Here is a 132,422-nt window from a genome sequence, read left to right as displayed (position 1 = left end):
GGCAGCCGGACATGATGGGATCGTGCGGCACATATTGCTCGTTGAACTTGAGGTACCTGCAGAGGCAGCAGGAGGTGGGGGTGAGGAGTCGGGGGGGGCCTTCTCTGCTGCCAGGTACAGCAAAGGGGCTAAGCCCACCCTGGGAGTAACAGGCAGAGAGATGCAAGGACCCCCCCCCCCAAGAAGAAACACGTATGAAATAGGCACCTCACATCGCCCAGTAAGGCTGTGGAACCAAGGAATGGGCAGAACCCTGCTCCCCCCCCCCCCGCCTCTCAATCATTATCAGTGTGGGATTTACGTATAAGTTAAACAAGCTAGAGCTAGAGCCCCACTCTCTTGGGGGCCCAAAAAAAATTTAAAGGGGGGAAAACTGGATGTACAAATCCAAAATATAAGATAAAAAACAAATAAAAGAAAACCTACATACAGCAAGAGTGTTTTGTGTTGTGTAGGCTCCTCTGATGTAAGTCATGGGCTAGCCTGCTCCCTAAAATATCACTGCTTTTCTCCTTTCTATATATAGGGTGCCTACATTCTGCATGTGCAAATGGCTTTAGATACCTAGGTAAAGGTAAAGGGACCCCTGACCATTAGGTCCAGTCATGGCCGACTCTGGGGTTGCAGCGCTCATCTCGCTTTATTGGCCGAGGGAGCCGGCATACAGCTTCCGGGTCAAGTGGCCAGCATGACTAAGCCGCTTCTGGCGAACCAGAGCAGCGCACGGAAACACCGTTTACCTTCCCGCCGGAGTGGTACCTATTTATCTCCTTGCACTTTGACTTGCTTTTGAACTGCTAGGTTGGCAGGAGCAGGGACCGAGCAATGGGAGCTCACCCCATCGCGGTGATTTGAACCGCCGACCTTCTGATCAGCAAGTCCTAGGCTCTGTGGTTTAACCCACAATGCCACCCGCATCCCTATTTTAGATATCTATGAGGTCCATAAATTGCCATATAGCATTATATTCAACACAGCGACAAATTGTTGTTGACAAAAGACAGCTGGACATATAAAGGCCCCCATTACTAGGGCCTCATCAAACCTCAATCTGGCCCAGGTCATTGTCCTCCCCACCACCACCCTTGCCCCCTGCTCTTGAGATTGTAAGCCTGAGGACTGGAACCGCAGCTGGCAAAACGTGGGCTGGCCGAGACAACTGTGAGGTGGAATTGTCGCTGGTTCACTGAAGGAACCCAAAGATTGCTCCTTCATGGTTCCTCGTGCTCCTGGGGGAAAGTGACCCGTGGGTGCCACCACCTGGGCCCGTTGTTGTTCTACCTGCAGAGCCCCACCTGCCCCTGGAAGCCCCTGGCCAGCTGGCAGCCCTGGCGCTGCCACTCACCCTTCCAGGCAGACAGAAGACTTGACCCTTGTCCTGCCCATGGCGGCGCGGCAGTAGCGGATCTGCGTCCAAGAGAGCGGGGGGGGGGGTGTCAAGGAGCTGCCTGCAACCCCACCCACCCACCCACCCACTCCAGCTGGCCCAAGGCATCTCAGCAGCAGCCTCAAGGGCACCTCCTGATCTTGACCTGCGTCGCTCTTGGCCCACCAAGAACTTGGCCCACCTCCCTTCTAGAGGTAAGGAGGGTCTCCCCCCGACCCTGTCTCCACCCCCATCATTCAGCCCAGACACTGAGGTCCAGATCCGAGGGTCTTCTGGCAGTTCCCTCCCTGCGAGAAATGAGGTTACAGGGAACCAGGCAGAGGGCCTTCTCGGTGGTGGCGCCCTCCCTGTGGAACGCCTTCCCATCAGATGTCAAGCAAATAAACAACTATCTGACTTTCAGAAGACATCTGAAGGCAGCCCTGTTTAGGGAAGATTTTAATGTTTGATTCTGTATTGAATATTCTGTTGGGATCCGCCCAACGTGGCTGTGGAAACCCAGCCAGATGGGCAGGGTTAAAGAATAAATTTATCATCATCACCACCACCACCACTGTTCTCTGAAAGATAGAGCCAGCTTGTTTTCTCCTGCTCTGGAGAGTAGGACCCCAAAGAATGGCTTCAAGTTGTAAGAAAGGAGATTCTGAAGGTGTTTGACTCCCCTTCCTGGATGCTTTAGCTGAGATGCCTGCACTGCAGGGGGTGGGACAAGGAGACCCTGGGGGTCCCTTCCATCTCAACAATTCTGTGATTCCTGTATCCCTTCAGCCCCCTCCCCCCCCCCAAATAAACTCACCTCCCGTTTGTAATAATCCGTGTTCTTTTCCTGGAAAGGGGAGAGAAAGAGGTGAGCACATCTCAGGGGCTGCCTTTGCCTCGCTGCCCCCCTCATCTTCTCAGAGAGGGTCAGACTCCAGGGTTGCTACTTCCCCCCCCCCACTGGCTTTTCCCTCTCCTTCCCCCCAACTCCCTTTAACCAGAGATTCCCAGAGTTGAAGCAAGAGGGCAAAGCGCCAGGCTCAGACCTCTCCCGATGGGGGGCCCCCTCCTCCCACCCACTCAAAAGGAAGCATGGGGCTAAGGGACCCTTCCCACCCACCAGCAAGCAGAGCCCCCCCCCATCCCAGCAGCAAACAGTGAGTTAGTTACATGGCCGTGTTAGTGACTTACGTGGACGGACAGACAGACAAAGCGGCAGACAGAAGAGAAGAAAACAGACCCCAGTGATCAGTAGGGGGGGAAGGGAGGGGGGAGCACAGGCAGACAGAGCAATGTGAGACAGAGAGACGGACGCAGCCCGACCCCCCCCCCCAGCACAGGGACGAGGGGAGCAGTCCGCACACATAGGGGGAGGCCTTTCCCTCAGTCGTCGTCCCCGCCTTCGCAGCCCTTCTTGGTGGAGATGCAAGGAGGGCCTTCTCGGTGGTGGCTCCTCCCAGGCAACTTTGGAACTCCCTGCCTAGGGAAGCCCGGCTGGCTCCCTCCTCACTGCCCTCCTTGCTCCCTCAGGTTTGGGGGAACTGACTGCTTTTGAGGAACAGGCTGGTGCTGGCTGCTGCTATTGACATTATTTGCATGGTTTCCGTATCGGCCCGAATATATATATATATTTAGTGTTTATTTTTTTATTTTTTACCAGCAACCAAAACACAAACAGTGAAACCCCCCAGGCGGTTGGTACACTGGGTATACATAATCAATAATAACATATTAAAATCAACCATATGTACAATGTTATATACGTTAACCCTCCTCCATCCACAAGGTTTATCTAATTTTTAACATTTTAATTTCCCCAAATTGTTCAAACCTACCCAAATAATCTTCTCAAACCAATCCTCCTCTTTCTCACTGACCATAAACCCTTTCATTCTGTGTATCTTCACAGTTAGATATTCTAAAATTACATATTATTCAGTTTTTTCCTCCATTGGTTCACCCCTAACTCTTGTGCATTTTTCCAATTACTCGCTATAACCTGTCTGGCTGCAGTTACCATCAATTTTACCCATTTACATTCTGCACTCCCCCCCCCAAATTCCGACCGCAAAGTTAAGTGCAGCTTAAATTCATGGCCATACAAAAACTGGCTTTTTTTGTGAGATCGCTGCTGAGACAGACAAACAGTAAAAGGGAACAGGTGTGAGCGCCTGTGGAATTTTAAGGGAGCGGCATTTTTCTTTTCCCCCCTTGAATTTTAAAGGTGTGGCTTATATTCAGGTGTGACTTATATTCGAGCTGTACAGTATACTGTTTGACTTCTATCAATGTTTAATTGTTTTTTAACAATTCCTGCCCACCCCCTGCCCCCCGGGCAGGTTTATAGCAGTTCTTATTTATATCTGTGAACCGCCTTGAGTCCCATCAGGGGAAAAGGTGAAGTATGAATAATTATATTAATATTATAATCTGCAAAGCCGGGGGGGCCTGCCGAGGGGGCGAAGGGAGCCAGGGCGACAGGCACCTTCCAGAAAGAGAAAGGTCAACACAGAGGCATGTCCTCACCAAAGGGGAACGCGCAGTGGGGCCAGGCACAGGAGGTTTTTGCCAGCCCCACCCTGGGCCGGGCAACTCACGCACTGCAATGGAGGAGCAGGAAACAGAGAGAGCCCCTTGCAAGGAAGCCAAAGGCAGGCATCGCTCTACCACCAAGCGAAAGCAGGCGGTAAGGCTGGCACAGAGGGTGCCCCCCACCATTGGTGAACAAGAGGCAGGTGCTGGGGGCATTGCTGGGAGCCGGCAAGCCATGCCAAAGGCTCTTATGCAGCTGCAGCAGCTGCCCAGGGAGGTCTGGGGCACAGAGCCCAGGGCAAGGGTGGCCCAGCAATGTGCCCATCGCTCCCCACTGCCCCCCCAGATCCGCCGCCCCCCACCCCCCACACTCACCAGCTGGACTCGGGTGCTCTGGCAGTTCCTCCTCTCCGGCCCTTCCTCCATCACATTCAGGCTGCCAGGCTGCAAGCAGGAGAGAGAGGCTGGATTTTACCCTTCCCTCCCGAGCAAGCAGGGCTCCAAGTTCCCACTCTGCTGCCAACCTGGAGGCGCCCTGGGGGTGCAGGATAAACTCTTGGCCTGCCTCCCAGGGCCAGAGGGGTCAAGGAGGGGCCTCAGGGGCCTCCTCTGCTCTGGACCCAGCTGCCCGTGGGCAAGGGAGGCCAGTGCAGCAGGAGGAGGAGCAGCTCACTGCCCAGGAGATGCCCACGCCATCCCCTCTGCAATGCCACTCTGGCTGGAAGAACAGGGCAGTGGGAGGCGGCAGCTGAGATGGCTGGGAAAGATCGTGTGATACCTATTAGCAATAACAGCCATATAGGTCAAGGACCCCTAGATGGTTAGGTCCAGTCAAAGGCGACTCTGGGGTGCAGGGCTCATCTTGCTTTCAGGCCGAGGGAGCCGGCGTTTGTCCACAGACAGCTTTCCGGGTCATGTGGCCAGCATGACTAAACCGCTTCTGGCGCAACGGGACACCGTGACGGAAACCAGAGCGCACAGAAATGCTGTTTACCTTCCCACCACAGCGGTACCTATTTATCTCCTTGCACTAGTGTGCTTTCAAACTGCTAACTTGGCAGGAGCTGGGACAGAGCAATGGGAGCTCACCCAGTCATGGGGATTCGAACTGCCAACCAGCAAGCCCAAGAGGCTCAGTGGTTTAGACCACTGTGCCACCTGCATCCCAAAAAGCCATACAAACCCTCCCTGTTCATGGGCAGTCTGCCCCTAAACACCAATTGCTAGGTGTCGCGCTGTTCAGCTCATGCCCCACTTGTGCAGGGCCATCTTTTGCAGATGCAAATATCTGCCCAGCACCCCCAAATTACCATGGATAGTGTTGGGGTGGCCGTAGCTGCACACTGCCAGCCATTGGGGGGCAGAACTCTCCCCCATGCCGCTGTAGGAGAGCAATCCCCACAGAGGCTTGGGAGGGAAGCTGCGCGCCCGCCGGCCATATGGTTGCAGCTGGCGGGCATGCAGGGAAAGAGGGCGCAGCTGGCGGGCATGCAGGGAAAGAGGAGGCCGCCAGCAAAGCCGCGCAGCTCCCCCACTCACTGGGGCGCCCCTGAGAGGCCTGCGCCCTGGCGCGATGCACCACTAAGCCCTATGGGAAAGACGGCTCTGCACTTGTGAGCTTCTTAAGAGGCATCTGCCTTGCCTAGAAGGGCCTTTGGTCCAATCCGGCTACGGGCCTCTTCTGATGTCCTTCTGAGAGATGGACTGGTAGTGGAGGGATGCGAGTTCAAATCCCGGCTCAGCCATGAAGCTGGGGCTGGTGGGCGTGGCTGGCTGACAGCAGCACACAGCCCCTGCCCCCCATGTGGCCCTGCAGGTTAGGAGAACAGTGGGGCTGGCAGCCTCCGGCAAGGGCAGCAGCCTCTCTCCGGCTGGGCTGCCTCCCTTCCCCGCCTCACCGGGGGCCTGTTGACGAGCCAGTAGGCCTGTTCCTGGCACTCGATGACGATCCGGTCGCCTTTCCGCCGCTGCTTGGCTGCCCTGGGGGGTCGAGAGGAGGGAGGGATGGAACTTCAGGGCCTCTGGCTTTCCCAGCTCCACACCCCACATGGCTGCCACCTCCTCCTGCCCCCCACAAACTCACCGGAGCTGCTCTCTGGCCTGCATAACGACAAAGTCCCAGGTGTGGTTGATCCTTTTGTGCAGCTGGTTGTAATCTTCCTGCAGGGGATACCGTCATTCCAGAAGAGGGGAGCCAGGAAGCATGAAGAGGGGGCTGCACTTCCCCCTCCCCACCTGCCCCCACCCACCATGCCCCCCCCTTTACCTTCTCATGCTCAATGAGCTCTCCCTGCTTACGGATGTTCTTCTTGGCCAAGTAGATGGCTGGAAAAGGGAGGGTCTGTTGTTGGCCATGGAACCGGGTTGGGGGTTCCCCCACTGCCTGGGGTCAAGCTGCCCAGAGGTCTCCTGGGACCCCCTTGGCTCTTGGGGGGGGCAGAGAAGTGGCTCTCACCATAATCCAGGTCTGTCGCTGGCCACTTGGTGCTCATCCAGAAATAGGGGGTCTGTGAAGCACAGAGAGAGAGGCCGGATTAACTATGAACCGAAAGCAGCACCTGCGAAGGGCATCATCGAAAGAGGGCACCACAGACATCTCCCACTGCCGGATTTACCATGGACTTTGCAGTTAGAAAAAGTATGGGATTCCCTCCCCCCCCCCAAAAAAAATGTAAATAAAGTATATAAAAATAAATATTATTCTCCATCTGACTGTAGGTTTTGTTTCATTTCGAAAAACAAAATTCTATTCTGCAGTTTATTATAGTTTATATTTTGAATTAGAGATCTATGGGGGCACCCAAATTTCCAATCGCTTAGGGCCTCTAGAGATCTTAACCCGCCCTGCCTGATTGGGGAGAGGGGGGCAAGAGCCAGCCAAGCCCCTTTGGCCCGCAGAGGCCGCGCTGCCCCACCCCCAGCTGCGCCTCAAGGCCCTCCGGGCAGGGGGCTGCCCGATGATGCAGACGGAGACTCTGCGCCCCCAGGCTTCCCGGAGCCTGAGAGAAGGACCGCCCCCCTCCTCCTCCTCCTCCCGCCCCAGAGATGCTGGCCGACCCACCTGGAAGCGGTAGGGCGTCTCGTCGACGCGCAGGGCGAGGCTGCGGGGCTCCTTCAGCGGGTAGATGTAGCCGTGCTTGACGATCAGCTTACCCAGGTGCAAGGACTCTGCGGGAAGGACGAGGGTCGTGAGCCGCCCCCCGCCCAGCCGCCCCCCGGCACATCAGCCCCCCGCCCAGCCGCGCCCTCGAGCAGCTCCGCGGGGCTCGGCCGAGGCTTTGCGCAGCGCCGACTCACCCTCTTCCGAGAGGCCGTATTTCTGCAGGAGCCACTCCACGATGTCGTATCCTGCGGGGAGAGGGAGCCCCCAGGTCAGCAGGGAGCCCGGCGCCGCCCGCCCCCACCGGCCCCGTCATTGCTGGGGCGCCTCCGCGGGGCTCAGACCGGCCCTCCCGTGTCCCTCCATCCATCCAGAGGCAGCTTTGCGCAGCCGCCGCTGCCGGGAAGGCGAAGCGGCGCCGGAGGGGCGGCGGGGCGCGCTGTGGGGCGCCCCCTCGGGGGAGACTCACTCACCGGTCATGGCGTGCGGGATGACCGTGAGCAGGAGGCGTTGACTGCGCAGCTTGATGCCCATGTCCGGGTCCTGCATCCCCAGCACCACGCGCTCCATCTGCGGGGCGGCAGCCGCTCAGACCCAGACCCCCTGGCTCCCGGCGGGGGGACCCGGGGCACCCCACCCCACCCCGCCGCCCACGGCAACCTCCGGCGCCCCCCGCCCGCCCCCACCCACCTTGGCCAGGCAGGGCAGCTGCAGGCGCGGGCTGCCCCCCGGGCGGAGCGCGCTGATGGTCATGGCGGCGGCCCCGGAGCGGCCGGGCTGCTGCAGGCGGGCGGGCGGCGGCGGCGGCGCCAAGTGGCCGCTTCTGCGGCGGGGCACCGTCGTCGGGCCGGAGGCCGGGCGGCTCTCGGCTGCCCCCTGCTGGCCTGCACCGCCAGCCTTCCCCCTGGCGCCCGGTGCCTCTGGGCGCGTGCAGAGCGCGGCAGCGGGTTCCGGCCAACCCGGGGAAGCGCCCGGTCCGGCTCCTTCAGTTTTGCACGGGGCTGGTGCGGGGCGAGAAGCAGCAGCTCGGCGGGCGAGTCCCTTCCCTCCTTTTGGCCCAGGCGGGGGCTCCCTCGGCCGGACCGCTGAGTGGACCGGACGGTGCGGACAAGAGCAGAGGGGGTCCCGCCTTGGGTTGTCGCCGCCCTTCTTCCCGGCCCCTCATTTGCACTTCGGGGCCACTTTTGCAGAAAGCTCCTTCCAAGAGTCTTCCGTTCGAAGAAGCCTCCGCTCCCTCGCCCACTTCTCCCCGCGGAACCCGGCCCCCGACGCAGCAATCAGGCCCGAGACAGCGGCTGGCTTCGGCTCTTTATTGGGAGGGATCCAGACAGGGGCTGGGGTCCGCGCGGCTAGCGCAGGGGGCGCCGTCGGGGCCGCGCAGAGCGGCGCGGGGCCGTCTTCAGCGGGCTGCTCCGCGCGGACTTGCGCGAGAAGCCGCGGAGCGGGGAGGACGTGGAGGTGCCCAGGCCGGGGTCTCCGGCGGCGGCGTCTGCCGTTGGCCCTTCCCTCGACGGCCGGTATCTGCAGCCGGGCGACTTGCACAAGCAAGCCCAGCGGCGGCCCTTCGCCTCCCAGAAGCGCTCGCCGTAGTCGAACCTGCGAGGGGCAGAAACGCCGCCGAGTGAAGACGGGGGCAAACTGGGCCCCTCCCGCCGCCCCCAATCCGGCAGGAGATCAGAGGACGCTTCGAGACCGGCTCTCGCCACCCCAGCTGCTGCAGCCAAAGTGCTGCTCTGTTCAAGGGCGGGGGATAGCAGGAGCGGAGCCACGTCTCCGGCGGTTGCCAGGCGCCCATTCGGGAGTGGCTGAAGCCCCCGGGAGGCCACCAGCAGGTGGCGCCAGAGCCAATGACGGGCAGAGCCAAGAGGCTTGGCTCCAAGCAGCGCCTCCTCCCGGCTGAGTCTTGCAAGGGCAAACCTGAGTCCGAGAAGCCCCCCGCCTCCTGGCTGGTTGGAAGTCCAGGGGGCAGGCATGGAGGTGGGGGCCCCTTCACCCCACGGCAGCCCCCTTTCTCTCCGGCAGCACCACCTACGCCAGCTCTTCGCCCGCCTGGATGGCCCGGGCGCTGAAGAAGGCGATGCCGGGGATCTCGTGCGCCACGACCACCGGCAGAGCCACCAGGTTGGGCTGGCACGAATGGTTCAGGAAGCGGCCCACGCTGCCGTAGAAGCGCCCGTCCAGGCAGCACTCGGGGCCCGCCTGCGGGGAGAGGGGGGCAACGCTGAGCTCCAGTGCCCCACCCCCAGGAAGGGGGCACAAACCCCTCCCACCCCCCAAGGGGAGGCGGAAATGTCACCTGCGTGTCCACCACAAAGGAATAGGCGGCGTCCTCTCGCTGGGCAGCCTCGGCGCTGGAAATCAGCTCCCCAAAGTACCTAGCGGGGAGGAAAGGGCCATGAGGAGTTGGGGGGGGGAATTGCCTGGACTCAGCCCCTCTCTTCTCCCCCCGCCCCCCCCCCCGCTCTGGGACTTACTGGCAAAGGAAGGCTCCTCGGGGCACCTCCTGCATGGTGCGCACTGCCCAGCCCTTGCCTGGCACCCGGTACAGCTGCAGCTGCGTCCTGCGGATGAGAGGGTGCTGGGGCCCACCTCGGGCAGCGGAAAGCGGGACCCCCACCGGGCACCAGAGGGGCGAGGGGGGTTGTGGGGCGAGGAGAGAAGCAGGCAAGCAAGAGTCCCAAGGGCGGGGTGGCAAGCGGGGTTGTTTTCCTAAGGGGGCGACTTGGGTGGGCTGGCACGGAGGGAGAGCCACGTGGCGAGGGGGGTGGGCTTCGATTCGCCCCTTTGCTTCTCTCGCAGGGCTGCGGCAAGTATTTCTGCCCCTATGAAAGTGGCAGCGTTTGAACGCGCAAAGCGCCGTCTCCTTAATGGAAACGAATAAAGGGTCCCCTCACGGAAGCAGGAATCTGGAAAGGGGCTGCTCGTAGAATCACAGAATGGCAAGGCTGGGGGGACACCAGGGGTCATCTAGTCCAACCCCCTGCCATGCGGGAGTCCAAACCAATTCACCCCTGATGGGCGGCCATCCAAGCTCTGCTTAAGAACGTCCTCAGAAGGAGAGGCCGTTGACACCATCGTGTGCCATTTGGCCAGGGGGCAAAGGAAGAGGGTGCCAAGGCATCTGACCCAGGCTGGTGGGTGCTCCCACCCAGCCTTCAAAATTCCCCAGGCACCAAGCGCATTTCACAGCTGGCGTGGGTGCCAACTGTGACCACACGGAGATCTCCGGGCGCCAGGTTGGTGACAGACATGCCCACCTGGCTGGCCCCTCCAGCTTCCTTAAGCAGGTCAGCAGAAGAGTTTATCTGTTCCATTTGTCTCCCCCCTTTTTCTCCAAGGAGTCCATGGTTCATCCCCCCCCCAGCTGATCCCTACAACGACCCTGTGAGGTCGGCTAAGAGGCTGTGACTGACCCAGTGGGCTTCATGACAGAGTGCGGATTCGAACTCTGATCTCCCAGGTCTTTGTCTGACACTCTCACCACTGCACCCCACTGCCTTCCTAAAGTACTTCTGCTATGGGGCTGCTCTATATATTAAGTAGGTAAACTTACCGGGGAGCCCGCAGGCCCCTGGCCCAGGGAAAGGGGGCTCACCTGAGGCCCCTCTGCGCCACCCGGTTGGGGCAGGAGCTGGCGCAGGAGCAAAGCATGTGGCACTCGTAGATGGGGCCCGCCTCGGCTGTGCTGCCGGCCGCCTCTGGCGCCAGCCGGCCATCCTGGACCACAAGAGGAGAGAAACGGCCGGCTGGCCCTCAGTGGCTCCGGCTGACCAGTGGCGTAGCGTGGGTTGTCGGCACCCGGGGCAAGGCAAGTAATTTGCGCCCCCTAACCCCCAGATGTTGCGCCCGGTGCGGCCGGGCCCCCCCCCTGCACCCCCCACGCTACGCCACTGCGGCTGACCTCCCCCCCTGACCCCAGGAAGGGCGGGAGCGGCTCTCACCGGAGTGTACCAGGAGCGCAGACTGCGCTCGACACAGGGGCAGGTGGGCGCAGAGCAGGAACTGGCGCACTCGCAGTGCTGAAAGAAGGCAAGGCGGTCAGGCGATTCGGGGGTCACGCTCAGGCCCCTACAAGGCCCCCAGAGGGCACTCTGCAGCCACAGCTTGGCAGACGCCTAATTAATTATTATTATTATTCATTTTTATTACTATTTTGCTTTGGCGGTCCTCTACAGGGAGCCAGCCCTGGCAGAGGCCCGCCAGACCCTCCCTCTCAAGCCACCTGGTCAGGGTATCCTCAAGGCTCCCGGTGCCGGAAACAACGCCAAGAGGAGCAGCATCACTTCTCTGCACCATTCGACAACCTGGCGCCCTCCGGGGGGTTCTGAGGACAGACCCTGGTCTGCCCCGGGTCGTCCAAAACATGCTATTTGTTGGGTTTGGGGGGGGGCGCCAGGTTGGCAGAGGATGCCTTCAAAGAGCGCAAGGAGGCCTGAATGGTCGAAACGCAGCCCTGGGAAATGTCTGGTTTGGAGGGCTGCTCAGAAGACGCCGCAGAGTTGTGGGGCGTCTGGATGGATGGTGGGGCTTCCCTGCCCGCCCAGCGACTTCAGCCCCTCCGACTCGCCCTGGAGCACGGAAGAGGAGCGGGTGGGCAATGCCTCTCACCTGACTTCTGCCCCAGCCCGTTGCTGGAAGCACCGCAGAGTCCGACACAAAGTTCTGCGTGACGTAGAGGAAGGCTCCGGGGACCGGCTCCTCGTCCACCCCGTTGACGCAAGGGATGGGGACTTGCTCCAAGCCCCGGGAGATGTCTCTGGGGACGACAGGCAGGGGCGGCCGTTGAGCCACAGCTGCAGCCCGGGCGGAGGGCGGGGGTCCCGCCTTAGCCCAGCCGCCCCCGGGTGCCGCTCACCTGCAGAGGAGCCTCTCCGTCGGGTGGGGGGGCCGCGCAGAGGCGGCCTCCAGGGCGCGCCAGGAAGGGGAGCTGAGCTTGCAGCACTGCAGAGCCACTCGGCCGGCTCTGTTCTTCAGGGAGACTTTGGCGCCGTGAGCAAGAAGCAAGCTGTGGGACGCAAAGAGGGGCAGCTGAGCACCCTTGGGGGGGGGAGCCCCCAGGTCCTCCAGTCAGAAGCTGGAGCACCAAGGAAGGACTAAGAAGGGCTGTGGCAGCCCCACCTACCCAGACAGGAGCCCCGGGGAGAACCTGGGGGGGGCGGTTTCCTTTGCTCTCCATCCACACAACGCCCCCCTCCCAGTGGAAGCTTCCTGCTGCCTTCTCCTCTAGCCAGGCTTCCCCCCAGACCTCCCTCCTCTCCCGTTGCAACTCCTGACTCCCTGGGGGTCGGCTAGGTTGACCCCCACATCCTTCCCATCTGGCTCAGAGGGGCTAGGAGACCGCCTGCCGGCCCCTGTGCTCCTCCACTGCTCTCTGTTGGGGTGAGAATAGATGCTGGGAGAGGATATACAGTATTGGCCTGAATATAAGCTGCACTTTCTTTTGGCCAAATTCCCACCGTGAAAAGTTAAAAGTGCAGCTTAAATTCGCGACCTAACAAAAATTGACTTTTACTATATCGCTGCTGAAACACAGATACGGTCAAAATGTTTTCTTGCTGATTTACAAGGTTGAGACTGTTGTGCAATCAATTCTAATGTCATTCATAGCTTTCCCCATATTTTACAGTGCAGTATTGTTTTTTTATTTGCATTTACAGTGCTATGAACAGGTGTTTAACCCACTTGGGGGTCCTCTCTAGTACCCACAGGATTTTATTCTACATTTGCCATTTATGGGTGTGAATGCCTGCGGAATTTTAAGGGAGCGGCTTATATTTGGGTATTGTCTTTTTCTCTCTCTCTCTCCCCCCCCCCTTGAATTTTAGATGTGCGGCTTATATTCGGGTCAATATGGTATTTGCTAGATATTATCCTTCCTTCCTCAGGTTTGTGAGTTCACTGCAGAGTCCCCTCTGGCAGACTAGAGCTTCAGCGCCTCTCATGTGCCAGCCCAGCAAAGAGTGAGCGTCTGGCCTCTACTGCTCTTTGAATATGCCACCCTGCACAGCCAGGCCAAGAGAGAGGCGGGTGCTGACCTCTCATCTCCTTGCTAAGGGCACAAGGGAGCTTCTGGGCAATGGCTGCTTTGCAGCCAAGCTCTGGGCCTGGCTGGGGCCACTGGGCTGTGGGATGTAGCAGTCAAATACACTTCCTGTTTGACCAGAGTGGACACGCAAGGGGGTGTTACTCCAGGGCCAGGACTTCCTGTCACACCTGTCTGGAGCAGCCTTACCCTGCGTGTGACCAGGTAGGTGAGTGTGACCCCGGGAGACCCCATAAAAGAGCTGGTCATGCAGCCATCTTTCTCTTGACGCTTCTCTTGACGCTGCTCTCTTGATGTCTTTTGCTGTCTGCTGGCTCTCAGCCAGCAGCGCATGGGCTCAATCCCCATAGAGGATAAACTCACACTCTCTTCTGTAACTACAAGCCAAAGCCTGCCTTCAGGATCATACTGTGAGCTGAATGTAAGTAAACTCCTTGTTACTTTTCAGAGAAGACTGTTGTGCCTTTATTCTTTTTAAGAGGGAATTAAAGGGGAATTTAGCAAGAACAAACCCAATCTGGACAAGCCAGACTGGATTGCTTAACTCAAGAGATTCTAATGAATCTACAAACTTCCTGCAGTATTCAGGGGAATGTACTAGCATGAGTGAGGAAGGATAATATTTAATCTATATATCCTCTCCTACCGTCCACAACATTCCCACATGGGCAGGGGAGACCCTCACTCACACGAGACATTCGTAGCGCCTCTCCTGGGCCGCCAGGTGCAGGGGAGAGTCGCCTTGGCCATTCAGCGCATCCACATCGGAGCCGGCATCCAGCAGCATTCTGGCGATGGAGGGGCTGCCGACATACACCGCCCAGTGCAGAGAGAGGTTCCCTTCCTAAGGAGGGAAGGGGGGTGGGCAGCAGAGAGAATGGGGTGAGCTGAGCTGGGGGGGGGGGCCCAAGCCAAGCACCTCCCAGGCCACCCTCGAGGGGTTGTGTGACTCTGCAAGGTTTGCTGCCTCTCTCCACAGGGGAGCAGTCTGGGGACCCCAGGCCCCCAGGATCCTTGAGACCTAGGCAGGAGGACCTGCGCCTGGCACAAGTGAGCAGCAGACTTCCCTTGCAGCCTCCCTGCCTGCCTCTGGTTGCAACGCACAGTCATACACAGCCTCTCCTTGGTCAGCCCCACAAGGTGCCCCCAGCTTCTTTGCTGGCTGGCAGAACCCACCCCCTCCAGTGCCCAGGGGCAGAGCAGGCCGATCAGGCGACTGGGGTGGCGCGTGTGCCATGTGCCCAGGGGTGGGGCCAGCTGCCCGTGGGGAGGGGCCAGCCGGGGCAGTACACTCCGTGGGGCCTCTGAGGAGTCTGCCTGCCTCCTCCCACTTAGCCGCCCTACAGCTGAGGGAGAGGCGGCGGCCGGACCATTTGGGTGAATGCCACCCGGCCTTTTGTCACCCCCCTCAGTGGTGACGCCAGGGGCGGCCCACCCCCACCCCTTCCTCCACCCCTGCCAGTGCCGTGGCATCGCGTGGCAGTATGCCAGCAGGGAACGTGTGCCTGTGAGAGCTGCTTGTCCCCACTGGCAGCCCAGCCCACTTTGGAGATTCCCCACTCAGCTCTGCCCTCTTCCCACCAACCGGGGCAAATCTACTAAGAAAAGAACGAAGCTTCAGCTTCTGGGCCGGAGGGGACCCAGAAGCCACTTTGGTCCACATGGCTTTATTTGGGGCACCCCATTTGAGCCACACGATGGAGGCCAATTGCTTTGACTCAAACTGATTAATTTTTTGTTGTGCATATATCAACCAGCACAAAGTTTCATAGTAAGTAGCACAGTTCCGAAGAAAGAAGAATGGCAAACAAAATTAATGGACTACGCGGAATTGGACAAAATGACAGGCAGGATTCAAAACCTGCGGGACCAGAGATTTACAGCAGATGGGAAGAAATATACGATTTATTTGAAGAGCAACTGTAATCAACAAAGTACGCTAGTAGATCCACAAGAAGTTTTGTAAGGAGAAATGTATGAAGCATTGCAAATTAGAGAAAGAATAGTGATGTTAGTTAAAAGTAATTGTAGAAGTGAGAAATGTATATTTAGTGATTAGATTGGAAAATTTTCAGATGAGATTGATTGAAGTCCAAAAAAAATAAAATGTATAAGATGTTCAAAATATGTTTAATTATTGTTGAAAATAATATGTTGAAAATTAATAATATTTATATATAAAAAAGAGAGCAAGTATCACAGATGTTGTAAGGAAGGAAGGAAGGGAAAAGTTGGCTGCTCTGCTGTGCCCCCCCCCCCTTTCTAACAGACCTTCTGGTTGCAAAGGGGCCTCCATAACAGTTTAAGCTTCAGGGTCCCCAAATTGTAGGTCCATCACTGCTCCCAACTGGTCTTCTGTCTGGGTGGGCAATAGGGAGTGACTACCCCCACCCCAATTCATTCCCCCCCCCCCCCGGGATCCAGCCTTGCAGTGCAATCGGAGGGCGAATTCCTCACGTGATCCCGCACGGCTGGGTCTGCTCCGTGGGCCAGCAGGAGCTCCACCAGGCTCTCGTGTCTGTACTCCGTGGCCCAGAAAAGGGGCGTCCGGCCACTGGCGTCCTGGAGAGTGAGGGGGAAGCCCAGAGAACAGCTGTGGGGTGGGCCTTGGAGGGGGGCAAGGAGTCATCTCCCCCCATCGCAGGCACATCCCAGCCCTCCCACCAAGGGAAGGGGGTCCACCACAGCCTGTGGGGCAGGGGGGCCCTCCACCTCATCCTCTCCAGCCGCTGGCTGGCCTACCTGGCTGTTGAGGGCCTCTGGGTCCTGGGCAAGGAGCTGGCGGGCTGTGTCACAGTGGCCTTTCCTGGCCTCCCTGTGCAAAAGGGGGTCTGCGGCCACCGCCTCATCCTCCTCGTCCACCTGCAGGCAGGAAGCAACTGGCCTCCAAGCAGCCTCTGCCCCCCTGCCCTGGCCCTCCCCACAAACGGGTCATCCTGGGCCCAGCCCAAGGGAGTCTGCGGGACCCCCTTCTCCTCCTCCTCACAGAGGGTCAAGGCCAGAGACCTGGAGAATCTGCTTTGCTGGGCAATGGAGCAGACGGCCAAGGGTCAGGGAGATGGAGGCTCTCCTCTTGCAGGGAGGGAGGGAGGAAAGAAGCCAGTCCCCCCATCAGGGACGTCAGCAAGCACCCCAAGGGGGTCTCTGCCCAGAAGCATTCCTTACCTGTCTTTCAGAGGGGGCTTCGCCAGGCCCCAAACCTCTACTCTCTGTGGGGGAAAGGTTAATACAACATGCAGTTAGCTTGATGCTGGCTGGGTGGCAAAGTTGAATAAAATATGGGGGTGGGGATGAGCCCCATCCCATATAATCAATCACAAGAAGCAGTGCATGTGCACTATTTGAATGGCAATCAACTTTGGGGAGGGGTCTGGCCCCCTCAAATATGTTATTGGGGAGGCCAAAGGGACTTCAGCCAATAGGAGTTGGCTCCTACATTGGGGGGTGAGCGCTTGAGAAACACACACTTATTGGAGGGCACTCACTATGTTCCTCAGTTTCCTTTGCTCCCCCCGCCCAGAGAATAAGCCCCCCACTCTGTGCCAAGATTCCCATTTCCAACACACACACCCCCCCCACAAGCCTGCCTCACCGCTGAGCCCCATGGCAGTACCACTCTGCGTGGGCAGCAGTCGTTGGGGTGGAATTCAAACAATGGCTGGAGGAGGGCGGGCATTCCATGGAATGGCGCTGCGTCCGGCCAGGACCAAGTGAGGAAGAGCAAGGGGAAGCTGGGCAGGAGCCCACACAAGACCCCCATGTGCGGCCGCTGCTCCTGCTTGGGTCTGGCCAACACCCCCTGGGAGCCCCCCTCTGGGTTGCTGAGCACAGCCGCAGGCCAGGAGGTCTGGCCAGGGAGAGACATTCTCTAGATGGCCTGCTATTTCTTATTATTGTTGTTATTATTATTCCCCCCCCCCTTCACTCTAAAGTCCCAGGGATTGTGGGGGGGGGGTGTTACAGCAGTTAAAAAACATCATTAATAATGTTGTGATTTGGGTCAGTCTGCAGGGTGCCTGGAGTCCCTTCTGACACTTGGAGTCCTGAGCCCAGGAAGGGTTAATGGCTGATGGGAGAAGCCATGGCTAACTGGGCAGTTGCAAGTGAATGGCCTGCCATTTAAGCACCTCATCAGCATCTCTTTGCCCAGTCAACATAAATAAATAAAAATTGTCCAGTAGCACCTTAGAGACCAACTAAATAGGTGTTGGCCAAGGGACTAGGGCTGCCAGATTTCAAAACGTGAAAATCCTGAAACAAAAGTTGTTCAGCTTTTCTTTTCTTTTTGCCCAAAGTTGTTGATAATTTTGGGCAAAATCATGGCTTGCCACACACCTGGATTTTCCTGGACATTTTCCTGAATGCTGCTTCCCACTGCAGTATTCTGGGTATGTCCGGGAAATTCACACCAAGGACCATCAGCGTCCGAAATGAAGGAGCTGGATTGCCAGGGCAATGACTAACTGCAGGTGCCTCGCCTGGCTGGGCTGTGGAAGGACGATGGCCAGCCTGGCTGGGTGAGATCTGAGCTGAGTGGAGACTGCAGGCTGAGAAGCCAGAGAGACAGCGCCATGCTTGATTGATGGGCGATTCCAAGGCTGTCACAGAAGAAAGGCCTTTTGGGGTGTCAATGCTATGAGATCCTCCATCTTTGGTTCAGGCTGTAGATGTGTAAATAAACCACAGATCCTAAAAACACCACAGTCTCTGCTGTCCCTCATTCCAAGAGAACCCAGTCCTGGAACCCCTGCAATCTCGCCCTGCTTGGAGACTGGGTGCCAGGCAAGCCGTGCTTTTCTACCAGCGCTGTGTCCCCTTGAATACCCCCAGAAAAAAGCACTGATGCAGTCGGCCAACTAGCTCACATCAAAGCAAGTGAGTATTAATGCGCTCATTGCTACTATTGATTGTGGGGTTATCTTGACTTCCAAGATGGTGTTTGCAGAGCTTCCAGAGCCGTTTGCCTTGGGTTCAGCACCCCCTCCCCAGCAGCTCTTATCGGGCAGCCAGTGGGGAAGGGCCACGTGGGGCAAGCTCTGGCTCCACGTCACGGAAAGGCTTGCCCCGGGAGCTTTATCTGCCCCCTTCCCTGCCTGGCATCTCCTGGCTCCGGCACTCTGCCTCTGTCTCTCCTCCAGGCCGCTATGGGCTGCCTTCCGAGACTCCTGCTGGCACTGGGGCTGGCGGTGGCCTTAGTGCAGCGTTTGGGGGCCCAGGAGAGCAGGAACCAGGCAGAGGAAGAGGAGGAAGAGGAGGACCAGGGGGTCTTGGTGCTCAACCAGAACAACTTTGCCCAAGCCCTGCGGAAGCACAAGCTGCTCCTGGTGGAGTTCTGTGAGTAGCAGCTGCTGCAGAGGGGAGAGCTTGAACGGGGCACCACCAGCGACACCCCTTGCTTGCACCCCCAGGCAAAAAGCAGCAGGTGCTGGGAGGGGGCAGATGGGGCAAACTAGGGCAGCTGCTTGGTTGCTTAGCGGAGTGGGCACAGCGGACCCTGTTAAGGGACATCCCCTCCAGCAAGGGTACCCTCTCAACTAGGGCCAGGGCCTTTTCAGCACTGGCCCCGACTTGATGGAACACTCTGTCCCAAGAGACCAGGGCCCTGCGGGATTTGACATCTTTCCGCAGGGCCTGCAAGACGGAGCTGTTCCGCCTGGCCTTCAGGCTTAGACTCACTCTGACCCCTTATATGGGATTTGGTATATACCGTATTTTTCGCTCTATAAGACGCACCAGACCACAAGACGCACCTAGTTTTTGGAGGAGGAAAACAAAAAAAATATTCTGAATCTCAGAAGCCAGAACAGCAAGAGGGATCGCTGCGCAGTGAAAGCAGTGCTCCCTCTTGCTGTTCTGGCTTCTGGGATAGCTGCTCAGCCTGCATTCGCGCACACATTTCCCCTTACTTTTTAGGAGGGAAAAAGTGAGTCTCATAGAGCAAAAAATACAGTAATTTTCCCCTTGGCTTTTTTGCTTGCCCATGTAGGACCAGCATGGTTGAATATCTGATGTTTCCTCCCTTTATGGTCTTGATTTATGGGCTGCTACTAAGATGAGGCTGCATTTTAAGCAGTATTTTAATTAACTTTCCCCCCATTACGTTTTGTTGTAATTTATATTTGGTGTTAGCCATCCTGAGCCTGGCCCTGGCTGGGGAGGGCAGGGTATAATTTTTTTTTATCATTATATTATTATTACCCTTCTTGTAGCTCCCGCCTCACCTTCCAGCCCCCCACCCCACCCCAGCCGTGTCCTCCTGTGGCACCACAGAGCTGCTTCTGTTGGAGCAAACCTGTTCTATGCGCTGGAAGGCGAAAAAGGGATGAAGGAGATGAGATTAAGCAAACACGGCTATCAGCAGCCTATTGGGAGAGCAAACGTGGCATGCCAGGCCCACAAAGCCCGGCCCACGGGGAAGAAGGGAGGGCAGCCTACAGAACCACAACCTCCTGCTGTGCCTGTGGCTCCTGAGACCCACTGGTGTGCATGTACCCCCCCCCATCACCACCACAATGGGGTTGCTCTGGCCCCACACTCAGAGACAGCAAACGCTTCCCAAGGCCAGTTGCTGGAAAGCGGAGGAGGGAAGAGACGCTCTCCCACCCCGGTCTTGCTGGTGGGCTTCCCTGGGGGGCTTCTGGCTGTGAGAACAGGGTGCCGGACCCGATCCTCAGATGTCCTTACACACCTCCGCACTGCTCTTGGTTGCCTGTGGGGTTGACGCTTCAGCCCTCCTCCTTTTCCCTCCCAGATGCCCCCTGGAGCAGTCACTGCCAGGCCCTGGCCCCGGAGTACGCCAAGGCCGCCGCCCTGCTGGAGGAGGAGGGCTCTGCGCTGCGCCTGGCCAAGGTGGACGGGGAGCAGGAGAAGGAGCTGAGCGCAGAGTTCGGAGTCAGCGGCTTCCCCGTCCTCAAGCTGTTCAGAGACGGCAACCGCACTCACCCAGCGGACTTCACAGGTCAGAAGAGGCAGTGGTTTTGCGGGGCGTTCTCAGCCGCCCTGGACCTCCCCTGTCAGAGGCAGGGTGGCTCTGAATACCCATTGGTGCGGCCCTTGGGTCCCTTTGGGGGCATCCGGCTGGCCCCTTTGAGAACAAGATGCTGGACTCGATGGGCCTGATCCAGCAGCAGCCGGGGTCTCCCTTGGTTCTTGTCCTGTGGCTCTTTGGGCATGAGGTGTCAAGCGAGGGAGTTCCCCTCTTCCTCCAGTACCTCACAGAGAAGAATTAATGAGCGGTTGATAGATTGATAGTCCTTTATTACAACATCGTGTTGCACATACAGACAAGGAGATCAGCTGCATATTCTGAATCTGACTTCCAAGGAGTGCGCCAACGGGAAGTCCCTCCCCCTCTCAGTCTCCTTTGTTCTCCGATACGTTCAGACCTCTGAGTCCAAGGGGAGGGGGGGTCTCTCCCCCACTTTCAACTGATGTATCTTCCAGCTGCCCGCTCCCTTCCGGATCGCTTGTCATTGTCTCATAGCTGGGTAACTCCTCCCTAACCTGTTCAGCTTCTACGTTTGTTTCTGCCTCTCTCTCTCTGCTTCTGGAAATGCTGGAGGTTTGGTGGGGGGGGGGAATATTCCCCTTCCTCTTGAGAGGAGCTGATCTGCCTGCGACTGCATTCCCCAATCTTCAGATCCAGACCATTCCCTGACATGAGGGCTTCACCTCAGAGGGAGCAAGAAGAGCTCTTCGCTTGCAGCTCCTCGTCTAGATTTCCCGGGATTGCATTTGCAGCACACCAGGGGCTTATTCTCACCTGAACCTCAGCCGCCATGCGCCCCTGCGAGAGGGGTGGTGCCATTCGCCACTCTCCCTTCTTAAGGCAGTGCCTGGTCAAGCAGGTGGTGCTGCCCCACAACTCACACTTTTGCCGCCCGTTTGCCAGGCCAGCGAGACGCAGAGGGAATCGTGAAGTGGCTGAAACGGAAAGCTGGGCCCAGTGCGGTGCTGCTGGAGAATGCCAGCCAGGCGGCTGCGTTCCTGGATGCCAACGTGGTGGCGGTGGTCGGATTCTTCTCTGTGAGTGCCCCGCTTGCGCCTCTGCCAAGCTGCTACCCCTGAGCTGCTGTTTCCTGGTGGTGCAGCCTGCTGCCCGTTCCCTGCAGCTGGGAAAGGGAGGAAATGTGAGGGTCAGCCTCTGGCACATTCCAGGGGACATTTGGGCCCCAACTGACAGGCTGGGGAACCCCCAGGGAGTTGCTGTCTTAGGGCAGCTTCCCCGCACCCAAGGCCCTGCCGGGGGAAGCAGGTCTCCCAGAACGAGACTATCTTTCCTCTCCACAAACGGAGCGCAGGCCTCGGATATCCTTTGTGTGCTGCTCCTGGCATCCTGTGCCCGGCTCAGCCGCCACACGTTCCTTGCAGGACCTGCAGGATGAAGACGTGCGCCTCTTCTACGATGTGGCCAGCGATGCTCCGGACGTTGCCTTCGCACTCACCAACTGCTCGGAGCTCTTTGAGAAGTTCAACGTGACCCACCCTGGCACCGTCTCTCTCTTCCGGAAGGTGAGAGCTGGGCCAGGCGGGCACTTCCAGGAGCTTAGCAGGGTTGGTTAAAAGACAGGGGGGGGCATTTAGAGGGGAGGCGTTTCTTTCTGTGACTGGTGCAGCTGCTGAGATTTAGATGGTGCTCCCTGGATCTGCCCAGACAGACTCTGTCACATAACCGTTTCTTGAGTGGATTTTTTTGGAAACATCCCTCAAGTACAGCTGAAGGCAGTATATTCAATCTTGCAAGAGTATAAGTGTGTCTATATTTTGGAATTACTAAGTTATGCAAACAGGGTGCCAGAGAGTCAAGACGACTGGGTGGAAAATAGTCATACCATGCCCAAAATTTCCTTATTGTGGCCAGATTGTTCTGTTGCTCAATATCATTTTAAGCACTGCCTAATTAAGTTGTTCACTTTTCTAAAACCCAGTGTGAGTAGCTGGGCTATCATCCTTCTATTATTGTCCATTCTGGGTTGCCCAGCCACTGCTACAGTGTCCTTTCTCTTGGCAGATCAAGATGAGCAGGTGACAGCAAAGGTGGCAAGGTTTTTCGCCGGGGCAATTAGAATAAGATCCCTTATTTGACCATTGACCCAAACCCCCCAAAATGTTTTTTACATAATTGACTTTTTACCTTTATCCTCTGTATACCACAATTTTGTTTGCTTTATTGTTATGGCTGGTGGCTGATGAAAGGAAAGATTCATTCATTCATTAATCCATTCATTCATTCTTTTGCAGCACGATGAGTCCCGGGAAGACTTCCTGGTGGATGAAGAGCTGGGCCTGGATGGGGCGGAGCTGGCACAATTCATCCTGGTGCAGAGCCTGGAGCTGGTGATGGAGTATACAAGCCAGGTGAGAGGAAGCTCTGCGGTTCCTCAGACCCTTCTTCCTCCTGGCTGCCAGCCAGAGCCCAGCTCCTCTTGGCTCTTTCTTGCCAGAGTTGCTTGTCCCTTTTAGGGATTTTCCAGCATTGCAGGGGGTTGGCCCAGATGACCGGGGGGGGGGGGAGGGCCTTCCAACTCGTGACCTCCCCTTCTAGCAAACAAAGCCCTGCCACAGCTCAGCACCTCCAGAGGGAGAGGAGCCACTGCATGTCAGGCTCCGGGGAATCTGATCCAAATAGAGCACAAGGGCCAACCAAAATGGTCAAAGGCCTGGAAACGATGCCTTATGAGGAACAGCTAAGGGAGCTGGGCATGTTTAGCCTGGAGAAGAGGAGGTTAAGGGGTGATATGATAGCCATGTTCAAATATATAAAAGGATGTCACATAGAGGAGGGAGAAAGGTTGTTTTCTGCTGCTCCAGAGAAGCGGACGCGGAGCAATGGATCCAAACTACAAGAAAGAAGATTCCACCTAAACATTAGGAAGAACTTCCTGACAGTAAGAGCTGTTCGACAGTGGAATTTGCTGCCAAGGAGTGTGGTGGAGTCTCCTACTTTGGAGGTCTTTAAGCAGAGGCTTGACAACCATATGTCAGGAGTGCTCTGATGGTGTTTCCTGCTTGGCAGGGGGTTGGACTCGATGGCCCTTGTACTCTATTCCAACTCTATGATTCTAGAGTTGGGAGGGGTGCGTATAATAATAATTCCTGTCCACCCCTCGGCCCAGGTCGTTTTATTCACAAAAGAACTTTTTACACAGTGTACTTAAGAACCAATCAGATTTCCTCTGAGCATTTCAAAAACCCCACGTGGGACAAAGTTAAACTACAAAAACTAATTAAGCATGCATACTTCTGGGGTAAATAAAACAGAACAAAAAAGGAGGGATGCATTCAGCAACCCCGGAGGTCATAAACAGCAATAAACATGATAGGAAGGATGGCAAGGGTGATGGGGATCTTTATCACCTTCATGTGAAAAACTATTTCTTGGTCCTGAGATGAACAAAATCAAGGAAGGGCACATCAAAGAACTGCCTACTATGTTTCATGGCCTAGGATGCCTGGCGAAGCAACTGGTAACTGGGCTGTGTACGTGACTTGTCAAGCAAGAGAAATAGGACAGGGATGCAGAGGTGTGGATTGATCAAAAATCATATCAAAATGGCTTAAACCCAGTCAACGCAAGGCTTTCATTGCTGACACAGATGGCTTGCTCCATATTTGGTATAATTCCTCCTAGCAATCCCACCTGATATACACCCGCCTGTCTCTTTCCCTTAGAATTCCTCCAGGATATTTGGGGCAAAGATCCCAAACCACCTGCTGCTCTTCATCAACAAGACGCAGGACGCTCAGCTGGAGCTCCTCAGCAGCTACCGAGATGCTGCCCCTGCCTTCCGGGGAAAGGTGAGCCCCCCGTGGCTTTGCGGGGTGGTCCCCTGCAGGGAGGGGGTGGGGTTTGTGTGGGTGCCGTGTTTTCTGCTTCTGGGAGGTGAGTCCCAGGGAGCATATTCCTGCCCTGCCAGGGGTTGGACTAGACTCATCTCTGCCCCTCTACGCATGCCCTGGGCAGGTGCTTTTCGTGCTGGCCGACGTCAACGGGGAAGGAGCCCAGATCCTGCACTTCTTTGGCCTCAAGAGCCACGAGGCTCCCGCCATCCGCTTCATCAACATCGAGAGCAACAGGAAATACCTCTTGGTCGCAGACAGATCCCTCACGGCTCCTGCCATCCATGCCTTCTGCCAGGAGGTGATGGAGGGCAAAGTCCAGGTGGGCAGCCGCATGGTCAGGCTGGGTGTGGGGGGGGGGGGGAGAAAGGGACAAGGACTCTTTTTATATTCCTTTTTATTAGTTTTTTTTTAAAAAAAATGTACTTCACATACAATTTATCATTCACTTACATGTTTCTTTTTGTCTTTCCCACCCACCCCGCGCTGATGTTTTTTATCCTTAATTGCTGCATTTATTGTTGTAGTTGTTGTTTAGTCGTTTAGTCGTGTCCGACTCCTCGTGACCCCCTGGACCAGAGCACGCCAGGCACTCCTGTCTTCCACTGCCTCCCGCAGTTGGGTCAGACTCATGTTTGTAGCTTTGAGAACACTGTCCCACCATCTCGTCCTCTGTCATCCCCTTCTCCTTGTGCCCTCCATCTTTCCCAACATCAGGGTCTTTTCCAGGGAGTCTTCTCTTCTCACGAGGTGGCCAAAGTCTTGGAGCCTCAGCTTCAGGATCTGTCCTTCCAGTGAGCACTCAGGGCTGATTTCCTTCAGAATGGAGAGGTTTGATCTTCTTGCAGTCCGTGGGACTCAAGTCTCCTCCAGCACCAGAATTTGTACTTATTACTAAACCCCCCAATTCCATCTGACCATTATTTTTTTCTCCCTCACATATTTCAAATACACTCCTACCATTCCTGTTCATGGAACATTTATTTGATTCTTATTAGTTTGTGACCCCATGCACATATTGTATGTCTTCTGTTTATGAATTTTGAAACAGTATAGTGTTATAAAAACAGTCAGTATATTATTAGGCGGCATGTTGCTTGTTGTTGTTCAGATTTCAAATCCTGCACGCAATTTCCTATTTTCTAAAATATTTTGGCAGGTAATCTTAAAAAAAGGCCTCCCATTTTCCATAAACAGTTCATCGCTGCGTCCTCTGAGTTTTACCATCAGTTTTGCCATTTCAGCATAATCCATTCATTTTATAAGCCATTCTTCTCTGGTTGGAGTCTCTTTGAAGTCTCTTCAGGGATGCCACTGTCAGGAGCTCGTCCTACACTCGAGTAGGACCCTGGCAGAGACACATGCCTGACTGGCATGTTCTCTCCCTCCTGGTCGATCATTCGGGAGCTTCATAAGCTTTCTTCAGCCCGAACATCACAGTGACCGATGCCAACTGACACCAGCACACTTAGGGATCAGCAGAGGTTGCGCAACGTGCGTGACAGACCTCAGCAACTCAGCATTTTGGCTAATCTACTTTATTTACATATAAACACACACGGAGCACTGCAAAATGGCTCCCTCTCTCTCTAGCATCAGACAGCAAAGAGAGAAAGAACAAAGGACAACAGTCCCAGTTCACGGAACACAGTAACACAAACATCCTGTCTCCGTCACTTCCCACACTGTGGAATCAAAACATATACCGTCATGTGATACACAAAAATCCCATGACTGCAATCACGGAGCAGGAATTCTAACAGCCACCATCCCTCACCCCAGATGGGAAGGAGCTCTGCCCTACAGGTGAGCTGCTGGTGGGGCAGTGGCCGCAGCCTCTGCCAGGTCCCCTCTCCCCCCAGCAGTAGGGAAGGGGCCAAAACTGCAGAGTGGAGGAGGCTGCCTTCCTATGGGGGAGACCCATAGGCCTGAAGTCTCTCACCACTCCTGGTCTCATAGTAAGGTTAAAGCTTACTGGGAAATGATATATAATGAATTGGAAAAGATGTTTAAAATAATGTTTGTAAAAGCAAACCCAGAAGCTTTCCTTTAGGGAATTATAGGGAGAGAACTACTCAAACTGTACAGAAATTTATTCATGTATGCGATTACAGTAGCAAGAATGTTACTTGCCCCAAAATGAAAAGAAGCAGAAGTCCCAGCAAAAGAAGAATGGATATAAAAACTTATGGAATATGCAGAAATGGCGAAACTTACCGGAAAAATAAGAAATCAAGATAGCAAACTTTTTATAAAAGAATGGAAACGGTTTATTGGATATTTACAAACAAACTGTAAACAGATAAGAACATTGGGAGGATCATTGTAATAAGCTGAAGTTTTATAAGAGCATGAATTTAAAGTAGATGGACGAATGAGCAAATTAATTTGGATGTGCAGAGAATATCAAAAATAAATTTAAGGAACTACACAAAGAGGGGGAAGAAAGTCAAGTTTTGAAATGTTAAAATGATTGTAAAATTATTGAAATGTATAAAACTGCAAATCATAAATAAAATAAAATAAAAATAAAAAACAAGTCTATCACCACTCCACCGACCCACAGCACTAAGCGTTGCTTCATCTTTCCAGCCGTACCTGATGAGCGAGGAGATTGCAGAGGACTGGGATAAGGCGCCAGTCAAGACCCTGGTTGGCAGAAACTTTGATCAAGTGGCGTTTGACGAGAGCAAGAGCGTCTTTGTGAAGTTCTGTAAGTGGCACTTTGGGACTGGGGAGGAGGAACCTCTGGGGCTGCCTCTGGGGCTCGTCCGCCTTCCCTCCTGGCATCCTCTGGAAACTTACTGGGAGGGCAGCCCTCCTTGGGGGTTTCCCCCTCTCATCCCCACTTGGCAGAAACAGGCTTGTCCCAGACTTTTCAGGGACATATACAGAGCTCAAGGATATATACATAGACAGAACTGCAGGAATCTTCTTGCCTGGTGTGGGACTCAAACCCAGGAGCCTGAGATTCAGAGTCTCGCGCTCTACTGGCTGAGCTGTCTCCAGGGAAATTGCTGCTGAGAGAACTTGCTTGCTTTGCAGACTTTCAGAGCCCAGCCCTTTCCAAGCGGTTCAGAAAACATTTATTACAAAAACTGCATAGAAATAATTTACCAGTGTGATAACAAATGTGTATCAGCCAAAGAGTCTGGAATTTATAAAGTCTTCAGGATACTTTGAAATGGGGCCAGAATGCTCAATGGGGCCAGAATTCCCTGAGGAGGAAATCCCGAAAGGCTGGGCCCACCACTGAGAAGGTCCTGTTTCCCATTTTTAACAATCGATTGCGAGCTGCTCAGAGCGGCTGGGGAAACTCAGCCAGATGGACGGGGTATAAATAAATTATTATTATTATTATTATTATTATTATTATTATTATTATTATTATTATTATTATTATTATTACCCATCAATCCAATAGGCCATAACAGGCCACAACGAAGTGGGGGCTTTGAAGCTGAACTTAAAGTCCCGGCAGGCTTACAGTGGGGCAAGGGGTCTCAAACTATGTAGGGCTTTAACAGTTAAAACCAGGGCCTGAATATGGGAGCAGAAAGCAACCGGCAGCCAGTGCAGTTGGTACCAGATCAGTGCAAACACCCATTACATCCTCTGTGCCAGTTGTGGGGTCATTTTTAAAGGCAGCCCCACAGCGAGGTGTTAAGAGGGACGCAGCCTGCACAACTGAAACCAGGTCAGCTTTCTCCAGAGAGGGATGCAGTTGGTGAACCGGCCTGACGAGAAAACAGACTTGCGTCTTCCTAACTCCATCCCTTCTCTTCCACTTCCACAGATGCCCCCTGGTGTCCCCACTCCAAGGCGATGGCGCCCGCCTGGGCAGAGCTGGGCGAGAAATATAAAGACCGCGAGGACGTCCTCATCGCCGAGATGGACGCCACGGCCAACGAAGTAGCAGGGCTCCCCATCCGAGCCTACCCAACGCTCTACTACTTCCCTGCAGGGCAGGACAAGAAGGTAATGCAGCTGCCCCGTGGTGTGGGGGGGGGGGACTGTGGCCGCAGGATGTGCCCAGGTCCTCCGGGACAGTAGAGCAAGGAGGCTCCCCCAGGAGGTAGAAGGGAGGCAGCAGCTGCTTGTGGGGCAAAGCCAGGCCAACACCCCGTTTTCCACTCCAGATGATCGAGTACCGGAGCGCCAGAGACCTGGAATCCTTCTCAGCGTTCTTGGAGAACGGGGGTGAGGTCCCTCCCCAGGACGACACCAAGGTGAGTTTCAGCGGCAACCCCTCATGCCCACTCCGAACATTGAGTTTGTCCCTGTTCCCACGGTGACGCTGGGCTCTGGCTTTCCAGGCTGCCCAGACCCCCGAGGAACCCCAGGAGAATCGAACGAGCCCACCAGGCTCCCCAGAACCAAGAGACGAGCTGTAGACTCGGCCGTGGCCTCCGAGGGCATCGCTTCCTTCGTAGCTCCGCTGCACGTTTGCCGGTGGCCAAAAACCTGAGGATCTGGGACAGTCGCCACGTGTGAGAGTTGTGCAATGTAGGGGACAACAGCTCCCTCCCTCCCCCCGGATCAGACTCCCACTCCTGCCTAAATGCTGCCCTGGGAAGAGGCCAGCAGCCCCTTCCTCCTCCTCCTCCTCGTTTTTATATATTTATTTATATCCTGCCTTCTCCCTGAAAGGGACTCAAAGGTGACTCACAGACGAAAACACCGGAAGGAAGCAACAATTGAAAAGCAATGAAGCACTAGCAGAAATCTATCATCTATCAATCATGATGATCTATTAAAGACATGCAGATAATTGCAGCACCAGCCCTTTCATTGACAGCAGCCCCCGTGTCCCACCCTCCCCAGCGGCGGCCTCCATCCCGGGGAGAAAGCTGCAAATCTCTGCAGCTTAGTTAGAAGGCGGCAGTGCTAGTTTAGAAGTCACACAGGACTCTTCCTCGGGGAGAAGAGGAAGGCAGCAAGGACAGACCATTTGTGGATGGGGATGAGGGCTGACCCAAGGCCTATCCTCTAAATCAGGGGTAGGCAAACTAAGGCCCGGGGCCAGATCCAGCCCAATCGCCTTCTCAATCCGGCCCGCGGACGGTCCCAGAATCAGTGTGTTTTTACATGAGTAGAATGTGTGCTTTTATTTAAAATGCATCTCTGGGTTATTTGTGGGGCATAGGAATTCGTTCATCCCCCCCCAAAAAAAAATATAGTCTGGCCCCCCACAAGGTCTGAGGGACAGTGGACCGGCCCCCTGCCTAAAGGGTTTGCTGACCCCTGCTCTAAATTAAGAGTGTGCTTCACCCAAGGAATGTCCCACCGTCTGGCCCCCAAAGCAAGCCAAGGCAGCACCTTGCTATCAGCCACACAGCCCTGCAGATGGGGCACACAGGGGTCTGAGAGTGAGTGATTGGGGGGGGGCGGTTGATACGACATCCTTGAGCAAAGAATCCCCCCCCCCCGAGGGTCTGTTGCTGCATCTGCGCAGATTGCAAGAGCAACGTTGCTTCTGCTGCTGTTCCCCACATGGGAAAAGGGTCCCAGCGCATGTCCAGAGTCTTCCAGGGCTGCCTGTTGCCACATCTGAGTGAGATCAGTTCCTGAGGGGTCTCAGTGAAGGGTGAGCTGATCGGTGCCCCAAATAGTCCATGTCAGAGCAGGCCTCGCCCCCCCCCCCAACGCAAGCAGAGGACGGCCACCCACACAACTCACAAACACGCAGAGCTGCCATCTGAACATGGGCTTTTATTCCATTATTATCCAAGTACCTTTTAAAAGATAAATTGTACAAGTCAACATGTGAAAAAAACGTTCGGGAGATGCCAGCCGCTGGCCCAACCGCTGGTGGCTGATGCCGTCTTTAGAAAATGTACATATTTACAAGGGAACCCTTCAGGAAAAAAGGGAAATGAAAAACCCGCAACGGGTCCGAGGCCTTTGGGGTCCCCGCTGGTACAGAGGGCAAGGGGGACCCGGGGAGGAGGCCGTCCGGGGCAGTGGGTGGCAAACAGAACAGGCGTTTGAAGGCACTCGGTGACGTACGCAAGAAGGTGCAGGGCTCTGGCGAGGGCAGGCGGCCCCCACAGCCCAGGGGGACCTGGAGAGCAGCAGGGGCGGGGGTCAGGCAACTGGGGAGGCGAAGGCTGCCCCCGGCAGGGAGGCAGAGCAGGGGCAGCCACCATCCAGGGTGAGGGGCACTGAATACACCCAGATCTATGGGGCGCAAGGAGGAGGCTCAAAGGGGCAGCCCAGAGGTCCCATCCCACCTCCCAGCAAATACCAGGCTGCCCCTTCTCTAGACGATGAAATCTGCTCTCTCCTCAAGACTCCCCCCTCCCCAACCCCTCTGACCGGGCAAGGTGGGCAGCAAGGCGTGGAAAGGCCGCGGGCTGAGATGGAGGGGCCAGTCGCCAGCCGTAGAGCAGCAAGGTGCAAAGTATCAAGTGGCAGCTCGTTCCACAGGTGAACAAGCACCCTTTGGAACGTCCCCACCTGTGGGGCTGCTGCCGCCCTCCCCGTCCCAGAGGAGCATGTGCACTTTTTTTGGGGGGGTGGCTGGACCGCCCCGTTCCTGATGATATCAAAACGGGCGGCTTCGGTGAACGGCCCCCTAATGCGCAAAGCATCGGCGTTATGTTGAGGGGGCTGGTGGCGCCCCACAGGCAGACAGGGGGAAGGCAGAGCCATTCTGGGCAGCGGGTGTGGAAGGATGCCAGTGCTGCCGGTGCCCCCCCCCGCCCCCCTCCCTGGCCGGCGCTTCCGCCCATCTCTGGCTGCTTCCGTCTCGCTCGGCCTCCTCTGGGCTAGTCAATCTTCTCCACCTTCCCAATGATCTTCTCCTCAAAAATGGGCAGGACGGCCTCATCCTCCCGCACCTCTTCGAACACCACGCCGCAGTCGAACTCATCGCTTACTTTCTTGAAGTAATACCTGCAAGACAGAGAGTGTGGGGGATCCAGAGCCTGCAACCCCTCGGAGGCTCAGCGGGGCGCTCGGGGGCCTTTCCAGCACAAACCCAAGGCAGAAGGCAAAGGGGGCAGCAAGGAGGACCCCGGGCCAAACCCCCCCTTCCTCCGAGATCCAACTCTACAGATTCACTGGAAACCACCGGCAGCATTTTAGCACAAGTGACGAGGACAGAGGAAATGCGCAAACTTTTGCAGGGCTTCCGCGGAGCAGGCTGATGAGCCAAACCCTCTGCGGATCCTGATGCAGAATGACCAGCAGGCCAGCGCACTTTTTAAACTGGGGTAGAGAAATCTGTGTCGCTCCAGGACTGCAGCTCCCATCATTCCTGACCGCTAGCCATGCTGCTGGGAGCTGAAATCTGGCGACACCAGGAGGGTCCCCACAGCTCCCCCTGCTTTAAAGCAAGTTTCTAGTCCTCATCAGAATACAAGAAGGGTCATGTGGTGCATGGCTGCGCTGACAGAGGGCTCCCCTCACAGCTCAGGTGCCCCCGACTCCTGCCACCCCCACCTCTAAAATGGGCCCATTCTGCTCTCTGCCAATAAACTAAAGGAGAGGTTCTGGGGGGGGGGGAGGAAATTGTCAGTTTAGAAGAAAGCATGCAACTCTGAACATGACGTGCCATTTAGTGTGTTTGGGGTTTCCCTTGGCACAGGCTTCCTCAGCTCTGATGCAAACAAAATCGGGTTTTGACTTGAGCTTCCTTCTCCAAATACCTCTTGGCTTGGTTCTGCGGAGGTGAGATTTGCACAGCGCTCCGTCTCCTAGGCGCCCTCCCCCTGCCTCTTTCCTGCTTCTGTGCCAACCGACAGAGTTGGGGCCCACACATTTGTGGGACTTGTCATCCCCAGGGGCAGAGGCTGGAGGCCACGAGACAAAGAGGGGAAGCACCAGAGGCAAGGCTTCTTGCCCAGGGACCCGAGGCATCCCTCCCTGCTCACCTGTAGTTCCCTTTCTTGGTGAGCAGCTCCTTGAAGTGGCCCAGGGTGACGACGCGGCCTTTGACCAGCGTGCGGTAGGGGATGGGTTCTCCGCAGAAGTAGTAGGCCACCACAATGTTCTCGCAGGGCTGAGCGGAGCTGGCCCCCGGCCTCTTCTGCACCTTCGCCCTGCAAGGCAAACACAGCGCAAGCCCTTTACACGGCAGGAAGCCGATACACCACCTGCTGAACTTCCTTGGAGGAGGGAGGGAACCGGCTCCCTTGCAAACCGGGGGCAAGAACGGCACAGGCCCCCACTACCGGGACCCAGGAAGCTCTGGGGGATAACAGCTTCCTCTCCAGTCCTAGAAGCCCAAAGGAGAAGGGCGGCAGGTGACTGGAACTTCCCATAGCCAAAGGGCAGGAACACAGAGAGAGGAAAAAGCCACAGCTCAGAGAGGGGTGCCCAGGCCGGGGTGGGTGGGTGCTGCCGCCATCCCAGCATTGCTACCTGGGGAAGAGGGGGACAGACACCCCCAACGCTTACTAGGCAGGGAGCTGAGCAAAAGAGGGGGTTTGCCTCAAAGACCGAAGGATTTGTTCAGCCAAAGGGACGCCACCTCTTTCTCTGGGAATGACTCAGCCCCAAGATGTCCCTGCTAAGGGAAGAAAAGCCCTCGCTTGCCAAGGAACCTCCTTCAAGGAGCTTCGCCCAGAGCCCTGGACCAGCACACAGCTCAGCTCCTGCACAATTCAGCTCCCTTCTGTAGGAAAGGGGGCAGGAGGGGCTCAAAGCAGGAAGTCCTCCCAGCCCACTGCTCCAGCGCAAGCAATGGGGGGCCGTTGGTACCCGGCTGCACCCCTCCACTCGCCAGCCTGTCCCTTCCCTTCGCCAGCCCACCCTGGCTCTCTGCACGCCGGCCGGGTGCTCAGACCAGACACAAAACCTTCTAGTGTGGCAAGAGAGCTGGAATAAAATTCACATCTGGCAAACAAGGGCCCCTTTGGTTTCAGATAGTGCAGGGGTAAAGGTAAAGGTAAAGGGACCCCTGAACATTAGGTCCAGTCACAGACGACTCTGCGTTTGCGGCGCTCATCTCGCTTTATTGGCCGAGGGAGCCGGCGTACAGCTTCCGGGTCATGTGGCCAGCATGACTAAGCTGCTTCTGGCGAACCAGAGCAGCGCACGGAAACACCGTTTACGTTCCCGCTGGAGCGGTACCTATTTATCTACTTGCACTTTGACGTGCTTTCGAACTGCTAGGTTGGCAAGAGCAGGGACCCAGCAAAGGGAGCTCACCCCGTCGCGGGGATTTGAACCGCCGACCTTCTGATCAGCAAGTCCTAGGCTCTGTGGTTTAACCCACAGCGCCACCCGTGTCCCTTAGGGGTAGATGAGACTAAAAAGCCCAGGACACAAATATTCATGGCCCTCTAGTGGCTATGATGGCTCACTTACTAGAAGTAATGTATTTAGGGCTGCCATACTTCTGGATTTTCCCAGACATAACTGGGATTTCAAAGGCGGAATTGACATCTGGGAGGAATTTCTGAAACGCAACACTTTTTTTGGCTCAACAACTTTTGGGGCATCCTGGTTTTGACTTTTTGAAATATGGCAACTTGATTCTGACCAAAAGAAGCCTCCTAGGCCTAGATCATAATACAGTTGTACCTTGGAAGTCAAACAGAATCCGTTCTGGAAGTCCGTTCAACATCCAAAACGTTCGAAAACCAAATCGTGGTTTCTGATTGGCTGCAGGAAGCTCCTGAAGCCCCATCGGACGCTCGGGTTCCAAAAGTAAGTTCACAAACCAGAACACTCAATTCCAGGTTTGCGGCATTTGGGAGCCAAAACATCAGAGTTCCAGGGCGTTTGGGATCCAAGGTATGACTGTATACACCAAGAGGCTTAACTTAGTCAGAATCAAGTCTGCACTTCCAGAGTTAACACTAAATACATTCCTTCTGGAGGATCTGTGAAAATGTGTGTCCTGGGTTTTTTGGACTCATGTTCTATCCATGTACCATCTGAAACCAAAGGGGCATGTTGGTTGCCACATGCAAAAAATATTGGCGTTCTTTTCAGCTCTCCAACCCCAAAAGGCAAGCCACAGAACCAGCCCCACAGGCCCCACGGCAACAACAGTTGAGAAGAACGTCGGAGGAGCTCTGCTGCCACCAAGGCCCCCTGGCCCAGCACCCTCTCCCCATGGCCAAAAGCAGCTGGAGGCCAGCAGTCCTCTCCTGCTGCTGCCCCCCAACGAGAAGCAGGCGGCCTTCCACTGGCACCAGGGGGCATCAGCCCTAGAAGCCACGGACCCTCCTCCTCCTCCTCCTCCAACTTGTCTAATCCCATTTTAAAGCTGCCCGAGACCACCTGCCGCTAACACCTGAGCTGCACTGGGCACCAGGGGCAGGCGGGAGGCTGAGGCCAGGCAACCAGAGGAGCCAGGAAAACAAGGACTCCCTGAGCAGGGAAGGAGGGAGGGAGGCTCTCCGCCTGCCTAGTGGTGGCTGCCTGCCAGATCAGAGGCTTCCCAGCAGCGCGTGAATGGGCACATTGGGGGCCAGGAGGCTCCAGGGGGGTCCTTGTAGCCTCCCTGCTGTGCCCTACAGGACTGCCTCGCCTGGTATGCCCCACGGAGGACCTTAAGGTCCACAAATGACAACACTTTGGAGGTCCTGAGCCTCAAGGTGGTTAGATTGGTCTCAACTAGGGCCAGGGCCATTTCAGTACTGGCCCCAACCTGGTGGAACACTCTGTCACAAGAGACTAGGGCCCTGTGAGACTTGACATCTTTCCGCAGGGCCTGCAAGACAGAGCTGTTCTGCCTTTGGTTTGGACTCAGCCTGACCCTTCTGTTTCCCTCCCCTTATGGTTTTGATCTATAGGCTACTTTTAAAATGAGGCTGCATTTTAAATTGCATTTTAACCTGTATTCCTTTGGTGGAATGCTCTGTCCCAAGAGACCAGGGCCCTGCGGGACTTGACATATTTCCGCAGGGCCTGCAAGACGGAGCTGCTCCGCCTGGCCTTTGGTTTGGACTCGGTCTGACCCGTATGTTTCCCTCCCCTTATGGTCTTGATTTATCGGCTACTTTTAAAATGAGGCTGCATTTTAAATTGCATCTTTACCTGTATTTTAAACTGGTTCCCCCACCTCTCTTTTTCCCGCATTATGTTTTTACTGTGATTTTATTGGTGTTAGCCGCCCTGGGCTCTGGCCGGAGAGGGCGGGGTATAAATAAATATTATTATTATTATTACTACTACTACTACTACTACTACTACTACTACTACCATTATTAGGGTTCCCTGGTCCATCCGCCCCGTGGCTGAGGCCGGTCCTGGCAAGGCGGCAGAGCGAAGCCCCCCTGGCAGGGCGGGGGGTGGGGAGGGTCCTAGAGCCGCTACGGGACGGGTGGGTGGGAGGGAGGAGACAGGAAGAGCTGGGGCACCTACTCAGACTCGGAGAGATCCAGGTCGGAGACGGCGGGCACCACACTCAGCAGCGGCATGCAAGCCGGCCTGACAGAGGAGCGACCTCGCTGGATCACCTCTTGGGCATACCTGGGGAACAATCTCAGACATTAGACAAGCCTTCCTGCCGCCGGCCGGCCGGGGAGCCCCGTGGGGTGCAGGTGCCAAAGGCCGGGGGACTGGGGCCTCCTCTCTCTGCCCCTGCCCAGGGAGCTCAGAGAACAGGAGGGAAGCTCTGCCACCTGGGGAAGGAGGGAGGGGGCCCGGGAGAGGTGCTGGCAAGAGACCCAGGCAAGAGCCCAAAGCACAGCTCTGCTCGGGGCCCAGAAACACAACAGGAGCCGACCTGGTGGCCGTTCGGGCAGGAGGATGGATGGGCTTAAAAAGGGATCCGACAACTTGGAGGAGGAGGAGGAGGAGGAGGAGGAGGAGGAGGAGGAGGGGGCTCTCAATGGCCAACAGCCCCCCTGGCTAGGCTCTGAGGCAGCGATGCTTCTGATCGACAGCAGCTGAGAGTCTTCCTGGGATCAGGCCCCGCATCCAGGTTCCCTTTGGGGCCTCCTCTGAGAACAGGGTGCCGGGTTAGAGGGGCCAGGGGCCAGATCCAGGGGGGCTCTCCTTATGAAGGGGGCGCCACACCCCAAAGGCCACCAGCAGCGGAGGCGTTTTCCCCCCCATGACAAAGGGGGTTGAGAGCTAGTCACCTGGGCCCAAAATGCACACACGCACCCCACCCCTCTGGAGCAAACAAGCCCCCTCAGCTCCCTCGCAGTCGCCTGTGTATTTGGGGGGGGGGGTTTCCTCACAGAGCCGGCAAGTCTCACACCGCAGCCTCCCAACTGCAGCACAGAGCAGAGGGCGCCCCCCCCCAAGCATCTCTGTCTGTTCCTCCAGTCGAAGAAGAAATAAGCGCCAAGAGGCAAGAAGCAAGGGGAGCTGCTCTGCCCGTTGCAGCTGAGATACCCCCACCAGCCACCACCCCAAAGTCCCAGAGGAGAAGTGCTGCTCTGCTTAGCAGGTAAAAGTGCAAAGGGGAGGGCTGTGCAAAAAACAAACCAGCCAGCAGCAAGCTCTGGACTCCAGTTTCTCCCAGGAGTGGAGGGGCCAGACCAGCCCCTGGAGGGCAGCAGACCCCCTGCAAGGCACACCAACCTCCCCCAGGTTTTGCTACAGGCCCTTGAGGGTGGGGAGTGTCTTTTGGCCCCCATCTCCAGCTGTTCAAGGCCCTTCTGCCTGCCGGGGAGCCAAACCCAGCAGCCCCCCCCTCCTCACTCTGAAAGGCCGTGCGCCAGGTGCAGGGCCAGGGGGTCTGGGGGGAGGCAACCACCCACCCACTCCTGGTCAACCCAGTGGCCAGGACAAGGCCACACCCCCTAAAAGCGCCCCCCGGCCGTACCGCTGCTTGGCCGGCGGCTTCCCCGTCCTCTTCTCCTCCTCCTCCAGGCGCCGCCGGGCTTCCTCCAGCTGCGTCAGCGGGTTGGGGGCCGGGTTGGGGGGCATGGTGGGGTCCTGGATGAAGGGGTGCGAAGGCTGGACGACGTTGCGCAGCTGGGCGCTGACCCACGGGTGGACGGCCATGGGGCGCTCCACGGAGACTGGCCGGGGCAACTCATGGGGCAGCTGCTTCTTGGCCCCGGAAGAGCTGGGGGGGGGGGGAGAGACAAAGCAGAAAAGGTTTTGGGATAGTACAACTAGTGCAGCTGCTGTAGAAGGGAGCGAAAGAGGCATTTTAGCATCACACAGACTGCCACTGGAATTAGAGAGCCCAATGTCCCCCTCCTGGGGGGGGGGGAACCTGTCAAAGGTCTGGCCAGTTCTCTCCCTCTCCTATGTGCCCCCCACAAGAACCGCCCCCCTCCGACAGACCAGTGCAGAGCAACAGATAAGGGGCCCTCTGCCTCCGGCCCCTTCCCCAAGGAACTGGAAAGTTGGGGGGGGGCATATTCTTCTGAAGGACTGGAGGGGGGAAGAGGGGGCAGCCAAACATAATATATAACAATAATAATAAAATGTTGTTTATATCCCGCCCTCCCCAGCCGAAGCCGGGCTCAGAGCGGCTAACAACAATAAAAATAACACAGTTTACATAAAATCATAATTAATCAATTGAAATACATTCCAAAATCAATTCACGCAGAGAGAAGCTGCGAGGGGCTAAGGGGAAGCGCCAGGAACAGAAGCAGCACCAGCCGATCTGCAAGGAAGGAATGTAAGGAGCTGCCTCACACAGAGTCAGGCTCTCGATCCATCTAGCTCAGTATTGCCCACACTGACTGGCAGCAGCGGCTCTCTGGGATTCAGGCAGTCCCTGCCAGCCCCACCTGGAGACGCCAGCAAGGATGGGGCCAGGACCTTCTGCCGGCCAGAAAAGGAGGCCTGTGAAGGGAGGGGGTGCTCTGGCTTGGGGCATGAGGGATGCCCCCCGGCAGTTGCTCCCAAGGCTGCCAACTGGGAGCAAGGAGAGGCTCAGGCCGATGCTGAAGCTGAAGAAGGCAAGCCCCCTTGGGCTCCCCCCTGCAGCCAGGCAGCCTTGCTTTCCAGCAGTGGAGCCCGCTCCCCCTGCCCCTCTCACCCGTGGCCTGTCTTCTTGTGCCTGCTGATCTCCTTCTCGCCTTCGATGATCCACTGCATGATCTTCTGGTTCTTCTCCACGTCCTCCGAGGAGCCTGCAGCGTCATAGCCACTGCCGTCGCTCTTCCCCAAATCGGCTTTCTTGACGCTCCTCTTGGAGAGCAGGCCGGCTTTCCCGCTACGAGGAAGGAGGAAGCAAGCCTCAGCCATGAGTTGCTCCCAAGAGTGGGATGGCACTGCAGGCAGCAGAAACCCAGCGGATTGGGACCCCAACCATGCGCTTGTCAGCAGAAGGAGCTATCTCTCTGTGCTGGAACGCCCTCCCTCGCTGCCCCACGGACACTGGACCTCTTCCAGCCCCAGCCCTCCATCCTGCCACTGGCTTGCACCAGAAATCCTCCTCGCCGGGAAGGAAGCTCCATGGAGTCGTCCCCCCCCCCCCTTGAGCATTTCTGCCTGGCTGCCCCTGCCCACCTGCGGCTCACAGGGGCCAACGCCCGTCCCAATGGGCCCCCTCCGCCGCCACTCACCCATAAGCCGAGGGCTCCGGGGGGCCCAGGCTCTCCCCATAGGCCCGCGACTTGGCAGCGTAGCTGTGCGCGTCCACGTTCCAGGCGAAGGGTCCTGGCGCGCCCTGGCCAGCCTCCGCCTCGGGCGGCTCCTTGGGCTTGAGCGCCCCGTGGTGGTGGACCAGGTGGTGGTGGTAGACGTGCTTGTGGTGGTGGAGGCCGGCCGCGTCCGCCTTGAGGGCCGCCTTGGCCCCGTGCTTGCCGTGCCCGAGGGGCACCGTCCCCAGGAAGCCGTGCAGCTTGCCGGCCAGGCCGCCCTCGGGGGAGCGGGGCTTGGGCGAGTGGCGCCCGGGGCCCGGGGACTGGCAGCCCGGCGTCTTCATGACCCGCTGCACGTGCTCGTCCAGGATGCTCTCGGGGTTCTCCTCGTGGGCGTCCCGGAGCTGCATCTCGGCAAAGCGGGGGGCAAAGTGGGGCAAGGCCTGCGGCAGGGGGAGCTTGTGGCCCGCCAGGGGGGCCCCCAAGGAGACGTCGGCTTCCTCGCCTTCCTCCTCCTGCTGGGAAACACAAGGCGGGTCAAGGGAGGGTGGGGGGAGACAGATCTGAGGGAACAGCGGCAGGGGAGAACAAGTGAGAGGGCTGGAGTGGGGGCAAGATGCCAGGGGCTAGCTGGACGAAGAGGAGAGGTGGGAGGCACCAGCCGGGGAACCCCCAAGGGAAGACGGCTCACAGCCAGGGTGGTGGGACACAAGGGAGACGTCAGAGGGAGAAGACTGGGAGGTGCTGGGTGCTGAAGGGGCAACAGGGTTTAGGGAGCAGGTGACAGGGAGCAGGTCAGACTCAGAGGCTGAAGCGGGGGGGGGGGTCAAGGGACTGCAGAAGACTCCAGGGAGTCTCCCTCTCCGTCTGTGACAAGCCCCGCTCCCCCCGGTCTCTGAGAACGCGCAGAGTAATGAGGAGAGCAGAGCAGAGGTGCACGGACACCATCGGATACTGCTTGGGAAAGATCCAGGCGAGGATGGGGCAGGGATCTCCACGCAAGCCACAGCTGCTCCCGCCGCCCTACTGACCGCTCGGACACGCTTCAGGCGCTCCTCCAGCTTGGCCTCCGCCTCCCGGTCCCTGAGGACTTCCTCCAGGCGGTTGATCAGCTCGGCAGCAAATTTCTGTGGTTCAACGTGGATATCCTTTGGCATTCGGTAAGTACGCTGTGGGAACGACACGCAGCCCTGGTTGGCAAAGGGGCCGGCCACACCCCAGCAGCGCACAAGGCCAGAGCCCCCCCTCGCTTGCCCACCAGCCCTCCCGACTCTGACTGGCAGCTGCAGAGGGAGAAAGGCCTTTCCCAGGGGCTGGTCCTGCTGGGCCTCATCCCCTAAGCAGAGCGGATGCTCTCCCTCTGGAAGACAGGAGGAGGAGGCTTGGCGTGACTCACGGGAATGTGAGGTAGTGACACACGTCCATTTGCTTTGGCACTTTCCTGCATCTCTCGGCGATGCTGCTTCCGGAGTCGGTACGGCGGGATCCCGTCTCTGGCAAGAGGAAACAGTGACAGTTTGCGCAGGGCAAGGCAAGCTCCAGGCGGAAAGGGGTGCAGCGGGGACAGCGCAGACGGCCAGGTGTCATGGACCGGCTGGAGGCAGAGTAGAGGGGGAGGCAGCAGCCGGGGAACCCCCAGGGCAAGGAGGCTGGGCGGCCAGGGGTGGTCAGAGGGAAAAGAGGGAGCAGACTGCTGGCAGGTGTCAGAAGCAGAAGAGGCAGCAGGGTTGAGTGAGCGGGAAGAGAGCAGCGCAGACTCGGAGGCGGAGTGCAGGCAGGCTGTGGAAGATGACAGGGAGACTCCCCTCCTGCTGTGAGCAGCTGCCCTCCCCGCTGGTCTCCCAGAATGTGCAGAGAAATTACGACAGCGGAGCCATGAAAGGCAAGAAGACAAAGGCTTGGGCCACTGGGGAAGGAGCCTTAGAGAGCAAAGGGAACTCCTTCAATGGCACCCTTTAAATGGCACCTTTTTGACCTTTAAAGCCCTATGCGGCCTAGGATCCAGGCACCTACAGGACCGCCTCTCCTGGTCTGCTCCGCGGAGGACCTTAAGGACCACAAATGACAACACTTTGGAGGTCCCGAGTCGCAAGGTGGTTAGATTGGTCTCAGCTAGGGCTAGGGCCTTTTCAGTACTGGCCCCAACTTGGTAGAATGCTCTGTCCCAAGAGACCAGGGCCCTGCGGGACTTGACATCTTCCCGCAGGGCCTGCAAGACAGAGCTGTTCTGCCTGGCCTTTGGTTTGGACTCAGTCTGACCCTTCTGTTTCCCTCCCCTTATGGATTTGATCTATAGGCTACTTTTAAAATGAGGCTGCATTTTAAATTGCATTTTAACCTGTATTTTAAATTGGGTTTTTTTCCTATTATGTTTTTATTTTAATTTTACTGGTGTTAGCCTCCCTGAGCCCGGCTCTGGCCGGGGAGGGCAGGGTATAAATAACATTATTATTATTATTATTAATGGGAGCAAGACCTCCTGGAAAGAGTTCCCGAGACCACTTGGATTTTTCAGGGGGTACTCAAGGCCACGCAGAACCGTCACCTCTTTTTGTTGTTGTCAAAAAGTGTGGCACATACTGTAACGACTTCATGGCGAGAACTGGCACTTATTTTTCTAGGGAAAAAGCCCTGCTTACGCCTGACACCGGGTGCTGCTGCCTCCCTGGATGCCAGGCCCACACCTTGAAGCAGGATAGCAAGGTCCACAGGGGGCCTTGTGTGAGGGCCACATTGCAAGGCATCTCACAAGAAGGGATCTTGCCCCCACCCCCCGGTCAAGTCCTGCCAGCTTCCTCCTCGGACGCAGGCTGCCTGCCACCACTGCATGCCCACAGCGGCCTCCGCGGTCAACGGCTCAGACTTCTCCCTCCCCCCCCTCCCATCGCAGGTGCCCACCTGCCCAGGACAACCTGTAGATGGCTAAATATTCTGCCCCCCCCCCTTATTCATAAGAAGAGGCTGGCAAATGTGTCCTCTGTGGCAGGCATGCCAGGAGTAGGGTGCCTCAGGCGTGGAACTGTAATTGCTGCAAATATTCAGGATTTATTAGGTGTTATTTTTAGAAATAGGCTGCCTGTGGGGATCATTCTTAAGGGAGCACCACAACCCGCCTTCGACCAGCGTCTCTGCAATGGGGAAGGGGCTTCATCCCCCACTGCAGCTCCAACGGCAGTTTCCTGACCTTCGGCACAGAAAAAAACCCTTGTAAACCCAACATTTGTTCTTCATTAGAGCCTTCCCTGGGCTGCTGCTGGCTCTCGTTACAGCTTGCGTGGATTTACTCAGGTTAAATAAATCCGGAGTTTCAAAAACGAATTTCTGCAGGAAGAGAAGGTCGAGGCCTGCAGAGACCTTTGCGATGCTGCAAGGGTGGCGACTGTGTCTCTGCCCTCAGCGCAAGGCAAATGGCTCTGACCACAAGCAGGTGCACGCTTTGCAAACGCACAAGTCCTCCGGAGCCAGGGAAAGTCACACCCGGCCACCACTCCGAAGGAGGCCTGGCATGGAGAGCCCTCGCCCACAGTGCAACGTGAAGCTTCTCCCAGAAGCCAGGGGGCGGGTGTGGGTGTGTGGAGCTATTAGCCCCACAGCTGGGAAAGCCCAGGGGGTCTGCAGAAGAAGCCGGAGCAGGCAATGGGAGGCAGGCTACGAGGACAAGACTCCCGCCAGCCACTTGCTGGGAGCCAGGCCTACCTGCCTGCAGCAATGGGAAGGGCGAGGCAAGCTGCATTTTGCTAATATTGTTCTACAGATTATAACTGCTTTACTGATGACTTGTTAATCATATGACTTATGCTGTAACTGTGATGCTTAGCTTATTTTTTAGTTGCTGGTTTGTTAACTGAAAAGGTTTTACTGACTATTTGTTAATTATTACATGTATTATACGTAATCATATTATATTCCAGGCTGTTCTTGCGGTGCTCTGTTCTGCTGTTGCTGTTTATTGTTTGTAAGCCACTTTGGGATTCGCTGGAATGGAAGGCAGTGTAGAAATACAGTAAAGCGAATCGAATCAAGGCAGCAATAAGCAGGCTCCCTGCGCCCTCCAGATGTTGCTGGCCTTCCTCCTCCCTGGCTCCCATGGGGCCAAGCTGGCTGCTGGGGCTGCTGGGATTTGGAGTCCAGCCGCGCCTGGAGAGGACTCCTGTGCAGGCCACGCCCCCTCTGCTCCCTGCTCCGCCCCCTTGTCCTGGCAGCCCAGTCCCAGGAGTCTCTCTCGGGGCAGGTACTCACACGCTGCTGTCTGTCAGCGACATGGTGTCGGCGTCACTGGACATGCTGTGCTGCTCGCTGTCGTTGGCGCTGGTGGCGGGTGCCAAGGCGTAGCCCGTGTTGACGTAGTAAGGGTTGACTGGCTCTCTCCAAGGCCCATGCCTGCAAAGGAGCAGAAAGAGAGAAGGGGGTCCCGGTCACCCTCCAGACTCCAGTCCCTCGAGGACCCCTCCCATCCAGCCTTCGAAATTCCCCAGGCACCAAGTGCATTTCACAACTGGTGTGGATGCCAACTGTGACCACACGGAGATCTCTGGGCGCCAGGTTGGTGACAGACATGCCCACCTGGCTGGCCCCTCCAGCTTTCTTAAGCAGGTCAGCAGAAGAGTTTATCTGTTCCATTTGTCTCCCCCCTTTTTCTCCAAGGAGTCCATGGTTCATCCCCCCCCCAGCTGATCCCTACAACGACCCTGTGAGGTCGGCTAAGAGGCTGTGACTGACCCAGTGAGCTTCATGACAGAGTGCGGATTCGAACTCTGATCTCCCAGGTCTTTGTCTGACACTCTCACCACTACACCCCACTGCTTTCCTAAAGTACTTCTGCTATGGGGCTGCTCTATATATTAAGTCGGTAAATAAATAGCGGGAAAGCAATATGTCCCTTAGAGAAGGATTGGAAATATTTTCCTGGAAGCCTTAATTTGATTTACTCTGGATGGTTGATTTTGAGGTTTTAATGTGTTGCAAACCACTTTGAGACCTTCTTTCTTTAAAATATAAAGCGGTAGAGACATGAACGGTGGCAATGAAGAATAATCCCCACTGGCGGGAAATGGCGCCTCTGACATTCGGTTGTGGCAACCATAATAACCAAGGTGCCATTTGGCAATTGGCTTATATATCTGAGCCACCACAGAAACATGGAGCCAACGTGAGTGGACTACAGCACTTAGAGGACGCTTAACTCACCACCGGAGGGTGATAAGAGGAATAACAAAGAAAAGTGGGCTTGACTCTGCAGGGTCTCAATTTATATCCTTGATGAACAACAGCACAGCCATCTCCCTTCCATCTCAGTCACAGCAGCCGCTATGGAGAAATCATCTTAAGGCTTTAGACTGACGTGTACCCTGAGGATGGCAGCTTAATCTTTAATGTAGAAGATTTTCCAAGTCGGTTTTTTTGCCTTACAACTGTATACAAGACAATAATACATGTCTTGTATTTTGTCCTGGAAAGCAACACTTCATGCTTGGTAACTGTTTGTAAAGGTCCCAATATAGTCCGTATTGGGGGGGGGGGGGGAATGGTACAATTTGCCTTTGGCACCTTCTGGGTCCCACCAATGGGGACTGCAAAGGGGGCAGAAGCAACTTGGAAGCCCCAGCCCCACAACTAGGAAGTGCCAAAGGCATCTGGTCACACGTACAAAAGCCCCCCAGCACAGACCTCCACCATTTCCCAAACTAGATGGCACTGAGCGGCCAGCAGAGGGAGAACACCAGCCTCACAAGGCACAACCACGTTGCACTGGGTCAAGGGCCAAGGAAGTCATAGAATCCTAGAATCCTAGAGTTGGAAGAGACCACAAGGGCCATCGAGTCCAACCCCCTGCCAAGCAGGAAACACCATCAGAGCACTCCTGACATATGGTTGTCAAGCCTCTGCTTAAAGACCTCCAAAGTAGGAGACTCCACCACACTCCTTGGCAGCAAATTCCACTGTTGAACAGCTCTTACTGTCAAGAAGTTCTTCCTAATGTTTAGGTGGAATCTTCTTTCTTGTAGTTTGGATCCATTGCTCCGTGTCCGCTTCTCTGGAGCAGCAGAAAACAAGCTTTCTCCCTCCTCTATGTGACATCCTTTTATATATTTGAACATGGCTATCATATCACCCCTTAACCTCCTCTTCTCCAGGCTAAACATGCCCAGCTCCCTTAGCCGTTCAAAACTGGGCTCCCAAGAAGGCAGCCAAGGCATGGAAGGGGCTGAGCATGGAAGGCAGCCAAGGCATGGAAGGGGCTGAGCATGGAAGGCAGCCAAGGCATGGAAGGGGCTGAGCATGGAAGGCAGCCAAGGCATGGAAGGGGCTGAGCATGGAAGGCAGCCAAGGCATGGAAGGGGCTGAGCATGGAAGGCAGCCAAGGCATGGAAGGGGCTGAGCTCAGGCTTGCTGGCAGAAGGTGCTGATTCATTCCCTGACAGTTGTGGCAGAAAGCACTGGGGAAAACCCTTGGAAAGCCGTGGTCAACCAGAGAAGATGGCAGCCAACCAGAGAGGACCCAAGGCTGCTTCACATGTGCCTCTGGAGAGGGTCTTCCATCTGCCCAAAGGCTTCCTGGGCAGAAGTCTCCCAAAGAGAGCAAGGACCCCAGGGCTGGGCTCTTGCAGGTGCTATAAATGGGTAAAGGTAAGGGACCCCTGAACGGTTAAGTCCAGTCAAAGGTGACTATGGGGTTGCGGCACTCATCTCGCTTTCAGGCCAAGGGAGCCGGCGTTTGTCCACAGACAGCTTTCAGAGTCATGTGGCCAGCAGGATTAAACCGCTTCTGGCACAACAGGACACTGTGATGTAAGCCAGAGTGAACGAAAACACTGTTTACCTTCTCACCACAGAGGTACCTATTTATCTACTTGCGCTGGTGTGCTTTCGAACTGCTAGGTTGGCAGGAGCTGGGACAGAGCAATGGGAGCTCACCCCGAAGGGGAGATTTGAACCACCAACCTTCTGATCAGCAAGCCCAAGAGGCTCAGTGGTTTGGACCACAGCGCCACCTGCATCCCTGCTATAAATGAAAGTGGGAAGGAGACCTGGGGTTTTTCACTTGAGGCTGGAGTTAAAAAATGCTTCCCTGTGGACGTGGAATGCCCAAAGGGAGACCCAGCCAGCCATGATCAGGGACAGCACAGTTTAAAACACCACATAAGGCTGATTAATATTCTACAGACTTTTAAATATGCTTATTGTGTTTTCCTTGTTTTGCTTTAACTATTTACTTGTGCTTTACCTTGCATTTTTACCCTGTGACTCACCCCCTGAGATCTTGTAAGAAAGGGCTGACTATAAATCTAATACACAACAACAATAACATGACCAGGTGTGGGGCAATCAGAAAGAGATTCTGGAAGAAGCACCTGCGTCCTTCACCCACCCGCATGCTGCCCCCCTGGGGTGTGGATCTGGAGATCAGGCTGATCCACGTTTAGGGCCCTCGGAGGTGGCAGCACGAGGCTTCCTCCGACCCAAGGCAGCGGAGCGCTCCCCAAAGGCACCAGCGTCCCTGCCTTGCTGGCTGTGCAAGAAGCGGCCCCTGAGCTTCTCCAGGTGGCCCTTCCCAGAAAGGCCCAGGCTCTCTCCGCCTCCAGCAGGCCCAGCTCAGGGCAGGCAGCCATGAACGTTTCCCTTTATTAACAGAAATTCCAGGGAGCTTTTCATCTGGAATGCATTACTATGAGCAGAAGGAAGGAATGAAAGAAACGCCACCGTCCGCACACAGACGGGGGCAAACTGTTCCAGATCCCTTCCTGCCCTGTTTACAAGAGCGGCTTCGGCTAGGGAAGCAGGCCTCCTGTTTCGGGAACGCCAGCCATTGTTCCCGCAGGGTGCAGGCAGCCTCCGGGGCCAGCTTCACCTCCAAGGTGCAGGACCCAGGTCCCAGCATGGGCAAAGGCAAAGGGCCACGCCAGCCCTTGCCACCTTCACGTGGCTCAGGACACCCAGCTGGGCCAAGAGCAGCCCACAGTGGCCAAAGGAAGAGGGGCAGCAGGATGGGGGGGGGGGACACACTCCACCAGAACATGCCAGCAGGAGGCCTGACCTAAGGGACTGGTAGAAATGCTCAGCACTGGTGATGGAAGGGAAAGATGGAGCAAGCTAGGCTGCTGAGATGCCAGGAAGAGGAGCTTCAGGCGAGGGGAAGGGGAGGAGGAGAGTCAGGGCCTGGGAGGAGCAGGAGGACTGGCCAGAGGTGGCAGGGGGCTGGAAGGAAACAAGGCATGCAGAGGAGGCTGAGGCTGAGCAAAGGGGCAGAGGCCTCCTCTGGCAGGCAGTTCTGGCTGTGTGGCGCAGGATCTGGGCAAGAGTCTGAGAGGTGGACAGACCCAAGGGGGAGTGGAAGGGTCAGGCCGTGGCCATGTTCCCTCCTGGGCAGAAGACCAAAGGAAGGAGACAGGCCCCGACCCAATGGAAAGAGACCCATGTCCCCAAGCTGCGGGTTTCCATATTAAAAGCACAGAGGAGTCGTCCGAGGATGCCCATCCACAGGGCAGGCCACAAACGAGGTGGGCTCAGGGCCCAGTCTGCATCCAGCAGCATACCAGCCTGGCTTCACCTAGTGGCACCGGCCGGCCTTGAGCGTGAGCAAGTTGGGGGCTTTCAGCTCTGGTGGCTGAAACATCTCTCTTTGCAGAGCTCAGAAGGAATCTCAACAATTTAAACAACAAGAGCCTCCCCCGCCCCCTCCCAGGCCGCCAGATTCGGAGCCACTTTTTCCATTTCAGCCAAATCCCATCTGCAAAGCTTCTGGGGTTGTTTTTTTAAAACACCTGTGCTACTTCGGATGCGGTGCAAGAGGGGCAAAATGTCCCCCGAAAAGCGTTTTTACAGAGTCGCAGCCATTCCTAACCCTTCCATTCTGCGGTCTATTTTTACCCCAAACATTTGGTGCACAATTAAGGAGCAGCAGCAACAGGTGATGCCGTGATGCCTGCAAGGCGGGACGTGTGTTCGGATCACACTCACCCATCCAATTAGCTGTCGAAAAGGGGATGGAGGCAGGCCCCTCTGCAGAAATAAATTCCCCCAGCTAGCAAAAGCCTGCGTACTTGGAGCTCCCTTTATTTGTAGGAAGTGCCGCAGGTGCCTATTGCACCCACAAAGGGCATTTCCAACTTGAGCTTTATGGTCTGGAGGCACCTGGCACAGCTACCCTGCTGAAGGCGGGCAGGTCGGGGGGGCGGGGGGAGCCTCCTGGAAAGAACGCAGATGCTGCCTTGCGTTCCACGACTGTGGAAAGGCAGGCAGGACATCATGGTGGACATGGTTAAAAATAAAACAGCAAAATCAGCAAAATATTCATGCAGAAATGGGACTTATGTTCCAAGAGGCAGTCAAGATTTTTAAATGGCTCCTGTAACGCAGAGGACGTGTGGCAAATTGTGTTTTGATCCAGTCAAAAAGTCTACCTGCCTTCGATGGATTGTGCAAATGTATAGCTAGGAGGGCTCATTTGGGTGACTCCAAGGGAGAGAAAAACAGCCGCCCGAGTGCGCAGGCAAAACTGCCGAGACCCTTCCTGGGTCGGGAACTCCCACATGGAATTGTGCGAGGAGGAAAATGTGCTTTTTCACATTATGTGCCATGGCAAACACTTTCCTGAAGCTGAAAGAGTTCTTCTCTCTTGGAAACACACCAAGGTGCAATCTGAAGTTGAACTCCAAACTGATTCAGGTGCATCAACTTCAAACACGAAACAAACACCCAATGAGACTGTGATTTTGGGGGAACTGGGGTTAAAACGGCCTTGAAGCTTGTCACTTCCACTGCCAGTATCGGGGCCCAAAGACGACGATCCCATTGATCCCTTACGTGGGGCAGCAGCAACTTTTAAACCAGTGAAGTAAGAAAACCAGGCGGCTGTGGGCTCTGCTTAATAATAATAATAATAATAATAATAATAATAATAATAATTTTTTTTTTATTTATACCCTGCCCACCTGGCTGGGTTTCCCCAGCCACTCTAGGTGGTCCTGACTGCCCTCTCTTGCTAGCTCTGGAAACTGGGGAGGAGGAGCAGAAGGAGAAGGTTTCTCTTCACGCAGACCCTGAAATAGGGTTTCCTTAGGAGTCTGAAAGCAGCCCCTAAGAAACAAGGACCACAGGTGTACTTTGCAAAGAAAACACACCACCACCTGCAGCCATGAACAAAAACAGGACGTTTAGGCAAAGCATCCCCACCTGACCGTCCCATCTCAGCATCAGCAGGTGCCCCATCAGGTTCCAAAACTTCTCTCGGCCCCCTTGCCTCCCTCCCCCCTGGAACACCCTTCAGACCGTGAGTCATTTCAGAGACCAGCATTGCTCTGTCATGGCAGACAAGGGCTTCACCGCCTGACGTGCAATTCAAGGGCTGGGTGCAAAAGGGGCTCTTAAGGAGCAGCCACCTGGAATGTTTTTCGTGAAGGTGGTACTGACAGCTGCCCCCCCCCCCCCGGGGCACAATTCATCCAGAGGACCCTGTTCCTGGGACTGCTTCCCATCTCCAAGCACACTGGCAACCTTAAAACAGGGAATCCGGGAATCACGTTGCCAGAGGTCATCATGGGTGATGGTCAATTAAGTGTTACTCAAGTGCAGACCGGTTGAAATTAATGGACCTGTATGGAGGGTGTTCATTCATTTCAAAGGGATTACTCCGAGTAAAACTTAGCGGACCACCACCCCACACATTTCATTCCGGTGTGACTCTGTCATAGGGACCAGCAAGGGAGGCAGAGAATCCGTCCTTCCACATGGCTCCAGGCTGTGCCTTGTGTCGCGGCGCTGTTTCAGCATCACAGGTGGACCCATATAACCCCCCCCCCGCACACCTTTGCAAGTCATAAACAAGGAACACACGTACTCTGTCATTGCAGAACAAGAAGAAACCTCTGTAGGCCTTGCCGTCTAGAGAAACAATGAATGGTTACCAAACTCAGCCCAAGTTACTTCAAAGCTACCATCTTCCAACCCCCCATCCCCGACAACCAGTGTTCGAAATTCCCCAGGTGCCAAGCGCATTTTGCAACTGGTGCAGTTCCAATCGTGCCCACGTGGAGATCTCTGGGTGCCAAGCTGGCAACACCATCTGGCTGGCCCCTCCAGCTTTCTTAAGCAGAGAAGCAGAAGAGTTTATTTATTGCCTTTCTATCCCATCTTTTTCTCCAAGGAGTCCATGGTTCACACACCCCTTTTCAGTTTGATCCCTACAATGACCCTAAAAGGCTGCGACTGACTTCAAGGTCACACAATGAGCTTCATGACTGAGTGGGGATTTGAACCCTGATCTGCCAGGCCCTGGTCCGACACTCTAAGCACTACGCCCCTTCTGCTACGGGCAGCTATATAGATTAAGTAGGTAAATAAATATGGGGAAAGCAAAATGTCACATAGAGAAGGATCTGAAATGTTTTCATTGAAGCTTGAATTTGTTTTATTCTGGATTGTTTAATTTGATGTTAAGATGTTTTCTTTAAAATATAAAGCAGTATAAATCATCATCCCCGACGGCCGGGGGGGGGGGGGGCAAGGGAATGGCGCCTAAGCATTCTGTTGTGGCGACCGTAACTGAGGTTTAAGGTGCCATTTGGTGATTTGCTTTCTAACACAGCCTGAACTGCGGCAGCTCGTCTGGATGTTAGCACCACCCTTTAAATACAACTGTGCAGACTTCCAGCAACTCACCTGCCCACGAGAGCCACAGCGTAAGTCTCAGGGCCTGACCTGTGTAGTGTCAAATGGTGGCCTTGCTTACGCTAGGGCTGGCTACTTGCTGGCCTGCAAAGTTCCCCATCTCTTATCTAGGAGGGGAAAGTTCTGGGACCTTTTGTATCCGGAAGACTCCAAGGCCAGGGATGGTCACCTGGAGTTCAGGCGGAGGAATGCCATAGCGATACAGAGGAACAAGTCATAAACCTCTCTCTCTGAAAGGGTCTTTTAGGAGTTCCAAAACTTTGCCCCCAGGAAAATGTTCTCCCAGAAGCACTTGGAGCAGGGGTCAGCAACCTTTTCAGCCATGGGCCGGTCCACCGTCCCTCAGACTATGTGGTGGGCCAGAATATATTTTGGAGGGGAGGAAAGAACGAATTCCTATGCCCCACAAATAACCCAGAGATGCATTTTAAATAAAAGCACACATTCTACTCATGTAAAAACACGCCGATTCCCAGACCGTCCACGGGCCGGATTGAGAAGGTGATTGGGCCGCATCCAGGCCCCGGACCTTAGGTTGCCTACCCCGGACTTGGAGGTTCAAACTCCACAAGGAAGGCCCAGTAGCTGGGATCGTTTTCCAGCCTCCTGAGTAAACTAGCAAGAGATCAGAGGAGCGCCTCCTTCTCTTGCAGTTTCGCATGCAACATTCCTGTCTCAAAACCCAGATGAAAACAGTACTCAAAACGGAAGGCTCCCAGCATCTGCAACAAGGGGCGGAATTTGCTTGGGGGACGATGAGATCCAGCTGTTGCCCTCCAGACTGCTAAGACAGTAAATGCAATAGGCAAAGGGGGTGGAAGAGCTTATCTCCAGAGCCTAGCAAGAGGGAGGGGGGACCAGCAAAAGCACTTCTTGGAGTTCCCCTGCTGTTTCTAGAAGCTGTTGGTGCTGGGGTTGGGGTTGGGGTTGGGTGGGGGGGCAAAGAGAGACAAATAAAATAAAATGCAATTTGAGCCTAGAAGTAGATCGTGGGATATCTGGATTGAGTGGATCTTTTTTAAAAAATCTTACTAGTTTATGCGCTATGTTCTTCTAACAAGTTTAGAGCTTATTCTAGGTTATAACAAAGTTGTTGGGGTGGGGTGGAATAGACGGTGTGAGGCTCAGAGGCCAATTCTGGAGAAATTCCCAGCAATGCATCTATCAATAACTTCACCAAAATTGTTGCGAGAGCAGTTAGGCAGGACAGCAAAACTGCCAGGAGCTTCAGGCAGGGGCTGCAGCCAAGCCTTGCACACGGCAGGAGATGAGCTTCGCTCAAATCTCTGCCGCTGAAAGTAGGAAGTGCTGGGCCTGTAACCCCTTTCAGCTCTTCCCCAGCTGCCAGGGGGTGCCTCCACATCCTGCCCTGCTACCCGGTGGAAGCAGACTTCTGCCCCACGAGGTGGTGGCACGTGGTGGGGCAAGCGAGCGTCGCTCACGCTGAGACAACCTGCAGCTCTCACCTGTACTCTCTCCCCTCGCTGTATCTCCTGGACGACGTGGCTCGCTGCGTGGCCGTCTCCAGGAGGAGCTTCTGGGTGAGCCGGCTGGAGGGAGCAGACTCCCGGCCGGCCATCTCCTCCTCCACCTCTTTGTCGCACTTCCATTCCTCGTCCTCATTAAGGGTAGGCAAATAGCCGGGGAGACACTTCCCTGTCCCCGACCCTGAGCTCTGGTCACTGTACACCTTCGGACTCTCCCCACCCGTCCTTGTATACTCCAAATAAATATCCGACTTAAGGAAGAGGGGGTACGTGTTCTCCTCAATCATGGACTGGATCTCCGTTTGGGCCTGGTCAAACATGGCTGGATCGATCAGCTGCTTCATCACGCAATCTTTTATAAAGCTCTTCGTGGCCGGCTTGATCTGCCGCGACACAATCCCGTTATTGTCCAGAATGTACTTTTTGTAAATGGCCTTGGCCAGCTTGAGCCTCTTCTCCTCGTTGGAGTCACACGGCTCCAGCTTCCGGAAGCCGCTGCAGGCAAACCAGAAGTCCAGCAAGTCCGCGCAGTCCTCCTGTTTCAGGAAGGTCCGGAAGAGGTTTATCCCATCTTGGTCGTCCAGCAGAGAGTGCAGAGACTCTGCCCATCTCAGGTAGGGAGGGGTGGGAGAAGCGCTCCCCTCTGGCTCATAGCCAAGGTCCAGGTCGGGGCGCCTCGGAGTGGCCGTGGAAGTCTCGGTCTTGATGGCATCGCACTTCCCAGAGTAGAACCCGTGGCCGCTTAGCCGCAGGTCCGTGGAAACGAGTTCCCCTTCCTCTCCTGGCACCGGGGGCCTCGGGGCATCCTCGGTGAAGCTCCCCCCAAGGTCCAGAGGGAAACCTTGGCCCTGCACACTCATCTTGACGGCATCCGCGGGCACAGCAGCAGCAGCAGCAGCAGCAGAACGGTGGCCCACGCCTCAGCGGCCCAGCAGCCCCTGCCCCAGGGGGAAGACACACGGCCGGCTGCAAGGTTGGAGAAGGACGGTTAGAAAGCAGCAGCGCAACGCTACGCTCGCAGGCTCACCCTTCCCAAGGCCCTGCAGCCCGCTCCTCCGAGGAAAAGAAGGCAAGACTTTGTCGGGCAAAGAGGGAAGAAGTGGAGCATCTTCTCCCCCAAATTAAGAGAGCCAAGGGCCCCGAATGAGCCATGCAAAGGACCTGAACGCAGCACACGCACGGGCGATGGCCCCCCGAACCCCTAAGAACTTCCTGTCAATTCATGCACTGCAAAGATAAGATGACAAAGTTCCCTTTCTGGTCCTGATCCTGGAAAGGGCCAAGGGGGGGAATCAACCCTGAGTGTAGCTTTCTTTGACAGCACACCGGGATGCAAAACGATGCAGTGGGGGCTTTAAGAAACCTCCCGGAAATATTATTTGTGCAAAGTATCCTGGAGGGCTCTTAAGAGGGGGGTGGGCAGTCCTCTGCAGGTCCTCGCAAGAACTGGCCAGCAAGAAGAGTCCTTTTATATTCCATTGTATGACAGAGAGCCCTGCTCTGAGCCTTTTGGGGCCCAAGAAGCCCAGCAACTCCACTCCTCCGGCTGCCCGGGGAAAATCCAGCCCCCGGCTCCCTCTGGGTCTCGGGCCGGGTGCGAGAGGCTCCTGCCTGGCAGGGGGTGGGCTGGATGACCCCGGGGGTCCCTCCGGAGGGAGCCGCCCCTTGGCGGGGACCTGGGGGTGGGCCGCGGAAAGGGGTCCGACGGGGCACTTCCTGAGGGGGACCCTCCCCCCTCCCTCCCTCCGCCCGGCCCGACACGCGACAGGCACGTGTGAAGGCGGCTGCCCGACCCGGCAGGAGGCGCAGGCCCGTCTCCCTCACCGGGACAAGGAGGCGAGCCCCGGCCGCGGCCCCGGACGGGAAGACGCCGCGCAAGGCCGGAGGCCCCGGGACTCCGCCGCCGCCGCCGCCGCCATCATCCGCGCTGCCGCCCCGAGCGAGGGCTCCGCTGCGCCGCCGCCGCCGCCGCTTCTCCCGGTGGTGGGCCTCGTCGTCCTCCTCCTCCTCCTCGTCGCCTCCGCCTCCTCCCGGCCTGGGCCTCCTCCTCTCCGGCCTCCTCGCGCTCCCTTCCGCCGCCGCCGGAGACGGACGAGGCTCGCCAGCGCCCCCGCAGGCCGCGCCGGGGAAACCGGAGGCCGAGCGAGGGAGGGAGGGAGGGAGGGAGGGGCTGCGCGCGCAGGCGGCCGCGGGGGAGGTCGCCTAGCAACGCCGGGGGAGGGCTCGGCCCGGCGCGGACCACTAGGCGGCGCTGCTGCCGGCCGGGGGCGGGGCGAGAGCGAAGCGGAAGCGAGGGAGGCTCTCGCCGGGGTCGGACTAGATGACCCTGGAGCCCCTCCGGGCCCGGGAATGAAATGATCCTAAAGGAAGGCGCGGGGTCCTAGAAGAGGCCTTGGCACCATTAATATGCCACAGCTTTTTAAATACGCTCATTTTTTTGGGGGGGGGGCTACTGTTTTGTTGCTTCTCTCGGGGCTATCTGTGCATCTTTGAAATATCATGGCAAATCTTTATTGATTGAAAATACAAACGTACAGCAAAGATAACTATAGAAGAGTTAAATACAAAAGAAGAAAACATGAAGACAAAAGGGTCAGGAAAGGAATTCAAAAGACAAAAAAAAACAAACCCAACAATTTATACAAAATCATATCCATCAAATAAAAATTTCTGCATAAATTTGTTTGTGCATCTTTGATCTAGGTTTTTTTTAAAAAATCTTGCTAAGTACCCTGAGATATTTTTTGACGAACTGCGGTATAAATCAAATAAATAGAAGGCAGCAGCCAAGCGCAGGGAGGCTGGAGGCAGCTGCTTCTGCTTTTTTTCCCTTTTCTTTTCACAGTCTGATTTATTTATGTTAATTGGGGTTTTTTAACAACTTTTTTCGTTTTATTTATTAAACAAACCAGCTCGACCACCTTTTAAAAAACTCAATGCTTCCGATTTCAAACTCAGGGGAGCAAATAGGAAACAGGCTCCCAGTCTCACCCCCCCCCTAAATAGAAGAGGTAAGAGGAGAGACACACCTTCATATTTATATATATTTACACTCCAAACCTCAGAGCTGCTCCCCCCTCGGATCAAAGAGCCTAGAAAAATAAACTCAGGTGAAACCAAAGGAAATAAACAACTCCCTTTCTGTTTGCCCCTTGGAGTAGGAGTGTTAGACACTTAGTGGGTGTAATAATAATAATAATAATAATAATAATAATAATAATAATAATAATAATAATAATTTATTTATACCCCGCCCATCTGGCTGAGTTTCCCCAGCCACTCTGGGCGGCTTCTAACAACACTAAAATACAATAACCTATTAAACATTAAAAACTTCCCTAAACAGGGCTGCCTTCAGAAGTCTTCTAAAATTCAGATAATTGTTTATTTCCTTCACATCTGAAGGGAGTGTGTTCCACAGGGCGGGTGCCACCACCGAGAAGGCCCTCTGCCTGGTTCCCTGTAACCTCACTTCTCGCAGGGAGGGAACCGCCAGAAGGCCCTCGGAGCTGGACCTCAGTGTCCGGGCAGAATGATGGGGGTGGAGACGCTCCTTCAGGTATACTGGGCTGAGGCTGTTTAGGGCTTTCAAGGTCAGCACCAACACTTTGAATTGTGCTCAGAAACGTACTGGGAGCCAATGCAGATCTCTCAAGACGGGTGTTATGTGGTCTCGGTGGCCACTCCCAGTCACCAGTCTAGCTGCCACATTCTGGATTAATTGCAGTTTCCAAGTCGCCTTCAAAGGTAGCTCCACGTAGAGCGCATGGCAGTAGTCCAAGCGAGAGATAACTAGAGCATGCACCACTCTGGTGAGACAGTCTGCGGGCAGAGAGGGTCTCATCCTGCATACCAGATGGAGCTGATAAACAGCTGCCCTGAACACAGAATTGACCTGTGCCTCCATGGACAGCTGTGAGTCCAAATTGACTCCCAGGCTGCGCACCTGGTCCTTCAGGGGCACAATTGCCCCATTCAGGACCAGGGAGTACTCCACACTTGCCCACCCCCTGTCCCCCCAAAACGGTACTTCTGTCTTGTCAGGATTCAACCTCAATCTGTTAGCCGCCATTCAGCAGAGTTCAAAAAACTGGTGAGCTGAAACTCTGCTTGTTCACACAAGCCAAGGAACAAGCCAGCCCCATCCACACTGTGGCACGGAGGCCCACGTGGCCAGGCTGACACACACACGCCTTCATCATGGGAGAATCATGGAGTTGGGAGGGTCATCGGGCCCAACTCAATCAGCTTCTGCAAGCTTGTCCAGCAAACACAGGAAGCGCCTGAAGACTCTCCCCCTGAGGGATTTCTGGGCCTGCCTGCGTCACACAAGTGAAGTGCCCTGAGACCTCTGGGCGGTATATAAATTCAATAAGTAAATAAAGTGACATCTCGGACTGTGCTCCACCCTCCCGCTGATCCAACGCAAGGATGGAAGACCACCTTGCAGGAGAAGCCAAGTGTGGGAACCTTTCGTTTTCGGCTTCCCCTTGCCGTCAACCTTTTATGATTTTGCTGTCAGGTTTAAAATTGTTGTAAAAAATAAAAATAAAATAAAATTGTTGTAAACCGCTATGGCATATTTCTATGATACAGCAGTACATTACGCACACACACACACACTGCTGCATTCTACACATGATTACAGGCCAGCACAAATCATTGGGAGTGTAAATTTGCTAGTACAGTTCTGCTGTGCCAGCACAATCCTCTGCCTGAGAATCCCCCAGCTGTGGGACTGGAGCACCCAGCAAAAGCCCCACTTTCCTATGAAAATGGCAGACAGGCCATGGCTATAGACTGCACTTCCCACCTTTTTCTCCAAGGAGCTCCAGGTTGCATGCATGTGGTTCTTCCTGTTTCACCCTCACAAGAATCCTGTGAGGTAAGCTGGGCTGAGAGGCAGGCACTGGCCCCCAAGGTCACCCCCTGCGCCCAATGGCCGAGCTTTTCTCTGGCACAATAGGTGCCAGTCCTCGCCAGGACGTTGTTACAGCGGGTGCCACTCTTATTAACAACAAAGAGGTGCCACTACTGCGTGCTCTTCCCTGGGGGGGAAGCACTGGCCGAGTGGGGAATCTGAACCCGGGTCTCCCAGGTCCGCTGCCTCTCGCGTGATGGTAGGTGCCTGCTGGCAGGAGGCAGCATCTGAAGTGGGTGGGGGGCACCTGCACCCCTCAAGTCCAGCAGGAGGCACTGCCTGCTTCCTTTGAGATCTAAAAACTGTGCTGTTAGCACAGACCGTCGGAATGTGAGCTTTCTCTGTACAGTGGTACCTTGGTACTCAAACGGCTTGGCTCCCAAACGGCGCAAACCCGTAAGTGTTCCAGTTTGCAAACATTTTTCGGAAGCCAAACATCCGGTGCAGCTTCCGCGGAAGCTCCTGCAGCCAATAGGAAGCCACGCCTTGGTTTTCGAACGGTTTCAGGAGTCGAAGGAACTCCCGGAACGGATTAAGTTTAACGAAAGAAGAATGGAAGATGAAATTGATGGACTATGCAGAACTTGATAAATTAACTGGAGGGATTCAAAACCTGGGGGATCAGAGATTCTTAGACGACTGGAGTAAATACACGAACTATTTGGAAAGTAATTGTACTGAACAGATTACGCTAGTAGGACTGCAAGAAGTTTTGTAAGGAGGAATATTCAAAATATTGCAAGGAAGACTATGAGAATTATTAGTTAATGACAAGAGTAATAGTGAAATTAAGAAATGCATAATAAGTGATAAAGAACGAAAAATCATCAGAGGTGTTAATGGAAGTCTGAAACATTGTATAAGATGAAAAGTTATGTTATATGACTGTTGGAAATGATTTGTTAAAAAAGCCTATAAAAATGTATTAAAAAAAAAAGTTTGAGAACCAAGGCGCCACTGTACCAATCCGTTCCTTGAAATGCTAGTGACGTTTTTACTGGTTTCATTGCGTTGACCAGGTCACATTCATCATGAAAGAGCAGCTTACAAATAATTAAATACAAAGATTGCTATTACCTTAAAAGAAGCTGTCCTCTTGCATACCTGCAGCAGAGGGTTGCGGGGAGGGAGGGGGGGTCATGCCTCTGAAAACAGTCGGCCTCCTTCAGCCGGGGGGGGGGGGAAGGACCCCATGACCGCAACCCAGCACAGGCTGCAGGTTCTTTTGTGATGAGTTTTGCCTACAGAGAAAATCCTAAACGGTGTGTGGCTTCTCTTTCTCCAGTTGCCCATGCAGACATGAAGATCTGCTGCAGAGGCCCTCCAAGGTGCAAAGAGGGGCAAGGTGGGGGGTGGGACCAACAGTGATGCCACAGCGACGGCGGCCAGACACTTTCCTCTTCTCCCAGGACATTTAAAAGCATTTTTTAAGCATCTCCCTTCCACCCAGCAGCTTCAACAGACCCCCTTTTTTGGGATGCTGCAGACAGATGGAGAGGTCACACGGAGACTGTGCGCTATAGCAGCGTGTTGGACCAGGGCCTGGGAGACCAGGGTTCGGATTCCCACCCAGCTATCAGAGCACAGAGGGGACTCTGGCCTGGTCACTGCCTCCCTCTGCCTGACTTACCTTTCAGGGTTGTTGTGAGGTTAAAACGTTGCAGAGGGGACCACGTGGACCACCTTTAGCCGCTCAGAGGAAACGTGATAGAAATCCAAACAATAAACAATAAAAGTCTGTTTAAATAACAGATCGCCTCCGTTATTCTTTATTAGTCTCCAAAACACCTCTGAACGCCTTGACCGGGAGACTTGCAATGTCTGTCTCCGTGGGCCACAGATCCCCGGCGAATGTGGCGGCTGGACTGCCTTGGTGCCCTTCTACATCATCATTTGTGGCATCACCCGTCACAAGCCCTGCCAGCCCTTTGGGAACATCTTGGAAATACACTAGATCTGTTCCCAGCCCCTTTCTGCACAGCATTAACCCACCCGTCTCCCCTCCCCAAACACTGAAAAGAGCAAGAAGCCACTGTGCCCTTCAGTGGCTCCCCTACCCCATAAATCAGTGCCCCTTGGCATCAGCAGCAGTGCAAGAGATTTGGGCTATACAAGGATACCCGTGGAAGGTCAAAGGAGCGGGGAGACAGAAGGTTCACGGGACTTTGCTCACCAACCTGTGCTGGTGGGGGGCATGCAGGCACACAGAGCTGGACACAGCGAAATGTGGGAGCAAAACCAAGCAGCGTTCTACAGAATCGGGGTGGGGGCAGCTTCAAAAGAAGGCCAGGGTGGGCAGGCCTCATCCTAAGGCGCCTTCTCACCTCTTAGCTATTTAGAGATACTTCGTACTCATGCATTTAAAATTGCAGAGATCCCAGTGTAAGCAAAACAAGTCAGCCCACTAGCCCAAATCTTGCACACGGGCAGGGGGGCACTTTGCACAGCAGCAGCACCCCCACAGTTAGGGGGTGTCTGTGGGCTGCCCCCCCCGCCTCCAAATAATGTCTTTGTCACTGGCCCTGAAAGGGCTGCTGGGACAAATTCTAAGTCCTATTCCTAGCATCCAAAGCCCTAAATCAGACATGTCCAAAGTCTGTTTCGGAGGCCTAATCTGGCCCCTCTGGCAGTTTATTTCCTGGGGCAAAATTCTAAAAGAAGTTCAACAACTTCAATCCTAAAAAAAAGGATGCGTGGTCGGCCCTCAGGCATGTTCAAATCTGGCCCTCTTTGAAAAAAGTTTGGACACCCCTGCCCTAAATCACCTGGAAAATCCCCTCTGCCAGTGCCAACCACCTCAGACCCTCCTGTGTGTGGGTGAGGCCACAGCTGGGGCTGCCCATTTGGCCCTGACCCCCGGCAGGGCCTTTGCAGCGACTGCTTCCCATTTGTGGAATGACCACCTGGCCGGGTGCCTCAGCCTCCCTCTTCCAAGGGAGATGCGTTTGATGGCTGAGAGATACTGCTCCTGGCAACCCTGAAATCGTTGGTGGGGAGAAAAGTGAACGTTCTGAAGCCGTTCTTAGGAGGTTTCCAGTTCTATGTTGGCTGCCCTGGGTTCCTTTGGGAGCAATGGTGGGGTGTGAATTGAATATTGATATTAATCATGTTTACCTGCCATTGAGAGGAACACTTTGTGCCTAAGAACAGAAGGCGAGCCTGCAGCCGGATCAGGCCCATGGCACACCTCGCCCAGCACCCTCTTCTCAACCAGAAGTCCCAGCGCAGGACCTGAACCCAACTCCCCTCTCCCTCCAGCGCTTTCCAGCCGCTGCCATTCAGGAGGATTGCTGCTCCCAGCTGGGGAGGCGCAGCAGAGCCCTCCTGGCTGGCAGCCATCCACATCTGCATGTATTTTTTATCTATGTCATTTTAAATTGTTACTGATATTAATGTTGCATTTTTAGTTTTGGATTTTATGATTTATGTGGAAATGTTTTCCATTTAGTTGTGTACCTTTGGATGTGTTTTATTTATTGCTTATGACTTTTGTTATGTTGGTCATTATGTACATCTCGTCATGTTGTAAGCCACCTTGAGCACTGTTTTAACTGTGAGAAGGCGACATACAAATAAAGTGATGATGATGATGATGATATTCCTCTGGTGAAATGGACCTCCAAAAGCCTCTTGCTGCAGCCTTTCTCACCCTGTGGGTCCCCAGATGTTGTTCAACTACAACTCCCATCACTCCTAGTTAGCAAGGCCAGAGGTCAGGGATGATGGGAATTGTAGTCCAACAACATCTGGGGACCCACAGGTTGAGAACAGCTGCGTCCGCTGTAATAAAATCTGGTAGCATTTAAGGTACAGCAAACATAGTGAAAGCACCCTTGGTACCAAGAAGCTCCCTCTGCTGCTCAGCTGAGCTCTCCAGCCTTCCTTCTGCCCCTCATACCTCTTCTCAGCCTCGGTGGGGGGGGGGTGCAGGCTCTCCCTCTTCTTCCCACCCCCTTTTCACATTTCTTCCCAGGACCATCTTCCCTGCCCTCTCCCTTGCCAGGCAGCTGCCCCTTTCCTTTGGAAGGACGGACTGTGCCGCCCTATTCCTGCCCACTCTGAAGCCGCACACAGCCCGTGGCACTTCCTCGTGGCTTAAGGGGGGCAGGGGGACCCAAGTGACCAGGAGGGGCAGGTCGCAGGCTGTGAACACCCCCACCCTGCTTAATCCGATCAGCAGCCCCCTCAACTATCACCTGCCCCCACCCTGCCCAAAATGTGCTTGCTTTGTGTCCTGAATCCCTTGCTGCTGCCACCTGAAGGCCTGTGGTGCTGTGCTTGGCAGGGAGTGGGCAGCCTCCCCCTGCAGTGACGGCAAGGAAGGGGCTGCTGGACTTTTGACGGCCCCAGTGGCAAGATCCCAGGGTCCCTTTTGGGCAAAGCCCCCCGGCTCCTCTCCCAGCTGTTGGCGGCTCCTGCAAAAGGCAATGTGGGCCCCACTCTGCCCACCCTCGAGCGCTCCAGCCAAGCCCAGCGGGAGAAAGGATTCCGCTTTAAGCGAGGTGCCGATTCCCCCTGCCTCCTTCATTTCCTTGCACACCAAGCAAAGCTCTTTGGAACGAGAGATGAAAACTTGATAAAAGTTTGGCGGCGCCTCTGTCCCAGCCCCAGGGGGCAGTGGAGCGGGGGGGGGGGGAGCCTGTCAATCTGCCGCTGCGACAGCAGAGCAGCCGGGTTACAAATGCATTATGTATGCCGGTGTCGACCCTGAAGCACCTTTTGTTGGGGCTGAATGTGTCATGGCCAACAAAAGTAGACTGGATTAGCCACAGTGGATTAAAAGATTTTCTTCTTTGAGTTCACCTAATAATGCAACAATCGCCCTAGAATGTCCCTTTGAAGGGGACGCAACGGCGTTCCCTTTGCCATCTGTGAGATTCCTCCCCATCCAAGATACACGGCGGGCGGCTTTCACGTCCGGCAGAAGGAAAGAAATCGCTGGGCACTATTTCCATCAGGTGGGAAAGAGTTTGTGCCCACCTCCTCCTAAGCCCACAGCCACATGGTTTGGGGAGGAAAAATGACAGCCTGTCGTCTCCACCAGACTGGCAAAGAAAGCCTCCGTGAGCTTCAGACAAGGACAGGAGCGCTGGACGGTTCACAAGGTGATCAGAGCCTCCTGCTGGGAGCAGCTGACCGACAGGCAGGTCTCAGATTCCAGCAATTCTGCTTTTCACACACACACACACACCCCACCACCCTGTGTTAGTTTGGAGAAGTTTGGAGCCCCTTCCTCTCCCCACCAGGCTTCATTCCCTGCTGTGTCCATCGTGTAAGGCGGGTCATCTGTTAGTGCCAAGACATTCACAAGCGGGGTGGTGGCAGTGGGGACAGGGGTGAGCTCCCTCCGCGCCCCCCGCCCTCCTGACGCTGTCACCCAGCGCCCCCTCCCCCCCCCATCACAATAGCAAACACGCAACCCTGCCACAACCCTTGGGGGCTTTGATCTCCAAGCAGGCCTTTGGACATTACCTCCAGGCAAGGGGCTGGGGAGGGCGGCGAATTTGGGCACAGCACTCCCCCCACCCACCCCGCCGAGAAAGGCGCCTCCCAAGCCGGAGTGGCTTTGCGGCAAATGGTGGCCCTGCGGGGGGGAGGGGCCAGTGGGTGGCAGCCGTGGGGCGTTAACCTCGCTCTGCAGGAGCCCAGCTGGGGGCTTCTAATGAGCTGGCTTTGCGAAATGCGATCTGAAAGGCCCACAAAGGCAACCCAGAGAGAGGAGCTCCATATTTCCCCATCCCGGTTTCCTTTGTCCGCCGTTTATTCTTGTTTCGTGGGGCAGGGCGGGGTGGCGGCTTGCGGTGGCCCAGGGCGGGACGGGGCGGCCGAGGGGCGATGGCGAAAGAAGGAGCCGTCAATGGCGGCCGAGGAAGGGCCTCCATTGTCTCACCTGCTGTCTGCGCAGCGCCGGCCTCCTGCTGGTTCTTCCGCCGTCCGCCATGACAGGACCCATCCGGAACACTTCCCAGCACTCTGGGAGCCTCTTTGCCTTTCATGGCCACGGACTGGCTGGAAGACGATGGCAATCTTTACTTTATACTGCAGCTTTGGCTCCTCACCCTGATTGGCTGAGGCCAGGACCAAATGATGGTCCTTCAAATCCTATTGTAACTATGGCAACCAGCCCCCGTAGGCACCACTGATGTACTTATAATTGCCGGATAAACAGTCGAGACAGGCCACTTTCATCCCGCCTAGGACCGCTTCCCCCCTCGGCTTTTAGGGCGAGGCCAGAAGAGGCAGCAAACTCCCGCGACGCCGTGGGAAGAAGGTGCCACCTCACTTTCCCCATCTGGGCACCTTCCGCTCCTCGCGGCAACTGAGCGCACAGCGTCTTGCGGTCATGGGACTCCTCTGTGCATGGGTGGCCCTACCCTGCGCCAAACTGAGGAATCTTTGGGCGGAAAATGAAGGCTGAAGGCAGAGAGAGAGAGAGGACAGCGAAAAGCATCGAGCTGCGGCCGGGGCGGTGGGGGAGAGGATATTGTGTCAGTCCCATTGAATGGAAATTATTCTTGCATCAGCTGCTTTTGCCTTTCACGGGAATTTACTGCAGGCTGAATAGGACCTTCCTTCCCACTGTACCAACGGTGAAGCTGGCACCTGTCTATCGTGGAAGAGCTACATCACCAAACGCCACCTTCTCCAAGGAGTCAGGTGAAGACAAGGCCAGTAAAAGGCGCGAGACTCTCTCCATGGGGGCTCCACTGTCATATGGGCCTCTGCAGCAACATCTTCGGGACATATCGTGGGCACCTGCATCGCTCTGGACTCGCCCCAAAGCCCACAGGTGTCTGGTGGCCCCACACCCCTGTAGTCCCAAGGATAGGGATCTTCCAGCCCTGAAGTGCCCTTGGCTGGCAAATGCTATGAGACGAAGGGCGACCTGGAACCCTAACAGCCAACAACTGACACTGAAGGAAGTTCCTGCAAAGTGAGAGGAGGCAAAGGCCAAAGGATGGAATCTGCTGCACCAAGAAAAGGAGAAAAGGAGGAGAAGAAGGGAGCCTCCTCCATAGCACTAGCAGCTCTCCAAGGAGGCTTCCCACCCATAGAAGCCACGCCACAGAAAGGTACGTTCCAGAGAGCATCTAGAGAATCTGGAGCAGGCAATGGCAACAGAGATAGAGTGCGTCTCAAAACAGATAGCCTGGCATTGGAAAAGGACAGCTGAGGCCATCAGGGAATTTGAGGATGGTAGAACTAGAGACTGGAGCTGTTATTTCTCAGACAGCCCCCAAAGCACACAAAAACATCCCAGACGTCATCAGAGGCAACAGGCTCCAAACGAAAAGACAGGATTCCTCCACCTGGTGTCAACTATGTTATAATGACCAAATGACTTCAGAAACACTTATATCAAGGTATCTTGCCATTCATTACCAGCTAGACAAGACAGCAAAGTCTGATCCACAATGAAGGCCCTGTTTCTGTGCCTCCCAGAGGCATCTGGCAGAAGCCACTCGGAGGCAGCAAGCAGAAGCTACCATACTCCACAAGCTCTCCTATCCGCCCTGCTCACATCAGCACATCTGAAGAGCCTGGCTGCAAGGCTCATCTAGTCCAGCATCCTGTACTGACAAGCAGGTGCCTGTGGGACATGATCACAACAGCACTCTTTACTGGTATCCCCAAGCAACTGCTACTCAAGAGCCAGGGTGGGGCAGCGGTTGGAGTGGCCAGGGTTCCATTTCCCTTTCAGCCACAAAGATTGCTCCGTGACCTTAGGCCAGTGACTCTCTCACAGGGTTGTTGTGAGGATAAAGGGGAAAGTGGGGAGAAGAACAAGTGTAACAAACAGGTGAAGAGGCAAACAACCTCCAATACTGGAGGTGCTACAGAGCCATGACTAGCAGCCAATGACCACCTTTTTTGTGGCAAGCTATACTATCCTCACGTGGCACATGTGTGTGTGTGTGAGAGAGAGAGTGAGAGAGAGCACATTCTGCAAGGCAGGATTTGGAGTAGAAACTTTCAGGCCCACATGCTATTTAAATTCTTCAGATTTTAAATTAAAGCATTTTAAATTTTGTATACTGTGTAGTTTATTGCTGTAAGCGACTTTGCACCCTAAAAAATGGTGAAAAGCGGGATGTATAATTTTAAACTAAATATGAGTCATTACACTGCAGCCAGACCCATCAAGGTGGCTCCTTCATTTAAAACTAAGGAGCCATAGGATACTTGGCAACTGAAGCTTAACTCAGATGACTTCAGGACAAGAACAGATGTTTGCATACAGTAATTCTTGCTGCTCTTGTAAACAAAGCCGCCGTGCCGCCCCCCACCCCCGATGATGCCCAGGCTGCCCACACTGGTTCTCCCAGTGGCTGCTGCTGCCACTTTCCTGGTCCATGCCTGGGAGGGCGAATGGGATTGTATTCCTTCTACGCATCAAAGCAGCCACACCATGTCCTGGTAGGCATGTGCCTTAACTGGGCTTGAGGGACATTCCAGAAAGCAAGGACACAGGGGCTCAGAGGTCTGCCACACAGCAAGAGTCCTCCAAGCTGGGGAGACAGCAAGCCAGTTCCTAACGCTCCAGCTTTTGTCCCTTTGGTTTCTTACTCCAGCTAAAAAGAACAAGAGACTACACCGTTTCAATAATAATTCAGAAGCCGTTTATTCTTTTCTTTCCTGCTGTGCTTTGGATCTTAATTAAGGTTACAGGATGTGGCTTGTTCCTCAAGAGAGGTCAGCCGACGGCTTTTGTATTCTGCTGCAAATGTTGCTATCTGGCACTGAAGACCCAAGGGTCTCCGAGGACTCCAAGGCGGGATGCATTCCAGGGTGCTCCAAAGCCTGGTGGCAAAAGGCTCTCATGACGACCAGCCTCAAAGTTGGGGACCACGGACCACATGGTGGCTGCAGGTGTAGAGGCTGAGCAGCAACATGCAGGAGAAGCTGGGAAGCCATGAACTGAAAGCCTTCTCCTTTTCTTTACGGCAAAAGCATCCTGAATGGAGCGTGAGGAGGGAGCTCAAGGCAGCTAGTCCCCTCCCAAGTCCAGGGGGCAGAGCAGCCTTTACATGACAAGTATCAGTCAGCGAGCACATACTTAACCATTCTGGATCCCGCTCTCTCAGTTCCATCCCTTGGTCTGTTTAACATAAGCCCAAAGAGAAGTTCACAGTGCTTGCTTCTCCTGTTAGACCTTCTGCACTTCAGCCGATTCAGAAAGTTTCTGTGCTTCAAGCTGCTGCACCAGTTCTTCTGCATAGACTTTGAACAAGGGAACAGGGTCCTGAGAGAAAGATTGGGGGCAGGGAGGAAGACACAATGGGGAAGAGAGCCGATTATACAAAGGCTAGGTTTGCACATTAAAACAAAGCCATGGTCAATGTTAACCACGGGTTATAACCCAAGAACAAACCCTGATTTACTAACGTGAAGCTTCTGGGCTGGGCTCGGACAATCCAAGTAACACACGCCTTAGTGTTATGTGTGAGCCAATCCAAAGCATCACAGCAGCCCTCGAGAGAAATCAACAGCATTTTGGGTACAAGTGATTACAGGAGCCAGTCTAGCATCTGCAGAGTCCGACTAAGATGCCTCCCACCCCTCCATAACTAAGCAAAGGGAGCATATTCCATGTAGTCCCATAGACAGCAAACCTTAGCAATGGAATGTATTGCACCTCGGCATAAAAGCAAAAAGCACACTTATTTTACACAGCTTTGAGGGTCATAGGTGGATGTTCCAGAGAAAATACTTTACTGGGATTGGGCCACAAACACAAAGGGTGAAAACACACCTTCTTCTCCAGGAGTCGCTGCTTTTCCACAGCTTCTTCCAAACTCAGCCCAACCCATTCTGCCTCTTCCTCTGGGATCACAAACTCCTGCATGCAAAGGTAACACGCATTAGCTCTCAGCACAGAGACTCACTGGGAAGCAGCAAAGACAGCAAGATTGAAGACTACCTTGTACCATGTCAGACCACTAGCCCACCATATTGTTCACTGACTGGCAGCTTTTCAGGGGTTCCCAACCCTATCCTGGGCTCTATTATACTTGTCACTACAGCCTTTCTGAAGATGCCACTGAATTCTGCATTACCAGGGGTGGAAAGACAGTAACAGCAGCCATTATATATGTAGGCATATCAACAGTTATACTGGCCTTTCTACACCCTCTAACTATGCAACTTCCACCAGTGCCGTGTGTCCCTCTAGCCAAGTTCTAGGAAGTGGGAAATACAGAGCACAGCTGGGACTCTTAGACCTTACGCATTGGCGCAAGCACAGAGAAGCTTTCATAACCAATCTACAGCCCTTAGTGTTGCTACAAGAATGATGATTGGTGTTCACAGCAATTGCAGATTATGATGGATGCTGGCTCAAAAGCAAAAAAATAGCTGCTACAATCATCCAACCAATGTGGACATCTTGGGGTGGGGAAATAATATTTACTATTATGTATTTAAAGCATTCTACAGATGTTACCCTATTTGTAACCCTTAAAGCAACACTGCAAGATCTGAACTGGGGATTCCTGATTCGTAGGTCTGCCTCTTCACCCACTACAATAGCTCCCTGAACCAAACCAAACTGAGAGGGAACTGAAATGGTCCTACAAAATTCCCACAGGAATGCCACCGGACCACTTATGGGCCCCTCCAGACCCTTGAAGAAAAAGAAGACACCCACCTTGTATTTGTCGTAAATAGCCTCCCTCTTTGCTGGGTCATCTGGATGGAGTGAAGGGTCCCGGCGGGCAAGTCGTAAAAGCATTGTGCGTTTCAGGTCCATTCCCAGTTTAGAACACAGCTCAGCTTTTGGGGTCTGTGAGGTCAGAGAAAGATGCAACGGCTTGTCACCAGTTTCCACCGATATGCTCAGGGCAAAGAGGGGCTTTCAATGGCAAGCCGACTACAGTCCTTATGACTTCTGTCAAATAGTTTAGGAAGGACCTGCATCACTCAAAGGAGAGCTCTGGGACGTGGCCCACAAAGGCTGCTTCACACCACACCGTTCAAGGCCATCATGAAGTATTCATCTGAGAGCTGTCATATTGGCTTTCCCACGCTTGCAGACAGAACGACAGCCTGTCAAGCTATCACCACAAACCTACCTTTAAGATGTAATAATCAAAGCCGTAGACAGCGTCAATCTGGTCCATCGTCCGCATGGTGACTGTAATCGTCAGCTTCTTATCCAGGATTTCACTGTAGAGATCTCGATAGAAGAGCTGCGGCTTCCAGATCTTCTTCACCCTGGCGGCAAGCTGAGGACACAAGGAAGAGCAGATGCAGCCAAGATCCCGGCGGCTGGGAGGGGAAAGCTCAGACCAAACGGGAGGTCCCGCTGCCCGGCGGCTCCACCTCGCGGGGCGCCGCTTCCACGGCCCGGCAGCAGCGGCTCCCCGGGTCCTGGAGCCAGGCGCCTCCTCCTCCGCGCGAGGCCCGCGCCCCCCGCCCAGCCCCCTCGGCCCGGCAGCGCACCTTGTCTCCCCGGGCGTAGCGCCAGCCGCGCACCAGGCCCTCTCCGCCCCACAGGCCCTGCTGGCTCTCCGGAGGGAAGTAGACGGGCACGGGCACGTCCTGCACGCGCTCCCGCTCGCCGGTCCTGCGGCTCCGCACGTGCTGGGCGCCGCGGGGCCTCCAGTGGACGGCGGGGGGCGGCGCCGCGGCCTCCTCCTGAAGCGCGCGGAGGTAGTGGGCCGGCAGGCGCGCGTAGATGCCCTGCCGCAGCTTCAGCGCGTCCCACAGCCGCGGGGGGATCTTGTGCAGAGGCATCCCGCCGAGAGGGCGAAGAAGGGCGGCCGGGCGTCCCCTGGGCCTCCGTCTGCGCCCGCCGAGCCACGGCGCAGGCTCCTTCCGCCAAAGCGAGGGCGAAGGTCAAGAGGCGGCCTCGCGCAGGCGCGGGGCACCGCCGACCCGGAAGCAAAGACGGGGAGGGAAGAAGGCCGTCCTTCCTGCTTGTTTCTCATTGGAGCAGAGCGCCGCGTTTCCGAGAGTCCCGCCCCTACGCCGTTACCATGGCAGCGGGCCTGCCAGGATCCGAGGGGCTTCGCTCCACAAGGCCGCGCGCGGGAGTCGGCGGCGTCCGGGCCTCCTCGTCGCTTTCCCCGGGGGCTCGAGGCGGGAACGGGAGCTGCGCTTCTCCCCACCTCGTCCTCGCACAACAACCCCGCGAGGCGGGCCGAGAGTGACGAGTGTTGGTTTCGTCATCAGCCAGGGGCGCCGACTTATAAAAAATATTGGGGGGGCCCATACCGGGGTCCTGCCGCTGGTTCGCTCGGGTAGCCGGGAGAACGCAGTTCGAGGTGGCGGTGTTGGGGAGAGACCCTCGCTCAGGGCGCCACTAGACTTGGTGGCCGGCGGCCTATCTGGGGGGGTTTGGAGCGTATTTCGGCGGAGCGATTGGGGAGGAGGGGGCTTGTTGCCGGATTCTTCAGCTGGGCCGGAGATCCGCTGCTGGGGGGTCCCTGGGCCGAGTTGTGAGCACGGCCTGCTGAAGGGAGATCCAGCCGATTGCGCGACGGGGACGGCCGGGGCTCTCCGGCTAGGGCGCGCGGCTGGCTGGCTGGCGAGGGAGCAGGTGGGGAGGAGGCGGGGGTCCTCACTCTCTTAGGAAACGCACCCGCGCGCCCGATTGCCACGAAGTCCGAAGGGTGCGTGTGTGGAATTAAAAAGCAAAAACGAGATACGGGCAGGGCAGGCAAAGAGTTTTCTGCAAGAGGATGGAGGGCAGGTTGAAGAGAAAATCACTCAGGATGAGACAGTCAAATCAGCCATGATAAAATGGGCTCAGGATATTGGGTATAACATCATGTTTGAGGACTGGGAAAGGTTATGGACCACCGGAATGAAATTCACGGCATGTAATGCCTTGAAGGAAAATATTATGAAAATGATTTATAGGTGGTACATGACCCCAGTCAAGCTTGCAAAAATATATCACCTGTCTGATAATAAATGTTGGAAATGTAAGGAGGCTGAAGGGACATTCTTTCACCTCTGGTGGACTTGTCCAAAAGTGAAGGCCTTCTGGGAAATGATCTATAATGAGTTAAAAAAGGTATTTAAGTATACCTTTCCCAAGAAACCAGAGGCCTTCCTCTTGGGCATTGTTGGCCAGAAAGTGTTAAAGAAGGATAGAACTTTCTTTATGTATGCAACTACAGCAGCAAGAATACTTATCGCAAAATATTGGAAGACACAAGATTTGCCCACACTGGAAGAGTGGCAGACGCAATTGATGGACTACATGGAACTGGCTGAAATGACTGGCAGAATCCGAGATTTGGGAGAAGAAACAACGGAAGAGGACTGGGAAAAATTTAAGGACTATTTACAAAAACAATATAAGTTGTATGAATGTTAAAAATTTACACGATTCGGAAACTATAGCTTCAGCAATTAGATTTGGGAAACAGGAAATTATATTTTAAGTAAGAAAAGGTCAAAATCTAAGGTTTAAGATCTATGTTTAAGATATAAGTAACTGATGAAAAGTATGTTAAATTTAGAGGTATAGTATTTGAAAAGTACAAAATAAGGTATGAAACAAGGTAATAATTTGCTGATATCTTTATTATAAAGAATGCAGGGTAAGGGAGATGCGAGGAAGTCCAGTTAGTTATATAAAAAATGTGTTGAATGGTTGGTTTTCTTTTCTTCTTTTTCTTTTTTTCTTTTTCTTGTTCTTTTACTTTTTTCTTCAGTGTATGTTTCTAACTTTGTATTTGAAACCTTAATAAAATATTTATAAAAAAAGAAGAAGAGAAAATCCTTTCGCTTTTCTGGGGCTCAGGGAAGTCTCAGAGCCGGAGGTTGGGGAAGGGACCCCCTTTGCTCTGCCCTCTTCTCCCGTCTTAGATTTGCATGGGGGTCCCCGCCCAAGCTTGCCTGGCCACCGGGCCACACAAGGGCCGCGCTCTACGCGGCGCACCTTGCTAGCCGCGCAGCTGTCCTCCGCGGCTGCGGAGCGGCCCTGCGCCGGTGCCCAGCCCCTCTGGGCGCCCGCTGCGCTGCCAATGACAAGCGGGCGACGTCGCGGGCGGGGAAGGCGTCGCTTTCTTTCCCGATCCTGCATCCTCCCAGTCTTCCAGCCCTTTTTTGGGTTGGAAGCTCGTCTCGTTCGCCCTTCTCCTTTCTTCACCCTGCGCGCAATTTTCCTCCCTCGTCTCCCTCCCCATTTCTCCTTCCTTCCTGACTGACTGACTGACGGGCTTGGGCTCGGGCTCAGGCTCCGGGTCGGGCTCAGGCTCGGGCTCCGGGTCGGGCTCGGGCTCCGGGTCGGGCTCGGGCTCCGGGTCGGGCTCAGGCTCAGGCTCGGGCTCGGGCAGCCACAGCGTCGGCGGTGTTGGCGATCGGCGGCGCGGGGGGATGGCCCTCCCGGGGGAGCCGGCGCTGCTCAATGGGGTTGCCAAGGAGACAGGCCGGCCGCCCCCCTCCCCCGGCCCGGCGCCCCCCGCCGCGCCGGTGCCCGTTATCGAGCTGGTGCGCGCCGGGCGCCCTATAAAAGCCGCGGACGCGCCCACCGCCGCCCGAGATTATTGGGGGGGCTGAGCCCCCCCAAACGAATTTTTGAGGGGGCTCGGGCCCCCTCAAGCCCCATGGAGTCGGCGCCTATGTCATCAGCTCGTTTTCAATGACTGAAGCAGGAAAGGGGGTGACAAAGCCTCCTATCGTTATGGTGTATTAATCTATGGTTCTTATTAAATTTATTGGGCATCCCGTGGCAGGACAGATGTGCTCTCCCAAGCCCACATTCCTAGCATGTTCCCACTCCTCTCCCAGCAGCATCTACCTGGCTTGGTCCCGTCCGCAGAATGGAAGACGGCCGGATCCCCAAGGATGCGCTCTGCCGGGAGCTGGCTTCAGGCACCAGGCCAGCGCTGCGTTGCAAAGATGTCTGCAAATGGGACATGAAGGCTGGCACCAGCAATGCTGCCGTGTGGGAATTCCTTGCAGGCAACCACAGGGAAAAGGGTGAAGGACCCTGGGCGGTTAAGTCCAGTCAAAGGCGACTATGGGGTTGCAACACTCATCTCACTTTTCAGGCCGAGGGAGCCGGCGTTTGTCTATGGACAGCTTTCCGGGTCATGTGGCCACCATGACCAAACCACTCCTGGTGCAATGGAGGACTGTGATGAGTGTCAGAGCACACGGAAACACCGTTTAGCTTCCTGCCACAGTGGTACCTATTTATCTACTTGCACTGGTGTGCTTTCAAACTGCTAGGTTGGCAGGAGCAGGGACAGAGCAACGGGAGCTCACCCCCAGATTCAAACCACCGACCCTCCAATTGGGAGCCCAAGCGGCTCAGGGGTTTAGACCCCAGCACCACCCGCTCCCTACTACAACCACAGTGCCTGGAGACAGTCAGTCAGATTGTGCATCCATAGCAGTGACCAGAGGAGGAATAACCACTGAGAGGAGCACAGAGAGAAGAAACACCGTGGTGCAGCACAACCAGATGTCTTCATCTGCCCCTGCTGCAATAAAACATGTCTCTCCTGTATCAGTCTCTACAGCCACAGCAGGCACTGCAACCTTCCAGGAGTTTGCCTTCACCTCCAAGGGCGCATTCCTCCATTGTCCCCAGAGACAGATGGACCCAACCAACTATACACTGCCTTTCATCAAAAGACCACAGGACAGGTTACAGCATAAAACACAAAATGCATAATATAATAATGGGAAAAGGAAAAAACAATCCCCCCCACACCTTAGAAAGCCATAAATTGTCAAATGTCTGGCTGAAGAACACTTTCACCTGGCACCTAAATATATGCAATAAAAGGTGCCATGCGAGGCTCCCCAAGGAGAGCATCCTAAAGCAGGCAGGCCCTGCAGAAAAGGCCCCGTTATCGTGTTGCCACCCTCTGGACCTCCTGTGAAGTGAGGGGCACACACAGAAGGGAAGCAAGAAGCCCCCTCATCTCCAAGCAAACTGTGTGTGGCTGGCCAGCGATCACCCCACCCAGCAGAAGGCACCTTTTCCAAGGGCCAAGGTGGCGGTAAGAGTCCCAAAATGGAGGCTGCCCAGTCTGCTGTGGGGCAGTGTGTGGGGTGCCTCCTGCTTCTGCTCAAAGGGTTGTCAGACACACTCCCTGCACTTCTAATTAGATTGCTAGAAATAAGCACCAAAGGCAAAGGAGCACAGTGTGCATGACTTTTAATTGAACGAAATGAGAGCTTAAATCAATTTAAACAGCTTTGAAAAGGCAAAGTATAACATAAAGTTAACAAGGTACTAACAGAACTTTCTGAACTGCAGTTGCTGAAGTTCTTCCTGAGGTAATCAACAAAATAACCATTTACGCATTTAAGATTAGTGTCCCTTCCATGCCCTGCAGTGACTGAGGGGAAGAAAAAAAATAAACACCCCAAATTAAGGACCTTTAAACAGGAGTGTGTGTTATTGCGCTAAAAGAACTCTCTGGAGTCCCTGGCTCTTCCACCTGTGTCTGCATTTGCAAAAGGTTTTGTCATGGTCTTATCCTGGCCCAGCAGTGCCAGCTGCGAGAGCCAGAAGACAGGTGAGCAAACAGTGCCGGGCTCTTGCCTGGCCACAAGGACTAAGAGCTCTGGGACTGCAAAGAGCTCAGTCATTTGGCTGAGGGCTTTTACATTCATTGTGGCTCCCCCAAAACAGGGGGAATAGCCCCAAAGTGGTGGAGAGAAAGATGCAAGAACAGGATCTCCCTGCTTGCACCCAAGTCCAAAGCCCACCAGCAGTTGAAGAATCTTGAACAACCTGGCTGGTGGATGCACACCACTGAATGGCAACAGTGCCACAAAGTTTTCATTCAGCAGTATCACGTGACCAAGTCAGTCTCAGGCCTGGCAACGAGTGGCAGAGCTCGCTTGGCACCCACAGGCAGAGGAACAGAACTGGGCTGCTCCAGCTCAGCTTTTTAGTTCAGGACACAGAAACTTGGCACCTCCCTGAGCAATACATGGTTTCTCCAACCACGGCCAGCAAGGACGCCTCTCCTCCCTGCCCAGCCCAGGTGTGTCCCTTGCACTCTTATCATTCACACACCCCTCCCGGGTTTGAGCAGCCCTGTTTCTTCTTCCCACATTAATAGGAGTGAGGGTGTCAAGAGCTGCACACCAGCCTCCTGTCTTGTGATCGCCCACCACACTACAAGCCCCACAAGGAACACTTGACTCTAGTTGTCACTCCACCCCCACTCCCAGGATTGCAGAACTGCCTGGTTTCCGGTTCCCAGCCACGCAGATTCAATAAAAGCAGGCTGGGGCGATGCACCGGAAGGCTCCAGAAAGCCCTGCTGTTTCCACTGGAGGAGAGACCTGCTTCATGAGTGGGTGACTTCTCAGGTTCGGGTGAAGACTAGTGAGCCGTTTGTCTTGTGGACCCTCGCAACTCCCTGTTCTTCACCCGGCCAGCATGATGGTCTCTCCTGCAGGATGGATGGCCTTCTCCCTGCATGCCCAAGTGGCCCCAGAAAGCGGCTGGCAAGCCGACCCAGAAGCGTAGAGGCAGGCACTTGGGGCCAGAGCCTCACAAGAGTCCGCCCCCTCTCAGTCTGTCACGTCACCGCGTAGAGCTCCTCGCGGTCATTCTTGCAAATCTGGTAGCGGCAGAGCAGCTTGCGGGACCAGTCCCACGGATTCTGGAGCTTGTCTCCAGGTGGGAGGAGGAAGGCCACGCTGGAGGCCACCAGGATGTGCCAGATGCTGTGCGTGTAGAAGTAGTTCTCTTTGGTCTGAATGAAGGCATACACCATGATGGCCACCACAGCCAGGGTGATCCCAGGGCAGAGGAAGAAAGCCCAGCGCTTCCAGGAGGGCGGGTAGCAGTCGCGCCGGGTCACACCGCGGTGAACCTGCAAGAGGAAGGCGGGGGTTATGGGCCATCCCAGGTGGGGCAGAGGGCAACCACAGAGGGTCTCTAGATGTGGGCTCTGCCCATCCACCGAGACCAGATGCACCCACCCACCCCAAGGCTCTGGGAGAAGTCAGCTGGGTCTTTCTTCAGCTGGCTACACTCCAAAAGCGCATGATGGGTGATGAAGTTAAAGGCAGGGGAAGCCTACACCTTAAAGGTAGAATACCTGCTGCAGGTTCTGCCCAGCCCACTGCTAAGAGCTGCAGCCTGAGCCAGGAGATGCTCAAGTCTTGATCCGTAAGGGGTGAGAGCAGGAGCCACCTACCCAAGCTGCAATCATGATGAGGAGGGCAACGAGGCAGGGCCCCATCATGTTCCAGACCCCTCGGCGGTCCAGCTGCAGTGACATGGCGATGAACAGGGTCCCCAGCACACAGAGGACCTGCAAGGGAAGAGAGGAGAAGTCAGAGCTGCCCTTGGAACCTCCTTGGGAGTCTGTGGCTGGTGGATGAGGAAGGCAGGCCGGGCCACTCCAACTCACCTTCTGGCATCACTTCAAGATGCCAAGGGCAAAGACGGGAGCTCCCAGCCACAAAACCCTGCTGGGATTGTTCATTTCTGAACTCTGCATTCTGCCTTTTGGCCAAACGGGGCCTCAAGTCCTCATGCAGCCCCTGCCGCCTTTGGGACATTTGGCCATACTGCTGGCATCTTTACCTTTTCTAACGCCCACTGACACCTTTGCTTTTCAGTGAGAAACTGCAGCAGAGACCCAGGAAGACTGGAAGCCTGCCTGTCCGCCTCTCTGGCCCAACTCTGGCTCTCAGTCCACCTGGCAACACCAGGATGGGAAACCCGCAAGATACACAGGGCAAATGCACAGCGTTCATTTTCTTACATCCGTTTTGTTTATTATTCAGAGCCTCCTGCCCCAGGGGAAGTCTTGCTGGCGACATTCAAGGTGTGAGCTCAGGACTGGGCCTGCCCTGGCTTTCGAGGGGCTCGCTGCAAACAACAGCCCCCTCCCATGCAGTACCCCGCTTGCTGGCTTGCCCCCAACATACATATTTCAAGGTCTTCTCCAGTCGAGCCATGCACAGGACTGTCACCCAGATGGAGACCACAGAGCCAAAGAAGTCACAGAACTGCAGCGTGTCGTAATCCATGATGCACATCACTGCAACACCGGGCTGGTCACAGGCATGGTAGAACTGCAGCCGCAGAGGGGAGAGAAGGTGCCAGTCAGAAGGCACCACTCCCACTGTGCAGCTCTTTGTCCCCTGAGCCCAAAGTCTGGAGGTGCCAGGGCCCCACTGGGCACACAACCACAACAGCAGCCTGAGGATGCCACAGGGCAGTGCAAGGGGCACCGAACCAGGATCAAGGAGCCCTCCGCTTTTCCCCAGCCGCCCCACTGCCAGAAAGAGGCAGGCAGGCAAAGTGGACAGTTGGGCTGGCTTGCTTGCCCTGCTCCCCAAAGAAGGGCCTGCTTGGGCCTTGCCCCACCCCAACGGGTGGCTGGGATCCCGTTCAGCACCCATCCCGCTGAGGGGGAAGCCTGGACCTACGGTGGAGAAGAACATGTTGAAGGTGTAAACGGAGGCTTCCACCAGGTGGTAGTGGTAAAGTGCAACAGCAATTGCCGGCAGGAAGAAGAGGTTGCTGAGTGTCAGCAGGAGCGTGGCCAAGATCTGCGTGCCGACGGGCTGGGCCTTGGTGTCTTCCGTGCAGCTCCAGCCGCTCCAGCCTGCCAGGGGAGGAAGGGGAGGCAGGGTTACCTGTCGGGAGCATCACATCAAAAGAACAAAGCCCATCGTGCCAACGCAGCCTCTGCCAGGTGGGAAGTGGAGTGCCCATCCTGAAGGCTGCCACCTTGCGCAGCATCCCCCAGAGCCCCCAGGATGGGCCCCCTCCAGCTAGGCTGACTGGTGTGCAGGATACCACACCGTGGCCTTTTCACTCTGGGCTTGGGGCTGCTTATGGTCAGGCTAGCCCTGCCCAGGGAAGGAAGCCAAAGGGGAGGAAGGGAGGGTAGAGGAGGGACAGGCCCTGGTGGCCTCGGCCCCAGGCATTCCAAAGAAGCTCTTACCCGCTTTGCAGCTGCACCCGGCATAAGGGTAACTGCGGCCCAGGAGGCTGCACTGCCCATACGTCCCACAGTTATCGAAGCAGGGGCTGAGCAAGGTCACAACGGACACCTGGGCTTTGGCTTGGTCACATTCCCTGCAGAGAGAGAGAGACAGAGCCCATGTGCCACCAAGGACGCTGGGCCCACCTGGCACCAACACGCAAAGGCAGAGAGGCCCAAGGCAAGGTGAGGACCAGGTGGCAGAAACCCCTGCCTGAGAGGTGCTCAGGAACCCTGGCCCCAGAGGCCTTGCTGCCACCGCTACTGCAGCAAAGGCCCAGCCCTGGCCGCACGGCTGGCAGCACCAGAGTGCTCACCCCACACCCTCCGGGCAGAGGAGCTGCAGGGACAGGAACCAGTTGGCCGTTTCTGGGTACGGGATGATGAGTGTAGCGTCTGGAGAAGAGGTGGATACGTTCAGCGGATAGCCTTGGGAGAAAGCTGTGGGGCAGGGAAGAGAGACAGGCCTTCCGTTAGTGCCCACACTCCGTCAGCAACCAGCGCCCAGCCTGCCAGTTTCAGTGCCCTCCCAGGGCTCGGGTGCAACAAGCAGAGAACCATACCTGTGTGGCAGCCCCTCGTGGCATTCACAGAGAGCACGGGGGAGCTGGCACTCAAGCAGGCCCACACCGAGGCATTCCCAAGGCTCCAGCCAGTCTGCAAGGACAAAGCAGGAAAGAGACTCGGTTGGCGCCTCTCCCCTAGCAGTCCGGCTTCAGTGCCCCAAGAGGGGCAGTGCCAGGTCAACCCTCTTACCTGGTTAAGGGCCAGATTCAGCACCAGGGTCCCCCCGCTGTCCATGCCCGAGTTCAGGTTGAAGAGGAGCAACGCCGGGGGCTCGGCCTGCACAGGCACACCAACGTCTCCCAGGACACGGAAATGCAGAGACACCACGTCCAGGTCTTCGCGGATGACAGGCTGGTTGCGCAGGCAGCGGCTGCTTTGGCCAAGGGGGTTGTGCGCTGCCCTGGCTCCCGTGAGCAGGGTGGCGTTGGGGCTTCCTCCCGGCAAAGGTGCCTCCTGGCTCCGGTTCAGGCCGTGATAGAAGCTGAGGAAGGAGCTGGCCCTGTCAGGCTTGCACACTGCAGAGGACACGGCGCAAGGTGAGCGAGGGCCTCAGGACGAGAAGGCTGCAAGGCAGGGCAACCCACCCCCTGACCCACAGCTAGGGCATCCGCAGCAGAGACTCAGGAACTGGCAAGCTGACACAGCTTGGCACCCCGCCCTTGCCCCTCCCCTCTCGCAGCTGGCACACACCTGTGAAGGAGGCCTTCAGCTGAAAGGAGACACTGGTCCCAAGGCCGCTGAGGCTTTCCACTGTGATGGGCAGCCACTTCTCCCACGGCGGTGAAGCAAGGACGCCGCTGCAGTCCCCGGAGCAGTTGAGCACCTTCTGGGAGCGCAAAGGCAGCGTGGCAGAGCCCAGTGTGACACGGAGGGCGCAGGGGCTTGAAGTGTTCACCTTGCAGCCGCCCAGCTCAAAGTGCAGCGCAGCACTGTAGCCGGGGACAAAGATCCTGCAGGGGAGAAGAGAGGGAGGAGCAGCTGACTCCAGCTGGCCAGCACATGGCAGGCCTTGGTGCCCAGGGAGATGGGGGGCACTCACCGGACCCACCCTCTCGCCCGTTTTAACTCACTTGGCATGAAGGGGCCTGGCGGGCTGGGCAATGGTCTGCTGCGCAGGAGTGTCGGGCTCAAGAATCAGCGAGTCGATGACGCGCAGCACAAACATGTCCGGCTGGAAGCTGTAGGTGCATGGCGTTGAGATGCCCTGCAGGGAGGGAGGAGGGACGCATCACTGCCAGCCTCCTGGACCACCGTGGCTGGCAGGAGGAGGCCGCACTTGGCACAAGAGGACATTCAGGGGCCTCTGCCTGCAGCCCTGGGCACAGCAGAAGATCCTCCAGAAACTGCCAGGTCGGGCACAGCCAAGTCCCAGTGCAGCAGCTGCAGGATCCTCCCCTGTCCCCCCCCCTCCCACCACAGACTCCAGCCAAGGAGGCGGCCTGCTCTCACCTTCACCTCAATCTTCCCTGCGGCCTTGGGCAGGTGGGCCACCATGAACCAGTCGCCTGCGGCAGGTCCTGTGACGTTGACGAAAGTGGTGTTCTGCACCAGAGTGGCCAGAGTCGTGGTCAGATTGTAGGCGAGGCGGACGCTTGTGTTGGCCGGGAACTGCGTGCCCAGGGGGTTGATGACAGGAGGGGCACCATGGCGGAAGTGGCTGGAAGGCAGCAGGAGACACGTGGGTCAGCGGGGCAGAAGGAGGGGAGATGGCCACCCTCTTTCCAGGAGGAAGCCGGCAGACTGAGCTCCCCAGGGAGAAGGGGTGGGTACGCACACGGTGACGTTGGTGCTGCCGCAGTCGGGACCCCTTCCCTGGGACGCCTGAAGGAGCCAGCGCAGCTGGACGGTATCCTCTGGCACGCGGAAGCGGAAGAGCCGGGCGTTGGCATACCAGCTGTAGAAGGAGAGCTTCTGGGCGCCCTGGACGAAATACTCCGCCACAAAGGACCGGTCTGCGGGGGGAGTAGGGGGCAAGGCGTCAGGAAATGTGCAGGGGAAGGAATTCAGGTCCAGCCAGCCTTCTCACCACAGGGGGATCAGCAGCCAGCCCCCCCCCCAAGTCTCTGCCAAGTGCAGCAGCATGAAGGGGCGGGCAGTGCCCCCCTCAATGTCTCCGGCTTCCCACAAGGAGCTCCCAGGGGGCTTGTCCAGAGCCACAGGAGCCTCTTTGGCCTCCAGGCAGTAGAAGCTGGGCTGCTGCCTGCCCCTTCCCACTGAAGACCAGGAAGGCCTTGCCCAGCCTTGCCCTGCAGCAAGGTCAAGGGGAGGTCAGGAGAGGCAGCTCTGCCAAGAGAGAGCTGTGGACTTTGGCACACAGCCTGCCACAAGGACTGGCATTTCCTGAAAGGGCTGAGCCGGCAAGCCCAGGGGATTGGCCTGCGGGGACCAGGGTGCCAGGCACCTGCCTGTTTGCTGAGCGCACAGCGCAGTGACTGACAAAGAAAGGTGCGGTGGGCAGGGATGGGGAAGGGGCAGGGTGTGCCATGCCGACCCCCTGCACCCCACGCTCAGCACAGAGGCAGCCAGGAGCTCAGCCCCTCACACAACAAGATCAAGTCTAAGGTGGGCAAGAAGTGGAGGTTCAGCTGACCGACCCTAAAAGGAAAGGAATGGGGGGGGGCGCCCCCAAGGCAGAGGAAGCAGTGGGCGCCGAGTCAAGGCGCACACGCGAGAGAATGCGGACAAGCCGGCTGGCCGCCGGGCGGGAGGGAGGGAGGGAGGGAGCCTGCCTGACCGGTCCAGCCACCCGACGCTCATCCGGCGAGGAGAGAGACCCCCCCCCCTCCGCCGCTGTTCCACGCGCACAAGTGATGCTCAACCAACGTCCCGCCCCGCCGCCCGCGCCATTCGCTGGAAAGGCAAAGGCTGCCCGGCGGGTAACTGGGAACCGGGCGTTGCGCCATCGGCCTCCCCGGGCGAAGCAAGGACTCCGTGACCCGGGCGCCGCCCCAGCCTGGCAGCGGCGCTTTTCCATCGCGGCGCCGCCCCCGCCCCAAGCCAGAACCGGACGCACCTTCCGTTTCCCCAAGTGGGAGACGAAAACACGGCGGGCCCCCGGGCAAACCGAGGAACGGGGGGCCCCTCCAACAGGGGCTGGGCGGGAGGGGGCCCTTTTGCCAAAGGACTGCTGGGGACCCCGCAAGCGCCTTCTCTCTGGCTCCGGGGCTAAAAGGGGCGAACGCTGGAAGGCTGAAGACGGGGCGGCCCGCGGGCCTCTCCCCGAGGTCACTCCGGGCCCCTTGCGCCCGGGCTGAACGGGACCTCCTCGGGCTCAAACTCGAGCGCGCATCCAAAGCTGGGGGGGCCTGTAGAAAACGGGAACCCCTCTCTCTCTCCAGTACTGCCGGGTCGGGAAGAGGGAAACGGTCCTCTAGGCGTGCGCAGAGTGCCACTCCGTCCCGCTCCTCCGCAGTGCGGCTCCGGGAAGTCGGTCGCGTCCGTTACTTACCGTCGGGACCTCCGCCTCCGCCGTTGCTGCCCCGCGCCTCCTTGGCGGGCGGCGGCGAGGGGGCGGCGGGGGCCAGGAGCACCAGCAGCGCCAGCACCAGCGGGCCGGGCGCCATGGCAGCCGCGGCGGCCCCCGGGGCCAGGGAAAGCCGGCGGCAGCAGCAGCAGCAGCAGGCGCGCCTCAGCCCGGAGCGCCTTCCTCCTCGCCCGCCTGCGCCGCCATCGTCCGCGGAGGCCCCGGGCCGGCCCTGGCGGGGCGCGGACGTCACGGGGACACCCGCGGGGGAGGGAGGGAGGCGGTCGCGGGGGCGCGCCTCGGCCGCTGCTGCTGCTGCTGGCTGCGCCCCGCCCTCCTCCCGGACACGGGCACGAGCCTGGCACCGCCGCCGCGCCGCCCGGGGACGGGGAGCTCCTTGGCAGAGCGCAGATGCCGCCGCCGTCGGCGCCGCTTTCCTCCGAGGGACCGAGGGATGCGCGGCGCCCCCGACCCTCCTCTCCGCCCCGCCGGGCCCCCGCCGGGAAGCCGCCTCGCCGGCGCGCCTCTTGCGCGGAGCCCCCTGGCGCACGGCTCCGGCCTCGACGTGGCCCTTTGGGGGGTAGCCCCCCGCGACCCTGGGCCCTAAGGGGCCTCGCCCCCCACCCCCCATGGCGAGCGCCGGCGTCTCCCCTGCGCGCCTCGCGAAGCGCCCCCCAACCGCCCCCCGCGGCCGTTGCCGGTCGAAAGTTCGGCGGTGGGCGAGCGAGGCATGGCTTCCCCCGGGCGCTCCGGATCCAGGGCGCCCCCCGAGTGAGTGGGGTAGGGGCGGGAGCCGGAAGGGAGGGAGCCGAACAGGTGGACTGCGCCCCAGCAGGGAGGCTCCACTGAGACGCCTGCCGGGAGCTGCGGAGAGCTCATCGCCTTTTAAGCCAAGGGAGATCGCACCAATGGCACATTGTGTAAAGAAGTCATAATAATAATAATAATAATAATAATAATAATAATAATAATAATAATAATAATAATAATAATAATAATAATAATAATAATAATGATGTAGTATTTTTACCCCGCCCATCTAGCTGGGTTTCCCCAACCACTCTGGGCAGCTTCCAGCAAAAGATTAAAAATACATCAAAACATCAGTCATTAAAAACTTCCCTAAACAGGGAAGAACTTCCCTAAAGAAGAACTTGCCTCTCTTCTGAATTTGCTGCTAATCAGTTTTATTGAGTAGCCCCAAGTTCTTATTTACTGCAGAAGAGAGGGGGGAACATGTCCATGTCACTTGCCTTTCTTCTAAACAGACTCTAAAGTTGCCAACTGGGTGCCATTTTCTACCCAAACAATCATAGAATCATAGAATCATAGAGTTGGAAGAGACCACAAGGGCCATCGAGTCACATAACAATAACAGAAGTACAGCAATGGAATGGAAATGGAAAATCGTCCGTAACATAATTGTAATCTATGAAAGCACCATTATCAAACCAGCAACTAAAAAATAAGCTAAACCCTACGAATGTACTATTTTTTAAATCCATGGCATCTCCCACCCACCCTGTGACTCATAACCTTTTGTGCTATTCATTAAAATCCACATGGGTAACAAGCATCATACAAGAGGACCCTGATCTAACAGAAATACCTGCAGCAGGTATACTTTATTAGTAAGTCAAGCCCATGACGAGGGATGTTCAAGGCAGGTGCCAACAATAGCACAAACGCAGCAAGCTACTTTCCCCTCTCAAGCCGATGGGCCCGGTCTCACTCAGATAATTTGCCCCCACCTCACGGAACAACCCTTTACCTGAAGGTTTTGTCTCTCAAAATTCCAACCCAGATTATCCTGTGGGGGACCGTTGTGAGGGGATAACTAGTAAGTTGGAGTCTCAGGTGGGTTTTCTTTAAATAAACAATAAAGATTTATTTTAGGTAAGATCGTATATAACACAAGTGCAAAAAACTTAGGTCACTTCAGGAATACAATGCTATTTTACTTTCACTCATCCTCAGTTGTTTTTGGTTGCATTATAAGTTGGTTCCTTTATAACAGGCACGGCCAAACTCGGCCCTCCAGATGTTTTGGGACTACAGGTCCCATCACCCCTAGCTAACAGGACCAGTGGTCAGGGATGATGGGAATTGTAGCCCCAAACCTTCTGGAGGGCTGAGTCTGGCCATGCCTGCTTTATAAGGTGATACTTCCTTTCAGCTACCCACCCCCTTTAACAATCCAGCTCCTGAAGTACTTTAAGTAATAGACCCAAGGGCTCTCTCCTTTCACTGGGTTTGAGAATTTCTTCTTTTCCTTAGAAGATTCTCTCCCCTCTGGACTGGACTGAGTCCCAAGGAGGCTGTTCCTTTCCAGCTCCTACTTCTCCTGGCTCAACCTCTGCCTCCCAGTAAAATCCTGGTCTATTCCTCCTACAGGACACCACACACACTCCTTCACAATACGCTCAGAGCGGAAGTTCTTTTTTTCTTTTTCTTTCTCCCTTTCCCTCTCTTTATCTCCACCTGTCTCCTCACCTGTCTCCCTACCTGTCTCCCAACCTCTCCACCCTCAGTTCCAATCACACCTCCCTGTCTCTCTTCAGATCCTCTCCTTTTAAACTCTCCCTCCTGGAACCACAGCCAGTCAGAGGCTGCTGTTTGTGAACCATTTGCTGGCAAGGAAAGAAAGAAAAAAGAAACGCTTGTTGAACCAACCTGTCCAGCAAAACCAAACTTTTTGTCACACCCGCTCCCCACCCCTGGCTTCTGTGACTGTAGCAGTGGTTCCTGTTGAGCTGTCTCAGCCTGATGGCAATCAAATTGTTCTCTTTCCTTTTGGGGAACTTGCTCCTCCAGCCACTGCCCTCTCCTTAAAATATTTTTTTAGGTAACCAGAACTGTATGCACTACATCATGGGTAGACCAACTAAGGCCCGGGGGCCGGATCCAGCCCAGTCGCCTTCTAAATCTGGCCTCGGATGGTCCGGGAACCAGTGTGTTTTTACACAAGTAGAATGTGTGCTTTTCTTTAAAATGCATCTCTGGGTTATTTGTGGGGCACAGGAATCTGTTCATTTTTTAAAAAAAAATGCAGTCCGGGCCCCCCCCCACAAGGTCTGAGGGACAGTGGACTGGCCTCCTGCTGAAAAAGTTTGCTGACCACTGCACTACATCCTGGAAAGTGGAATAAAAAGAACTTGATCTTGGCCGTGCCATAGATGAGTACAATACAGCTCATAGCACAATTTTAAGTTTTCACAATGCCCTCTTAAGTGCCATGAATCTGGAAGCACAAATATAAGGCCATCATAGTCCAGGCTCCTGTTCTCGCAGTGGCCGACCAGACGTCTCAAAAGGGAAGTCCGGCAGCAGGACCCGAGTGCAAAACTGCTCTTGCCAACAATGAATTCAGAGACAAATGAGCTCCAGTTGTGGAAGTAGAACATAATGGCCGCTAGCTGCAATGGCGATCTTCCATTCATTTCCCCAAACCTCTTTTAAAGCTGTCCAAGCTGCTAGCCATTAATACATCTTGTGGGAGCAAATTCTACAGAGCAACCGTGCAGATTGTGTGTGTGTGAGTTCTTTTTAAAAGTCCCCACTTTTTAACTAATTTGTATTATTTCAACATATAACGACGTCATATAGATAAATCATTAAATATCTCAACCCAACCCTGAAGCTGGGATTTAGACAGCACATGCAGAATAACAACCAAATAGCATAGTAAGTTCTTATAAAAAAAAATCTGTTTGTATAGCAGGCAAAAAAACTGTTTAAGGTAACCAAAAAGTTTTGTAATGTGAAGGGAGTTTATATTAACCATGTGCATAATAAAGCTGAGCCAATCAGTTGCAAGAGAATCTTTGTGCCTCGAGCCTTGTGGCAATTTTATTTTATTGCTTTATACGCCCACAAGTTCAGTTGCCGTACTTAGTTGAACCAATTTGTCAGAGAAACCTCCGTGAAGTTCTTCCCGTATCTTGTTCTTATGAGCCTGGCTGCTCGAAAAAGATTTACTAAAGGGTTAAGCTGTAAGTTAATATTCCCTCCTGTAAAAAGATTGCGGAGAGCCAGCTCCAGACATTTAGAGGCATTTGTCAGGTAGTTGCTTTTATAGTGGTACCTTGGGTTAAGTACTTAATTCGTTCCGGAGGTCCGTACTTAACCTGAAACTGTTCTTAACCTGAAGCACCACTTTAGCTAATGGGGCCTCCTGCTGCCGCCACGCCACCGGAGCACGATTTCTGTTCTCACTCTGAAGCAAAGTTCTTAACCCGAGGTACTATTTCTGGGTTAGCGGAGTCTGTAACCTGAAGCGTATGTAACCTGAAGCATATGTAATCCGAGGTACCACTGTATTTGGACAAATGCTTCCTCCCCGAACTGAGCCACTTTCCCGCACATCCACCACATGGTTTGGTTAGAACCGGAGATACTCCAGCAGTTTGGCCATAGAATTAGAATTGAAAGGCACGGCTCTTACTGTCAGGTCTTCCTGATGTTGAGTCAGAATCGCCTTCCTTGTAACTCGAAGCCATGGGTTCAAGTCCTGCCCTCCAGAGCAGGAGAAAACAAGTTTGCTTCCTCTTCCATGTGACAGGTCTTCGGATACTTGAAGATGTCTCTAATATCTCCTTTTGGTCTCCTCCAGGCGAGTAGGAGGAGCGAGTAAGGGCTAGCTGTATAGGTGTGCAAGGCCATTTTCTTGTTGAGGCCAAGGCTGATTTAAAAGGAAATTCCCTCCTGCACATTGAGGTCCACACCTCTTTGTTGATAGTCATCTGCCAATCAGCTTCCCACATCTGCCTTAAGCCATCTGCTGTACCCATATCCACTAGGATTAGCATACTTTAGAGTCTGGACTCCCGACCCTGTTCTGCCTTCGTAGCCAATCCCAACAATAATTCAAAAGGAGTTGGAGCTCTCAGTGACTGTGCCTTGATGTAGGTTTGGCGTATCAGTAATATTTCTACTGCTCTGCACAAACTCTGGATGAAAAAAGCGGGAGAATCTTAGGCACACAATCCCGCTGCCCTCCTTGTCGTAAAGGTCCTCCATCAGCACCACCAAGGCCCACCTGGAATTGCAGGAGGAACCAGGGCCTCTCTCTCCCTCGGGGTCCCAGGGGCTGCTGCTGCCTGGCCTCCAAGCCCAGGCTCTCAGGCAGAAAGGTCCATTTTGGTCTGTGGGTGAATCCAAGGTCCTGAGGCCCAGCTCACCTGCCTCCTCCTTGTCCCCTCCCCAGGCTGCCCGTTCCGGAGCCCATGGTGCCTCTGACAGAGCTACAGCACCTGCACATTCAGACTTGCTGGCTAAAGGCTTTTGAGGACCCGGAAGCGAATGGCAGGCTCATTATCATCAGGTCTGGTGCTGCGGTCTGTTGGCCTGGGGCGATTTCTCCCAGCCTGGCCTTTCTCTTTTTCATATGTATATAGATATATCCTTTATTAAATTTGCTTATCAGTACTGTTATTTCCATTCGTTACTCAAAAAACATTAACATACATCAGGCATCCCCAAACTCAGCCCTCCAGATGTTTTGGGACTACAATTCCCATCATCCCTGACCACTGGTCCTGTTAGCTAGAGATGATGGGAGTTGTAGTCCCAAAACAGCTGGAGGGCCAAGTTTGGGATGCCTGACATACATAAAGAAAAATAATAATCAACATAAAGAAAGACTTCTACATTCATACTTCAAAAATGACTTCCCTCCACCTCCCGGCGGGCCCTTAATTCTTTTTAGCTCATTGCTGTTACATGACGTACATTATCTGTCTGTTATCTAATTTGCAAAAGTTAACCAAGGCATGTTAAGGATTTTGTTTGGGAACAATGTTTTTTCCCCTAAATATACTCTGAAACACTCCCATTCAGTTTTGAACTTTTGGTTTGTTTGGTTGCCGATTGCCTCTGTCATCTTTTCTAGTTCTAAGTGTTCACATAATTTGATTTGCCATTCTTCCTTCATTGGAATTTTATCTCCCTTCCAGTTTTTGGCATTCAATATTCTTGCTGCTGTCGTTGCGTGTAAGAAAACCCTCCTCTTGTCAACTGGAATATCGGTTGTCAGAATGCCGGGAGGAAAGGCTTCCGTTTTTTTCACAAATGTTTGTTTAAAGTTTTTTTTAGTTCCTCATATACAATATCCCAAAAGTTCTTAGTTTTTTCACAGCCCCACCACGTCGTTCCCTCCCCCTGTTTGCACCTCCAGCCTACATATATTTGAATTTGTTCTGTATACCAGCCTGGCCTTTTTCGTATCTCTTTCACAGTCCATGCAGAAGGCAATGGGCCTCAACCCACTGTGGCCCTTTGCTTCACTCCCTCACCAATTTAGGAGACCTGAGCACCTCCTGGAGCCAGATCAGAATGGCTTTTAGAAAGAGTTAGGAGATGGAGGGCACCAGCCTCTCCTCTTCCACTCGCTCAGGGTCCTTTGGGTGTTACTTGGGTGTGCATCAGAGACAAAAAGAGACAGAAGGCAGGAGAAGTCACGGGTGCCCTTGTCTCCCAGGAGCAGAGAAAGTGACAGGAGGCAGTTTCTCCACCTCTGTTCAGGGAGGAGCCCCCACTAGCAGCTGTGGGGAGGGCTGAGAGGCCTCTTTGATGCTGGGCTCCTCTTCAGAAACCTGGAATATGCAGGCTGGCTGGGGAAGGGCGGCTTCCAGGTGAGCAGCTCTTGGAGGGAAGCAGGAGACCATTGTTAGGGGAGGTCTGGGGGTCCCGCGGGGACAGAATTTCTGCTGTAGAATATATGCTTCAGCTCCCCAGGCCTCTTCCGCTTTCTGGAGGTCCAAGATGGGTGTGTGGTTGAAAGCCATCAACAAATTCCTTTCTGGAATTAAGTGGCGGAGGAACAGGGGCAAGGCAAGCAAGATCAGACTTCTGTGAATGCTATTTTGTCAAGGTTTGGAAGCAGAGATTTCTGTGGCCGAGGGGCCTCTTGACCAGTGAAATAAACAGGCCACTGGGCACCACTGCCACCCACCAGACAGAGTTGAGTGAGTGCACCATCTGTGCAAACCAAATCCACAGGGGATCAAGTGGGGCGGTCAGGGAGGGAGCAGCCGGCAGCAGACCCTTCCAAGAACAGAGCTCCTGAGCAAAGCAGACTCTGCAGACCCGGAGGCCATGTTGTCCTCCTCAGCCAGCCCAGAGAAGGGGGGGGGGTTAAGAAGGGGGTCCAATGCGGCTCCCCACACAGCCTTTTGCAGCGATACTCAAAAGGGTCAGTACAAAATCCGAGCTCTGCACTCAAAGCGAACCTTGGCTGTTCCGCCTGCAGGTTCTTCACAGACTACCCTGACAGCAAGCAGTACTTCAAGAACATCCCAACGGAAGGCGACCTGCTGAAGAACCCTGAGGTGGGCTCCCACGGCCGGAAGGTCATGGTGGCTCTCAACCAGCTGGTTGAAAACCTGGACAACCGGAAGCAGGGCTGCCGGCTGCTGGAGCGCCTGGTGGATAACCACAAGAACGTCCACCAAGTGCCCTCAGGGATGTTCCAGGTATGTGGGAGGAGACAGGAGCCCTCGGAGCAGCTGGGAGCCTTCTAACAGGAGGGGGGGAAAGGGGGTGTGGGAATGTTGAGGAAAGCAGGAGAGGATATATTGATTAAACATTATCCCTCCTCGCTCACTAGTGAGCAAGCACATTCCCTTGCACATTGCCAAGTTGATGGATTCGTTGGAATCATTTAAGTTATGCAAGCCAGTCGGGACTGTTGCTGGTAAGTTTCCCCTTTTATTTCCCGCTTAAAATAATAATAACAACACAACAGTCTTGTTTAAAAGTAAGGGTAAAGTTTACTTACATTCAGTTCACCGTAGAATTCTGAAGGCAGGCTCTATCTTTCGGCTACAGTTACCTTTGTAGAACAAGGGACGCGGGTGGCGTTGTGGGTTAAACCTCAGCACCTAGGACTTGCCGATCGCATGGTCGGCGGTTCGAATCCCCGCGGTGGGGTGCGCTCCCGTTGCTCGGTCCCAGCGCCTGCCAACCTAGCAGTTTGAAAGCACCCCCGGGTGCAAGCAGATAAATAGGGACCACTTACTAGCGGGAAGGTAAACGGCGTTTCCATGTGCGGCTCTGGCTCGCCAGAGCAGCTTCGTCACGCTGGCCACGTGACCCGGAAGTGTCTGCGGACAGCGCTGGCTCCCGGCCTCTAGAGTGAGATGAGCGCACAAACCCCAGAGTCTGTCAAGACTGGCGCGTACGGGCAGGGGTACCTTTACCTTTACCTTTACCTTTGTAGAGAAATGAAGTCTGAGCTGGTCCTCAGACTTTCCACCTTGTGGCTTCGTTCGTCTGTGCTGCTGGCTAAGAGCCATCAGAGAGCGAAAGAGGAAGATGCCTGCATGGCTAGCCCTTTTGTAGGGTCTGCTAAGGTCACGCCCATCTACCTGGTCACACACAGGGGGTGAGGCTCCAGGGCAGGTATGACAGGAAGTCCCCCCCCCCCCCGGTCTGGAGCCACATTCCCCTGTGTGTCCACCATTCTAGGCAACAGGAAATGTTGCACTTGACTGCATCATTGATGAAACATCCCACAGGGGGGAACCTGGGTCTGATCCTGGCATCCCCAGCAGGCCACCTCCTGCCACTCTCCTGGCATTGCCTTGAGGTCAGGGGGCCACATCAGTGGGGCTCACTGCAGAGCCTGTCTGGCTCAGGGGAGCTCTCACTGAAGGCACCCGGGGGCTCCAGACAGGACCTTCCAGGCGAGGAACTCCCTGGCGCAGCCACCCCAGCTGACTGGAGCTGCCAGCCAGCTTCCCCTGCAAGGAGGCCCCATGAAAGCGTGCAAGCGTCCCTTTGCCACCGTGTTCTTCCCTGGCCACACCTGCCGGCACAGGTGGCATCAGGTGTGGGGCAGGTGGGCACGGCATGGGGGGGGGAATGGCTCAGGGACCAGACAGGGAGCCCAGCTGGGCTTCCTCAGCACTGCCCTTTGCCACAAGAGCAGCCACAGGCTTCCTCCGCTGCCCTTTCCCCCCCTTCAGGCTTAATGCCTCTCCTGGGGCCGTCTCCTGCAGGCTGAGCCAGGCAGAGAATCTATGGGGCGCTCAAGCAGGGGCTTTTGGAAAGGGAGCCTAGTGGTTAGAGCCTTGGGGGTCACTGGGAATGCATCCCAAGCTACCCGCTGAATGGTGCCCCCCTTGCCCAGCTTCTGTTTCAGACCATTCTCTGCGTCTTCCAAGACCTCCTGGCAGATGAGTTCACCAAGGACATGAAGCTCTCTTGGGAAAAGTTCTTTGACGCCGTCTTTGCAGAAGTAGAAGCCGCCTACAGTCGCCCCCTTCCGCCCTAGAGAAAGGAGGGGCATCCCCGGGTACCCTGCTCCCCGCTCTCTTCCCCCCTCCCCTTCTTACATTTGTATTGATGGAATAAAGAGGGCAGCATTTACTTTCTGGACCTCTGTCCTGGGTGCCTGGTCAATTCTGTGGTGCCACGGGTTCCTTGCAGGATTGGGGCCACTTCTCCGTGGGGGCAGAAGCGTGCCTAAGGCCATAGCAAGGGGTCAAGCAAGGGAGCAAGGGGGTTGAGCACCTGCCTTGCATGCAGAAGGAATCGCCAGGCGCTGCTGGCAGAGAGACCCCCTGCATGGCAACCTGGAGATACATAGGTCCGTCAAGGCAGTAATGAGCCAGTCTGGCCTGTCCCCTGGCAGCTCCCATCTTCCTTTGGGACTCCATGGGCCAAGGCAAAAGTCAGAAGAAGCTGGCAGGATGGGAAGAGTCCAGGAAGATCCCCTGCAGAAGCAGGATGGTGGGAGATGACTGGCTGGTGGCATCCCAGGGCAGCTTTGGCATGAAAGGGTGAGGCGGCCCAGGCCTGAGCTCTGCCGTGGGTGCTTGGGTGGCTGCCCACATGCCTGCCAGTCAACAGCCACAGCTCTGCAACAGAGAAGCTGCTTGGCATGCAGAAGTTCCCAGCTTCATTCCCCACGTAGGCCTTTCTCCACACCAGGCAGCTTCCCAGCTGCGGTCTTTCCCTTGGACTGGTCTGGGGCAGGAGAGCAGGCAAGCGCCATTCCTTCCCCTTGCCCTTCTGCAGCTCAGAGCAGCCTTCTCTGAAGAATCTCTGGAGCCCCACAACTCACACAGGCGAATGGCCACACGATACACACACCCCCTGCCCTGCCCTGGAGTTCTGCTGGCTCCGGCAGCAGTAGCACCCCCCCAGCCTTGCTGCCAGCCCTTTAATCCCCCCACAGCACCCCATGCAGCCACCACCTGCCCTCCACGCTGGCAGGAAGCCTCTAGGGAACCCCCACAGCCCTCCTTTGCCCAAAGGCTTTGGCCCAGCACTCTAGGGGAGGAGACAGGATGCTTAGGCAGCAGTAAAGGGGCCTTTCCACTTCATTGCGGTATTTTTAGGTAACGGCCCGGCTGGCCTGAGGACTCTGCAGCCCCTCCGTGGGGCGCATGAGCTGATGGGGGGCACCAGACCAAGGCCTCACTTCCCAAAGGGCTGTCCTTCCTGCCCTTCCCACCCAGGAGCAGCAGGGGGCGCCTGCGCGCAGGGAATCCAGCGGCTGCCCCGAAACCCCACATGGGGTTAACCCCTTGGGGCCCAGAGCCAACTCGGTTCTGCCGCAAAGGTGCGTAAAGTTTGCCTTCCCGACTAGCCAGCCCGGGAGCCGCCTCCTGGCCGAGCGGGACGTGGGGCGCTGAGGAAGGAGCTTGCCTGGGCAGCCCCTGTGATGACGGGATGCGGAGCTAGATGGGCATTTGGCCTGATCCAGCGCGCTCCGCTTAGCTTCTTAGAGCATCATCTCAGAGAGCAGCCGCGGGGAAGGGGAGGGGAGGGGGAAGCTGCCCCCTCTCTCTGCCGGGGCTGTGGGTATTTCTTAGAGGGTCTCTGGTTCCCCAGAGACAGGTAGACAAGTCTGCATCCAAAGCAACGAGCAGAGGAGGAACAAGCTCCGCGGGGAGCGCAGAGAGAAGAAATGCCTTGGTGCGTCTGCAGCGGCACAGCCGGACATCTTCCGCTGCCCCGGCCCCCAACTGCAGCAAAGCACGACCCGCCTCTCCCATATCGGCCTCTGCAGCCACAGCAGGCGCTGCAACCTTCCAACGGTTTGACTTGACCCCCAAAAGTGCACTCCTCCGTTGTAAGGGAGGGCGCCCGCCCTTGCCATTGCTCTGGTGGGTCCTCGGGATCTCAGGAAATGGCGGTGGTTTCAGAGCCCGAGTCGCCCCCTCCCAGGCCAGGCAGGGTTCCTGCTTGCGGGCCTCTTCCCGCGCCCTCTCAGTGCGGGTGTGGAGGGGACCCCTGGCACTGCCCCCCCCGGCCTTGGCTGTGGGGAGGGGGCTGCCCCTGCCCTCGAGCGCAGGATCCTAGGAAGCTGCCTTCTATTGCATCCAACCCGGGCCGTATTGCCTACACGGGCTGGCAGCTGTGGCTCGCGGGGCTTTCGGGCTGGACGGAGCCGGGCGGGGCCCTTCTGCGAGCACAACCCCAGGCCGAGACCGGCCCTTCCGAACAGTTCGTCTGCTTCCTCCCAGTCAGTCCAGCCAGGGGCGCAAAGGCCTGGGGAGCCCCACCCCGCAAGTCCCCCGAAGGGAACTGGAAGGAAGACCCCCAAGGAGAGGGAGCCCTTCTGGGGCTGACTCTGCGCCCCTGTCCCGCAAAGGCCACGCGTGCCCGCGGCTCTTTCAGGTCCCCCACCGAGCAGGCGACTCGGTCCAAGCAGTGGCGTAGCGTTTGTTGTCAGCACCCGGGACAAGGCAAGTAATTTGCGCCCCCTAACCCCCAGATGTTGCGCCCGGTGCTGCCGGCCCCCCCTGCACCCCCCACGCTACGCCACTGGGTCCAAGTGCCCCGGGTTCAAGGAGCGCCAAGGTAGGGACTATCCCGCGGGACGGGGTCTCCCTCGCCAGAGCCGTCCAGGCCCGGAGTCCCCCTCTCCCTTCCTCCCGCCCGCCCCCAGGTCAGCCCAAGAAGGCGCGAGAGATCAGGGAGAGTCAAGAGCAGGTTTATTGTGGGGTTTGGGGGTCGCGGGGCGGCGTCGAGGCGGCTCCTCTGCGGCGGGCCTGGGCTTCGCGGGGCCTAGCGGTACTTGGAGGTCAGCACGGCGCCGACGCGGCCCAGGAACTTGTCCATGGAGACGAGGGTGCTGGCCTTGAGGAGCCCCTGGTGGTGGGCGGCGATGGACACCAGGAAGCAGTGGCCCAGCAGCTGCGGGAGAGGCGGAGGGGGAGCGTTAGACGGGGCCCCGACGGAGCGAAGCAGGGATCCCGCCCGCCCCGGAGCCCCGACGGGGAGCGAGAGAGACTCACCGCGAAGTTGACGGGGTCCACGCGCAGTTTCTGGGCGTGCAGGTCGCTGAGCTTGTCGAGGGCGCCGGCGATGTTGTCGATGTGCGCCACGGCCTCGCCGATGGCCGCCGCGACCTTCTTGCCGTGCACCTTGATGTCGGCGGAGCCGGGGCTCACGTCTTTGTGCGCGAAGTAGGTCTTAGTGGTGGGGTGCGCCGCGAACATCCTGCGGGAAGAGGAGGCGGAGAGGAGCAGGAAGACGAGGGTCCGACTCCCGCCCGGCCCGCGGCCTCGTCCCCGGGAGCAGTGGCGTAGCGTGGGTTGTCAGCACCCGGGGCAAGGCAAGTAATTTGCGCCCCCTCTGCCCTAGGGGCAGAGAGCTGCGAGTGCGAGCGCCCCCCCAGATGTTGCTCCCTGTGCGGCCGCCCCCCCGCACCTCCCACGCTAAGCCACTGCCCGGGAGAGGGTCCCTGCCCGACGGGGCGGACTTACCTGGTGATGGCATCGGCGCCAATGTCCCCGGCGTTGGCCTGGATCACGCTCCAAACGTGCTTCACGTGGCTCTTGTCGTCGTCGGTCAACACCATCTTGGCAGCTCAAAGTCTCGGGTGCCGTCGGAGCGCGCGCGGCCTTTTTATCGGGGGCGCCCCGCCCCGCCTGGGGCTCTCCGCCCATCAGCGCCGCCTCTGGGCACCTCCTGGAGGGGAGGGATAGGGGCCACGCCCGCAGTCTGTTACAGGGAGGGGGCGCCAGCTACCCCCATCAGCTGGCTGGGCTCCAGGCAAGCCCGGGAGCGCCGCTCCTATCCCGCCGCATCCCCGGCGTGCGGAGGCTGGCGAGGCTAACGCGGCTGCGTCTTTGCGACATGGAGGAGCCGCTTCAAAGCAGCCGGGCTCAGCCGCGAAGCTCCCCAACGGCCTGGGGCCGGCCCCGATCTCCTCTCTCCTAAGGTCTCTCCGTGGCTAAACTGAGCGTCCACGGTGAGGGGCAGTGTTCCTCTGCAAACGAAATAAAGAAATTTAAAAAGCTTTCGTGTGCATGCACACTTCTTCAGATACTAAGAAGTGTGCATGCACACGAAAGCTTATACCTAGAACAAACTTAGTTGGTCTCTAAGGTGCTACTGGATTATTATTATTTTTAAAAATTATTTCGTTTGTAGAGGTACTGCGTCAGACCAACACGGCTACCTCCCTGACTCTGCAAACGAATAACAGGCGCGCCCCGGGTGGCCCCGGGCCCCACTCTCAAAGCGTCCGCTGGCTTTCAAGAGCCTTTCGACAAAGTACCTCACCAACTACTCCCGTGTAAGCTTAGCAGTGAAGGAATAAGAGGAGCTGCTTTCGCTGCGGTTCCCGCATCGCAGGGGGTTGAATCAATTCCACGATTCTAAGAGCAGAGAGGTCCTCTTCCGGATCAGGAGTTGGCCAAGTTTCTGGTAGCAGGGAGAAATGGATCCGGCCGCCAATGGAGAGATGTAGAAAGTGGAGTCCCCCAAGGCAGTGGCGTAGCGTGGGTTGTCAGCACCCGGGGCAAGGCAAATAATTTGTGCCCCCTAACCCGTGGATTTGCGCCCCTAACCCGTGGATTTGCGCCCCCTAACCCTAACCCCCAGATGTTGCGCCCGGTGCGTCCGGCCCCCCCTGCACCCCCCACGCTACGCCACTGCCCCAAGGATCGGGACCTGTGCTTTCCAAACGACCCTAGAGTTATAGATGAGCGGCGAAGTGGCCACGTTTGCTGGAGGCCCTAAACTGTTCAGGGTCGTTGTAACCAAAGGGGATTGTGAATCTCTACAGAAAGACCTCTCCAAACGGAGCGAATGGGCGGCAAAACGACAAAGGCAATTCATTGTAGACAAGTGTCTACAATACACGGGGGCGAAAAGTCTCTTTTTTAAAATAATTTTTCTTAAATTTCCATTTAACAATCCAATCATGTCTCATTCATTAATCCAAATTATGCCAAAACATATCATAAGGTCCAAATATTTTGCCGAATTTTTAAATTTTTTGTTGGGGGTACCCATGCTTCGAGCTCAGAAGGGTCCAATTCTCTCATATTTCTGCTGCTTTGAGGTTCACAAGTCCCGTCTTCCAGTCTTTTGGATTGGAAAAGTCTTAATGTCACATATGTTTATGGAGTCTGAACTGGCAGACTGGGCAGGATCGCGACGTTGCGGTCCTAGTGGAGATGCGGATAAAGATGCGCCTTCTGCGCGCGGCAGCTGTGGAAAAGGCAACCTTCGCGCTAAGGATCATTATTGACAATAAAGCTGCCCATATCATAATGCTATTATTCAACCCTATGGGGCGACCGCAGGATATTGTTTGTAGAGCCGGTAAATGTTCAGCAAAGGGCCACAAAATGATCAAGGCGCTGGAGCGACGCCCCTATGGGGGAAAGTTGCGTGTTTGAGACTGTTTGGTTTAGAGAAAAGGCAAATAAAATGAGACATGGGGAAAGTTTATAATATTACGCACGGCCTGGAGAAAGTTTTTTCCTGCCTCTCTCACGAAACTCGAACGGGAGCCGAATGTTGGAAGATTCGGGACAGAAAGAAAGTCCTTCACGCTGCGCAAGAGTTGAACTGTGGAACTCGCTGCCACAGGAGGCAGGCGAGGGGCACCAGCTTGGGCGGCTTGGCAAAAAGATCATATCAATTCATGGAGGAGGAGGAGGAGGAGGAGGAGGAGGAGGAGGAGGAGCGGGCCTATCGAGGGCCACCAGCCACGAAGGCTCGTCTCTGCCCTCGCTCCGGGGCTCGGATCCTGCCTGCTGGTTTCCTCCGGGCATCTGCTTGGCCACTGTTGGCTTTCCTGATGTTCTGACATTCGTCTTTCCTCGCCGACGCCCCCAAGGACAGCTGCCTTCTCTCTCCGCTCCTCTACGCGCCTCACTCCATCCTCGGGGGTTCGGCGGAGTCGCTCAGCTCTGGGGGTCCCTGCCTGGGCGAGGCTCGCTGGCCTCTTTGGCGTGGCCCGTGGCCCTCCAGCGGCGCCCATCCCCGTCACCGTTGCTGGGGATGCGCCCCCCGCGCAAGACCAGGGGAGGCTTACAGCTGCCCCCCACATTCCTCTCGGCCCCCACACGGGCACTCCAGAGTCTTTGAACTGTGCTCTGCCTGGGAGGGCCCATGCCTGCTCCGGATAGTCCTCACAACCCGCTTGCGGAGTAGCCCACTGTCCCCTAAATATATATTATTTTCACAATAATTCCTTTTGGGACAGCCGCTTTCTTGCGGATCTTCTCAATAGGCTCACTGAAAATTACATTACAAAAACTTCATTCATTCATTCTGATTTTGGGAGGGTATTATTGGGTTGTTTATATTTTGATTATATATATTGTGGTTTGTATGTTGATCTTTTCTGTGAACCGCCCTGAGGAGACCTCTGGGTATAGGGCGGTATATAAATTCAATAAATCATCATCATCATCATCATCATCATCGTTATTTTGCGTCCCCTCGGCTCGGTACCCTGTGCTGCTCTCCTTCGGTGTTTTGCGCCTGAGCTCCAGAGGAGGGTGTCTAACTTGACGTTGCATAACGCCATTAAAGATGACACGTGTGTGAGGGTCCCTGGGACGTGAGAACTTGGCCCCGTCAAAGCACAAAAGCCGGAGACAGGCGCACCCTGCAACTCCCCGCCCTACAAGCGTCAGCCCCAGGGGAGGGGAGGGCCGTTCGGGCGGGCGGGCCCATGCGGAGCCAAGGCGGGAGTGCCTCTGAGCAGGGGCAGAGTGCCGTCCCCTCGGAGAGGGAGAGTTTTTCTAGACGGCGGTGGGGCGGGTGCACGTGAGCATGTGCAGAGTGGTCTGGAGCAGCTCCGGCGGGAAGGACGGGCGGCCCTCTCGCCCACCGGGGGAGTCATGCTGCTCCATGTCAAGGGCCCGGCGGGGGGGGGTACGGGTGTTGTAGGGCGGCTGGCCGTTCCCTTCCCCACTTGGGGGGCGGAGTCCTGGCCCCACGGCTGGGAGGGCGGGACAGGTGTGGGCTTCGGGGCCCCACTTGAGCAGGCGGCGGTCGCCCCGACGACCTTTCTTAGTTCTTTCCTTATTTTATTCGTATTTTTAAAAACAACTTTTAACAGGCAGCGGCCAGGCGCTTCTCCGCACGATCACTTCGTTGTGTTCACTATGAAAGCATCCGATAATCCTCCCCCCCCCGCCATAAAAGGATGCTTATTCCCAGGTGCCTCAGGGCAGCAAAAAGCAGAAAATGTGCATAGAGGACTTCGCTCTTTTAAACAGGGCCAAGGGTTGGCAAGCCTCACCCTCTGTAGTCTGCAATATCGGAACCGTAGAAGCCGCAGAGCAAGGAGCCAGGGGTCTCCTTCATGCCAGCCCCAGCCCCGCCCTCCCCAGATGTTGCTCCTCGACGGGATCCCCGGGAGAGCCCTCTCCCCGCCGGGTCAGGCTGCCTCTGAGGGTGAGGGGACCGCAGCCCTCTCCGTCGAGTTTCTGCCCGGGCTCCGCTGCGTTGGTTTAGCGAAGAACGCGGAGGACTTGTTGGGGTGGCGGTGGGGAGAAAGGGGTCTCAGCGGGCACTGGACTCCGTCTTCCCTCCTCTCCCCCTGCGGGACGGGCGGGGCTACGGGGGAGTTGGGGAGGCGGTTGTGGCGTGCGCTCCCTCGGAAGTGGAAGGGAGAACTGCCGAGGCGGCGGCGGCTGTCTCTTCTCGGTCTCCCCCACCCTCTTCCCTGCCATGCTCACTTGAGGCTTTTCCGCCCCCTTGGCGTATCTGCTCCCCCTGAGACCCCTCCCCGCGTCTCCCACGCATGGGACCCCCCTCCCCACGCCAGAAAAGTGAAGGACGCCGGAGCGAGGTTCACGCATTTTATTGCTCAGTGGCACAGCGGAGGCGGAGTGCCCGAGACGGGGGGCAAACGGCAGCTCCGAGGCGAGGGGGCGGGCAGCGGGGGGCTCATCTGTACTTCTCGGTCAGCACCTCGCACACCAGGCAGAAGAACTTGTCAAAGGCCATGTAGGCCAGGGCGTTGTAGTCTCCGCGGAGGCTGGAAGCCAGTGTCACATGGAAGCACCTGGTCAGAAACTGCAAAGGAGAGAAAGAGAGACACGGGGGTCAGGTGGGGGGGTCGGTCAGGTGGGGGAGGGTCGAGGGAAGACCCAAGGCGCGCCCCTCCTGGCCCTCGTCCGCCCCGTCGGCGCGCTTGCCTTGAAGTTGACGGGGTCCACGCGGAGGTTGTAGGCGTGCTTGTCGCTGAGGTCGGACAGGCAGGCGCGGATGTTGTCGATGTTCTTGATGGCGTTGTCGAGGGCCTCGACGATCTTCTGCCCTTGGTGGTGAATGTCGTTGGAGCCGGGGCACAGGTCGTAGTGCGGGAAGTAGATCTTGGACTGCATGTAGACCTGGAAAAGCCTGCGGGGAGGGAAGGGGGCCGTCAGGGAAAGGGACGACGGGGCGGGAGGAACCAGACGGGGCTTCTCTCCCTTGGCCGCCCCCTCGAGCCTACCTGGTCAGCGCTTCGCCGCCCATATCCTCGTGCTCGGGGGCCAGTTTGGCCCAGTAGCTCTTGATCAGCTTGCACTCGTCAGCAGTCAGCCCCATCTTGGCAGCAGGCAGGAGGTCGAGTTGCTCTGTAAGTCCCAGGAGGCGGCGGAGCTGGGAGCCCTGCAGGGGCCGCCGCTTTTATAGCGGCCCGCGCTGCCCTCCTCGGCCCGCCCCCGCTTATCTTATCGCCCCGGGACTGCCGGAGAGGTCGGCTGCGCGGCGGAGCAGCCAAGCCCACTAATGGCGCAAGGCGGGGCGGACAGAGCTCAGCTCTCGCCTTGGCGGCCGAAAGAGCCGGTGCTACGGGGGAAGAGCCGTCTCTGCTGAAGAAACGGCTGGATCCGTGCAGCCTCCTGTTTTCACGGTGGACACCCAGGTGCCTCTTGCAGGAAACGCGCAAGCGGCATCCGAGTGCAAGAGCGCTTCCCGCTCCAAACAGCGGCTGCCCTTCAGAAGCCTTTATGCCTCCACCGTTAGCCCTCTCTTCCTCCCTGAATTTCTCGGCTCCTTGTTTAAAGCCATCCCACTTGGACCGAGGGAGCCTTCTGCCGGGGCACGTGGCAAGTGGGGAGAGGACACGGGACTTCAGGCGCTGCCAAAGTTCAGACGACCAAAGAACCCGGGAGGATGCCCCGAGTCTTTTCGCGACGCGGGAGAGGCCGGCGGCATATAAATCCGACCCCCCCCCCATTTCATGGCCTCGCAGGTCCCCATCCCAAAATCAAACACGCATGGGATTGACGGTACCCGTCTAAAAAAACTCTCGAGTCGCCCCAGTCGGTGGCATGAGGGCCACGCAGGAGACGAACTGGCGTCAGGCTGATGCGTAAAGCGCATATTGCTAAGTTCAGCCGGGCAGGAAAAGGTGTTTTTCCGCTTTAGATCAAGCTGGAGAGAACTGCAGTACAGTGGTACCTCAGGTTACATACGCTTCAGGTTACACACTCCGCTAACCCAGAAATAGTGCTTCAGGTTAAGAACTTTGCTTCAGGATGGAGAACAGAAATCGTGCTCCGGCGGCAGCAGCAGGAGGCCCCATTAGCTAAAGTGGTGCTTCAGGTTAAGAACAGTTTCAGGTTAAGTACGGACCTCCGGAACGAATTAAGTGCTTAACCTGAGGTACCACTGTACGTGGCTTTTCCCTCCTACTCAGAAAAAGGGGTCGACAAATCCTTGAAAGGCAACCAGGAGACACACGCCGAGGCCGAGGATGTGTTTTCAGTCCCAGAAACCAGCTCCTCTTTCTCACGCGCAGAGAGCTATTCCTGGGTCTCCCTCCCCACCAAAACCGGCCTTCATTTGTTCCTAGAGCCTTAATTTGAAAGCTCTTGCTAAACAATTCGGGACCACAAAAAGCGCTGGTTTTGTTTTCTACAACCAAGCGGTATATCATTGTTATGAAACAAAGACCTATCGGAGATCTACCACGAATCACTCAGTAGATCCTGATCTCCCCCTGCTCCCCCCTCCCATCCCCCCACGCGGTGCCAGGAGGTTCTCAGCCTAGCCCTCCTCACAGGGTTGTGGTGGGGATTAAATGGCGGAGAGGAGGAGGACCTCGTAGAGCACCTAGAGATCCTTGGAAGATATTCATGAACAAAATAAATACAATATAGCAAAAAGGAAAAAGAGCATAAAAATCTCTTTGGAATTAAACATTCTGAGGACCTAACTGCACAGTACATTAAGTGAGTGGTTCTGGGGTTGTTGTTCTTTAAAGCTGATATCTTAAGGCAGCCCTGTTCAGGGAAGTTTTTAATGTATGATATTTTAGTGTTTTTTTGGTTTCTATGGAAGCCGCCCAGAGTGGCTGGGGAAACCCAGCCAGATGGGCGGGGTACAAATAATAAATTATTATTATTATTATTATTATTATTATTATTATTATTATTATTATTATAGGAGGCAGTTTTGCAACAGGACTATAGTGCTTGAGGAAAGGAAGTTTCATCTTTTGTACCACAGTCCTGGAAGGACACAGAGAGCCCAGCAACAGGTGACCTGGGAACGTCAGGCAGCCCTAGCCAGAACCAAATGGACCTCTGGCACCTCCTGCCCTGCCGTGCTGTGTCTTGAGCCCTTGTCCAGCGCCGAGGGCCTTCTGGCGGTTCCCTCACTGCGAGAAGCCAAGTTACAGGGAACCAGGCAGAGGGCCTTCTCAGTAGTGGCGCCCGCCCTGTGGAACGCCCTCCCAGCAGATGTCAAAAAGAACAACTACCAGACTTTTAGAAGACATCTGAAGGCAGCCCTGTTTAGGGATGCTTTTAATGTTTGATGTATCACAGTATTTTAATATTTTGTTGGAAGCCACCCAGAGTGGCTGGAGAAGCCCAGCCAGATGGGAGGGGTATAAATAAATTATTGTTATCATCATCATCATCATCATCATCATGTGGGCTCTCTAATAGTAGTTGTAGTAGTTGTAGTAGTAGTAGTAATAATAATAATAATAATAATAATAATAATAATAATAATAATAATAATAATAATAATAATTTATACCCCACCCATCTGACTGGGTTTCCCCAGCCACTGGGTGGCTCCCAACAGAATATTTAAAACACAATAAAACATCAAACATTAAAAACTTCCTTAAACAGGGTTGCCTTCAGATGTCTTCTAAAAGTCGGATAGTTGTTTATTTCCTTGACATCTGATGGGAGGGCGTTCCACAGGGCGGGCGTCACCACCGAGAAGGCCCTCTGCCTGGTTCCCTGTAGCTTTGCTTCTTGCAGGGAGGGAACCGCCAGAAGGCCCTCAGAGCTGGACCTCAGCGTCTGGGCTGGACGATGGGGGTGGAGACGCTCCTTCAGGTCTACTGGGCCGAGGCCATTTAGGGCTTTCAAGGTCAGCACCAACACTTTCAATTGTGCTCGGAAACGTACTGGGAGCCAATGCAGGTCTTTCAGGACCGATGTTATATGGTCTTGGTGGCCGCTCCCAGAAGTGGCACACACATACCATGGACACATGCCAGGCCTGGCAACAGAGCTGCAATGGGGGCAGCAGGAGGGGAGGTTGCTGCTGGGGACCAGGTGAGCATGTTTACACAAGCACATTCCTGTTCCTGCCCCAGGGGGAGGAAGAGTGGGAGGGAGGGCCAGGCAGCAGTAGTGTTCTGGGTTCTTTCACACAGGGGCAATGCCAACGGCAATACTCATCAACTGGGGGTGGGTGGCCCCTCAAAATATTTTTTAGGGGGTCCAAGAGCCCTCAAACCCTAGGAGTTGGTGCCCATGCACTGTGTGAAGAAGAGTTTCTCTGTCCTGAATCTCAGGTGAAGAGGGAGCCGGGCACTGGCCAGCTCCAGACACTCTTGGCTGAAACTTATTTTCTCCACCCATTCAAGTCTGGGTTCAGGTCTGATTCTGGAACAGTCACCGTCAGGAACAGCCCACCCCATTTCACCACCTGAGGCAAAAAGGGGAAGGTGTTGCAGGCTTGGTTGTGCAGTGACTTTTGGCGAGATCTCCCTGGAAGCAGCCACCACAGCCGCAGGACCCTGGCAGTGTGGCAGCAGGCCCCGTGGGATTCTTCCGCCTGAGGCAGGCTGCTTCTTCACTTCTTCACTTTGCCCTGGTCACTGCCTGGCTGTCCTGCTGCCTCAGGTCTTTGCTGAGAGAAGGGCAGGGTGAGGGCGACTTCCCTTTGACGCCTCTCCACTGCCTTCCATGCCATTTCCCCTGACATCCTCTTCCAGGAGAGTCCTCATGAGTCGCTGTGTCGGAGGTCCTGGGCGGCTCCTCCTGGGTTGGCCAATGCCAGAAGGGAACTTAATATTTCATGGATTTATTGCCAGATGTTGTTCAGAAAAGCAGGCCTCCTAGGGAAGGGGGAGCTGCAATTCTGAGCAGAGAAGCAGGAGGGGGGGTGCTTAACCCTTTAGCCACCATATTCTGTTCCAGAAAGGCCCTCTCCAAAGCTGCCTTTCCAGCTGTGAGGATCCACATGTCTGTGCCCACTCTCAAACTCATGGGCTTCTGGGACCAATTGGGCTCATTAAGGGCACCTGGGGGCCTGCTTCCCTGCTGCCTATTGCCGAAGAGGCCTGTGAGTGCATCCTCAGAACTCTCCATGCCAAAATGGCAATATTAAATAGAAAGCTCAGAAAGCAAGAATACAATAACTTTTTAAAAGAATGGGAAAAGTTTATAATTTATATATGAGACCACTGCAAGCAGGTTAAAACACTGGAAGGATTTTAATTACACTTGTAAAGTAACACAAACTGTGGATAAATCAGAAAGAAAATATTTGCATAAATATTGATATGCAGATGTATTTATTTTTACTAGGACCCATGGAAGGGATGGAGGGAAGTCAAGAGATTCAGAGTGATCTCAATATTTGGATGTTGAATTGATGTTTGTTGTGTGTTTATATATTTTTTTTAATCAAATATAAATATTTTTTTAAAAGATATATGTATTTATTTATTCATTCGGAGTCCAAAATCACAAACAACCACCACAACTCCCCTTGGTTTGCCAGTCGCAATGCACACCTAGGGACGGGTGCTGCAAGTGTGCAAGTGATTAAGAGCTCCTTGTTTATTTTTGCGTGGCCGAGAGGGAATCTCGCAAGCCTGAGCTTGAAGTGTAGGTTGGAAAGTCCCCCTAAATCCTCCAAGCCCCCTGATCCCCCTCTGCACGACCCCTTTAGACAGCAGGCCTGGGGGCAAGGAAGGGCCCTTCCCTTTCCCCTTCTAGGGCAGCCACTTTAGGAGTCCCTCATCCCCATCCATACTGCTGCTGCTGATTTCCTTCCCAGTGAAGAATTGGACTCTTTGGCCGGCAGAAAGAGCCAGAGTCGCTGGAGGCCTGAAGGAGGGAGCTGCCCCCAAAGTCCCCTCCCCTCAGCTATCTCCTCAGAGACACAGCCTGCCTTATCCTCCAGCTTGCAGGGGGTGGCCAGGCTGATAGGCGGAGAAGGAGCCTGGGCTCTCAGCTCACCCCGATCTCTGCAGAAAGCCACCCTGGCCTCATCCTGAGGGATGCTCCTGCATTCTCACCCAACTGGCAGGCACGGACTCTGCGCTCCCTGCTGCTTCGGGTGCAGAGAGATGTCTTTTCGGGGAGGCAGGGGAGCTCTGCTTCAGGGCAGAACCCAGGAGGGCAGGATCCCTTCCTCAATCTGTCCAGTGCTGCTCTGACTGCCTCTTAAGCAGACAGGAGAATACATCGCAGTGAAAGAATTCATTAAAAATCCACCCGAGTCCATTTTTGCTGACTGCATTGCAGTTCCTTGTTTTTCTGACCACACAGGCATTGTCCTCCCAGACTTCCCTGAGGATCTCAGATGGGAACTTCTCTTCTGGGGGACTCTGCAGTTGGGGATTCCACCTCCCCATACCATCTCCTGTAATTATTCTAGTTTCTTTAGCCTGGCAATTGAGGGATAAAGGGTGGGGCTGGCGAACCTCCCCACACCCTCCCTGGGCCCTCTTGAGCTGCTCCTCTTAATGAGAACTTCCCAGACCAGACCTGGTCCTCATTTGGCAGGAGCATCACACCGAGCAGAAACAGGATCTGCTTAGGAGTGTCAAGCCCAATGACCGCGGTGACTCCTCTCCAGTAGGCCTGGCCCCTCATGGATCACTTGCTGATACTAAAGGCCCCCACCTCCCCACATCTGACTATGTCTCCTCCTCTCCAGGGTTTCCCCCCAAGCAATCTGGGACTATGCCTGTGTGAAGCTAACTTCTCCTCCGCCCTCTTCATGCCTCTCCTAGTTCTGGGAGACCAGCAGGAGTTGCAGCAGGACAGGGAGACCCCTGTGCCTCTTCACCAGCCGGACTCATCTCTGCCTCTTGGCCTCCCTCCTCTCCTTGTTTCAGCTTCTGCCTCTGATTCTGGACTTCTTCTCTCTGCCACAGACTTTCCCAGCTCGCTAAACCCTGTTACCTCTTCCGCTTCTGACACCTCCTCTTCCAAGTCTCCTCCCTCTTACCAGTCATGTTGTCCCCCCACCAGTCCCTGGGCTCTGAGCCTTCTTCCCTTGATGGTTCCCCAGCTGGTTCCTGCCATCATTCCTCTGCATCCAACCAGTTCATGGCATCATTCATCAGCCAGAAGATCACATTTGGGGTTTGGAGGAAACAGGTGGAGCCCAGCGGGTCAGGCAAGTCTCCTGCCAGGGCCAGGCAGGGGGGGCACGGGAGGATGAGCTGTGTCCCCTTCCTCTGTTAGGGGGTGGGGGGCAAACGCAGCAGGCGGCAAGAATGTCGAGAGAAGGGGGGGGCGTGCTTGTCTGCTGCAGAGAAAGCACCCAAGTCTTGTGGCGCCTCAGGTTCCCACAGATTTAAAGTGACAGAACCTTTCGTGGACTTCCCCGGAAACATCAGATGCATTTCCAGCTGGCAGGGAATTTAATCATTTACATTGTTTTGTATGATTTGCGGTATTTTATGTACTGTATTGTGATTTGCTCCTATTTTTATCAATTTAGATGAGTAATGATTGTAATTGATAAGTGTAAACTGTTTAATTATTACTTGCTGATGTTTAATTTTAGTGTTTACTATTGGATTCTAATGCATTATTGCATACTGCTTTGTTTGGTATAAGTTGTTTATTTTAATGTTATTGTGACTTTTAATACAGTGGTACCTCAGGTTACATACACTTCAGGTTACATACACTTCAGGTTACAGACTCCACTAACCCAGAAATATTACCTCGGGTTAAGAACTTTGCTTCAGAGTGAGAACAGAAATCGTGCTCCGGCAGCAAGAGTCCCCATTAGCTAAAGTGGTGCTTCAGGTTAAGAACAGCTTCAGGTTAAGAACGGACCTCCGGAAAAATTAAGTACTTAACCCGAGGTACCACTGTATAGGATCCGATCGTTACTATTAATGTTTATTATTATTATTATTATTATTATTATTATTATTATTATTATGTGTGTTGGAAGCTGCTCAACCCAGCCAGATGGGCAGGGAATGTACGTATGTATGTAAATAAATAAATAAATGTGGGTGCAAAGCCTCCTCTGCCATGGGGGCCAAAAAATGCCAAAGAGCAGCTCTGGGTGATGATGTCCCTAGCTTTGGGATGCTTTTTTCTTTTCTTTTTTAAAGATCTAATTTGTTGCTTTTTCACATGCAATAAACGTAATTTAAAATGCGATCAACTAACCTGCCATTTCTTTACCTGCCTTCAGGCGCCAGGCGAAAACTCTTCTCCCGGGCCTTTGGCCTTTTAAACTGTGCGTGTCCAGGGAGGGGCCGGTCTTGTGCGTTCTTGCTTTGCGTGATGGTGCTTTGCATTTTGTGTTTCCGTACTGCATACCAACCTGCGATCCTCGCCTGAAGGGCGGCATCTAAAATATTATTATTATTATTTAGAAGACATCTGAAGGGAATTTTTTAATGACTGGTGCTTTAATATATTTTTAATCTGTTGTTGGAAGCCGCCCAGAGTGGCTGGGGAAATCCAGCCAGATAGGCAGGGTAGAAAATAATAATAATAATAATAATAATAATAATAATAATAATAATAATAATAATAATAATAATAATAATTTGTGTTGGCAGCTGCCCAGAGTGGCTGGGGCAACCCAGCCAGATGGGCGGGGTAGAAATCATAAATTATTATTATTATTATTATTATTATTACTGAATAACCATGGGGAATTCTTGGGAGCTCAGCTTCCAGCTGCCCCGTATGGGGCGCTCGCTCAGCCCCAGCTGCTGAAGGCCAGGCGCCCGGCGGGCAGAGCGCCCTCTACCCTCTCTGGACTACCACTCCCGGCGTGCCTTGCCGCCCGCCGCGCCGGCCGAGGCCGATGGGAGCCGTAGTCCAGAGAGGCGGGGACGGCGCATGCTCTCCTCCTCCTCCTCCGGCGAGCCACGTGACCCCGCCGGCGCACGCGCAGTGCCCTGTGTGGGCTCGGCGGGGCGCGAGGATGGGCGAGAGCTCGAGTCCCATCAGCGTCATCCTGGTCAGCTCCGGCAGCCGCGGGAACAAGCTGCTCTTCCGCTTCCCCTTCCAGAGGGGGCCCGGCAGCCCCGCCGCCCACCCCGGTGAGGAGGAGCCGCTGCCCGGGACCCTCGCGCGCCCGCCTTCACACGTGCACCTCAAGCACACGCGACACCCTGACACGCGAGTGGGAGAACGGGGGGCGGGGCTGGGGGCGACGCGGGAGGGGAACCTCCTCCCTGAGAAGAGGTCTGGGGGGGGGCACACAGCATCTGCCAGGGAGGATTTCGCTGGGGTCAGACTAGATGACCCTGGGACCCCTCCGACTCTACAGCTCGGTGATTCCGTGGAAAGGAGGGACCTTCCCACCCAGGGCAGAATGGTCACTCCGCTCCCACGGCCACCGGTTTGGGGGCGCTGCAACTGTGATTCAGAATGGGGCACAAGAGGTGGGGGCATTATGTGGGGCACGGCTGAAATCCGAGACCCCCCAGGTCTCCTTTCTGCCCCACCTGCCTGCCTCTCCCCCCCCCCCCCAAGAGGGTGAGCCTGGCTGCCAACACGCTGCTCAGCTCCAGCAGCTCTGCCCTTGAACGCAGCAGGGCAGAGGGGGGCAAACCGAGAAGGAGCTGGCTGTGCCCCCCGGCAGCCTCCTTCCTGCCCCTCTGCCACTCCCAAAGGGCACCAGCCGCCCCTGGTCCTGCCCCCGCTGCCTGAGGCAGCCTCCTTCCCAATCCGGCTGCTGCGCTCAAGTCCTGCTCGCTGGAAGACGCAGGAAGGGAGAGGGCCCTGGGGCCCCAGTCCTGCCCTGGGGGCTCCGCCTTGGGGCATCTGCCCCCCAGCAATACACACATGGCCGCTCTGTGTCCCGGCAGCTGGCCAGCCGGCCATTATTCTCTCTTCCCCTTTGGGAAAAGGATCTTGGGAAGGCAGTTCCCCAGCTGAGGAGCACCCAGTGACATGAAGAGTGTAATAAAAGCCTGGGTTGCTGGATCAGGCCCAAAGGGGCCCCTCAGAGCCTGGCGTCCTTTTCTCCCCGCAGCCAACCAGATGTCTCCTTTTGGTCCTCGCATGCCTCCTGACGTGCCCTTTCCCTTCCGGCTGAGCTCTGATAGGCATCTCCGGTGATTCTTGAGATCAACCACAAAGCCTTGGGGAGATGGCCCCCCTCGTAATACGTTGGGCTCAAGCCATGAGGTCAAAAGCGGCAACTTGAATTGTGCCACGGGCTCCCATTTCACATATAGCTCAGTCTGGATAGTTGGCCTAGGTGAAGATTTGACGTTTTCATCCCCAAAAAGTTTTTGATTTGCGTTTCTACTGAAACGAGGCTGCATTTTAATGTTGTATTTTAATCTAGTTTTTAAGTTGTATTTTAATCAATTGTTTTTATACCTGGTGTTAGCCGCCCTGAGCCTGGTCTTGGCTGGGGAGGGGGGGTTTAAATAAAATTATTATTATTATTATTATTATTATTATTATTATTATTATTATTTGCTAAGAATTAGGTGGAAGAGGTTTCTGCTCTAACCCACACCTCTCTGGCCTTCTGGACTTCCCCCCTTTTTCCTTTCCTAGGGAAACCGAGAAGCAGGTATGCCGTGAACAGTCTGGGCGACGGCGTCGAAGACCCAGATGGGGACTCCAGGTACGTAGGGCTCCTGTTCCCTTGAGTACCAGCTCTCCTGCTGGTTGTCATGGGTTTGTGTAGAGAGCGTAAAAGACACCTTTGCACCTGGGTCCTCACCAGGTGGGGTGTGCTGGAGTCCCGGAGCTCTGGCATGTAGGGCAAAAGGGGCGTTGGCTGGCTGGCTTGGGGCTGCTTGGATCCTGATCAAAGCGGACCCTGACCATCGCGGCTGGGGTGGGGGGTCACCTGTGGCTCCGCAGGTGTGGCAGGGAGGCGTGGCTTTTAATGCCGGGGTGTCTATCTTGACTTAAAAAAGAGGTCTCTAGCAAGCCAAGCATAAGACTCTTGCATGGGAAGTTCCTGCACAAGCCTTCCTATATTATTTATTTATTCATTTATCCATTTGTATACTGCCCTTCACCCGAGGATCACAGAGTGGTTTACATTATAAAAACACAGAAATGCATATTACAGTAACCAACAAAAACAATTACCCCCTCTCTCAGGTTTCAAAGGCCATAGATTGTTTAGTTGGCCCTGGGAAAAGAGGAATGTTTTTGCCCAGCACTTACTTAAAGATGTCTTGGTTGTTTGGTCCAAAAGAGAGCTGAGTTTCCTCTTTCCAGAAAACCAGAAAGTCATTGCAGTGGACAGGTCAGAAATGTTCCCCTGAACCCTGATGCGTCCAGATAAAATAACTTGAAAAGGCAGGGAGGGCCTTCCTCTCTCACTTCCCCTTGAATTGGCAGCCAGGGAGTTTCCAGGTGAGCGCCAGGTTGAGCCTCTCGTCTCCGCCTGGCCTGAATCAGGCCTCTGGGGCTTGTACTTGGTCACGTTTGTGATCGCAGTTCCCCAGTCATGCCGGGGCTGTGCTCACCTTCAGCACGGGGCGGGGGGCGTATCTGAAGGAGGCATCTTGGGGAGAAGAGGAGCATTGGTGGCAGGAAAGGGGCAGGACGGGGTTGGGGGCTCCTGGAGCCCCTGATGCAGCAGCTCCCCCGGCCCCACTGCTGGGGGATAGGGATAGGCTTGTGGGGGTCGCTGAATCCTGCTGCAGAGGCTGCCTCTTGCGCAGGACATAATAATAATAATAATAATAATAATAATAATAATAATAATAATAATAATAATAATAATTTATACCCCACCCTCCCCGGCCAGAGCCGGGCTCAGGGCAGCTAACACCAATAAAATTACAGTAAAAACATAATAAAGGTAAAGGTACCCCAGACTCTAGGGTTGTGCGCTCATCTCACTCTAGAGGCCGGGAGCCAGCGCTGTCCGCAGACACTTCCGGGTCACGTGGCCAGCGTGACGAAGCTGCTCTGGCGAACCACCAGAGCAGCACACGGAAACGCCGTTTTCCTTCCCGCTAGTAAGCAAAAACCAATTTAATTTTTTTAAAAAAATAATATTTATTAAGGTTTTTACAATGTTACAAAATGAAAAAGAGAAAAGAAAAAATACAAAATAAAAATGGTTAAAAACAATTCAATCTTTTCATCACTTATCTTTCATTTACTTGTTTCCCAGACCTCCTCATACCTCCCCTTTTTGTATTCCAGTTCAATTTATTAGTTCAGCAATTCCTTTCCCTCCTTATTTTATCCTGATCTTTAATCTTGATATATTGTAACCTAAATTTACCTGTTAAGAATCCAATTTTTTTCATATTCTTTTATACCATTACAGCTAGAAACCCCTTAACTTCAATCCAACATCATTCTAACATTCATTAATTTTACAATATTTCTGTAAATAATCTTTAAATTTCTTCCAATCTTCTTCCACTGACTCTTCTCCCTGGTCCCTGGATTCTGCCAGTCATTTCCGCCAGTTCCATATAATCCATCAGTTTCATCTGCCATTCTTCGCAAAAACCAATTTAAAACCAATTTAAGATACAAGTTAAAATGCAATTTAAAATGCAGCCTCATTTTAAGAGTAGCCCATAAATCAAAACCGAAACCATAAGGGGAGGGAAACAGAAGGGTCAGACTGAGTCCAAACCAAAGGCCAGGCGGATCAGCTCCGTCTTGCAGGCCCTGCGGAAAGATAGGCATGAAGGTTGCTGCCACTGTTCTGGGCTGGCACAGCCTGACAGTGTGGGGAGACAGTGCCCTTTGGGGGCATTCATCTGCTGGGCAGTGATGCCCACCCATGGCATGGGCGGGGTTGCCTCCTGTGGCCCGAGGGTAAGGGGTGCCTAATAATAATAATAATAATAATTTATTATTTATTCCCCAGCCACTCTGGGCACCTTCCAGCAGAATATTAAAATACAATGATTCATCAAACATTAAAAGCTTCCCTAAACAGGGTTGCTTTCAGATGTCTTTTAAAGATAAGATAGCTGCTTATTTCCTTGACATCGGGTGGGAGGGCGTTCCACAGGGCGGGTGCCACCACCGAGGAGGCCCTCTGCCTGGTTCCCTGTACCCTCACTTCTCACAGGGAGGGAATCCCCAGAAGGCCCTCAGAGCTGGACCTCACGGCTTTGAAGGTCAGCAGCAGCACTTTGAATTGTGCCCGGAAACGTACTGGGAGCCAAAGCAAGTCTTTCAGGACGGGTCTTGTGGTCTCAGCAGCCGCTCCCAGTCCCCATTCTAACCCCAGCCAGGCTTTCAGGGTGTGTTTCTCCCTTGAGGTGCTAGGCAAGGGCTCGTTCTCCAAGGAGCCTTTATTTATTTCAATATGTGGACAGTCCCCTAACCTCCAGGTGCCCGGTTTTGCAGCGTTGACGTTTTTGTGCCTTGCGTGAATTTGCCTGCTTGATTCTTGTGTTCTGTTTCCGCGTGGTGCTCATAGCCCCTGTTCCTGTTTTCAGAGAGCCCTGTCCGCTCACTGATGAGCAGGTGGTGTCGGGGTAAGACCAAACCTTCTCCGCCAGCAGCGCCTCTCTCTCTCTCTCTCTCTCTCAAATGGCTTCCCTGTCTCCACCATCTTCTCCTTCTCCTCGCACTTTGTTGCTCACTTCTCTTTCCCACCAAGCTGCAAATGTCACGGAACCACACGCTGGTGCGCAGGGAGGCCGGCAAAGGGCCTGAGAAGCAGGCAGGTCAGCCAGGAAGGAAATTGATGCTCAGGGGCAGAGCAAAAGGTCCCAGACCCCAAGGGCAGGGCTGGGGGGGGAGAGACCCCCTGTGCCTGACAGCCCAGTCAGTGCAGGCACCCCTGGGCTACACAGCCCATCAGTCTGACCCAGGAGAAGGCTGCTGCCTGCGTTTCTGAAGGCCTTTCCGCCCCATAGCTGGAAGAAACAGCTACGCTGTGCTTTGCAGTGAGTGGGGAACTGATTTCTCCACGGAGACAAAAAGGTCATGTTTTCCCTCCGAAGGCATTTGGGGGACCCACTTGTCTGAAGACTGGCTGCTCTGCTCCAGTATGCAGGATGCAAGCTGACCAGCCTGCAGTGCAGGAGGCTCCTGTCGCCCTCCTTTTGCCTCTTCGTGACAAATGGTCCTGGCTCCCCCCCCCCCCGGGGGTCCTCAGTTCCAGCAGACTTGCTTAGGAGGCCTGCACAGGCCCCCAGCCCCTGTGATAGAAGCCCCTACCAAGGGGGAAGCTCAGAGGGACACACTGCAGGCTTGGCCCAGCCTCCCGTTTCAGAGACTCAGTGAGGGTTGCGGCTGTGGACCTCCGTCAGGGTAGGGTGGCTGGGAGTTGACTGAGCGGCGCTCCTGCGTGTGCCACACGGCTTTTGAGCTGGGCCCCCAGAGGCTGCCCCCGGCCCCGTCTGCATTCCCTCTGCCTCCCAGCGCTCGGAGCAATGGGGCGTCCTTCAGGGCTGTGGGGCTGGAGCAGCCCAGGAGGTTTTGCTCCCTTGCCCCACTGGCCGCCCTGTTCTGAACAGCTTCTCAAGAAGCTGACGGCTTGATTGCTGCTGTCTCAGAGCACTGCCTGCCCTGAAGATGCTTGTTTAAAATAAAATACTTTGTGTGCCTTTAAAGCAGGTTTGCCTTTCTGTAGCTGCTCAAAGAGGCCGTCAAGTGGATTAAAACAAAGTCTCTAGCTCTGAATAAGCAGATGAGCTCTTAACAATAGTGGGAGGTGGGGAAGGGAGCCGTATTCTCCTCTGCAACCCAAGAAACCTTTTTTTTTTAAGCTCAGTCACTTTGGTTCTCTGCTTTCAGAGAAAGGTTGGGGGTAGGCGCCCCCAATGCGCAATTGCTACTCCTCTGAAACTCATTTACAAAGTTTTGGGGCTTCCCGTTGCCAGAACAGAGGAGTGGAAGTGATCTGTGCGCCCCAGATTTCAAGTTTGGCTTCAAGTATTTTCTCAATTTCCAGAGGGGTCTCAGCAGCCGTGTGATTACGGTTGCAGCAAAAGCGGGAGGGAGTCTTTTCTGGGTGGTAGCATAGGAAAGGCACTGTGGTTCTCCAGCGGTTTGACTTTTCACCCCCAGAGGCACACTCCATTGTCCCTCGAGACAGACAGAGGCCGGCAAGTGTTTGGAAACGGAAGCCAAAGCAGAATTTGCCCGTTTTCCAGATGTAACAAGACTTTGTTGAGCTTCTTGCTGTAGACACTTCTCCGCTCGCTCCCGGGTCATGTTTCCATGCAGTCCTGTTCCCCCCACAGCAGGCCTGCTGTCTTCTCTGATGCCTCTGGTTTTGTGCATGCCTCCCTCGGCTGCGTTGTGCAGCCTCCTTGATCTCTTCTGCCGGGGCCGATAAGCTGGCAATCTCTCCCGGCCACGGCCCCTGCAGCTGCTGCCTGCACCCAGGGCAGGGCAATCTTTCTGGGTGAAGCTGGAGGGCAAAGAGGGCCCTAGGGCACAGCTTGTTCCGGGCCTCACTGTCTCCCTGGCGCCCGGAAGTTGGCCTCCTGGCAGCTGTGAGATGGGAAAGCAGCAGGCAAGACCCCCGTTGACCAGGCAGGTTTGCTGCTTCTGCCCGCAAAGCTAGTTTCTTTTTGAGTCATCCAGGCAGATGCTGACTGCCACGTTTACAGTTTCATGCCTTTCCCCCAAAGCTGAGCAAGCAGCAGCTTGGCAGAATATCCCCTTTGGTGGAGAGATGTGGGAAGGTTCAGAGAGTCGTCGAGTGGGAAGGGACCCCCCAGTGGCCATTTAGTCCACCCCCCTGCAGTGCAGGACTAAAGCATCCCTGACAGATGGCCACCTGGGACAGACAAAAGGAAGTCCTTCCCCGCCCCCCCTCCAAAAAACCTGCCCTTCTTCAGAGAGGATCCTTCCTTCTGGGGAACTTCAGGACTTTGCAGGCCACGCATTTCCCCCCCTTTCCTGATGAACTTTGCCCATGCATAAATGCATCTTTTCCTCCACAGAAGGAAATCTGGGACACCGGCAGTGGGAGGAGAGACACAGGAAGGGCTTCTGAGTTTGGCCTGGCCTGCGACTCCCAGCTGCAGTCGGGCCCTTCTGGCCATCCCAAGACCTAAGGCCCTGGGGCTCAGCTGCTCCCCCCGCAGACACGCCTGAGGCAGGGAACAGAGCTGGGCACACCTGTCCCTTTGGCCCAGGGAGCTCTTTTTCACAGGGATGGGCAGTCGGTGACCCCCCAGGTGGTGCTGGTACCCCTGACCATCGGAAGGCGCACAGCTGCCTCCTGGTCCCCTGCCCTGGAGCAAAGCCCCATCGCGCTGCCTGTCCTCAAGCGACCTGCCCGCCACACCTTCCTGCTTAGGGGAACTTCACCTGTCCTTCCAAACCGGCGCCTGCAAACTCTGCCTAATCTTTCCTCCTGAGAGCTTGTCATTAACGAAAGTTGCATGAGCCTCTGACGCTTTCCCTCTCGATATAATTCTGATGATTTGAAAGATGGTGATCTTTGCGGCATCTTAATTTCCCCCACCTGGTGGACTCCAAGGTGCCCCAATGTCGTGTGTGTGGGTGTGTGTGGGTGTGTGTGGGTGTGTGTGGGTGTGTGTTTGTAGACTTAATGGTGACACAATTCATACCAATTCATCCCGCCTCCGGGACGGTGTGGGGCCTGCGCAAGAGCGTTTCTGATGCCCGTTTCTGCTCCCGAAGGTTCTCGGACGTCATCCTGGCAACGATCCTGGCTACCAAATCAGACATGTGCGGCAAGAAGTTTGAGCTGAAGATCGACAACGTCCGTTTCGTGGGACACCCCACCCTGGTGCAGCACGCCTTTGGGCAGGTAGGCCCCGCGGGCGCCAGGGCAGCCTGGGCACAGCCTGTGAGTTGGGCCGGGAAGTCGTGTCCAGTTGCGTCCCTCTGCTGCCCCGGCCCCTTTCCTGGTGGTTCAGCTGGCCAGTGGTGGGCTGGGAGGGGGAGCTCGGAGCAGCCCTGGAACAGGCCTGGGGGGCCAGCTGCAGTCGCCCCGTGCCATCCAGCCAGATTGCCCCACAGGTGCCCCCTCTCACGCTCTGCTTTTGGGCCTGCTGGCCGGCCCCCAGGTGGCTCTTTCTCCCTCCATAATGTCATTCATTGCCCTGACATCACCTCCTCTCCTCTCTGGGGAGCTGAACCCTTTCCGGCTCTCCTTCCAGGGGGGAGGTGTGTTTCCACACCTGCTTAGGGTGCACCAGTGGCGTAGCGTGGGTTGTCAGCACCCGGGGCAAGGCAAGTAATTTACGCCCCCTCTGCCCTAGGGGCAGAGAGCTGCGAGTGCAAGCGCCCCCCCAGATGTTGCGCCCGGTGCGGCCGGGCCCCCCCTGCACCCCCACACTACGCCACTGGGGTGCACTGCACTACCCCGACCCATGTGGGTGCTTTCCTGGGACCTGTGTCTGCCTCGACTTCTGAACTGGCCTGCCAAATTCGGAGGGGTGCTGAGTTTGATCACGAGTCGCCGGACTGGTACCCCACAGTTTGTGATGCGGCTGCTGGGGGCCTCGGAAGCCGAGCCAGAGCACAGGGACACAGGAAGCTGCCTTGTTCAAACCCTTGGTCCATCTAACCCTCTAATGCCCGCACTGACTGGCAGCAGCAGCAGCTCCCCGGGGTTTCAGGCAGGAGTCTCTCCCAGCCTTCCCTGGAGGTCATGCCAGTGGGGGTGGAACCTGGGACTTCTGCATGCCAAGCAGCTGCTCTGCCACTGACCCTTGGAGCGCTCCAGGAAAGGGCCAGCCCGGTTGATTCCATATTTCCCCCCTTAAAAACAACAACTCTGCTCTTAGTGGGGGGGGGCTGCACAATTCAGAGTTGGAGAGCCTCCTGGGCAGGGGTCTCCTTGGTCCTTGTCCTGCAGCCTCCCTTGAGGTGGAGACATGGGTGCCAGAGGCCCTTTGGGGGGGGGGGGTCTCAGCCTTCAGGCTCTCCTGCGCCTCCTTGTGGTGACATGCAGACCCTGCAAAGTCCTTTGGCAGCTGCTGCAAACTTGCCCAGGCTTCTGGCATCTCCCTTCTCTTTGTGAAGCCCAGAGAGTCCTTCAAAATGCGGTGGGAGGGCGGGTGGCGGCTGGGGCTCTGCATATGCTCAGAGGCGCTTGCCCGCCCCTGTCCCTAAGCGTTGGGAAGAGGTGCCGAGCCTCTGATCGGATCAGGCCCCTAGCAGGCTGATGTTCGTGGCCACAAACCCCATGCAGGGGAGGGGAGGGAGCAGCAGCAGCAGCAATAATAATAATAATAATAATAATAATAATAATAATAATAATAATAATAATAATAATAATAATAATAATAATTTATTTATACCCCACTCTGGGCAGCTTCCAGCAGAATATTAAAAACACAATAAAACATCAAACATGAAAAAGCTTCCCTAAACAGGGCTGCCTTCAGATGTCTTCTAAAAGTCAGGCCGTTGTTTATTTCCTTGACATCTAATGGGAGGGCGTTCCACAGGGTGGGCGCCACCACCGAGAAGGCCCTCTGCCTGGTTCCTTGTAACTTTGCTTCTCTCAGTGAGGGAACCGCCAGAAGGCCCTCGGAGGTGGACCTCAGTGTCTGGGCGGAGCGATGGGGATGGAGATGGGAGGGGGGGTCCCCTCTCCCTGGCCACCCCTGTTCCTTTTCTTTGGCTTCTTCCTTGCCTCCAGGCTGCCTCCTCCACACAAGCCCAGGGAGGGGGCACAGCCAGTGGGAAGGAAGGCCAGGCTAGCAAGCTTTGTGGCTTGATTTGAATGATGGATTGACTCCATTTCTGCCTCGCCTTTTCCTCCAAGGAGGCGGCTTGTGTGGTTCTCTCCCCACCTGCTCATTTAATCCCCACAACGACCCTGTGAGGTAGGGGAGGCTGAGAAGCAGGGACTGCTGGGAGGGAGAGCCCACCTGAAGCCCGGCCACCTGGACCAGCCGCTTGATTCCCTGGTGTATGGCAGCTTACACCCCCGTGAGGGTGAGGTAGTTCTGCAGCCCCACCACCCTCCCCAGCCCTCCCAAGACCCTCCTTGCCAGGGGCTGCCCCCTCCCCTGCTCCCCTCTCTTGGCTGCCCCCTTAAAAGTCCGGCTTGCTTTGCAGATCTCCAAGACAGACCCCTCCCCAAAGCGGGAGATGCCCACCATGATCCTCTTCAATGTCGTCTTCGCCTTGAGGGTAAGGACCCCCCTCCAGGCCGGGGGCACCTGCCGTTTCCCGGGAGTCAGAGCCCAGGCGTGGGGGGCACCCCACATGTGCTGCAAAGTCCAGTGAGAATGTGGGGCTGGCTAGGGGGGTGCAGCAGGCTCTTCTGCAGGGATGTGTGCCTTCGAGGGTCTCCAGGCTGCTTGGGGGAGCCCAATGGGGGGGAGCCCCACCCCAGGAAAGGCTTCGGAGCCTTCTTTGCTTCTGCCACCCCCCAAGGGCCTGCCTGGGCTTTGGGTGGGGCAGGCGGGTGGGGCAGGCAGAGGCCCCAAACTGGTAATCAGCGGAGGAGCAGCTCTGTGACTCAGCAAAAGCTCCGAAAGCTGAGTCACGGTTTGCGGACCTGGGTGGCAAACATTATCGGCAGCCCGGCCCTCCTTAACTGGGGCTTGGCAGCCGCCTTCCAGCCCCCTCCGGCTTGCCTCTCCGGCCCCACCTTGCCAGCTGTGTGGGGCTGATAGCGGCCTCCACCTGTGGGTTAGGGGGAGGCCTGAGCAAGCAGCCTTCGTGATCTCAGGGATGGGAGCTCTCAGGGTGGACAGCGATGGGGAGGCCCTTTGGCCGGTAGCCCAGGCAGCGGCCTGTGGGTCAGGGACCCAGCTCCAACCTCCCCGAGGCTGAGGGCAGGCAGGGGGGTTGCACAGCTGGTCTGCTCTGGTCTGCCCTCCCTCAGGACCGGGTCTCCTTGGGGGGGCTCAGAGAAATGGCTGGCCCACAGCAGGTGGGGCTAAGGGGCAGCCGCCATGATGGAGCAAAACAGGAGCCTCACTGGGAGCTTCAGGGCAGATCAAAGAAAGTCATCCTTAAGGCAGGACAGAGTCAACTATGGAACTCACTGCCACAAGCTTTCAAAGAGGATTGGACAAATTCCTGGAGGAGGAGAGGGCTTCTCATGGCCCCTGGCTCTGCCATGTTCCTGAATCCTGAAGAAGAGGGCTCTTGAGGCCTGATCCTGCTTGCGCCTGGTGCCACTGTGAGGGTAGAATCCTGGACTAGATGGCCTGTGGGCCTGATCCTGCAGTTTTAGTGTTTTTTGGCTTTTTTGCCAAATACAATTAAGCAAGTAAACATGCTTAATTAGATTATGTTGTGGAGCATCTGAAAGCTTTTTTTTTGACTATCTGTAAATTTATTTGTTATTTCAAATTAAAATTTCACAGGTATATATATCAAACATAAATCATACAAACAAAATCCCAATGAATCTCCTTGACTTCCACCCTCCCCTTTGTGGGTCCTAATTTAATCATTTCCTCCATCTTTTTTGATGATCCGAATCTTTTACTTCTCCATTGTGTCCAAAATTTGCCCTTAAACTACAAGTGATATTCCAGTCCTACTAATGATTTTAACTCTTTAGAATGGTCTTTCCGCATTCCTCATTAAATATGTTGTCTTCCTGATTTCTGATTCTTCTGGTCATTTTGGCCATTGCAGCATAGTCCATCAACCCCACCTGCCATTCTGCTCTTGTCTTCTTCCCATCTCTAGTCTTCTTGAAGAGTACCAGGTAGATGAGTTAATTTGCAGCTAAAAGGACCCAAAGGTTCTGATGGGCTTTTGCGCACATAAATGTGAAAACCCCAAAACAGAGCCAGTCCTCCTGGGCTCCAGGCCACGGCTTCCCCCAAGTCCTCTGGCTGAGCTGCTGGGGCCCCTTCTGTCCGGTGGCCAGACTGCCCTGCCTGCCCCCTTCCCAGCCGCCTCTCTCCCCCCGTCTCCCCCTTAGGCCACCGCGGACCCCTCAGTCATCAGCTGCCTGCACAACCTCTCTCGCCGCATCGCCATTGTCCTCCAGCACGAGGAGCGCCGCTGCCAGTACCTGACGCGAGAGGCCAAGCTCATCCTGGCCATTCAAGACGAAGCCTCTGCCATCTCGGAAAGTGAGTCCGGCCGGATCCTGCTTGCCCCCCACCCTCAGGCCAGGCATCTGTCTGGCCCTCGTGGGCTCAGCTGGGCAGGGGCTTTATTATTATTGAGTTATTAGATTTGTATCCCGCCCTTCACCCAAAGATCACAGGGCGGTTCACAACACAAAAACGCCCTGCCTGCTGTTTGTGGCACTTCCAGCGGCCATGGGGGGGGGGTTGGCATGTCCATTTGGAGCTGGGGGGGGGTGAGGAGGTTTCCTGGGGAAGCCCTTTGAAGATCTCGGAAGCCACACCTGGCTGTTCTTCCCCTCCTCCAGCGCCTGAAGGGCCCCAGTCGCCTTTCCTCCACATCCTCCCCAAGTGCAAGCTGGCCAGAGACCTGAAGGAGGCTTACGACAGGTAAGCATGGGCTGGGGGGCCGTCTGTCAGTTAGGGTTAGCCGAGAGGGTCCCTTCTGACTCTGCAATTCTGCAGTTCTGGGATTCGAAGTCAGTCTTTGGGGTCTCAGCCCTGGGGTGGGGGTGTGGGGGTGCTGAAGGTTGAAAGCCCAGGAGAGGCCTCTGCCCCAGATGTTGCTCTGGCCCCTGGGTAATAATAATAATAATAATAATAATAATAATAATAATAATAATAATAATAATTTATTTATATCCTACCCTCCCCAGCCAAAGCCAGGCTCAGAGCGGCTAACAACACTAAAAGTAACACAGCATTCTAAAATCAATTCAGAATCAAATTCATGGCAACCATCAGTTCTAGAGTTCTGTGAGGATTGCCAAAGGAGGGGGTCAGACTGTGCCTTGGCCAAAGGCCTGGTGGAACAGCTGTCTTGCAGGCCCTGTGGAAAGATGTCAAGTCCCGCAGGGCCCTAGTCTCTTGTGACAGAGCGTTCCACCAGATCGGGGCCACGGCCGAAAAAGCCCTGGCTCTGGCCGAGGCCAGCCTAACCTCCCTGTGGCCCGGGATCTCCAAGACGTTTTTATTTGCAGACCGTAGGTTTCTCTGTGGGACATACCAGGAGAGACGGTCCCGTAGGTACGAGGGTCCTAGGCCGTATAGGGCTTTAAAGGTTAAAACCAGCACCTTGAACCTGACCCTGTACTCCACCGGGAGCCAGTGCAGTTGGTATAGAACCGGGTGAATGTGATCCCGCGGCGAAGACCCTGTAAGGAGTCTGACCGCGGCATTCTGCCCCCGCTGGAGTTTCTGGGTCAGTCTCAAGGGCTGCCTCCCTGGGCCTTTTTGCAGCTTTCCCAGCTCTGCGATACCCGTTTTGCGGTGAGGCAGCTAGAACGGCACTCAGGTGCCCTCCCACCCACCCTCCCTCCCTCCTTCTCTACAGTTACGGCGGCTGCTGTGAGCTTGGGTCAGGCTCACAGTTGCCCAGCGCCACCAGGTGGCCATCGACGGGGCTGCAGAGGGAGCTGCGGCTGGTGGCTCCTGTTCTTTATTATAATAGAACAGCCAAACCTTGGTTGTCGAATGCAATCCATTCCGGAAGACGGTTTGACTTCTGAAACGTTTGACAACCGAGGCACAGCATCTGATAAGTTGCAAGAGCTTCTTGCACTCAAGCGGAAGCTGCGTCGGGCGTTTGGGTTCCAAAAAACGTTCAAAAGCCCGGAGCATTTATTTCTGGGTTTCCTGGATGCGGGAGCCAAAACGTTCGAAAACGGAGCCGTTCAAGAACAGTTTTATTATTTGTACCCCTCCCACCCGACGGAGTTGCCCCAGCCACCCCTGGCTCAGCCAGTGTGAGAGAGGGGGGCTGTTCCTTTGTCGGGGGGGCCTGCGGCTCAGTCCCTGCCAGGGCTGGGGGCTCTGGGCCACGCGGCCTCTCCCACCTGCTCCCTGTCCCCTGCAGCCTCTGCACGACCGGCGTGGTCCAGCTGCACATCAACAACTGGCTGGAAGTGAGCTTCTGCCTGCCCCACAAAATCCACTACGCTGCCTCTCGCTTCATCCCCCCGGAAGCCATCGAGCGGAGCCTCAAGGCCATCCGGTAAAGACCGGGTCCTAATAAAAGGGGGGGGGGAGGGGTTGTTGTGCTGCTTCCTGGTCCCAGAGTGCGCCTGGATCTGTGCTTTGGGGGGCAGTGGGGTCCCTCTGCAAGACCCGTGTTGCAGGAGGGTTGGCCTAGATGACCCTGGGGGGCCCCTTTGCAGCCCTGCAGTGCTGCGAGTGTCTGTGTGCCCCCGTCTCTCCCCCCCCCCCCCCGCTCAGGCCGTACCACGCCTTGCTGCTGCTGAAGGACGAGAAGGCGCTTCTGAACGAGCTGCCGCTGGACTGCTCCCCCGCCCTGGTGCGCGTGGTCAGGACCACCTCGGCCGTCAAGAACCTCCAGCAGCTGGCCCAGGACGCCGACCTGGCGCTGCTGCAGGTGAGGGGGAAGGGGGGCTGGTGTCTGGGGGCTGCCGGCAGAAACGCCACCCGCTCCTCCATTCTGGGCTGGGTCCAGCAAGGCCCCCAGCCTGCTCCCTGGCCAAAGGGACTCTCCGCCTTGACTGCCATTATTCCTGCATTGCAACGCTGTGATTCTGTGAAGCCCCCCCTCGCCGGAAGCCCCAGTGGGAATCCCAGGGGCCTCGGAGGGCATTGAGGCAGCAGCTGCTCCTCCCCACCTCCTGCTCTGTGCCTCACTCAGGACTAGTAGCTCTGATGCCGCTGCTGCCCGGATAGGTTGGCACCTCGACTGGGGGGCTCCCCCCCCCAAGCCCGGAGCAGTAGCTCCTCCTGTGACCCCGGTCGGCACCCACTGCTGCCCCCTCCCTCGCTGCTGCTGTTTCTTCTGTGGGGCTGGGGGAGGCTCTGTTCTTGGCCTGGAGCTAGGTCTCTTATGTGGCTATCTGGGAGGTGGGGAGGGACGTTGCTCAGTCCCCTCCTCACTCAGGGGGCCTCCTCAAAAGCGGAGCCGGTGTCCCCAAGCCGACAGGTGAGAAAAGCAGGTGGGACCCAGGAGATTCCCATGGGGGGGGGAGGCACTTTTGTGGCTGGAGGAGAGGCCAGGCAGTTTCTGAGAAAAAGGGAGACTCCCTAGATGTGACCCCGATCCAGGAATTTTCTCCCTGGCGAAGCAGCTTCCTCCTGCCGCTTGGGCCCAGGAACCTGGGGAGGTTCTGCTGGTGCTGAGTGCGAGTCTTCCCCTTCCCTCCCTTTGGCAGGTGTTCCAGCTGGCAGCGCACCTGGTCTACTGGGGCAAGGCCATCATCGTCTACCCGCTGTGCGAGAACAACGTCTACATGCTGTCTCCCAATGCCAGCGTCTGCCTGTAAGTCTCTGGGCATCCAGCTGTGCCGAGTATGAAGCAAGACTCGCATCCTGTCCCCGTCCCCCCCGATGCTGGCCTCTGGAGAGGCTGGGGGGTTCATGCAGAGAGACCCCCCCCCGACCTCCTGCCTGCTCTTCCTCTCCCCCCACAGCTACTCCCCTCTGGCGGACGACTTTGCCTGCCAGTTCCCCGGCCATGACCTGCCTTCCGTCCTCTCCAAGTTCTCCTTGCCGGTGTCCCTGTCGGAGTTCAAGGACCCCCTGGCTCCCCCCGTGCAGGAGGTAAGCTGCCCCTGGCACCCCTCACCCAGCTGGCCCCTGGGCAGCCCCACCCCACTGTGCCCCTCTTTGCCTCCCCCCCACCAGACACAGCTCATCCAAATGGTCGTCTGGATGCTCCAACACCGACTGCTCATCCAGCTGCACACCTACGCCTGCCTGATGGTGCCCCCCAAGGAAGAGGACGTCCGGCCCCGGGCGGAGGAGATGCCCCTGGCAGCCAGAGTTGGGGGGCGCAGCCTCAGCACCCCCAACGCCCTCAGCTTTGGCTCCCCAAGTAGGTGGTGTGTGTGTCTTTTGGAGCCCTGCTGTGAAGGGGTCCTGGGTCGCTGAGTCTGTCTCCATTTTACCTTCTGCAAGATGCTCCAGATGTTTTTCCCATCATACTTCTGGGCATAATAGGCTTTACTGTTTTTATTTAGTTTGTTACCTTTATACGCAATATAAAAACAGAAAATGAGAACACAAAATGCATAACCTAATAACAAATACCCCGAAAAGCTGCACAGCCCCCTCTCCACAAACATAAGCCGTAGATGTTTTTATCAGTCCAGGGCCTGGTTGAAGAGGAACGCTTTTGCCCCTAAAGCGATGGAATGAAGGCGCCAGGCGAGCCTCCCAGGGGAGCCACCGCAGCAAAGGCCCCGTTTTGAGCTGTGGCTGAGTTGCCCCATTTGTAGGAAAGGCTCTCCTCTACTCCAGCGAAAGATGGGAAGAGGTTGTGGGGGATCCTGGGGCTTTTGCAAACGCCACGCAAGCTTCAGCCCTCATCCGTCTGCACAACGAATCTTGTATGGCCTCATCCTTCCACACCCTTCACAGAGCAAGGGGTGGCAGTGGCGGCTGTGCTGCGGGGGGGCTGAGCATTGCTCTCTCCACACGAGGCGCATGCAAGCACGCTCTGCCCAGGCTGCTCTCTGCGTCTCTCCCCCTTTGCTTTGGGGGCCCTCTCGCGACGGGCCCCGAGTGACAGGCCAGGAGTCTGCCTCAGTTGGGTGTTTGTGAGCGGGTGCACATGAGCCCCATGGGCAAGGGGGCAGCCGAGGGGGGCGGCCTGCTCCACGCTCCCTTGCGTCTTTGTCCTGTCCCCCCCCCCCCAGCCAGCAGCGACGACATGACGCTCACCAGCCCCAGCATGGACAACTCCAGCGCAGAGCTGCTGCCCGGAGGGGACTCCCCCGTGAACAAGCGCATGACCGAGAACCTGCTGACCAGCCTCCCGGAGCACGAGCGAGAGGCCATCCTCAGCGTCCCAGCCGCCCACAACCCCGAGGACCTGCGCACCTTTGCCAGGTAGGCAGGCAGCTGCCTTCAAAGAGCGAAAGGGCCGGGTGGGGCGATGGCTGGTTCTGGGAAGGGGGCAGAGTCCCTAGGGCGGCCACAGCCAGGATTTTTGTTAGGGGGGCAGAGCCAGTGTGATTTGTCAGTTAGTTAAGTATTTCTGTTGATTTACTTGATTTGCCCCCCCCCCCTCCTGGCTACACCCATGGCTTCTGAGAGCCAGTGTGGTGTAGTGGTTAAGAGCGGTAGTCTCGTAATCTGGGGAACCGGGTTCGCGTCTCCGCTCCTCCACATGCAGCTGCTGGGTGACCTTGGGCCAGTCACACTTCTCTGAAGTCTCTCAGCCCCACTCACCTCACAGAGTGTTTGTTGTGGGGGAGGAAGGGAAAGGAGAATGTGAGCCGCTTTGAGACTCCTGAAGGGGAGTGAAAGGCGGGATATCAAATCCAAACTCTTCTTCTTCTTCTGTAATTTGAAGACCATTTCTGAAGGAGACCCTAAAGCTCACAATGAGCAGCCCCTGCCCTGTTGGCGCAGGTCTGTTCCAGCCCCTTCAGACCCCCCCTGCCTTTCTGCCCACTGCACAGGATGGGGGGAGCTGCCCTTCTCCCCCTGACTTCTGGCACCTGCAGCCGTTTCTTCCTTTGGGGGGGGAAAGGTTGCTCTGGGAGAGCGGAGAGATCAAGGGGGAGGTTTGGGGGCTGCCCTGCCCGTCCCTTGCAGCTCTCCTGGCTGGGCTGGGGGGTCCTGGGACCAGCGACCGCCCTGTCTTGGGTTTCCTGCTGGGGGCTCCTTGCCCAGGCTGCAGCTGCTGCCCCCCAGCCCTGCCCTCCTTCCCCCCCCCAGGCTTCTGCACTACTTCCGGGGGCGCCACCACCTGGAGGAGATCATGTACAACGAGAACATGCGCCGCTCGCACCTCCTGATGCTCTTTGACAAGTTCCGGGGCGTGCTGGTGGTGACCAACCACGAGGACCCCGTCATCTCCGTCTTCCAGTCCTTCCAGAAGTGAGGAGAGGCGGCCGCTGCCCTGGACTTCAAAGGAGGATTGCTGGCCCTCGGGATGGGGGAAGAAGGCACCCCTTCTTGCAGCCACATGGGGGGCAAGGAGGGGACTTGGGGGCCTTGTGCACAGACGCCTGATTCGGTCACACTCCTGGCACTGCCAGGCCTCAGGTGCTGCTTCTGGGCCTCTGCTGACGGCTGCAGACATAGCGATCTGTCTGCTGGACACTTCTCTGGGGTGTGGGGGTGTGGAGGGGGGGGGGACCTGTGTCTTGATAGTTGCAGACAACCCTCAGACTGTTCACCCACCGTTGCACAATTACAACCACATGCTGGAAAATGTGAAATCTTTCTCTTAAGTCAGGGAACAAGTCTGTTGTGAAAGTACCGGCTCTCTTCCTCCCTGCCGCGACCCACAGACCTACCTTCCTCACTTCTGAAGGGCAGGTGACCACTGGCCTGGCCTCCTCTCTCAGGCCACCTGAACTGGCCGCATCCTGCTTGCTCAATCAGGCGGCTCCTCTCTCTTCCACAAGGGGCAGGGGCAGGTTTAACCAAGGGAATGGGGGGAGAATTTGTTGGGGTGGTTCTGGTACCTCTTCCTAGCAGTGGAGGAGCTCTTATCTCCCCACATCGTGGGGGGGGGGGTCTTCCTCCTTCCAATTCTGCATTTTGCAGGCTTTTCCTTCCTTCAATATGCTGCAGGCAGGAAGGCTTTTCCTCAGCCACAACCACCAGCCTCAAAGCAAAACAATCTATTTTATTTTGGAAAGAAATAAATGCACAAGGCTGGAAAAGTCCCGGCCTTCCCTGTTATTCTCCCCATCCTGGGAAGCCTCCTGACCCCCCAGTTCCTGGGCATCAGCAGCAGGGAGAGGCCTCCGCTGGCAGCCGGCTGCCTCTGGCCCCCTCGGCCGCCTTGTCCGTCACGCTCACACACGGGTTGCCCCAGACGTAGAAGCGCAGGGGCTGTTGTGCCCACTCGCCGCTGATGCCAATGCGGGGAGCGGAGATGACGTCTTCCTCCCTGGGCACGTCCAGGCCGGGCTCCAGCCACACGGCCAGATGGCAGGCCAGGTCCTGCTGGTCAAAGGCCTTGTCCACAGCCAGGGCCTGGCAGAGCTTGGAAGGCCCGTTGCACAGGTGCCGGTCCTTGAGGGGGCGGGCGGCCCCTTTCCGCTGAGCCAGGCGCAGCTCTCTCATCGCCTCCAGGCCCTGCAGGGGCTCCAAGGAGCGCAGCAGGACGGCCGCCCCCTCCCCTGGCGAGAGAGAAGGGAGGGGGCAAAGGTCAGGGCAGGCCAATCCCAGCTCAAGGGATATTTCGGAAGGGGGTCGCAAGAAAACCTCCCGTATTTTAATGCTCTTCTACCAATCTATGGGGAGACCACGTGCCGTTCTGTCATCTCACCTTGAAAGGTGAAGAAGGGGCAGAAAGGGGCAACCGAGAGGATCTGGAAGTTGCCTGGACCAGCGCTCTGAGGAGGAAGCGCTGGAGCATTTAGGAAACAAGTGAGTACGGAGGGGGATTAGAGAGGGGTACAAAATTAGGCACGGTGGGCAGAAAATGAAGAGGGGCGTTTTCCTCCATCTCCTGCCAAGTTCGAGAGGGAGGAAAATTATTCTTATTGTTCTTCTGGAAGTGTCAGAACAGACAGAAGAGGCGACTTCTCACCTCAATAAACCATCGAATTTGATGGCCTCCAACTTGGAGGGCTTTCCAAGGGCATCAAATGCCTGTGAATATGAGATGCTGGGAACCCCAAGGGAGGCCAGTTCCTCTAGCCCTTGGCTCCCGCTTGTGGGCTTTCCTTGAGGGGCTCTGGCTGGATGCTGCGAGGGCCGGAGGCAGGACTGGGATGCGGCCCTGGGGCATGCGCAGTCAGCCCCCTGCCCCTCCCCGGAAGGGATGCCCTTGCCCACTGCCACAGGCCACGACACGGCAGCCGCACCCGACCTGGGACACTTGTCTGGGGGAGAGGGGCAGAAATGGAGGCCACACCATATCCCCCTGGTTCAAAGAAGCCAGGATCGGGGGGGGGGGCTTTCAAGCAACAACCACGGCTGGACCCCCCACCTTGAAGAAAGGACTAGGCTGCCTGGGGAGCAGAAAGTCAGCCCAAGTGCTTTGATCTAAGCCTCAGCCTGTGTACCTGAAGGAGCATCTCCACCTCCATCGTTCTGCCCGGACACTGAGGTCCAGCTCCAAGGGCCTTCTGGCGGTTCCCTCCCTGCGAGAAGCGAGGTTACAGGGAACCAGGCAGAGGGCCTTCTCGGTGGTGGCGCCCGCCCTGGGGAATGCCCTCTTGTCAGATGTCAAGGCAAGAAACAACTATTTTACTTTTAAAAGACATGTGAAGGCAGCCCTGTTTAGGGAAGTTTTTAATGTTTAATTGTATTTTAATATTCTGTTGAAAGCCGCCCAGAGTGGCTGGGGAAACCCAGCCAGATGGGCGGGGTATAAATAATAAATTATTACTATTATTATTCCCTTGAGTTTCTGGATGGACACAGAGAATGTTGGCTTTGATGGAACCTTTGGCCAGATCCATCAATTTGGCTCTCTTCTGATGCTCAGAACAAAGCACAGCCCCCTCGCCCCCCCATACAGGGCCTGTGTTCCTGCTGGATGAGGGTTGGGGGCAGGAGAGGCCCCCCAAACTCCCCCGGAGGGCTCAGAGCTTTTCTGCAGGACGGCCACCTGCTTACCTCGGCTGGAGATGTTCATGCAGAAGTAGATCCCGTAGATCTGGTACACGTACAGAGTGCCCGGCGCCATGAACATGGCCGTGTTCCTGGCAGTCTGCCGCCCGCCCCTGGAGTGGGACGCGGTGTCCTCTCCTCCCAGGTAGGCCTCCATTTCCACAATGCGCCCCCGGAGCGCTCTCCCATCTGGAAGCCTCCGGACCAGGATCTGGGAAGCAGAGGGAAGGCTGAGCCCCACATGCCCCCAGACCAGAGCCGCCTGGGGGGCTGCAGGAGAGAGGGCATGCCAGCACCTCTTCCACATTTCAGAAAGCCAACTCTTGCAGCCACTGCCACGGTTGGCCCCAAAACACTTGCGGGCAGCGCACAGAGACTCCCCATGTGGTTGCAAAGACGGAAGGTACAGCTCTGGGGGCGAGTGATGGGTTCGGAAGAGGTGGCTGTGGCTCAGCCCTGGCAGCAGAGGTCCCACCACCAGGGAGGCTCCCACCCTGACCTCCGAGATCTGACAAGAGTCCTGGCCACACAGCAAGAAGACGCTCCGTAGAGGAAGCCGGAAGCTGTGCAAAAAAAGCAGGAGTCCAACCCTGGCATCGCCCCAACAGCTGCAGGGCCTCTGGCACCCTAGATGGGCGGAGGAGCACCTGCCTGGCATGCAGAAGGTCTCAGGTGCCCCCCCCCTTGGAAGCAGCATCACCAGGTGGGAAGAGTGGGCAGGAGCACTGAGGCACAAGGGGGCTGCATGGCTAAATATTAAATAATAATGTTCCGCCTTCCCCAACCGAAGCCGGGCTCAGAGCGGCTAACAACAATAAAAGTAACCCAGCATTCCAAAATCAATTCATTCTAAAATCAATTCAAAATCAAATTCATGGCAACCATTGGGCTAGAGTTCTATGAAGATTACAGAAGGAGAGAGGAGGTCAGACTGTGCCTTGGCCAAAGGCCTGGTGGAACAGCTCCATCTTTCAGACCCTACGGAAAGATGTCAAGTCCCGCAGGGCCCTAATCTCCTCCACCAGGTGGGAGCCATCACTGAGAAGGCCCTGGCCCTGGTGGAGGCCAGCCTAACCTCCCTGTGGCCCGGGAACTCTAGGGTGTTGCTATTTATGGACCTTGAGGCTCTCCGCAGGGCATACCAGGAGAGGCGGTCCCGTAGGTACGAGGGTCCTAGGCCGCATAGGGCTTTAAAGGTCAAAACCAGCACCTTAAACCTGACCCTGTACTCCACCGGGAGCCAGTGCAGCTGGTGTAGCACCGGGTGAATGTGATTGCGTGGCGAGGACCCCGTATTAATTATTATTATTATTATCATCATCATCATCATAAAATTTATATACAGCACTGCCTTTTCTCCACACGGGGAGCCAAGGCATCTTACAGATAAAACAGAAGCAGCTAAAATCATCGGGGGGGTGGGGGGGGACACAATTGTGAAGCAATGAAACATGAGTAGAATTCAGGCGTGCGCTTCTCTGCGTGCGTAATTGCGCTTTCGCTCCTGCCCTGGCCAGGCCCCGCTCGGAGCCGAAGGGTCTCGGCTCGGCCCCGCCGTCGGGGCGCCTCCTCGGCGAAGGAAGCCGTGCCCGCCCGGCCCGGGCGCCTCCTCCTCCTCCGAGGAGCGGCGGGGTCCCCGTCCCTCACCTGTCCGAGCAGCGCCCTGGCCAGGCGGACGCACGGCTGGTCGAAGAAGGCGGCGCCCAGGCGGGGCGGGGAGGGCGCCTTGCCCAGGGTCCCGTCCGCCGCCGCCGCCGCCGCCTCCTGCTCGCGAGGAAGCCGCTTCCGCGGCCCGGGCATGGCTGCGCCAGAGGGAGGGGAGTCTGGCCGTCCCGCCCCCTCGAGGTCTCCGCCCCCTCGAGTCCGTCGGGGCGCCCCCTGCCGGAGGGAGCCGGGGCAACCCCGGAGGCTGCGCGGAATCCCGGCCTCTCTCGGCATCCGCGCATCCAGGCACAGTCCTCAGCTTTACTGACCCTGGTTTTGTTTCGTGTCTGCATTTGCTCAACAGTGAACCGTAATTGTATCATCAGATCCTGTTTGAGAAAACGAATCCTTTCTGAAAATTAATAAAAAGTGTTAAACATAAACGCCCAATAACTGCTCCGTCAAATAAGGAATTTTATCCCTTTGCCCTGACTTGGGCACACAAGTACCCAGTGACTGAAACGCCGCCTCTACTGCCTCAGTTCCTCCTTCGGATGCTTCCTGGATTTCATTCATCTTTAGATCACGGCCTCAGTCCAGTATACCTGAAGGAGCGTCTCTCTCCACCCCCATCGTTCTGCCCGGACACTGAGGTCCAGCTCCGAGGGCCTTCTGGCGGTTCCCTCCCTGCAAGAAGCCAAGTTACAGGGAACCAGGCAGAGGGCATTCTTGGTGGTGGCTCCCGCCCTGTGGAACGCCCTCCCACCAGATGTCAAAGAGAAGAACAACTAGAACAACTACCAGACATTTAGAAGACATCTGAAGGCAGCCCTGTTTAGGGATGCTTTCAATGTTTAACAGACCACTGTATTTTAATAATTGGTTGGAAGCCGCGGCATCAACTCCTCCTCCTCCTCTTCTTCTTCTTCTTCTTCTTCTTCTTCTTCTTCTTCTCCTCCTCCTCCTCCTCCTCCTCCTCCTCCTTCCCCTCCTCAGTGCCTGTCGGTTTCCCTGGCCCTATCAAGAATGCTTTACCCAATAAATGCATCCATTTGGTAGAAGCAGTGCTCTGCCCTGAGCCCAGGAGACTGCAGACACAGAGCCCACTCCCCAGCCCCCCCTTCCCCAGCAGAGCCCCCTTATTTCCGGAGGAGGGCAAAAGCGATGGAGTCCTATGGGTCGCTTCTGTCTCTTGGCTGGCAGGCAAGGCCTTCCAGAGAGGAAGATGAGCTCCTTTGCAGGGGGGGGGGGGTCCAGGAGGCTGGGCAAGTGCCCCTTCTCCATAGGGCAAGCCCTTCCATGGGGCAGGGGCTGCTGGGGTTTGCTGAAGCAGGGCCTGGGGGCTGAGGGGCTCCGCTGAGTCTCGGCATGCAGCCCAGCCGGCCAAGCCCACCGCCATGGCGGATCCTGTTGCCTGACAAATGCCCAAAGATAAAAATGTCCCCCCAGCCAGCTGTGGATGCAGAGTCTCCCGCTGCAGTTAATAGCACGGGATGCCAGCCAGCCAGCCAGCCCCTCCCTCCTCCCGGGCAGCCAGAGAATTCGGGCAGAGCAGGAGGATGGACTCTGACTTTGCAGCCTGCCTTGGGTGACTGGCAGGCGGCTTGCTGGCACTCCCTCACCCTGCAGAAGCTGGCACTGCCCAGAGGAATTCCTGAGAACTGGAATTTTGGTGTAACCACTGTTTCACCCTTGTTTTTCTATCTTCTCGGAGCTGGGGTGGGAAAGGCTGTTCTCTGCCAGAGGAGACCCTGGAGGGCTGCTGCCAGTCAGAGCAGGCCACACTGGAGGGGTTGAGGGGAACAACCCACAACCCGTCTCTGGAGGGAAGCAGCGGCTTCCTGTTCCTCCAGGCATTCTGTGGCTCACATTGTTCTGGAAAGGATAAAAAATATTTGCCACGTAGCAACTAGGAGGCACATAAGAAGGAAAGGCACATTGCGGTGCAGCAATTCATCTGTTTTTGTTGCAGAGCCAACCAGCCAAGTCTCAGGGGGGAACTGGCCTGGAGGCAGAGTCCATTTACAAGGTCCAGTCCAGTCCTAAGGTCAAGACTATCTCAGTTCATGTAGTCAGACAGTCCAGGGGTCAAGAAAGCCGAGGGTCCAAGGCATGGGTAGGCAAACTAAGGCCCGGGGGCTGGATCTGGCCCAATCGCCTTCTCAATCCAGCCTGCAGACGGTCTGGGAATCAGCATGTTTTTACATGAGTAGATTGTGTCCTTTTATTTAAAATGCACCTCTGGGTTATTTGTGGGGCAGAGGAATCCGTTCACTGGACAGCCAGTGTGGTGTAGTGGTTAAGAGCGGTAGACTCGTAATCCGGTGAACTGGGTTCGCGTCTCCGCTCCTCCACCTGCAGCTGCTGGGTGACCTTGGGCCAGTCACACTTCTCTGAAGTCTCTCAGCCCCACTCACCTCACAGAGTCTTTGTTGTGGGGGAGGAAGGGAAAGGAGAATGTTAGCCGCTTTGAGACTCCCTAGGGTAGTGATAAAGCGGGATATCAAATCCAAACTCTTCTTCTTCTTCTTCTTCTTCTTCTTCTTCTTCTTCTTCATTTCCCCCCAAAAAATATAGTCCGGCCCCCCACAAGGTCTGAGGGACAGTGGACCGGCCCCCTGCTGAAAAAGTTTGCTGACCCCTGGTCCAAGGTCACGAGGAGCAAGAAGCAGCAAGGTTTGGCCAGGAACGACGAATGTTGTTTCCAGCAACTGACTGAGGCTGCAAACTCTGCTGAAGAAGCTGGAGCCAGCAGATTCACATCAGGAGCAAGAAGGCTAATCAGTAGTAGCAGGCAGAGTCACTTTTCCTTCTGCTCCTTCAGGCTGCTGCTCAGCAGGTGAAGCTGACTCCTGGCCCATGACAGTTTCTGGTGTTACTGGGACCACCAGGACCTGATCTGCAGGCCAGCTCGGGGGAGGTCCCCTGGACGTTCCAAGCCAGCTAATCTGACCTTGCTCTGGGCTGCTCTTCTGGGACCCCCACCCAAGGGAAGCTGGGGCACCAGTAAACAACTGGGGGGGGACCCTGGTGAATTAATTGATCTTCCAGTGATCATTCTTTGCACTCATTTATTGAAGACCGAATAGCTTTGACAACAATATACCATATTTTTCACTCTATAGGACGCACCTTGTTTTAGAGGGGGAGAACAAGGGGGGGAATTCTCCCCCTCTCTGCTCAGCACCCCTTCAGCGAAGCAGCAGGAGAAACGGAGCCCCTTCCATTTCTCCTCCCGCTTCGCTGAAGGAGCACTGCACAGCTCTCCCTCTCTGCTGAAGCCAGAGAGCCAGTGTGGTGTAGTGGTTAAGAGCGGTGGACTCGTAATCTGGTGAACCGGGTTCGATTCCCTGCTCCTCCACCTGCAGCTGCTGGGTGACCTCATCATCTGGTGAACCGGGTTCACATCTCCACTCCTCCACATTCAGCTGCTGGGTGACCTTGGGCCAGTCACACTTCTCTGAAGTCTCTCAGCCCCTCTCACCTCACAGGGTGTTTGTTGTGGGGGAGGAAGGGAAAAAGGAGATTGTTAGCCGCTTTGAGACTCCTTCGGGTAGTGATAAAGCGGGATATCAAATCCAAATGCTTCTTGCTCTCCTGGCTTCAGCGAAAGCAACGCGAAGCCTCCGGAGCACGGTGGGAGCGCTCCCTCTGCGCTTCGGAGGCTTCGCGTTGTTATTGCTGAAGCCAAGGAGCCTGCATTCGCTCCATAGGATGCACACACATTTCCCCTTGAGTTTTGGAGGGGGAAAAGTGTGTCATATAGAGTGAAAAATACAGTAATTCCCCATGTGGTTGCTTTTCATCTTTGGCTTGGAAGTTCAGTATCTCAAACGGTCTCAATGCTACCGTGGGATCAACTGGCTTTTGAGGGTTCATCAAGTAGATACTAAAACAATTGCAGAATACCAAGGAGGCTGAAATTCCAGGTTGAACCAGCTGCGGCCATTGCTCCCTGGCACCGTTTGCCCACCTCCTGAGAGCGACAGGCACAGACTTCCTCTCTGCTGCCTCCTTTGATTCTGAGCTGGCCTGGCTTAGATCTGCCTTGCTGCATCTGTCACCAGCAGAAAGGCCCCATCCTGCTTGTCCCCTTGTTCCTCCTCCTCCTGTTGCTCCATTTCTGTGCTCCATCAATGCTTTTGTGCTCAACGGACACACTAGACTTCTCCTGGTCTGCCCCGCAGAGGACCTTAAGGTCCATAAATACCCAT

At 55.8% G+C, this 132,422-nt stretch overlaps 11 protein-coding genes across 25 annotated transcripts in view; 3 read left to right on the top strand and 8 right to left on the bottom strand.

Annotated features, from left to right (window-relative positions):
- RGS11 (regulator of G protein signaling 11) overlaps positions 1–7,775 on the bottom strand; it is an 11,206-nt gene extending 3,431 nt beyond the window's left edge. The window contains exons 1-12 of one of the 2 annotated variants that reach the window (XM_081170248.1): positions 7,689–7,775; positions 7,472–7,568; positions 7,196–7,246; positions 6,960–7,066; positions 6,354–6,405; positions 6,165–6,223; positions 5,982–6,058; positions 5,797–5,878; positions 4,274–4,342; positions 2,184–2,213; positions 1,346–1,407; positions 1–56 (exon numbers count right to left, since the gene is read on the bottom strand). The exon at positions 1–56 is cut by the window's left edge and continues 58 nt beyond it. In XM_081170248.1, coding sequence (XP_081026374.1) covers positions 1–56; positions 1,346–1,407; positions 2,184–2,213; positions 4,274–4,342; positions 5,797–5,878; positions 5,982–6,058; positions 6,165–6,223; positions 6,354–6,405; positions 6,960–7,066; positions 7,196–7,246; positions 7,472–7,568; positions 7,689–7,751 — 805 coding nt within the window. In that variant the 5' untranslated portion in view covers positions 7,752–7,775. The remainder of the gene's footprint in view (positions 57–1,345; positions 1,408–2,183; positions 2,214–4,273; positions 4,343–5,796; positions 5,879–5,981; positions 6,059–6,164; positions 6,224–6,353; positions 6,406–6,959; positions 7,067–7,195; positions 7,247–7,471; positions 7,569–7,688) is intronic. The other variant, XM_081170249.1, reaches the window with a different exon arrangement.
- A 517-nt stretch (positions 7,776–8,292) lies between these two features.
- Positions 8,293–16,720, bottom strand: LOC308572786 (histone-lysine N-methyltransferase EHMT2-like). 3 transcript variants are annotated; one of them, XM_081169160.1, is made up of 13 exons: positions 16,634–16,720; positions 16,207–16,250; positions 15,784–15,903; positions 15,499–15,603; positions 13,731–13,885; positions 11,854–12,003; positions 11,607–11,754; positions 10,940–11,017; positions 10,594–10,715; positions 9,473–9,559; positions 9,295–9,373; positions 9,031–9,197; positions 8,293–8,594 (listed from the first exon to the last, which is right to left on the bottom strand). In XM_081169160.1, the coding sequence occupies exons 1-13, from the start codon at positions 16,644–16,646 to the stop codon at positions 8,348–8,350; spliced, it is 1,515 nt and encodes a 504-aa protein (XP_081025286.1). In that variant the 5' UTR covers positions 16,647–16,720; the 3' UTR covers positions 8,293–8,347. The 3 variants fall into 3 exon arrangements, with proteins under 3 accessions (XP_081025286.1, XP_081025285.1, XP_081025287.1); XM_081169159.1 differs by lacking the exon at positions 16,634–16,720 and adding an exon at positions 16,509–16,609; XM_081169161.1 differs by lacking the exons at positions 9,473–9,559; positions 16,634–16,720 and adding an exon at positions 16,509–16,609.
- An 82-nt stretch (positions 16,721–16,802) lies between these two features.
- Positions 16,803–28,656, top strand: PDIA2 (protein disulfide isomerase family A member 2). Of its 4 annotated transcripts, XM_081169162.1 has the most exons (12): positions 16,803–16,886; positions 18,180–18,375; positions 19,793–19,999; positions 20,933–21,066; positions 21,412–21,552; positions 22,282–22,398; positions 23,713–23,838; positions 24,005–24,202; positions 26,473–26,593; positions 27,677–27,858; positions 28,020–28,109; positions 28,197–28,656. In XM_081169162.1, the coding sequence occupies exons 2-12, from the start codon at positions 18,186–18,188 to the stop codon at positions 28,272–28,274; spliced, it is 1,584 nt and encodes a 527-aa protein (XP_081025288.1). In that variant the 5' UTR covers positions 16,803–16,886; positions 18,180–18,185; the 3' UTR covers positions 28,275–28,656. The 4 variants fall into 4 exon arrangements, with proteins under 4 accessions (XP_081025288.1, XP_081025289.1, XP_081025291.1 ...); XM_081169163.1 differs by lacking the exon at positions 16,803–16,886 and having other exon boundaries at positions 28,531–28,656; XM_081169165.1 differs by lacking the exons at positions 16,803–16,886; positions 28,020–28,109 and having other exon boundaries at positions 28,531–28,656.
- Positions 28,657–29,572: 916 nt separating this feature from the next.
- AXIN1 (axin 1) lies at positions 29,573–53,428 on the bottom strand. 4 transcript variants are annotated; one of them, XM_081170452.1, is made up of 11 exons: positions 53,318–53,428; positions 51,473–52,459; positions 42,579–42,719; positions 39,736–39,832; positions 39,371–39,508; positions 38,322–38,857; positions 37,793–37,969; positions 36,617–36,862; positions 35,203–35,310; positions 31,758–31,925; positions 29,573–30,777 (listed from the first exon to the last, which is right to left on the bottom strand). In XM_081170452.1, exons 2-11 carry the CDS (start codon positions 52,351–52,353, stop codon positions 30,651–30,653), a joined length of 2,619 nt encoding a protein of 872 aa, XP_081026578.1. In that variant the 5' UTR covers positions 52,354–52,459; positions 53,318–53,428; the 3' UTR covers positions 29,573–30,650. The 4 variants fall into 4 exon arrangements, with proteins under 4 accessions (XP_081026578.1, XP_081026579.1, XP_081026580.1 ...); XM_081170453.1 differs by having other exon boundaries at positions 38,322–38,854; XM_081170454.1 differs by lacking the exon at positions 35,203–35,310.
- Positions 53,429–65,012: 11,584 nt separating this feature from the next.
- On the bottom strand, positions 65,013–68,172 carry MRPL28 (mitochondrial ribosomal protein L28). Its single transcript, XM_081170458.1, has 5 exons — positions 67,857–68,172; positions 67,487–67,639; positions 67,063–67,197; positions 66,169–66,255; positions 65,013–65,658 (listed from the first exon to the last, which is right to left on the bottom strand). The coding sequence occupies exons 1-5, from the start codon at positions 68,148–68,150 to the stop codon at positions 65,563–65,565; spliced, it is 765 nt and encodes a 254-aa protein (XP_081026584.1). The 5' UTR covers positions 68,151–68,172; the 3' UTR covers positions 65,013–65,562.
- A 4,351-nt stretch (positions 68,173–72,523) lies between these two features.
- On the bottom strand, positions 72,524–80,509 carry PGAP6 (post-GPI attachment to proteins 6). The gene is made up of 13 exons (XM_081170390.1): positions 80,364–80,509; positions 78,690–78,867; positions 78,365–78,572; positions 77,986–78,119; positions 77,606–77,865; positions 77,105–77,430; positions 76,912–77,005; positions 76,666–76,789; positions 76,310–76,443; positions 75,789–75,967; positions 75,285–75,431; positions 74,546–74,662; positions 72,524–74,218 (listed from the first exon to the last, which is right to left on the bottom strand). The coding sequence occupies exons 1-13, from the start codon at positions 80,476–80,478 to the stop codon at positions 73,922–73,924; spliced, it is 2,313 nt and encodes a 770-aa protein (XP_081026516.1). The 5' UTR covers positions 80,479–80,509; the 3' UTR covers positions 72,524–73,921.
- Positions 80,510–81,042: 533 nt separating this feature from the next.
- LOC308573471 (cytoglobin-1-like) lies at positions 81,043–89,756 on the top strand. Of its 2 annotated transcripts, none has more exons than XM_081170391.1 (4): positions 81,043–81,149; positions 85,585–85,701; positions 87,628–87,850; positions 89,509–89,756. In XM_081170391.1, the coding sequence occupies exons 1-4, from the start codon at positions 81,109–81,111 to the stop codon at positions 89,650–89,652; spliced, it is 525 nt and encodes a 174-aa protein (XP_081026517.1). In that variant the 5' UTR covers positions 81,043–81,108; the 3' UTR covers positions 89,653–89,756. The 2 variants fall into 2 exon arrangements, with proteins under 2 accessions (XP_081026517.1, XP_081026518.1); XM_081170392.1 differs by lacking the exon at positions 81,043–81,149 and adding an exon at positions 81,259–81,306.
- Positions 89,757–92,306: 2,550 nt separating this feature from the next.
- On the bottom strand, positions 92,307–93,255 carry LOC308573412 (hemoglobin subunit alpha-1-like). Its single transcript, XM_081170291.1, has 3 exons — positions 93,098–93,255; positions 92,627–92,831; positions 92,307–92,525 (listed from the first exon to the last, which is right to left on the bottom strand). Exons 1-3 carry the CDS (start codon positions 93,190–93,192, stop codon positions 92,397–92,399), a joined length of 429 nt encoding a protein of 142 aa, XP_081026417.1. The 5' UTR covers positions 93,193–93,255; the 3' UTR covers positions 92,307–92,396.
- A 4,175-nt stretch (positions 93,256–97,430) lies between these two features.
- LOC308573329 (hemoglobin subunit alpha-D-like) lies at positions 97,431–98,248 on the bottom strand. The gene is made up of 3 exons (XM_081170120.1): positions 98,083–98,248; positions 97,784–97,988; positions 97,431–97,661 (listed from the first exon to the last, which is right to left on the bottom strand). The coding sequence occupies exons 1-3, from the start codon at positions 98,175–98,177 to the stop codon at positions 97,533–97,535; spliced, it is 429 nt and encodes a 142-aa protein (XP_081026246.1). The 5' UTR covers positions 98,178–98,248; the 3' UTR covers positions 97,431–97,532.
- A 7,747-nt stretch (positions 98,249–105,995) lies between these two features.
- Positions 105,996–124,661, top strand: NPRL3 (NPR3 like, GATOR1 complex subunit). Of its 3 annotated transcripts, XM_081170755.1 has the most exons (14): positions 105,996–106,143; positions 107,618–107,687; positions 110,497–110,535; positions 113,666–113,795; positions 116,060–116,134; positions 117,891–118,044; positions 118,350–118,431; positions 119,897–120,034; positions 120,256–120,412; positions 121,194–121,300; positions 121,452–121,581; positions 121,666–121,855; positions 122,679–122,871; positions 123,706–124,661. In XM_081170755.1, exons 1-14 carry the CDS (start codon positions 106,026–106,028, stop codon positions 123,869–123,871), a joined length of 1,749 nt encoding a protein of 582 aa, XP_081026881.1. In that variant the 5' UTR covers positions 105,996–106,025; the 3' UTR covers positions 123,872–124,661. The 3 variants fall into 3 exon arrangements, with proteins under 3 accessions (XP_081026881.1, XP_081026882.1, XP_081026880.1); XM_081170756.1 differs by lacking the exon at positions 110,497–110,535; XM_081170754.1 differs by having other exon boundaries at positions 121,452–121,855.
- On the bottom strand, positions 124,605–128,517 carry MPG (N-methylpurine DNA glycosylase). 3 transcript variants are annotated; one of them, XM_081170763.1, is made up of 4 exons: positions 128,212–128,517; positions 126,571–126,775; positions 126,015–126,152; positions 124,605–125,123 (listed from the first exon to the last, which is right to left on the bottom strand). In XM_081170763.1, exons 1-4 carry the CDS (start codon positions 128,500–128,502, stop codon positions 124,726–124,728), a joined length of 1,032 nt encoding a protein of 343 aa, XP_081026889.1. In that variant the 5' UTR covers positions 128,503–128,517; the 3' UTR covers positions 124,605–124,725. The 3 variants fall into 3 exon arrangements, with proteins under 3 accessions (XP_081026889.1, XP_081026890.1, XP_081026891.1); XM_081170764.1 differs by lacking the exon at positions 126,015–126,152 and adding an exon at positions 125,273–125,353 and having other exon boundaries at positions 128,212–128,375; XM_081170765.1 differs by lacking the exon at positions 126,015–126,152 and having other exon boundaries at positions 128,212–128,375.
- Between the last annotated feature and the right edge of the window lie 3,905 nt (positions 128,518–132,422).

Source organism: Podarcis bocagei, assembly GCF_964188305.1.
Source record: "Podarcis bocagei genome assembly, chromosome: 14".
NCBI lineage: Eukaryota > Metazoa > Chordata > Lepidosauria > Squamata > Lacertidae > Podarcis > Podarcis bocagei.
The sequence above is the reverse complement of the archived record's forward strand: the minus strand, read 5'-3'. Positions and strand labels throughout refer to the sequence as shown.

Coding starts and splice junctions, on each gene's coding strand:
- LOC308572786 (XM_081169159.1), bottom strand. CDS start 16,596: ATGGGAATCTTGGCACAGAGTGGGGGGCTTATTCTCTGGGCGGGGGGA. Junction 13,886..15,498: donor ACCCAGCCGTGCGGGATCAC/GTGAGGAATTCG, acceptor TTCCCTCCTTAG/GAAGGGAACCTCTCTCTGCA. Junction 11,018..11,606: donor CGGGCTGGGGCAGAAGTCAG/GTGAGAGGCATT, acceptor GCCTTCTTTCAG/CACTGCGAGTGCGCCAGTTC.
- PDIA2 (XM_081169162.1), top strand. CDS start 18,186: ATGGGCTGCCTTCCGAGACTCCTGCTGGCACTGGGGCTGGCGGTGGCC. Junction 18,376..19,792: donor GCTGCTCCTGGTGGAGTTCT/GTGAGTAGCAGC, acceptor TTTCCCTCCCAG/ATGCCCCCTGGAGCAGTCAC. Junction 21,067..21,411: donor CGGTGGTCGGATTCTTCTCT/GTGAGTGCCCCG, acceptor CGTTCCTTGCAG/GACCTGCAGGATGAAGACGT.
- AXIN1 (XM_081170452.1), bottom strand. CDS start 52,353: ATGAGTGTGCAGGGCCAAGGTTTCCCTCTGGACCTTGGGGGGAGCTTC. Junction 42,720..51,472: donor AGCGAGGGGAGAGAGTACAG/GTGAGAGCTGCA, acceptor GCTCCTTTGCAG/GCATGGGCCTTGGAGAGAGC. Junction 35,311..36,616: donor AAGCCGCCGGCCAAGCAGCG/GTACGGCCGGGG, acceptor ATTGTTCCCCAG/GTATGCCCAAGAGGTGATCC.
- MRPL28 (XM_081170458.1), bottom strand. CDS start 68,150: ATGCCTCTGCACAAGATCCCCCCGCGGCTGTGGGACGCGCTGAAGCTG. Junction 67,198..67,486: donor TTGATTATTACATCTTAAAG/GTAGGTTTGTGG, acceptor CTGACCTCACAG/ACCCCAAAAGCTGAGCTGTG. Junction 65,659..66,168: donor AGCGACTCCTGGAGAAGAAG/GTGTGTTTTCAC, acceptor TCTTTCTCTCAG/GACCCTGTTCCCTTGTTCAA.
- PGAP6 (XM_081170390.1), bottom strand. CDS start 80,478: ATGGCGCCCGGCCCGCTGGTGCTGGCGCTGCTGGTGCTCCTGGCCCCC. Junction 78,573..78,689: donor GGCAGCACCAACGTCACCGT/GTGCGTACCCAC, acceptor GCTGCCTTCCAG/CCACTTCCGCCATGGTGCCC. Junction 77,866..77,985: donor GCCAGGCCCCTTCATGCCAA/GTGAGTTAAAAC, acceptor TCTCCCCTGCAG/GATCTTTGTCCCCGGCTACA.
- LOC308573471 (XM_081170391.1), top strand. CDS start 81,109: ATGGCTTCCCCCGGGCGCTCCGGATCCAGGGCGCCCCCCGA. Junction 85,702..87,627: donor GGCAGGCTCATTATCATCAG/GTCTGGTGCTGC, acceptor TTCCGCCTGCAG/GTTCTTCACAGACTACCCTG. Junction 87,851..89,508: donor TGCCCTCAGGGATGTTCCAG/GTATGTGGGAGG, acceptor CCCCTTGCCCAG/CTTCTGTTTCAGACCATTCT.
- LOC308573412 (XM_081170291.1), bottom strand. CDS start 93,192: ATGGTGTTGACCGACGACGACAAGAGCCACGTGAAGCACGTTTGGAGC. Junction 92,832..93,097: donor GGCGCCGATGCCATCACCAG/GTAAGTCCGCCC, acceptor CTCTTCCCGCAG/GATGTTCGCGGCGCACCCCA. Junction 92,526..92,626: donor TGGACCCCGTCAACTTCGCG/GTGAGTCTCTCT, acceptor CCTCTCCCGCAG/CTGCTGGGCCACTGCTTCCT.
- LOC308573329 (XM_081170120.1), bottom strand. CDS start 98,177: ATGGGGCTGACTGCTGACGAGTGCAAGCTGATCAAGAGCTACTGGGCC. Junction 97,989..98,082: donor GGCGGCGAAGCGCTGACCAG/GTAGGCTCGAGG, acceptor CCCTCCCCGCAG/GCTTTTCCAGGTCTACATGC. Junction 97,662..97,783: donor TGGACCCCGTCAACTTCAAG/GCAAGCGCGCCG, acceptor TCTCCTTTGCAG/TTTCTGACCAGGTGCTTCCA.
- NPRL3 (XM_081170754.1), top strand. CDS start 106,026: ATGGGCGAGAGCTCGAGTCCCATCAGCGTCATCCTGGTCAGCTCCGGC. Junction 120,035..120,255: donor CGGAGCCTCAAGGCCATCCG/GTAAAGACCGGG, acceptor CCCCCCGCTCAG/GCCGTACCACGCCTTGCTGC. Junction 121,301..121,451: donor CCCAATGCCAGCGTCTGCCT/GTAAGTCTCTGG, acceptor CTCCCCCCACAG/CTACTCCCCTCTGGCGGACG.
- MPG (XM_081170763.1), bottom strand. CDS start 128,502: ATGCCGAGAGAGGCCGGGATTCCGCGCAGCCTCCGGGGTTGCCCCGGC. Junction 126,153..126,570: donor CATGAACATCTCCAGCCGAG/GTAAGCAGGTGG, acceptor GGCATTCCCCAG/GGCGGGCGCCACCACCGAGA. Junction 125,124..126,014: donor AGGTGGAGATGCTCCTTCAG/GTACACAGGCTG, acceptor CTCTCTCGCCAG/GGGAGGGGGCGGCCGTCCTG.